Source organism: Camelus bactrianus, chromosome 16 (assembly GCF_048773025.1).
Source record: "Camelus bactrianus isolate YW-2024 breed Bactrian camel chromosome 16, ASM4877302v1, whole genome shotgun sequence".
Taxonomy (NCBI): Eukaryota; Metazoa; Chordata; class Mammalia; order Artiodactyla; family Camelidae; genus Camelus; species Camelus bactrianus.
The window spans coordinates 22,776,059-22,920,237 of record NC_133554.1 but is presented as its reverse complement, the minus strand read 5'-3'; positions in this window follow the sequence as shown (position 1 = coordinate 22,920,237).

Genomic DNA, 144,179 nt, shown 5'->3' with positions numbered 1-144,179 from the left:
AGGTTGCAGGAAAAACTTTTACTCTGGTTTCTCAGTGTGTTTCCTAGTGCCAGTTTGAAGTTCCTGCAGTTTTCACAGTAAAACCGAGTTGGAGCGAGTACCTTCCCATATATATGTATGGATTGCAGTTTGCAACTGAAAGAAACTCTGTGTTCCCAACAAGCTTGTTGAAGTATGCCTTGCACACACAATTATCTCTCAGAACTGAGCATGTGGAGAGACGTTCGTTCATCTAGCACAAATGGAACTGGTTGCAGGGGTACTTTTAATCTCGTTTCTCAGTCTGTTTCTTAGTGCCGGTTTGAATTTCCTGCAATTTTCACAGTAAAAGCGTGTTGGAGCGAGTACCACCCGATATATATGTATGGATTCCACTTTGCAACTGAAAAGAAACTAAGTGTTCCCAACAAGCTAGGTGAAGGACGGCTTGAACACACAATTATCTCTCAGAACTGAGCATGTTTAGAGACTTTCGTTCATCTAGAACAAAGGGAAATGTTTGCAGGTGAAACTATTACACTGGTTTCTCAGTGTGTTTCCTAGCACCGGTTTGAAGTTCCTGCAGTTTTCACTGTAAAAGCGAGTTTTAGCGCGTACCTCCCAATACATATGTATGGAGGGCAGTTTGCAACTGTTAAGAAACTTTGTGTTCCCAACAAGCTAGGTGAAGTACGGTTTGCACACACACTTATCTCTCAGAACTGAGCATGTAGAGAGACGTTCGTTCATCTAGCACAAAGGGAACGGGTTGCAGGAGAAACTTTTACTCTGGTTTCTCAGTCTGTTTCCTTTGGCCGGTTTGAATTTCCTTCAGTTTTCACTGTAAAACCGAGTTGGAGCGAGTACCTCATCTTATAAATGTATGGATTGGAGTTTGCAACTGAAAAGAAACTTTGTGTTCCCAACAAGCTTGGTGAAGGATTGCTTTCACACTCACTTATCTCTGAGAACTGAGCATGTGGAGAGACATTCGTTCATCTAGCACAAATGGAACGGGTTGCAGGGGTACTTTTAATCTCGTTTCTCAGTCTGTTTCTTAGTGCCGGTTTGAATTTCCTGCAATTTTCACTGTAAAACCGTGTTGGAGCGAGTACCACCCGATATATATGTATGGATTCCACTTTGCAACTGAAAAGAAACTAAGTTTTCCCAACAAGCTAGGTGAAGGACGGCTTGAACACACACTTATCTCTGAGAATTGAGCATGTGGAGAGACGTTTGTTCATCTAGCACAAGGGAACGGTTTGCATGAGAAATTTTACTCTGGATTCTCAGTCTTTTTCCTAATGTCTGTTTGAAGTTCCAGCAGTTTTCAATGTAAACCGAGTTTTAGCGAGTAACTCCCCATATATATGTACGGATTCCAGTATGCAACTTAAAGAAATTTTGTTTTCACAACAAGCTATATTAAGGACGGCTTTCACACACACTTATCTCTGAGAACAGAGCATGTGGAGAGACGTTCGTTCATCTAGCACAAAGGGAACGGGTTGCATGTGAAACTTTTTCTCTGGTTTCTTAGTGTATTTCCTAGTGCCGGTTTGAATTTCCTGCAGTTTTCACTGTAAAATCGTGTTGGAGCTAGTACCTCCCCATATATATGTATGAGTGCAGTTTGCAACTGAAAAGAAACTGTGTTTTCCCAACTATCTAGGTGAAGGACGGCTTTCTCACACACTTATCTCTCAAAACTGACCATGTGCAATATCTTTCGTTCATCTAGCACAAAAGGAAAAGGTTGCAGGGGAAAATTTTACTCTGGTTTCTCAGTCTGTTTCCTAGTGCCGGTTTGAAGTTCCTGCAGTTTTCACTGTAAAACCGAATTGGAGCGTGTACATCCCCATATATACGTATGGAGTGCAATTTGCCCCTGAAAAGTAACTCTGTGTTCCCAAGAAGCTAGTTGAAGGACAGCTTTCACACACTATAATCACTGAGAACTGAGCATGTGGAGAGACGTTCGTTCATCTAGCACAAAGGGAACGGGTTTCAGGAGAAACTTTTACTCTGGTTTCTCAGTCTGTTTCCTAGTGCCTGTTTGAATTTCCTGCAGTTTTCACTGTAAAACCGATTTGGAGCGAATACCTCCCCTTATATATGTATGCAGTTCAGTTTGCAACTGAAAAGAAACTATGTGTTCCCAACAAGCTATGTGAAAAACGGCTTTCACACACACTTATCTCTCATAACTGAGCAAGTGGAGAGACGTTCGTTCATCTAGCACAAAGGAACGGGTTGCTGGAGAAACTTTTACTCTGGTTTCTCAGTGTGTTTCCTAGTGCCGGTTTGAATTTCCTGCAGTTTTCACTGTAAAACCGATTTGGAACGAGTACTTCCCCATATATATGTATGGAGTGCAGTTTGCCACTGGAAAGAAACTCTGTGTTCCCAACAAGGTAGGTGAAGTACGGTTTTCACACACACTTATCTCTGAGACCTGACCATGTGGAGAGACGTTCGTTCATCTAGCACAAAGGGAACGGGTTGCAGGTGAACTTTTACCCTGGTTTCTGTCTGTTACCTAGTGCCTTTATGAAGTTCCTGCAGTTTTCACTGTAAAACCGAATTGGAGCGTGTCCCTCCCCGTATATATGTATGGAGTGCAGTTTGCAACTGCAAAGAAACTTTGTGTTCCCAACAAGCTAGGTGAAGGATGGCTTTCACACAAACATATCTCTCAGAATTTTGAATGTGGAGAGTCATTCGTTCTTTTTGCACAAAGGGAATGGGTGGCAGGAGAAACTTTTCTCTGGTTTCTCAGTCTGTTTCTAGTGCCGGTTTGAAGTTAATGCAGTTTTCACTGTACAACCAATTTGGAGCGGGTACCTCCCCATATATATGTAAGGAGTGCAGTTTGCAACTGAAAAGAAACTTTGTGTTCCCAACAAGCTAGGTGAAAGACGGCTTTCTCACACACTTATCTCTCAAAACTGACCATGTGCAATGTCGTTCGTTCATCTAGCACAAAGGGAACGGTTTGCAGGAGAAACTTTTACTCTGGAATCTCAGTTTCCTAGTGCCGGTTTGAAGTTCCTGCAGTTTACAATCTAAAACCGAGTTGGAGCGAGTACATTCCCATATATATGTACGGAGTGCAGTTGCAACTGAAAATAAACTCTCTGATCGCAACAAGCTAGGTGAAGGGCGGCTTGCACACACACTTACTTTTCAGAACTGAGCATGTGGGTAGACGATCTGTCATCTAGCACAAAGGAAACGGGTTGCAGGGGAAACTTTTACTCTGGTTTCTCAGTGTGTTTCCTAGTGCCGGTTTGAAGTTCCTGCAGTTTTCACTGTAAAATCAATTTGGAGCGTGTACCTCCCCATATATATATGTATGGAGTGCAGTTTGCTACTGAAATAAACTTTGTGTTCCCTACAAGCTAGGTGAAGAACGGCTTTCACACACACTAATCTCTATAAACTGAGCATGTGGAGAGACATTCGTTCATCTAGCACAAAGGGAACGGGTTGCAGGAGAAAATTTTCTCTGGTTTCTCAGTATGTTTCCTAGTGCCGATTTGAATTTTCTGCAGTTTTCACTGTAAAACAGATTTGGAGCGATTAAATCCCCATATATATGTATGGAGTCAGTTTGCAACTGAAAAGAAACTCTGTGTTCCCAGCAAGCTAAATGGAGGATGGCTTTCACACACAGTTATCTCTCAGAACTGAGCATGTGGGGAGAAGTTCTTTCATCTAGCTCAAAGGGAACGGGTTGCAGGAGAAACTTTTACTCTGGTTTCTCAGTGTGTTTCCTAGTGACGGTTTGAAGTTCCTGCAGATTTCATTGTAAAACAGATTTGTAGCGAGTACCTACCCATATATATGTTTGGAGTGCTGTTTGCAAGTGAAAAGGAACTCTGTGTTCCCAACAAGCTAGGTGAAGGACGGTTAGCACACACACTTATCCCTCAGATCTGATCATGTGGAGAGACGTTCGTTCATCTAGCAAAAACGGAACGGTTTGCAGGAGAAACTTTTACTCTGGTTTCTCAGTGTGTTTCCTATTGCCGGTTTGCAGTTCGTGCAGTTTTCACTGTAAAACCAAGTTGGAGCGATTACCTCGTCGTAAAAATGTATGCAGTGCAGTTTGCAACTGAAAAGAATCTTTGTGTTCCCAACATGGTAAGTCAAGAACGGATTTCACACACACTTATCACTGAGAACTTAGCATGTGGAGAGACGTTCGTTCATGTAGCACAAAGGGAAAGGCTTGCACTAGAAAATTTTACTCTGGTTTCTCAGTGTGTTTCCTAGTGCCGGTTTGAAGTTCCTGCAGTTTTCACTCTAAAGCTTTGTTGGAGCGTGTATCTCCCCATATATATGTATGGATTCCACTTTGCAACTGAATAGAAACTTTGTGTTCCCAACAACCTAGGTGATGTACGGCTTTCACACAAACTTATTTCTCAGAATTGAACATGTGGATACACGTTCGTTCATCTAACACAAGGGAACGGTTTGCAGGAGAAAGTTTTACTCTGGATTTTCAGTCTTTTTCCTAATGTCGGTTAGAAGTTCCTGCAGTTTTCAATGTAAAACCGAGTTGGAGCTTGTAACTCCCCATATATATGTATGGATTCAACTATGCAACTGAAAACAAAGTTTGTTTTCACAACAAGCTCTATTAAGGACGGCTTTCACACACACTTATCTCTGAGAAATCAGCATGTGGAGAGACGTTCGTTCATCTGGCCAAAGGGAACGGTTTGCTGGAGAAAATTTTACTCTGGTTTCTCAGTGTGTTTTTTAGTGCCGGTTTGAAGTTCCTGCAGTTTTCACTATAAAACCTTGTTGGAGCGAGAACCTACACATATATATATATGGAGTGCAGTTTGCAACTGAAAAGAAACTCTGTGTTCCCAACAAGCTAGGTGAAGGATGGCTTTGACACACACTTATCCCTCAGAAATGAGCATGTTTAGAGACGATCGTTCATCTAGAACAAAGGGAACTGTTTGCAGGTTAAACTTTTACACTGGTTTCTCAGTGTGTTTCCTAGAGCCGGTTAGAAGTTAATGCAGAATTCACTGTAAAACCTAGTTGGAGCGAATAACTCCCCATATATATGTAAGGATTCCACTTTTCAACTGAAAAGAAAGTTTGTTTTCACAACAAGCTTTGTTAAGGACGTCTTTCACACACACATATTTCTAAGAACTGAGCATGTGGAGAGACGTTCATTCATCTAGCACAAAGGGAACAGGTTGCGGGAAAAACATTTACTCTGGTTTCTCAGTGTGTTTCCTAGTGCCAGTTTGAAGTTCCTGCAGTTTTCACAGTAAAACCGAGTTGGAGCGAGTACCTTCCCATATATATGTATGGATTGCAGTTTGCAACTGAAAGAAACTCTGTGTTCCCAACAAGCTTGTTGAAGTATGCCTTGCACACACAATTATCTCTCAGAACTGAGCATGTGGAGAGACGTTCGTTCATCTAGCACAAATGGAACTGGTTGCAGGGGTATTTTAATCTCGTTTCTCAGTCTGTTTCTTAGTGCCGGTTTGAATTTCCTGCAATTTTCACTGTAAAAGCGTGTTGGAGCGAGTACCACCCGATATATATGTATGGATTCCACTTTGCAACTGAAAAGAAACTAAGTGTTCCCAACAAGCTAGGTGAAGGACGGCTTGAACCCACAATTATCTCTCAGAACTGAGCATGTTTAGAGACTTTCGTTCATCTAGAACAAAGGGAAATGTTTGCAGGTGAAACTATTACACTGGTTTCTCAGTGTGTTTCCTAGCACCGGTTTGAAGTTCCTGCAGTTTTCACTGTAAAAGCGAGTTTTAGCGCGTACCTCCCAATACATATGTATGGAGGGCAGTTTGCAACTGTTAAGAAAATTTGTGTTCCCAACAAGCTAGGTGAAGTACGGTTTGCACACACACTTATCTCTCAGAACTGAGCATGTAGAGAGACGTTCGTTCATCTAGCACAAAGGGAACGGGTTGCAGGAGAAACTTTTACTCTGGTTTCTCAGTCTGTTTCCTTTGGCCGGTTTGAATTTCCTTCAGTTTTCACTGTAAAACCGAGTTGGAGCGAGTACCTCATCTTATAAATGTATGGATTGGAGTTTGCAACTGAAAAGAAACTTTGTGTTCCCAACAAGCTTGGTGAAGGATTGCTTTCACACTCACTTATCTCTGAGAACTGAGCATGTGGAGAGACATTCGTTCATCTAGCACAAATGGAACGGGTTGCAGGGGTACTTTTAATCTCGTTTCTCAGTCTGTTTCTTAGTGCCGGTTTGAATTTCCTGCAATTTTCACTGTAAAACCGTGTTGGAGCGAGTACCACCCGATATATATGTATGGATTCCACTTTGCAACTGAAAAGAAACTAAGTTTTCCCAACAAGCTAGGTGAAGGACGGCTTGAACACACACTTATCTCTGAGAATTGAGCATGTGGAGAGACGTTCGTTCATCTAGCACAAGGGAACGGTTTGCATGAGAAATTTTACTCTGGATTCTCAGTCTTTTTCCTAATGTCTGTTTGAAGTTCCAGCAGTTTTCAATGTAAACCGAGTTGGAGCGAGTAACTCCCCATATATATGTATGGATTCCAGTATGCAACTTAAAGAAATTTTGTTTTCACAACAAGCTATATTAAGGACGGCTTTCACACACACTTATCTCTGAGAACAGAGCATGTGGAGAGACGTTCGTTCATCTAGCACAAAGGGAACGGGTTGCATGTGAAATTTTTTCTCTGGTTTCTTAGTGAATTTCCTAGTGCCGGTTTGAATTTCCTGCAGTTTTCACTGTAAAATCGTGTTGGAGCTAGTACCTCCCCATATATATGTATGAGTGCAGTTTGCAACTGGAAAGAAACAGTGTTTTCCCAACTATCTAGGTGAAGGACGGCTTTCTCACACACTTATCTCTCAAAACTGACCATGTGCAATATCGTTCGTTCATCTAGCACAAAAGGATAAGGTTGCAGGGGAAAATTTTACTCTGGTTTCTCAGTCTGTTTCCTAGTGCCGGTTTGAAGTTCCTGCAGTTTTCACTGTAAAACCGAATTGGAGCATGTACATCCCCATATATACCTATGGAGTGCAATTTGCACCTGAAAAGTAACTCTGTGTTCCCAAGAAGCTAGTTGAAGGACAGCTTTCACACACTATAATCACTGAGAACTGAGCATGTGGAGAGACGTTCGTTCATCTAGCACAAAGGGAACGGGTTTCAGGAGAAACTTTTACTCTGGTTTCTCAGTCTGTTTCCTAGTGCCTGTTTGAATTTCCTGCAGTTTTCACTGTAAAACCGATTTGGAGCGAATACCTCCCCATATATATGTATGCAGTGCAGTTTGCAACTGAAAAGAAACTATGTGTTCCCAACAAGCTATGTGAAAAACGGCTTTCACACACACTTATCTCTCATAACTGAGCAAGTGGAGAGACGTTCGTTCATCTAGCACAAAGGAACGGGTTGCTGGAGAAACTTTTACTCTGGTTTCTCAGTGTGTTTCCTAGTGCCGGTTTGAATTTCCTGCAGTTTTCACTGTAAAACCGATTTGGAGCGAGTACTTCCCCATATATATGTATGGAGTGCAGTTTGCCACTGGAAAGAAACTCTGTGTTCCCAACAAGGTAGGTGAAGTACGGTTTTCACACACACTTATCTCTGAGAACTGAGCATGTGGAGAGACGTTCGTTCATCTAGCACAAAGGGAACGGGTTGCAGGTGAACTTTTACCCTGGTTTCTGTCTGTTACCTAGTGCCTTTATGAAGTTCCTGCAGTTTTCACTGTAAAACCGAATTGGAGCGTGTCCCTTCCCGTATATATGTATGGAGTGCAGTTTGCAACTGCAAAGAAACTTTGTGTTCCCAACAAGCTAGGTGAAGGACGGCTTTCACACAAACATATCTCTCAGAATTTTGAATGTGGAGAGTCTTTCTTTCTTTTTGCACAAAGGGAATGGGTGGCAGGAGAAACTTTTACTCTGGTTTCTCAGTCTGTTTCTAGTGCCGGTTTGAAGTTAATGCAGTTTTCACTGTACAACCAATTTGGAGCGGGTACCTCCAAATATATATGTAAGGAGTGCAGTTTGCAACTGAAAAGAAACTTTGTGTTCCCAACAAGCTAGGTGAAAGACGGATTTCTCACACACTTATCTCTCAAAACTGACCATGTGCAATGTCGTTCGTTCATCTAGCACAAAGGGAACGGTTTTCAGGAGAAACTTTTACTCTGGAATCTCAGTTTCCTAGTGCCGGTTTGAAGTTCCTGCAGTTTACAATCTAAAACCGAGTTGGAGCGAGTACATTCCCATATATATGTACGGAGTGCAGTTGCAACTGAAAATAAACTCTCTGATTGCAACAAGCTAGGTGAAGGGCGGCTTGCACACACACTTACTTCTCAGAACTGAGCATGTGGGTAGACGATCTGTCATCTAGCACAAAGGAAACGGGTTGCAGGGGAAACTTTTACTCTGGTTTCTCAGTGTGTTTCCTAGTGCCGGTTTGAAGTTCCTGCAGTTTTCACTGTAAAATCAATTTGGAGCGAGTACCTCCCCATATATATATGTATGGAGTGCAGTTTGCTACTGAAATAAACTTTGTGTTCCCTACAACCTAGGTGAAGGACGGCTGTCACACACACTAATCTCTATAAACTGAGCATGTGGAGAGACATTCGTTCATCTAGCACAAAGGGAACGGGTTGCAGGAGAAAATTTTCTCTGGTTTCTCAGTATGTTTCCTAGTGCCGATTTGAATTTTCTGCAGTTTTCACTGTAAAACAGATTTGGAGCGATTAAATCCCCATATATATGTATGGAGTCAGTTTGCAACTGAAAAGAAACTCTGTGTTCCCAGCAAGCTAAATGGAGGATGGCTTTCACACACAGTTATCTCTCAGAACTGAGCATGTGGGGAGAAGTTCTTTCATCTAGCTCAAAGGGAACGGGTTGCAGGAGAAACTTTTACTCTGGTTTCTCAGTGTGTTTCCTAGTGACGGTTTGAAGTTCCTGCAGATTTCATTGTAAAACAGATTTGTAGCGAGTACCTACCCATATATATGTTTGGAGTGCTGTTTGCAAGTGAAAAGGAACTCTGTGTTCCCAACAAGCTAGGTGAAGGACGGTTAGCACACACACTTATCCCTCAGATCTGATCATGTGGAGAGACGTTCGTTCATCTAGCAAAAACGGAACGGTTTGCAGGAGAAACTTTTACTCTGGTTTCTCAGTGTGTTTCCTATTGCCGGTTTGCAGTTCGTGCAGTTTTCACTGTAAAACCAAGTTGGAGCGATTACCTCGTCGTAAAAATGTATGCAGTGCAGTTTGCAACTGAAAAGAATCTTTGTGTTCCCAACATGGTAAGTCAAGAACGGATTTCACACACACTTATCACTGAGAACTTAGCATGTGGAGAGACGTTCGTTCATGTAGCACAAAGGGAAAGGCTTGCACTAGAAAATTTTACTCTGGTTTCTCAGTGTGTTTCCTAGTGCCGGTTTGAAGTTCCTGCAGTTTTCACTCTAAAGCTTTGTTGGAGCGTGTATCTCCCCATATATATGTATGGATTCCACTTTGCAACTGAATAGAAACTTTGTGTTCCCAACAACCTAGGTGATGTACGGCTTTCACACAAACTTATTTCTCAGAATTGAACATGTGGATACACGTTCGTTCATCTAACACAAGGGAACGGTTTGCAGGAGAAAGTTTTACTCTGGATTTTCAGTCTTTTTCCTAATGTCGGTTAGAAGTTCCTGCAGTTTTCAATGTAAAACCGAGTTGGAGCTTGTAACTCCCCATATATATGTATGGATTCAACTATGCAACTGAAAACAAAGTTTGTTTTCACAACAAGCTCTATTAAGGACGGCTTTCACACACACTTATCTCTGAGAAATCAGCATGTGGAGAGACGTTCGTTCATCTGGCCAAAGGGAACGGTTTGCTGGAGAAAATTTTACTCTGGTTTCTCAGTGTGTTTTTTAGTGCCGGTTTGAAGTTCCTGCAGTTTTCACTATAAAACCTTGTTGGAGCGAGAACCTACACATATATATATATGGAGTGCAGTTTGCAACTGAAAAGAAACTCTGTGTTCCCAACAAGCTAGGTGAAGGATGGCTTTGACACACACTTATCCCTCAGAAATGAGCATGTTTAGAGACGATCGTTCATCTAGAACAAAGGGAACTGTTTGCAGGTTAAACTTTTACACTGGTTTCTCAGTGTGTTTCCTAGAGCCGGTTAGAAGTTAATGCAGAATTCACTGTAAAACCTAGTTGGAGCGAATAACTCCCCATATATATGTAAGGATTCCACTTTTCAACTGAAAAGAAAGTTTGTTTTCACAACAAGCTTTGTTAAGGACGTCTTTCACACACACATATTTCTAAGAACTGAGCATGTGGAGAGACGTTCATTCATCTAGCACAAAGGGAACAGGTTGCGGGAAAAACTTTTACTCTGGTTTCTCAGTGTGTTTCCTAGTGCCAGTTTGAAGTTCCTGCAGTTTTCACAGTAAAACCGAGTTGGAGCGAGTACCTTCCCATATATATGTATGGATTGCAGTTTGCAACTGAAAGAAACTCTGTGTTCCCAACAAGCTTGTTGAAGTATGCCTTGCACACACAATTATCTCTCAGAACTGAGCATGTGGAGAGACGTTCGTTCATCTAGCACAAATGGAACTGGTTGCAGGGGTATTTTAATCTCGTTTCTCAGTCTGTTTCTTAGTGCCGGTTTGAATTTCCTGCAATTTTCACTGTAAAAGCGTGTTGGAGCGAGTACCACCCGATATATATGTATGGATTCCACTTTGCAACTGAAAAGAAACTAAGTGTTCCCAACAAGCTAGGTGAAGGACGGCTTGAACCCACAATTATCTCTCAGAACTGAGCATGTTTAGAGACTTTCGTTCATCTAGAACAAAGGGAAATGTTTGCAGGTGAAACTATTACACTGGTTTCTCAGTGTGTTTCCTAGCACCGGTTTGAAGTTCCTGCAGTTTTCACTGTAAAAGCGAGTTTTAGCGCGTACCTCCCAATACATATGTATGGAGGGCAGTTTGCAACTGTTAAGAAAATTTGTGTTCCCAACAAGCTAGGTGAAGTACGGTTTGCACACACACTTATCTCTCAGAACTGAGCATGTAGAGAGACGTTCGTTCATCTAGCACAAAGGGAACGGGTTGCAGGAGAAACTTTTACTCTGGTTTCTCAGTCTGTTTCCTTTGGCCGGTTTGAATTTCCTTCAGTTTTCACTGTAAAACCGAGTTGGAGCGAGTACCTCATCTTATAAATGTATGGATTGGAGTTTGCAACTGAAAAGAAACTTTGTGTTCCCAACAAGCTTGGTGAAGGATTGCTTTCACACTCACTTATCTCTGAGAACTGAGCATGTGGAGAGACATTCGTTCATCTAGCACAAATGGAACGGGTTGCAGGGGTACTTTTAATCTCGTTTCTCAGTCTGTTTCTTAGTGCCGGTTTGAATTTCCTGCAATTTTCACTGTAAAACCGTGTTGGAGCGAGTACCACCCGATATATATGTATGGATTCCACTTTGCAACTGAAAAGAAACTAAGTTTTCCCAACAAGCTAGGTGAAGGACGGCTTGAACACACACTTATCTCTGAGAATTGAGCATGTGGAGAGACGTTCGTTCATCTAGCACAAGGGAACGGTTTGCATGAGAAATTTTACTCTGGATTCTCAGTCTTTTTCCTAATGTCTGTTTGAAGTTCCAGCAGTTTTCAATGTAAACCGAGTTGGAGCGAGTAACTCCCCATATATATGTATGGATTCCAGTATGCAACTTAAAGAAATTTTGTTTTCACAACAAGCTATATTAAGGACGGCTTTCACACACACTTATCTCTGAGAACAGAGCATGTGGAGAGACGTTCGTTCATCTAGCACAAAGGGAACGGGTTGCATGTGAAATTTTTTCTCTGGTTTCTTAGTGAATTTCCTAGTGCCGGTTTGAATTTCCTGCAGTTTTCACTGTAAAATCGTGTTGGAGCTAGTACCTCCCCATATATATGTATGAGTGCAGTTTGCAACTGGAAAGAAACAGTGTTTTCCCAACTATCTAGGTGAAGGACGGCTTTCTCACACACTTATCTCTCAAAACTGACCATGTGCAATATCGTTCGTTCATCTAGCACAAAAGGATAAGGTTGCAGGGGAAAATTTTACTCTGGTTTCTCAGTCTGTTTCCTAGTGCCGGTTTGAAGTTCCTGCAGTTTTCACTGTAAAACCGAATTGGAGCATGTACATCCCCATATATACCTATGGAGTGCAATTTGCACCTGAAAAGTAACTCTGTGTTCCCAAGAAGCTAGTTGAAGGACAGCTTTCACACACTATAATCACTGAGAACTGAGCATGTGGAGAGACGTTCGTTCATCTAGCACAAAGGGAACGGGTTTCAGGAGAAACTTTTACTCTGGTTTCTCAGTCTGTTTCCTAGTGCCTGTTTGAATTTCCTGCAGTTTTCACTGTAAAACCGATTTGGAGCGAATACCTCCCCATATATATGTATGCAGTGCAGTTTGCAACTGAAAAGAAACTATGTGTTCCCAACAAGCTATGTGAAAAACGGCTTTCACACACACTTATCTCTCATAACTGAGCAAGTGGAGAGACGTTCGTTCATCTAGCACAAAGGAACGGGTTGCTGGAGAAACTTTTACTCTGGTTTCTCAGTGTGTTTCCTAGTGCCGGTTTGAATTTCCTGCAGTTTTCACTGTAAAACCGATTTGGAGCGAGTACTTCCCCATATATATGTATGGAGTGCAGTTTGCCACTGGAAAGAAACTCTGTGTTCCCAACAAGGTAGGTGAAGTACGGTTTTCACACACACTTATCTCTGAGAACTGAGCATGTGGAGAGACGTTCGTTCATCTAGCACAAAGGGAACGGGTTGCAGGTGAACTTTTACCCTGGTTTCTGTCTGTTACCTAGTGCCTTTATGAAGTTCCTGCAGTTTTCACTGTAAAACCGAATTGGAGCGTGTCCCTTCCCGTATATATGTATGGAGTGCAGTTTGCAACTGCAAAGAAACTTTGTGTTCCCAACAAGCTAGGTGAAGGACGGCTTTCACACAAACATATCTCTCAGAATTTTGAATGTGGAGAGTCTTTCTTTCTTTTTGCACAAAGGGAATGGGTGGCAGGAGAAACTTTTACTCTGGTTTCTCAGTCTGTTTCTAGTGCCGGTTTGAAGTTAATGCAGTTTTCACTGTACAACCAATTTGGAGCGGGTACCTCCAAATATATATGTAAGGAGTGCAGTTTGCAACTGAAAAGAAACTTTGTGTTCCCAACAAGCTAGGTGAAAGACGGATTTCTCACACACTTATCTCTCAAAACTGACCATGTGCAATGTCGTTCGTTCATCTAGCACAAAGGGAACGGTTTTCAGGAGAAACTTTTACTCTGGAATCTCAGTTTCCTAGTGCCGGTTTGAAGTTCCTGCAGTTTACAATCTAAAACCGAGTTGGAGCGAGTACATTCCCATATATATGTACGGAGTGCAGTTGCAACTGAAAATAAACTCTCTGATTGCAACAAGCTAGGTGAAGGGCGGCTTGCACACACACTTACTTCTCAGAACTGAGCATGTGGGTAGACGATCTGTCATCTAGCACAAAGGAAACGGGTTGCAGGGGAAACTTTTACTCTGGTTTCTCAGTGTGTTTCCTAGTGCCGGTTTGAAGTTCCTGCAGTTTTCACTGTAAAATCAATTTGGAGCGAGTACCTCCCCATATATATATGTATGGAGTGCAGTTTGCTACTGAAATAAACTTTGTGTTCCCTACAACCTAGGTGAAGGACGGCTGTCACACACACTAATCTCTATAAACTGAGCATGTGGAGAGACATTCGTTCATCTAGCACAAAGGGAACGGGTTGCAGGAGAAAATTTTCTCTGGTTTCTCAGTATGTTTCCTAGTGCCGATTTGAATTTTCTGCAGTTTTCACTGTAAAACAGATTTGGAGCGATTAAATCCCCATATATATGTATGGAGTCAGTTTGCAACTGAAAAGAAACTCTGTGTTCCCAGCAAGCTAAATGGAGGATGGCTTTCACACACAGTTATCTCTCAGAACTGAGCATGTGGGGAGAAGTTCTTTCATCTAGCTCAAAGGGAACGGGTTGCAGGAGAAACTTTTACTCTGGTTTCTCAGTGTGTTTCCTAGTGACGGTTTGAAGTTCCTGCAGATTTCATTGTAAAACAGATTTGTAGCGAGTACCTACCCATATATATGTTTGGAGTGCTGTTTGCAAGTGAAAAGGAACTCTGTGTTCCCAACAAGCTAGGTGAAGGACGGTTAGCACACACACTTATCCCTCAGATCTGATCATGTGGAGAGACGTTCGTTCATCTAGCAAAAACGGAACGGTTTGCAGGAGAAACTTTTACTCTGGTTTCTCAGTGTGTTTCCTATTGCCGGTTTGCAGTTCGTGCAGTTTTCACTGTAAAACCAAGTTGGAGCGATTACCTCGTCGTAAAAATGTATGCAGTGCAGTTTGCAACTGAAAAGAATCTTTGTGTTCCCAACATGGTAAGTCAAGAACGGATTTCACACACACTTATCACTGAGAACTTATCATGTGGAGAGACGTTCGTTCATCTAGCACAAAGGGAAAGGCTTGCACTAGAAAATTTTACTCTGGTTTCTCAGTGTGTTTCCTAGTGCCGGTTTGAAGTTCCTGCAGTTTTCACTCTAAAATTTTGTTAGAGCGTGTATCTCCCCATATATATGTATGGATTCCACTTTGCAACTGAATAGAAACTTTGTGTTCCCAACAACCTAGGTGATGTACGGCTTTCACACAAACTTATTTCTCAGAATTGAACATGTGGATACACGTTCGTTCATCTAGCACAAGGGAACGGTTTGCAGGAGAAACTTTTACTCTGGATATTCAGTCTTTTTCCTAATGTCGGTTAGAAGTTCCTGCAGTTTTCAATGTAAAACCGAGTTGGAGCTTGTAACTCCCCATATATATGTATGGATTCAACTATGCAACTGAAAACAAAGTTTGTTTTCACAACAAGCTCTATTAAGGACGGCTTTCACACACACTTATCTCTGAGAAATCAGCATGTGGAGAGACGTTCGTTCATCTGGCCAAAGGGAACGGTTTGCTGGAGAAAATTTTACTCTGGTTTCTCAGTGTGTTTTTTAGTGCCGGTTTGAAGTTCCTGCAGTTTTCACTATAAAACCTTGTTGGAGCGAGAACCTACACATATATATATATGGAGTGCAGTTTGCAACTGAAAAGAAACTCTGTGTTCCCAACAAGCTAGGTGAAGGACGGCTTTGACACACACTTATCCCTCAGAAATGAGCATGTTTAGAGACGATCGTTCATCTAGAACAAAGGGAACTGTTTGCAGGTTAAACTTTTACACTGGTTTCTCAGTGTGTTTCCTAGAGCCGGTTAGAAGTTAATGCAGAATTCACTGTAAAACCTAGTTGGAGCGAATAACTCCCCATATATATGTAAGGATTCCACTTTTCAACTGAAAAGAAAGTTTGTTTTCACAACAAGCTTTGTTAAGGACGTCTTTCACACACACATATTTCTAAGAACTGAGCATGTGGAGAGACGTTCATTCATCTAGCAAAAAGGGAACAGGTTGCGGGAAAAACTTTTACTCTGGTTTCTCAGTGTGTTTCCTAGTGCCAGTTTGAAGTTCCTGCAGTTTTCACAGTAAAACCGAGTTGGAGCGAGTACCTTCCCATATATATGTATGGATTGCAGTTTGCAACTGAAAGAAACTCTGTGTTCCCAACAAGCTTGTTGAAGTATGCCTTGCACACACAATTATCTCTCAGAACTGAGCATGTGGAGAGACCTTCGTTCATCTAGCACAAATGGAACTGGTTGCAGAGGTACTTTAAATCTCGATTCTCAGTCTGTTTCTTAGTGCCGGTTTGAATTTCCTGCAATTTTCACTGTAAAAGCGTGTTGGAGCGAGTACCACCCGATATATATGTATGGATTCCACTTTGCAACTGAAAAGAAACTAAGTGTTCCCAACAAGCTAGGTGAAGGACGGCTTGAACACACAATTATCTCTCAGAACTGAGCATGTTTAGAGACTTTCGTTCATCTAGAACAAAGGGAACTGTTTGCAGGTGAAACTATTACACTGGTTTCTCAGTGTGTTTCCTAGCACCGGTTTGAAGTTCCTGCAGTTTTCACTGTAAAAGCGAGTTTTAGCGCGTACCTCCCAATACATATGTATGGAGGGCAGTTTGCAACTGTTAAGAAACTTTGTGTTCCCAACAAGCTAGGTGAAGTACGGTTTGCACACACACTTATCTCTCAGAACTGAGCATGTAGAGAGACGTTCGTTCATCTAGCACAAAGGGAACGAGTTGCAGGAGAAACTTTTACTCTGGTTTCTCAGTCTGTTTCCTTTGGCCGGTTTGAATTTCCTTCAGTTTTCACTGTAAAACCGAGTTGGAGCGAGTACCTAATCTTATAAATGTATGGATTGGAGTTTGCAACTGAAAAGAAACTTTGTGTTCCCAACAAGCTTGGTGAAGGATTGCTTTCACACTCACTTATCTCTGAGAACTGAGCATGTGGAGAGACATTCGTTCATCTAGCACAAATGGAACGGGTTGCAGGGGTACTTTTAATCTCATTTCTCAGTCTGTTTCTTAGTGCCGGTTTGAATTTCCTGCAATTTTCACTGTAAAACCGTGTTGGAGCGAGTACCACCCGATATATATGTATGGATTCCACTTTGCAACTGAAAAGAAACTAAGTTTTCCCAACAAGCTAGGTGAAGGACGGCTTGAAAACACACTTATCTCTGAGAATTGAGCATGTGGAGAGACGTTCATTCATCTAGCACAAGGGAACGGTTTGCATGAGAAATTTTACTCTGGATTCTCAGTCTTTTTCCTAATGTCTGTTTTGAAGTTCCAGCAGTTTTCAATGTAAACCGAGTTGGAGCGAGTAACTCCCCATATATATGTACGGATTCCAGTATGCAACTTAAAGAAATTTTGTTTTCACAACAAGCTATATTAAGGACGGCTTTCACACACACTTATCTCTGAGAACAGAGCATGTGGAAAGACGTTCATTCATCTAGCACAAAGGGAACGGGTTGCATGTGAAACTTTTTCTCTGGTTTCTTAGTGAATTTCCTAGTGCCGGTTTGAATTTCCTGCAGTTTTCACTGTAAAATCGTGTTGGAGCTAGTACCTCCCCATATATATGTAGGAGTGCAGTTTGCAACTGAAAAGAAACTGTGTTTTCCCAACTATCTAGGTGAAGGACGGCTTTCTCACACACTTATCTCTCAAAACTGACCATGTGCAATATCTTTCGTTCATCTAGCACAAAAGGATAAGGTTGCAGGGGAAAATTTTACTCTGGTTTCTCAGTCTGTTTCCTAGTGCCGGTTTGAAGTTCCTGCAGTTTTCACTGTAAAACCGAATTGGAGCGTGTACATCCCCATATATACCTTTGGAGTGCAATTTGCACCTGAAAAGTAACTCTGTGTTCCCAAGAAGCTAGTTGAAGGACAGCTTTCACACACTATAATCACTGAGAACTGAGCATGTGGAGAGACATTCGTTCATCTAGCACAAAGGGAACGGGTTTCAGGAGAAACTTTTACTCTGGTTTCTCAGTCTGTTTCCTAGTGCCTGTTTGAATTTCCTGCAGTTTTCACTGTAAAACCGATTTGGAGCGAATACCTCCCCATATATATGTATGCAGTGCAGTTTGCAACTGAAAAGAAACTATGTGTTCCCAACAAGCTAGGTGAAAAACGGCTTTCACACACACTTATCTCTCATAACTGAGCAAGTGGAGAGACGTTCGTTCATCTAGCACAAAGGAACGGGTTGCTGGAGAAACTTTTACTCTGGTTTCTCAGTGTGTTTCCTAGTGCCGGTTTGAATTTCCTGCAGTTTTCACTGTAAAACCGATTTGGAGCGAGTACTTCCCCATATATATGTATGGAGTGCAGTTTGCCACTGGAAAGAAACTCTGTGTTCCCAACAAGGTAGGTGAAGTACGGTTTTCACACACACTTATCTCTGAGAACTGAGCATGTGGAGAGACGTTCGTTCATCTAGCACAAAGGGAACGGGTTGCAGGTGAACTTTTACCCTGGTTTCTGTCTGTTACCTAGTGCCTTTATGAAGTTCCTGCAGTTTTCACTGTAAAACCGAATTGGAGCGTGTCCCTTCCCGTATATATGTATGGAGTGCAGTTTGCAACTGCAAAGAAACTTTGTGTTCCCAACAAGCTAGGTGAAGGACGGCTTTCACACAAACATATCTCTCAGAATTTTGAATGTGGAGAGTCTTTCTTTCTTTTTGCACAAAGGGAATGGGTGGCAGGAGAAACTTTTACTCTGGTTTCTCAGTCTGTTTCTAGTGCCGGTTTGAAGTTAATGCAGTTTTCACTGTACAACCAATTTGGAGCGGGTACCTCCAAATATATATGTAAGGAGTGCAGTTTGCAACTGAAAAGAAACTTTGTGTTCCCAACAAGCTAGGTGAAAGACGGCTTTCTCACACACTTATCTCTCAAAACTGACCATGTGCAATGTCGTTCGTTCATCTAGCACAAAGGGAACGGTTTTCAGGAGAAACTTTTACTCTGGAATCTCATTTTCCTAGTGCCGGTTTGAAGTTCCTGCAGTTTACAATCTAAAACCGAATTGGAGCGAGTACATTCCCATATATATATACGGAGTGCAGTTGCAACTGAAAATAAACTCTCTGATCGCAACAAGCTAGGTGAAGGGCGGCTTGCACACACACTTACTTCTCAGAACTGATCATGTGGGTAGACGATCTGTCATCTAGCACAAAGGAAACGGGTTGCAGGGGAAACTATTACTCTGGTTTCTCAGTGTGTTTCCTAGTGCCGGTTTGAATTTCCTGCAGTTTTCACTGTAAAATCGTGTTGGAGCTAGTACCTCCCCATATATATGTATGAGTGCAGTTTGCAACTGAAAAGAAACTGTGTTTTCCCAACTATCTAGATGAAGGACGGCTTTCTCACACACTTATCTCTCAAAACTGACCATGTGCAATATCGTTCGTTCATCTAGCACAAAGGGAACGGGTTGCAGGGGAAAATTTTACTCTGGTTTCTCAGTCTGTTTCCTAGTGCCGGTTTGAAGTTCCTGCAGTTTTCACTGTAAAACCGAGTTGGAGCGTGTACATCCCCATATATACGTATGGAGTGCAATTTGCACCTGATAAGTAACTCTGTGTTCCCTAGAAGCTGGTTGAAGGACAGCTTTCACACACTATAATCACTGAGAACTGAGCATGTGGAGAGACGTTCGTTCATCTAGCACAAAGGAACGGGTTTCAGGAGAAACTTTTACTCTGGTTTCTCAGTCTGTTTCCTAGTGCCTGTTTGAATTTCCTGCAGTTTTCACTGTAAAACCGATTTGGAGCGAATACCTCCCCATATATATGTATGCAGTGCAGTTTGCAACTGAAAAGAAACTATGTGTTCCCAACAAGCTAGGTGAAAAACGGCTTTCACACACACTTATCTCTCATAACTGAGCAAGTGGAGAGATGTTCGTTCATCTAGCACAAAGGAACGGGTTGCTGGAGAAACTTTTACTCTGGTTTCTCAGTGTGTTTCCTAGTGCCGGTTTGAATTTCCTGCAGTTTTCACTGTAAAACCGATTTGGAGCGAGTACTTCCCCATATATATGTATGGAGTGCAGTTTGCCACTGGAAAGAAACTCTGTGTTCCCAACAAGGTAGGTGAAATACGGTTTTCACACACACTTATCTCTGAGAACAGACCATGTGGAGAGACGTTCGTTCATCTAGCACAAAGGGAACGGGTTGCAGGAGAAACTTTTACTCTGGTTTCTCAGTGTGTTTCCTAGTGCTGGTTGGAAGTTACTGCAGTTTTCACTGTAAAACCGAGTTGGAGCGATTACCTTCCCATATATATGTATGGAGTGCATTTTGCAACTCAAAGAAACTCTGTGTTCCCAGCAAGCTAGGTGAAGGACGCCTTTCACACACACTTATCACTGAGAAATGAGCACGTGCAGAGACGTTTGTTCATCTAGCACAAATGGAAAGGGTTGCAAGAGGAAATTTTTCTCTAGATTTTCAGTGTGTTTCCAAGTGCCGAATTGAATTTTCTGCAGTTTTCACTGTAAAACAGATTTGGAGCGATTAAATCCCCATATATATGTATGGAGTCAGTTTGCAACTGAAAAGAATCTCTGTGTTCCCAGCAAGCTAAGTGGAGGATGGCTTTCACACACAGTTATCTCTCAGAACTGAGCATGTGGGGAGAATATCGTTCATCTAGCAAAAACGGAACGGTTTGCAGGAGAAACTTTTACTCTGGTTTCTCAGTGTGTTTCCTATTGCCGGTTTGCAGTTCGTGCAGTTTTCACTGTAAAACCAAGTTGGAGCGATTACCTCGTCGTAAAAATGTATGCAGTGCAGTTTGCAACTGAAAAGAATCTTTGTGTTCCCAACATGGTAAGTCAAGAACGGATTTCACACACACTTATCTCTGAGAACTGAGCATGTGGAGAGACGTTCGTTCATCTAGCACAAAGGGAAAGGCTTGCACTAGAAACTTTTTCTCTGGTTTCTCAGTGTGTTTCCTAGTGCCGGTTTGAAGTTCCTGCAGTTTTCACTCTAAAACTTTGTTGGAGCTTGTATCTCCCCATATATATGTATGTATTCCACTTTGCAACTGAATAGAAACTTTGTGTTCCCAACAACCTAGGTGATGTACGGCTTTCACACAAACTTATTTCTCAGAATTGAACATGTGGATACACGTTCGTTCATCTAGCACAAGGGAACGGTTTGCAGGAGAAACTTTTACTCTGGATTTTCAGTCTTTTTCCTAATGTCGGTTAGAAGTTCCTGCAGTTTTCAATGTAAAACCGAGTTGGAGCGTGTAACTCCAAATATATATGTATGGATTCAACTATGCAACTGAAAACAAAGTTTGTTTTCACAACAAGCTATACTAAGGACGGCTTTCACACACACTTATCTCTGAGAAATCAGCATGTGGAGAGACGTTCGTTCATCTGGCCAAAGGGAACGGTTTGCTGGAGAAAATTTTACTCTGGTTTCTCAGTGTGTATTTTAGTGCCGGTTTGAAGTTCCTGCAGTTTTCACTATGAAACCTTGTTGGAGCGAGAACCTACACATATATTTATATGGATTGAAGTTTGCAACTGAAAAGAAACTCTGTGTTCCCAACAAGCTAGGTGAAGGACGGCTTTGACACACACTTATCCCTCAGAAATGAGCATGTTTAGAGACGATCGTTCATCTAGAACAAAGGGAACTGTTTGCAGGTTAAACTTTTACACTGGTTTCTCAGTGTGTTTCCTAGAGCCGGTTAGAAGTTAATGCAGAATTCACTGTAAAACCTAGTTGGAGCGAATAACTCCCCATATATATGTAAGGATTCCACTTTTCAACTGAAAAGAAAGTTTGTTTTCACAACAAGCTTTGTTAAGGACGTCTTTCACACACACATATTTCTAAGAACTGAGCATGTGGAGAGACGTTCATTCATCTAGCACAAAGGGAACAGGTTGCAGGAAAAACTTTTACTCTGGTTTCTCAGTGTGTTTCCTAGTGCCAGTTTGAAGTTCCTGCAGTTTTCACAGTAAAACCGAGTTGGAGCGAGTACCTTCCCATATATATGTATGGATTGCAGTTTGCAACTGAAAATAATCTCTGTGTTCCCAACAAGCTTGTTGAAGGACGGCTTGCACACACAATTATCTCTCAGAACTGAGCATGTTTAGAGACGATCGTTCATCTAGAACAAAGGGAAATGTTTGCAGGTGAAACTATTACACTGTATTCTCAGTGTGTTTCCTAGCGCCGGTTTGAAGTTCCTGCAGTTTTCACTGTAAAACCGAGTTGGAGCGCGTACCTCCCAATACATATGTATGGAGGGCAGTTTGCAACTGTTAAGAAACTTTGTGTTCCCAACAAGCTAGGTGAAGTACGGTTTGCACACACACTTATCTTTCAGAACTGAGCATGTGGAGAGACGTTCGTTCATCTAGAACAAAGGGAACGGGTTGCAGGAGAAACTTTTACTCTGGTTTCTCAGTCTTTTTCCTATGGCCGGTTTGAATTTCCTTCAGTTTTCACTGTAAAACCGAGTTGGAGCGAGTACCTCATCTTATAAATGTATGGATTGGAGTTTACATCTGAAAAGAAACTTTGTGTTCCCAACAAGCTTGATGAAGGATTGCTTTCACACTCACTTATCTCTCATAACTGAGCATGTGGAGAGACATTCGTTCATCTAGCACAAATGGAACGGTTTGCAGGGGTACTTTTAATCTCGTTTCTCAGTCTGTTTCTTAGTGCCGGTTTGAATTTCCTGCAATTTTCACTGTAAAACCGTGTTGCAGCGAGAACCACCCGATATATATGTATGGATTCCACTTTGTAACTGAAAAGAAACTAAGTGTTCCCAACAAGCTAGGTGAAGGACGGCTTGAACACACACTTATCTCTGAGAATTGAGCATGTGGAGAGACGTACGTTCATCTAGCTCAAGGGAACGGTTTGCATGTGAAATTTTACTCTGGATTCTCAGTCTTTTTCCTAATGTCTGTTTGAAGTTCCTGCAGTTTTCAATGTAAACCGAGTTGGAGCGAGTAACTCCCCATATATATGTATGGATTCAAGTATGCAACTTAAAGAAATTTTGTTTTCACAACAAGTTCTATTAAGGACGGCTTTCACACACACTTATCTCTGAGAAAAGAGCATGTGGAGAGACTTTCGTTCATCTAGCACAAAGGGAACGGGTTGCATGTGAAATTTTTTCTCTGGTTTCTCAGTGTATTTCCTAGTGCCGGTTTGAATTTCCTGCAGTTTTCACTGTAAAATCGTGTTGGAGCTAGTACCTCCCCATATATATGTATGAGTGCAGTTTGCAACTGAAAAGAAACTGTGTTTTCCCAACTATCTAGATGAAGGACGGCTTTCTCACACACTTATCTCTCAAAACTGACCATGTGCAATATCGTTCGTTCATCTAGCACAAAGGGAACGGGTTGCAGGGGAAAATTTTACTCTGGTTTCTCAGTCTGTTTCCTAGTGCCGGTTTGAAGTTCCTGCAGTTTTCACTGTAAAACCGAGTTGGAGCGTGTCCCTCCCCGTATATATGTATGGAATGCAGTTTGCAACTGCAAAGAACTTTGTGTTCCCAACAAGCTAGGTGAAGGACGGCTTTCACACATACATATCTCTCAGAATTTTGAATGTGGAGAGTCTTTCTTTCTTTTCGCACAAAGGGAATGGGTGGCAGGAGAAACTTTTACTCTGGTTTCTCAGTCTGTTTCTAGTGCCGGTTTGAAGTTAATTCAGTTTTCACTGTACAACCAATTTGGAGCGAGTACCTCCCCATATATATATGTAAAGAGTGCAGTTTGCAACTGAAAAGAAACTTTGTGTTTCCAACAAGCTAGGTGAAAGACGGCTTTCTCACACACTTCTCTCTCAAAACTGACCATGTGCAAAGTCTTTCGTTCATCTAGCACAAAGGGAACGGTTTGCAGGAGAAAATTTTACTCTGGAATCTCAGTTTCCTAGTGCCGGTGTGAAGTTCCTGCAGTTTTAACTGTAAAACCGAGTTGGAGCATGTACATCCCCATATATACGTTTGGAGTGCAATTTGCAACTGAAAAGTAACTCTGTGTTCCCAAGAAGCTAGTTGAAGGACAGCTTTCACACACTATAATCACTGAGAACTGAGCATGTGGACAGACGTTCGTTCATCTAGCACAAAGGGAACGGGTTTCAGGAGAAACTTTTACTCTCGTTTCTCAGTCTGTTTCCTAGTGCCTGTTTGAATTTCCTGCAGTTTTCACTGTAAAACCGATTTGGAGCGAATACCTCCCCATATATATGTATGCAGTGCAGTTTGCAACTGAAAAGAAACTCTGTGTTCCCAACAAGCTAGGTGAAAAACGGCTTTCACACACACTTATCTCTCATAACTGAGCAAGTGGAGAGACGTTCGTTCATCTAGCACAAAGGAACGGGTTGCTGGAGAAACTTTTACCCTGGTTTCTGTCTGTTACCTAGTGCCTTTATGAAGTTCCTGCAGTTTTCACTGTAAAACCGAATTGGAGCGTGTCCCTCCCCGTATATATATGTAAGGAGTGCAGTTTGCAACTGAAAAGAAACTTTGTGTTCCCAACAAGCTAGGTGAAAGACGGCTTTCTCACACACTTATCTCTCAAAACTGACCATGTGCAATGTCGTTCGTTCATCTAGCACAAAGGGAACGGTTTGCAGGAGAAACTTTTACTCTGGAATATCAGTTTCCTAGTGCCGGTTTGAAGTTCCTGCAGTTTACAATCTAAAACCGAGTTGGAGCGAGTACATTCCCATATATATGTACGGAGTGCAGTTGCAACTGAAAATAAACTCTCTGATTGCAACAAGATAGGTGAAAGGCGGCTTGCACACACACTTATCACTGAGAAATGAGCACGTGCAGAGACGTTCGTTCATCTAGCACAAATGGAAAGGGTTGCAAGAGGAAATTTTACTCTGGATTTTCAGTGTGTTTCCAAGTGCCGGTTAGAAGTTCCTGCAATTTTCACTGTAAAATCAAGGTGGAGCGAGTACCTCCCCATATATATATGTATGGAGTGCAGTTTGCTACTGAAATAAACTTTGTGTTCCCTACAAACTAGGTGAAGGACGGCTTTAACACACACTAATCTCTATAATCTGAGCATGTGGAGAGACATTCGTTCATCTAGCACAAAGGAAACGGGTTGCAGGAGAAACTTTTCTCTGGTTTCTCAGTATGTTTCCTAGTGCCGATTTGAATTTTCTGCAGTTTTCACTGTAAAATAGATTTGGAGTGTTTAAATCCCCATATATATGTATGGAGTCAGTTTGCAACTGAAAAGAAACTATGTGATCACAGCAGGCTAAGTGGAGGATGGCTTTCACACACAGTTATCTCTCAGAACTGAGCATGTGGAGAGATGTTCGTTCATCTAGCACAAAGGGAACGGTTTGCAGGAGAAACTTTTACTCTGGTTTCTCAGTGTATTTCCTAGTGGCGGTTTGAAGTTCCTGCAGATTTCATTGTAAAACAGATTTGTAGCGAGTACCTACCCATATATATGTATGGAGTGCTGTTTGCAAGTGAAAAGGAACTCTGTGTTCCCAACAAGCTAGGTGAAGGACGGCTTGCACACACACTTATCCCTCAGATGTGATCATGTGGAGAGACGTTCGTTCATCTAGCAAAAACGGAACGGTTTGCAGGAGAAACTTTTACTCTGGTTTCTCAGTGTGTTTCCTATTGCCGGTTTGAAGTTCCTGCAGTTTTCACTGTAAAACCAAGTTGGAGCGATTACCTCGTAGTAAAAATGTATGCAGTGCTGTTTGCAACTGAAAAGAATATTGGTGTTCCCAACATGGTAAGTCAAGTACGGATTTCACACACACTTATCACTGAGAACTTAGCATGTGGAGAGACGTTCGTTCATCTAGCACAAAGGGAAAGGCTTGCACTAGAAAATTTTACTCTGGTTTCTCAGTGTGTTTCCTAGTGCCGGTTTGAAGTTCCTGCAGTTTTCACTCTAAAACTTTGTTGGAGCGTGTATCTCCCCATATATATGTATGGATTCCACTTTGCAACTGAATAGAAACTTTGTGTTCCCAACAACCTAGGTGATGTACGGCTTTCACACAAACTTATTTCTCAGAATTGAACATGTGGATACACTTTCGTTCATCTAACACAAGGGAACGGTTTGCAGGAGAAACTTTTACTCTGGATTTTCAGTCTTTTTCCTAATGTCGGTTAGAAGTTCCTGCAGTTTTCAATGTAAAACCGAGTTGGAGCTTGTAACTCCCCATATATATGTATGGATTCAACTATGCAACTGAAAACAAAGTTTGTTTTCACAACAAGCTCTATTAAGGACGGCTTTCACACACACTTATCTCTGAGAAATCAGCATGTGGAGAGACGTTCGTTCATCTGGCCAAAGGGAACGGTTTGCTGGAGAAAATTTTACTCTGGTTTCTCAGTGTGTTTTTTAGTGCCGGTTTGAAGTTCCTGCAGTTTTCACTATAAAACCTTGTTGGAGCGAGAACCTACACAAATATATATATGGAGTGCAGTTTGCAACTGAAAAGAAACTCTGTGTTCCCAACAAGCTAGGTGAAGGACGGCTTTGACACACACTTATCCCTCAGAAATGAGCATGTTTAGAGACGATCGTTCATCTAGAACAAAGGGAACTGTTTGCAGGTTAAACTTTTACACTGGTTTCTCAGTGTGTTTCCTAGAGCCGGTTAGAAGTTAATGCAGAATTCACTGTAAAACCTAGTTGGAGCGAATAACTCCCCATATATATGTAAGGATTCCACTTTTCAACTGAAAAGAAAGTTTGTTTTCACAACAAGCTTTGTTAAGGACGTCTTTCACACACACATATTTCTAAGCACTGAGCATGTGGAGAGACGTTCATTCATCTAGCACAAAGGGAACAGGTTGCAGGAAAAACTTTTACTCTGGTTTCTCAGTGTGTTTCCTAGTGCCAGTTGAAGTTCCTGCAGTTTTCACAGTAAAACCGAGTTGGAGCGAGTACCTTCCCATATGTATGTATGGATTGCAGTTTGCAACTGAAAAGAATCTCTGTGTTCCCAACAAGCTTGTTGAAGGACGGCTTGCACACACAATTATCTCTCAGAACTGAGCATGTTTAGAGACGATCGTTCATCTAGAACAAAGGGAAATGTTTGCAGGTGAAACTTTTACACTGGATTCTCAGTGTGTTTCCTAGCGCCGGTTTGAAGTTCCTGCAGTTTTCACTGTAAAACCGAGTTGGAGCGCGTACCTCCCAATACATATGTATGGAGGGCAGTTTGCAACTGTTAAGAAACTTTGTGTTCCCAACAAGCTAGGTGAAGTACGGTTTGCACACACACTTATCTCTCAGAACTGAGCATGTGGAGAGACGTTCGTTCATCTAGCACAAAGGGAACGGGTTGCAGGAGAAACTTTTACTCTGGTTTCTCAGTCTTTTTCCTATGGCCGGTTTGAATTTCCTTCATTTTTCACTGTAAAACCGAGTAGGAGCGAGTACCTAATCTTATAAATGTATGGATTGGAGTTTGCAACTGAAAAGAAACTTTGTGTTCCCAACAAGCTTGGTGAAGGATTGCTTTCACACTCACTTATCTCTCATAACTGAGCATGTGGAGAGACATTCGTTCATCTAGCACAAATGGAACGGGTTGCAGGGGTACTTTTAATCTCGTTTCTCAGTCTGTTTCTTAGTGCCGGTTTGAATTTCCTGCAATTTTCACTGTAAAACCGTGTTGGAGCGAGTACCACCCGATATATATGTATGGATTCCACTTTGCAACTGAAAAGAAACTAAGTGTTCCCAACAAGCTAGGTGAAGGATGGCTTGAACACACACTTATCTCTGAGAACAGAGCATGTGGAGAGACGTTCATTCATCTAGCACAAAGGGAACGGGTTGCATGTGAAACTTTTTCTCTGGTTTCTTAGTGTATTTCCTAGTGCCGGTTTGAATTTCCTGCAGTTTTCACTGTAAAATCGTGTTGGAGCTAGTACCTCCCCATATATATGTATGAGTGCAGTTTACAACTGAAAAGAAACTGTGTTTTCCCAACTATCTAGGTGAAGGACGGCTTTCTCACACACTTATCTCTCAAAACTGACCATGTGCTATATCGTTCGTTCATCTAGCACAAAGGGAACGGGTTGCAGGTAAAATTTTACTCTGGTTTCTCAGTCTGTTTCCTAGTGCCGGTTTGAAATTCCTGCAGTTTTCACTGTAAAACCGATGTGGAGCGAGTACTTCCCCATATATATGTATGGAGTGCTGTTTGCAAGTGAAAAGGAACTCTGTGTTCCCAACAAGCTAGGTGAAGGACGGCTTTCACACAAACATATCTCTCAGAATTTTGAATGTGGAGAGTCTTTCGTTCTTTTCGCACAAAGGGAATGGGTGGCAGGAGAAACTTTTACTCTGGTTTCTCAGTCTGTTTCTAATGCCGGTTTGAAGTTAATGCAGTTTTCACTGTACAACCAATTTGGAGCGTGTTCCTCCCCATATATATATGTAAGGAGTGCAGTTTGCAACTGAAAAGAAACTTTGTGTTCCCAACAAGCTAGGTGAAAGACGGCTTTCTCACACACTTATCTCTAAAAACTGACCATGTGCAATGTCGTTCGTTCATCTAGCACAAAGGGAACGGTTTGCAGGAGAAACTTTTACTCTGGAATCTCAGTTTCCTAGTGCCGGTTTGAAGTTCCTGCAGTTTACAATCTAAAACCGAGTTGGAGCGAGTACATTCCCATATATATGTACGGAGTGCAGTTGCAACTGAAAATAAACTCTCTGATTGCAACAAGCTAGGTGAAGGGCGGCTTGCACACACACTTACTTCTCAGAACTGAGCATATGGTTAGACGATCTGTCATCTAGCACAAAGGAAACGGGTTGCAGGGGAAACTTTTACTCTGGTTTCTCAGTGTGTTTCCTAGTGCCGGTTTGAAGTTCCTGCAGTTTTCACTGTAAAACCGAGTTGGAGCGAGTACCTTCCCATATATATGTATGGAGTGCTGTTTGCAACTCAAAAGACTCTGTGTTCCCAGCAAGCTAGGTGAAGGACGCCTTTCACACACACTTATCACTGAGAAATGAGCACGTGCAGAGATGTTCGTTCATCTAGCACAAATGGAAAGGGTTGCAAGAGGAAATTTTACTGTGGATTTTCAGTGTGTTTCCAAGTGCCGGTTAGAAGTTCCTGAAATTTTCACTGTAAAATCAAGTTGGAGCGAGTACCTCTCCATATATATATATTAATGGATTGCAGTTTGCTACTGAAATAAACTATGTGTTCCCTATAAGCTAGGTGAAGTACAGCTTTCACACACACTAATCTCTATAAACTGAGCATGTGGAGAGACATTCGTTCATCTAGCACACATTGAACGGGTTGCAGGAGAAACTTTTCTCTGGTTTCTCAGTATGTTTCCTAGTGCCGATTTGAATTTTCTGCAGTTTTCACTGTAAAACAGATTTGGAGCGATTAAATCCCCATATATATGTATGGAGTCAGTTTGCAACTGAAAAGAAACTCTGTGTTCCCAGCAAGCTAAATGGAGCATGGCTTTCACACACGGTTATCTCTCAGAACTGAGCATGTGGGGAGAAGTTCGTTCATCTAGCTCAAAGGGAACGGGTTGCAGGAGAAACTTTTACTCTGGTTTCTCAGTGTGTTTCCTAGTGGCGGTTTGAAGTTCCTGCAGTTTTCACAGTAAAACCGAGTTGGAGCGAGTACCTTCCCATATATATGTATGGATTGCAGTTTGCAACTGAAAAGAAACTCTGTGTTCCCAACAAGCTTGTTGAAGGACGGCTTGCACACACAATTATCTCTCAGAACTGAGCATGTTTAGAGACGATCGTTCATCTAGAACAAAGGGAAATGTTTGCAGGTGAAACTTTTACACTGGTTTCTCAGTGTGTTTCCTAGCGCCGGTTTGAAGTTCCTGCAGTTTTCACTGTAAAACTGAGCTGGAGCGTGTACATCCCCATACATATGTATGGAGGGCAGTTTGCAACTGTTAAGAAACTTTGTGTTCCCAACAAGCTAGGTGAAGTAAGGTTTGCAAACACACTTATCTCTCAGAACTGAGCATGTGGAGAGACGTTCGTTCATCTAGCACAAAGGGAACGGGTTGCAGGAGAAACTTTTACTCTGGTTTCTCAGTGTGTTTCCAATGGCCGGTTTGAATTTCCTTCAGATTTCACTGTAAAACCGAGTTGGAGCGAGTAGCTAATCTTATAAATGTATGGATTGGAGTTTGCAACTGAAAAGAAACTTTGTGTTCCCAACAAACTTGGTGAAGGATTGCTTTCACACCCACTTATCTCTCATAACTGAGCATGTGGAGAGAAATTCGTTCATCTAGCACAAAGGAAACGTGTTGCAGGAGAAATTTTTTCTCTGGTTTCTCAGTGTGTTTCCTAGTGGCGGTTTGAAGTTCCTGCAGATTTCATTGTAAAACAGATTTGTAGCGAGTACCTACCCATATATATATGTATGGAGTGCTGTTTGCAAGTGAAAAGGAACTCTGTGTTCCCAACAAGCTAGGTGAAGTACGGTTAGCACACACACTTATCCCTCAGATCTGATCATGTGGAGAGACGTTCGTTCATCTAGCAAAAACGGAACGGTTTGCAGGAGAAAATTTTACTCTGGTTTCTCAGTGTGTTTCCTATTGCCGGTTTGAAGTTCCTGCAGTTTTCACTCTAAAACTTTGTTGGAGCGTGTATCTTCCCATATATATGTATGGATTCCACTTTGCAACTGAATAGAAACTTTGTGTTCCCAACAACCTAGGTGATCTACGGCTTTCACACAAACTTATTTCTCAGAATTGAACATGTGGATACACGTTCGTTCATCTAACACAAGGGAACGGTTTGCAGGAGAAACTTTTACTCTGGATTTTCAGTCTTTTTCCTAATGTCGGTTAGAAGTTCCTGCAGTTTTCAATGTAAAACCGAGTTGGAGTTTGTAAGTCCCCATATATATGTATGGATTCAACTATGCAACTGAAAACAAAGTTTGTTTTCACAACAAGCTATATTAAGGACGGCTTTCACACACACTAATCTCTGAGAAATCAGCATGTGGAGAGACGTTCGTTCATCTGGCCAAAGGGAACGGTTTGCTGGAGAAAATTTTACTCTGGTTTCTCAGTGTGTTTTTTAGTGCCGGTTTGAAGTTCCTGCAGTTTTCACTATAAAATCTTGTTGGAACGAGAACCTACACATATATATATATGGAGTGCAGTTTGCAACTGAAAAGAAACTCTGTGTTCCCAACAAGCTAGGTGAAGGACGGCTTTGACACACACTTATCCCTCAGAAATGAGCATGTTTAGAGACGATCGTTCATCTAGAACAAAGGGAACTGTTTGCAGGTTAAACTTTTACACTGGTTTCTCAGTGTGTTTCCTAGAGCCGGTTAGAAGTTAATGCAGAATTCACTGTAAAACCTAGTTGGAGCGAATAACTCCCCATATATATGAAAGGATTCCACTTTTCAACTGAAAAGAAAGTTTGTTTTCACAACAAGATTTGTTAAGGACGTCTTTCACACACACATATTTCTAAGAACTGAGCATGTGGAGAGACGTTCATTCATCTAGCACAAAGGGAACAGGTTGCAGGAAAAACTTTTACTCTGGTTTCTCAGTGTGTTTCCTAGTGCCAGTTTGAAGTTCCTGCAGTTTTCACAGTAAAACCGAGTTGGAGCGAGTACCTTCCCATATATATGTATGGGTTGCAGTTTGCAACTGAAAAGAAACTCTGTGTTCCCAACAAGCTTGTTGAAGGACGGCTTGCACACACAATTATCTCTCAGAACTGAGCATGTTTAGAGACGATCGTTCATCTAGAACAAAGGGAAATGTTTGCAGGTGAAACTTTTACACTGGTTTCTCAGTGTGTTTCCTAGCGCCGGTTTGAAGTTCCTGCAGTTTTCACTGTAAAACCGAGCTGGAGCGCGTACCTCCCAATACATATGTATGGAGGGCAGTTTGCAACTGTTAAGAAACTTTGTGTTCCCAACAAGTTGATGAAGTACGGTTTGCACACACACTTATCTCTGAGAACTGAGCATGTGGAGAGACGTTCGTTCATCTAGCACAAAGGGAACGGGTTGCAGGAGAAACTTTTACTCTGGTTTCTCAGTCTGTTTCCTATGGCCGGTTTGAATTTCCTTCAGTTTTCACTGTAAAACCGAGTTGGAGCGAGTACCTAATCTTATAAATGTATGGATTGGAGTTTGCAACTGAAATGAAACTTTGTGTTCCCAACAAACTTGGTGAAGGATTGCTTTCACACTCACTTATCTCTCATAACTGAGCATGTGGAGAGACATTCGTTCATCTAGCACAAATGGAACGGGTTGCAGGGGTACTTTTAATCTCGTTTCTCAGTCTTTTTCTTAGTGCCGGTTTGAATTTCCTGCAATTTTCACTGTAAAACCTTGTTGGAGCGAGAACCTACACATATATATATATGGAGTGCAGTTTGCAACTGAAAAGAAACTCTGTGTTCCCAACAAGCTAGGTGAAGGACGGCTTTGACACACACTTATCCCTCAGAAGTGAGCATGTTTAGAGACGATCGTTCATCTAGAACAAAGGGAACTGTTTGCAGGTTAAACTTTTACACTGGTTTCTCAGTGCGTTTCCTAGAGCCGGTTAGAAGTTAATGCAGAATTCACTGTAAAACCTAGTTGGAGCGAATAACTCCCCATATATATGTAAGGATTCCACTTTTCAACTGAAAAGAAAGTTTGTTTTCACAACAAGCTTTGTTAAGGACGTCTTTCACACACACATATTTCTAAGCACTGAGCATGTGGAGAGACGTTCATTCATCTAGCACAAAGGGAACAGGTTGCAGGAAAAACTTTTACTCTGGTTTCTCAGTGTGTTTCCTAGTGCCAGTTGAAGTTCCTGCAGTTTTCACAGTAAAACCGAGTTGGAGCGAGTACCTTCCCATATGTATGTATGGATTGCAGTTTGCAACTGAAAAGAATCTCTGTGTTCCCAACAAGCTTGTTGAAGGACGGCTTGCACACACAATTATCTCTCAGAACTGAGCATGTTTAGAGACGATCGTTCATCTAGAACAAAGGGAAATGTTTGCAGGTGAAACTTTTACACTGGATTCTCAGTGTGTTTCCTAGCGCCGGTTTGAAGTTCCTGCAGTTTTCACTGTAAAACCGAGTTGGAGCGCGTACCTCCCAATACATATGTATGGAGGGCAGTTTGCAACTGTTAAGAAACTTTGTGTTCCCAAAAGCTAGGTGAAGTACGGTTTGCACACACACTTATCTCTCAGAACTGAGCATGTGGAGAGACGTTCGTTCATCTAGCACAAAGGGAACGGGTTGCAGGAGAAACTTTTACTCTGGTTTCTCAGTCTTTTTCCTATGGCCGGTTTGAATTTCCTTCATTTTTCACTGTAAAACCGAGTTGGAGCGAGTACCTAATCTTATAAATGTATGGATTGGAGTTTGCAACTGAAAAGAAACTTTGTGTTCCCAACAAGCTTGGTGAAGGATTGCTTTCACACTCACTTATCTCTCATAACTGAGCATGTGGAGAGACATTCGTTCATCTAGCACAAATGGAACGGGTTGCAGGGGTACTTTTAATCTCGTTTCTCAGTCTTTTTCTTAGTGCCGGTTTGAATTTCCTGCAATTTTCACTGTAAAACCGTGTTGGAGCGAGTACCACCCGATATATATGTATGGATTCCACTTTGCAACTGAAAAGAAACTAAGTGTTCCCAACAAGCTAGGTGAAGGATGGCTTGAACACACACTTATCTCTGAGAACAGAGCATGTGGAGAGACGTTCGTTCATCTAGCACAAAGGGAACGGGTTGCATGTGAAACTTTTTCTCTGGTTTCTTAGTGTATTTCCTAGTGCCGGTTTGAATTTCCTGCAGTTTTCACTGTAAAATCGTGTTGGAGCTAGTACCTCCCCATATATATGTATGAGTGCAGTTTACAACTGAAAAGAAACTGTGTTTTCCCAACTATCTAGGTGAAGGACGGCTTTCTCACACACTTATCTCTCAAAACTGACCATGTGCAATATCGTTCGTTCATCTAGCACAAAGGGAACGGGTTGCAGGTAAAATTTTACTCTGGTTTCTCAGTCTGTTTCCTAGTGCCGGTTTGAAATTCCTGCAGTTTTCACTGTAAAACCGATGTGGAGCGAGTACTTCCCCATATATATGTATGGAGTGCTGTTTGCAAGTGAAAAGGAACTCTGTGTTCCCAACAAGCTAGGTGAAGGACGGCTTTCACACAAACATATCTCTCAGAATTTTGAATGTGGAGAGTCTTTCGTTCTTTTCGCACAAAGGGAATGGGTGGCAGGAGAAACTTTTACTCTGGTTTCTCAGTCTGTTTCTAATGCCGGTTTGAAGTTAATGCAGTTTTCACTGTACAACCAATTTGGAGCGTGTTCCTCCCCATATATATATGTAAGGAGTGCAGTTTGCAACTGAAAAGAAACTTTGTGTTCCCAACAAGCTAGGTGAAAGACGGCTTTCTCACACACTTATCTCTAAAAACTGACCATGTGCAATGTCGTTCGTTCATCTAGCACAAAGGGAACGGTTTGCAGGAGAAACTTTTACTCTGGAATCTCAGTTTCCTAGTGCCGGTTTGAAGTTCCTGCAGTTTACAATCTAAAACCGAGTTGGAGCGAGTACATTCCCATATATATGTACGGAGTGCAGTTGCAACTGAAAATAAACTCTCTGATTGCAACAAGCTAGGTGAAGGGCGGCTTGCACACACACTTACTTCTCAGAACTGAGCATATGGGTAGACGTTCTGTCATCTAGCACAAAGGAAACGGGTTGCAGGGGAAACTTTTACTCTGGTTTCTCAGTGTGTTTCCTAGTGCCGGTTTGAAGTTCCTGCAGTTTTCACTGTAAAACCGAGTTGGAGCGAGTACCTTCCCATATATATGTATGGAGTGCTGTTTGCACCTCAAAAGACTCTGTGTTCCCAGCAAGCTAGGTGAAGGACGCCTTTCACACACACTTATCACTGAGAAATGAGCACGTGCAGAGATGTTCGTTCATCTAGCACAAATGGAAAGGGTTGCAAGAGGAAATTTTACTGTGGATTTTCAGTGTGTTTCCAAGTGCCGGTTAGAAGTTCCTGAAATTTTCACTGTAAAATCAAGTTGGAGCGAGTACCTCTCCATATATATATATTAATGGATTGCAGTTTGCTACTGAAATAAACTATGTGTTCCCTATAAGCTAGGTGAAGTACGGCTTTCACACACACTAATCTCTATAAACTGAGCATGTGGAGAGACATTCGTTCATCTAGCACACATTGAACGGGTTGCAGGAGAAACTTTTCTCTGGTTTCTCAGTATGTTTCCTAGTGCCGATTTGAATTTTCTGCAGTTTTCACTGTAAAACAGATTTGGAGCGATTAAATCCCCATATATATGTATGGAGTCAGTTTGCAACTGAAAAGAAACTCTGTGTTCCCAGCAAGCTAAATGGAGCATGGCTTTCAGACACAGTTATCTCTCAGAACTGAGCATGTGGGGAGAAGTCCGTTCATCTAGCTCAAAGGGAACGGGTTGCAGGAGAAACTTTTACTCTGGTTTCTCAGTGTGTTTCCTAGTGGCGGTTTGAAGTTCCTGCAGTTTTCACAGTAAAACCGAGTTGGAGCGAGTACCTTCCCATATATATGTATGGATTGCAGTTTGCAACTGAAAAGAAACTCTGTGTTCCCAACAAGCTTGTTGAAGGACGGCTTGCACACACAATTATCTCTCAGAACTGAGCATGTTTAGAGACGATCGTTCATCTAGAACAAAGGGAAATGTTTGCAGGTGAAACTTTTACACTGGTTTCTCAGTGTGTTTCCTAGCGCCGGTTTGAAGTTCCTGCAGTTTTCACTGTAAAACTGAGCTGGAGCGTGTACATCCCCATACATATGTATGGAGGGCAGTTTGCAACTGTTAAGAAACTTTGTGTTCCCAACAAGCTAGGTGAAGTAAGGTTTGCAAACACACTTATCTCTCAGAACTGAGCATGTGGAGAGACGTTCGTTCATCTAGCACAAAGGGAACGGGTTGCAGGAGAAACTTTTACTCTGGTTTCTCAGTGTGTTTCCAATGGCCGGTTTGAATTTCCTTCAGATTTCACTGTAAAACCGAGTTGGAGCGAGTAGCTAATCTTATAAATGTATGGATTGGAGTTTGCAACTGAAAAGAAACTTTGTGTTCCCAACAAACTTGGTGAAGGATTGCTTTCACACCCACTTATCTCTCATAACTGAGCATGTGGAGAGACGTTCGTTCATCTAGCACAAAGGGAACGGGTTTCAGGAGAAACTTTTACTCTGGTTTCTCAGTCTGTTTCCTAGTGCCTGTTTGAATTTCCTGCAGTTTTCACTGTAAAACCGATTTGGAGCGAATACCTCCCCATATATATGTATGCAGTGCAGTTTGCAACTGAAAAGAAACTATGTGTTCCCAACAAGCTATGTGAAAAACGGCTTTCACACACACTTATCTCTCATAACTGAGCAAGTGGAGAGACGTTCGTTCATCTAGCACAAAGGAACGGGTTGCTGGAGAAACTTTTACTCTGGTTTCTCAGTGTGTTTCCTAGTGCCGGTTTGAATTTCCTGCAGTTTTCACTGTAAAACCGATTTGGAGCGAGTACTTCCCCATATATATGTATGGAGTGCAGTTTGCCACTGGAAAGAAACTCTGTGTTCCCAACAAGGTAGGTGAAGTACGGTTTTCACACACACTTATCTCTGAGAACTGAGCATGTGGAGAGACGTTCGTTCATCTAGCACAAAGGGAACGGGTTGCAGGTGAACTTTTACCCTGGTTTCTGTCTGTTACCTAGTGCCTTTATGAAGTTCCTGCAGTTTTCACTGTAAAACCGAATTGGAGCGTGTCCCTTCCCGTATATATGTATGGAGTGCAGTTTGCAACTGCAAAGAAACTTTGTGTTCCCAACAAGCTAGGTGAAGGACGGCTTTCACACAAACATATCTCTCAGAATTTTGAATGTGGAGAGTCTTTCTTTCTTTTTGCACAAAGGGAATGGGTGGCAGGAGAAACTTTTACTCTGGTTTCTCAGTCTGTTTCTAGTGCCGGTTTGAAGTTAATGCAGTTTTCACTGTACAACCAATTTGGAGCGGGTACCTCCAAATATATATGTAAGGAGTGCAGTTTGCAACTGAAAAGAAACTTTGTGTTCCCAACAAGCTAGGTGAAAGACGGATTTCTCACACACTTATCTCTCAAAACTGACCATGTGCAATGTCGTTCGTTCATCTAGCACAAAGGGAACGGTTTTCAGGAGAAACTTTTACTCTGGAATCTCAGTTTCCTAGTGCCGGTTTGAAGTTCCTGCAGTTTACAATCTAAAACCGAGTTGGAGCGAGTACATTCCCATATATATGTACGGAGTGCAGTTGCAACTGAAAATAAACTCTCTGATTGCAACAAGCTAGGTGAAGGGCGGCTTGCACACACACTTACTTCTCAGAACTGAGCATGTGGGTAGACGATCTGTCATCTAGCACAAAGGAAACGGGTTGCAGGGGAAACTTTTACTCTGGTTTCTCAGTGTGTTTCCTAGTGCCGGTTTGAAGTTCCTGCAGTTTTCACTGTAAAATCAATTTGGAGCGAGTACCTCCCCATATATATATGTATGGAGTGCAGTTTGCTACTGAAATAAACTTTGTGTTCCCTACAACCTAGGTGAAGGACGGCTGTCACACACACTAATCTCTATAAACTGAGCATGTGGAGAGACATTCGTTCATCTAGCACAAAGGGAACGGGTTGCAGGAGAAAATTTTCTCTGGTTTCTCAGTATGTTTCCTAGTGCCGATTTGAATTTTCTGCAGTTTTCACTGTAAAACAGATTTGGAGCGATTAAATCCCCATATATATGTATGGAGTCAGTTTGCAACTGAAAAGAAACTCTGTGTTCCCAGCAAGCTAAATGGAGGATGGCTTTCACACACAGTTATCTCTCAGAACTGAGCATGTGGGGAGAAGTTCTTTCATCTAGCTCAAAGGGAACGGGTTGCAGGAGAAACTTTTACTCTGGTTTCTCAGTGTGTTTCCTAGTGACGGTTTGAAGTTCCTGCAGATTTCATTGTAAAACAGATTTGTAGCGAGTACCTACCCATATATATGTTTGGAGTGCTGTTTGCAAGTGAAAAGGAACTCTGTGTTCCCAACAAGCTAGGTGAAGGACGGTTAGCACACACACTTATCCCTCAGATCTGATCATGTGGAGAGACGTTCGTTCATCTAGCAAAAACGGAACGGTTTGCAGGAGAAACTTTTACTCTGGTTTCTCAGTGTGTTTCCTATTGCCGGTTTGCAGTTCGTGCAGTTTTCACTGTAAAACCAAGTTGGAGCGATTACCTCGTCGTAAAAATGTATGCAGTGCAGTTTGCAACTGAAAAGAATCTTTGTGTTCCCAACATGGTAAGTCAAGAACGGATTTCACACACACTTATCACTGAGAACTTAGCATGTGGAGAGACGTTCGTTCATGTAGCACAAAGGGAAAGGCTTGCACTAGAAAATTTTACTCTGGTTTCTCAGTGTGTTTCCTAGTGCCGGTTTGAAGTTCCTGCAGTTTTCACTCTAAAGCTTTGTTGGAGCGTGTATCTCCCCATATATATGTATGGATTCCACTTTGCAACTGAATAGAAACTTTGTGTTCCCAACAACCTAGGTGATGTACGGCTTTCACACAAACTTATTTCTCAGAATTGAACATGTGGATACACGTTCGTTCATCTAACACAAGGGAACGGTTTGCAGGAGAAAGTTTTACTCTGGATTTTCAGTCTTTTTCCTAATGTCGGTTAGAAGTTCCTGCAGTTTTCAATGTAAAACCGAGTTGGAGCTTGTAACTCCCCATATATATGTATGGATTCAACTATGCAACTGAAAACAAAGTTTGTTTTCACAACAAGCTCTATTAAGGACGGCTTTCACACACACTTATCTCTGAGAAATCAGCATGTGGAGAGACGTTCGTTCATCTGGCCAAAGGGAACGGTTTGCTGGAGAAAATTTTACTCTGGTTTCTCAGTGTGTTTTTTAGTGCCGGTTTGAAGTTCCTGCAGTTTTCACTATAAAACCTTGTTGGAGCGAGAACCTACACATATATATATATGGAGTGCAGTTTGCAACTGAAAAGAAACTCTGTGTTCCCAACAAGCTAGGTGAAGGATGGCTTTGACACACACTTATCCCTCAGAAATGAGCATGTTTAGAGACGATCGTTCATCTAGAACAAAGGGAACTGTTTGCAGGTTAAACTTTTACACTGGTTTCTCAGTGTGTTTCCTAGAGCCGGTTAGAAGTTAATGCAGAATTCACTGTAAAACCTAGTTGGAGCGAATAACTCCCCATATATATGTAAGGATTCCACTTTTCAACTGAAAAGAAAGTTTGTTTTCACAACAAGCTTTGTTAAGGACGTCTTTCACACACACATATTTCTAAGAACTGAGCATGTGGAGAGACGTTCATTCATCTAGCACAAAGGGAACAGGTTGCGGGAAAAACTTTTACTCTGGTTTCTCAGTGTGTTTCCTAGTGCCAGTTTGAAGTTCCTGCAGTTTTCACAGTAAAACCGAGTTGGAGCGAGTACCTTCCCATATATATGTATGGATTGCAGTTTGCAACTGAAAGAAACTCTGTGTTCCCAACAAGCTTGTTGAAGTATGCCTTGCACACACAATTATCTCTCAGAACTGAGCATGTGGAGAGACGTTCGTTCATCTAGCACAAATGGAACTGGTTGCAGGGGTATTTTAATCTCGTTTCTCAGTCTGTTTCTTAGTGCCGGTTTGAATTTCCTGCAATTTTCACTGTAAAAGCGTGTTGGAGCGAGTACCACCCGATATATATGTATGGATTCCACTTTGCAACTGAAAAGAAACTAAGTGTTCCCAACAAGCTAGGTGAAGGACGGCTTGAACCCACAATTATCTCTCAGAACTGAGCATGTTTAGAGACTTTCGTTCATCTAGAACAAAGGGAAATGTTTGCAGGTGAAACTATTACACTGGTTTCTCAGTGTGTTTCCTAGCACCGGTTTGAAGTTCCTGCAGTTTTCACTGTAAAAGCGAGTTTTAGCGCGTACCTCCCAATACATATGTATGGAGGGCAGTTTGCAACTGTTAAGAAAATTTGTGTTCCCAACAAGCTAGGTGAAGTACGGTTTGCACACACACTTATCTCTCAGAACTGAGCATGTAGAGAGACGTTCGTTCATCTAGCACAAAGGGAACGGGTTGCAGGAGAAACTTTTACTCTGGTTTCTCAGTCTGTTTCCTTTGGCCGGTTTGAATTTCCTTCAGTTTTCACTGTAAAACCGAGTTGGAGCGAGTACCTCATCTTATAAATGTATGGATTGGAGTTTGCAACTGAAAAGAAACTTTGTGTTCCCAACAAGCTTGGTGAAGGATTGCTTTCACACTCACTTATCTCTGAGAACTGAGCATGTGGAGAGACATTCGTTCATCTAGCACAAATGGAACGGGTTGCAGGGGTACTTTTAATCTCGTTTCTCAGTCTGTTTCTTAGTGCCGGTTTGAATTTCCTGCAATTTTCACTGTAAAACCGTGTTGGAGCGAGTACCACCCGATATATATGTATGGATTCCACTTTGCAACTGAAAAGAAACTAAGTTTTCCCAACAAGCTAGGTGAAGGACGGCTTGAACACACACTTATCTCTGAGAATTGAGCATGTGGAGAGACGTTCGTTCATCTAGCACAAGGGAACGGTTTGCATGAGAAATTTTACTCTGGATTCTCAGTCTTTTTCCTAATGTCTGTTTGAAGTTCCAGCAGTTTTCAATGTAAACCGAGTTGGAGCGAGTAACTCCCCATATATATGTATGGATTCCAGTATGCAACTTAAAGAAATTTTGTTTTCACAACAAGCTATATTAAGGACGGCTTTCACACACACTTATCTCTGAGAACAGAGCATGTGGAGAGACGTTCGTTCATCTAGCACAAAGGGAACGGGTTGCATGTGAAATTTTTTCTCTGGTTTCTTAGTGAATTTCCTAGTGCCGGTTTGAATTTCCTGCAGTTTTCACTGTAAAATCGTGTTGGAGCTAGTACCTCCCCATATATATGTATGAGTGCAGTTTGCAACTGGAAAGAAACAGTGTTTTCCCAACTATCTAGGTGAAGGACGGCTTTCTCACACACTTATCTCTCAAAACTGACCATGTGCAATATCGTTCGTTCATCTAGCACAAAAGGATAAGGTTGCAGGGGAAAATTTTACTCTGGTTTCTCAGTCTGTTTCCTAGTGCCGGTTTGAAGTTCCTGCAGTTTTCACTGTAAAACCGAATTGGAGCATGTACATCCCCATATATACCTATGGAGTGCAATTTGCACCTGAAAAGTAACTCTGTGTTCCCAAGAAGCTAGTTGAAGGACAGCTTTCACACACTATAATCACTGAGAACTGAGCATGTGGAGAGACGTTCGTTCATCTAGCACAAAGGGAACGGGTTTCAGGAGAAACTTTTACTCTGGTTTCTCAGTCTGTTTCCTAGTGCCTGTTTGAATTTCCTGCAGTTTTCACTGTAAAACCGATTTGGAGCGAATACCTCCCCATATATATGTATGCAGTGCAGTTTGCAACTGAAAAGAAACTATGTGTTCCCAACAAGCTATGTGAAAAACGGCTTTCACACACACTTATCTCTCATAACTGAGCAAGTGGAGAGACGTTCGTTCATCTAGCACAAAGGAACGGGTTGCTGGAGAAACTTTTACTCTGGTTTCTCAGTGTGTTTCCTAGTGCCGGTTTGAATTTCCTGCAGTTTTCACTGTAAAACCGATTTGGAGCGAGTACTTCCCCATATATATGTATGGAGTGCAGTTTGCCACTGGAAAGAAACTCTGTGTTCCCAACAAGGTAGGTGAAGTACGGTTTTCACACACACTTATCTCTGAGAACTGAGCATGTGGAGAGACGTTCGTTCATCTAGCACAAAGGGAACGGGTTGCAGGTGAACTTTTACCCTGGTTTCTGTCTGTTACCTAGTGCCTTTATGAAGTTCCTGCAGTTTTCACTGTAAAACCGAATTGGAGCGTGTCCCTTCCCGTATATATGTATGGAGTGCAGTTTGCAACTGCAAAGAAACTTTGTGTTCCCAACAAGCTAGGTGAAGGACGGCTTTCACACAAACATATCTCTCAGAATTTTGAATGTGGAGAGTCTTTCTTTCTTTTTGCACAAAGGGAATGGGTGGCAGGAGAAACTTTTACTCTGGTTTCTCAGTCTGTTTCTAGTGCCGGTTTGAAGTTAATGCAGTTTTCACTGTACAACCAATTTGGAGCGGGTACCTCCAAATATATATGTAAGGAGTGCAGTTTGCAACTGAAAAGAAACTTTGTGTTCCCAACAAGCTAGGTGAAAGACGGATTTCTCACACACTTATCTCTCAAAACTGACCATGTGCAATGTCGTTCGTTCATCTAGCACAAAGGGAACGGTTTTCAGGAGAAACTTTTACTCTGGAATCTCAGTTTCCTAGTGCCGGTTTGAAGTTCCTGCAGTTTACAATCTAAAACCGAGTTGGAGCGAGTACATTCCCATATATATGTACGGAGTGCAGTTGCAACTGAAAATAAACTCTCTGATTGCAACAAGCTAGGTGAAGGGCGGCTTGCACACACACTTACTTCTCAGAACTGAGCATGTGGGTAGACGATCTGTCATCTAGCACAAAGGAAACGGGTTGCAGGGGAAACTTTTACTCTGGTTTCTCAGTGTGTTTCCTAGTGCCGGTTTGAAGTTCCTGCAGTTTTCACTGTAAAATCAATTTGGAGCGAGTACCTCCCCATATATATATGTATGGAGTGCAGTTTGCTACTGAAATAAACTTTGTGTTCCCTACAACCTAGGTGAAGGACGGCTGTCACACACACTAATCTCTATAAACTGAGCATGTGGAGAGACATTCGTTCATCTAGCACAAAGGGAACGGGTTGCAGGAGAAAATTTTCTCTGGTTTCTCAGTATGTTTCCTAGTGCCGATTTGAATTTTCTGCAGTTTTCACTGTAAAACAGATTTGGAGCGATTAAATCCCCATATATATGTATGGAGTCAGTTTGCAACTGAAAAGAAACTCTGTGTTCCCAGCAAGCTAAATGGAGGATGGCTTTCACACACAGTTATCTCTCAGAACTGAGCATGTGGGGAGAAGTTCTTTCATCTAGCTCAAAGGGAACGGGTTGCAGGAGAAACTTTTACTCTGGTTTCTCAGTGTGTTTCCTAGTGACGGTTTGAAGTTCCTGCAGATTTCATTGTAAAACAGATTTGTAGCGAGTACCTACCCATATATATGTTTGGAGTGCTGTTTGCAAGTGAAAAGGAACTCTGTGTTCCCAACAAGCTAGGTGAAGGACGGTTAGCACACACACTTATCCCTCAGATCTGATCATGTGGAGAGACGTTCGTTCATCTAGCAAAAACGGAACGGTTTGCAGGAGAAACTTTTACTCTGGTTTCTCAGTGTGTTTCCTATTGCCGGTTTGCAGTTCGTGCAGTTTTCACTGTAAAACCAAGTTGGAGCGATTACCTCGTCGTAAAAATGTATGCAGTGCAGTTTGCAACTGAAAAGAATCTTTGTGTTCCCAACATGGTAAGTCAAGAACGGATTTCACACACACTTATCACTGAGAACTTATCATGTGGAGAGACGTTCGTTCATCTAGCACAAAGGGAAAGGCTTGCACTAGAAAATTTTACTCTGGTTTCTCAGTGTGTTTCCTAGTGCCGGTTTGAAGTTCCTGCAGTTTTCACTCTAAAATTTTGTTAGAGCGTGTATCTCCCCATATATATGTATGGATTCCACTTTGCAACTGAATAGAAACTTTGTGTTCCCAACAACCTAGGTGATGTACGGCTTTCACACAAACTTATTTCTCAGAATTGAACATGTGGATACACGTTCGTTCATCTAGCACAAGGGAACGGTTTGCAGGAGAAACTTTTACTCTGGATATTCAGTCTTTTTCCTAATGTCGGTTAGAAGTTCCTGCAGTTTTCAATGTAAAACCGAGTTGGAGCTTGTAACTCCCCATATATATGTATGGATTCAACTATGCAACTGAAAACAAAGTTTGTTTTCACAACAAGCTCTATTAAGGACGGCTTTCACACACACTTATCTCTGAGAAATCAGCATGTGGAGAGACGTTCGTTCATCTGGCCAAAGGGAACGGTTTGCTGGAGAAAATTTTACTCTGGTTTCTCAGTGTGTTTTTTAGTGCCGGTTTGAAGTTCCTGCAGTTTTCACTATAAAACCTTGTTGGAGCGAGAACCTACACATATATATATATGGAGTGCAGTTTGCAACTGAAAAGAAACTCTGTGTTCCCAACAAGCTAGGTGAAGGACGGCTTTGACACACACTTATCCCTCAGAAATGAGCATGTTTAGAGACGATCGTTCATCTAGAACAAAGGGAACTGTTTGCAGGTTAAACTTTTACACTGGTTTCTCAGTGTGTTTCCTAGAGCCGGTTAGAAGTTAATGCAGAATTCACTGTAAAACCTAGTTGGAGCGAATAACTCCCCATATATATGTAAGGATTCCACTTTTCAACTGAAAAGAAAGTTTGTTTTCACAACAAGCTTTGTTAAGGACGTCTTTCACACACACATATTTCTAAGAACTGAGCATGTGGAGAGACGTTCATTCATCTAGCAAAAAGGGAACAGGTTGCGGGAAAAACTTTTACTCTGGTTTCTCAGTGTGTTTCCTAGTGCCAGTTTGAAGTTCCTGCAGTTTTCACAGTAAAACCGAGTTGGAGCGAGTACCTTCCCATATATATGTATGGATTGCAGTTTGCAACTGAAAGAAACTCTGTGTTCCCAACAAGCTTGTTGAAGTATGCCTTGCACACACAATTATCTCTCAGAACTGAGCATGTGGAGAGACCTTCGTTCATCTAGCACAAATGGAACTGGTTGCAGAGGTACTTTAAATCTCGATTCTCAGTCTGTTTCTTAGTGCCGGTTTGAATTTCCTGCAATTTTCACTGTAAAAGCGTGTTGGAGCGAGTACCACCCGATATATATGTATGGATTCCACTTTGCAACTGAAAAGAAACTAAGTGTTCCCAACAAGCTAGGTGAAGGACGGCTTGAACACACAATTATCTCTCAGAACTGAGCATGTTTAGAGACTTTCGTTCATCTAGAACAAAGGGAACTGTTTGCAGGTGAAACTATTACACTGGTTTCTCAGTGTGTTTCCTAGCACCGGTTTGAAGTTCCTGCAGTTTTCACTGTAAAAGCGAGTTTTAGCGCGTACCTCCCAATACATATGTATGGAGGGCAGTTTGCAACTGTTAAGAAACTTTGTGTTCCCAACAAGCTAGGTGAAGTACGGTTTGCACACACACTTATCTCTCAGAACTGAGCATGTAGAGAGACGTTCGTTCATCTAGCACAAAGGGAACGAGTTGCAGGAGAAACTTTTACTCTGGTTTCTCAGTCTGTTTCCTTTGGCCGGTTTGAATTTCCTTCAGTTTTCACTGTAAAACCGAGTTGGAGCGAGTACCTAATCTTATAAATGTATGGATTGGAGTTTGCAACTGAAAAGAAACTTTGTGTTCCCAACAAGCTTGGTGAAGGATTGCTTTCACACTCACTTATCTCTGAGAACTGAGCATGTGGAGAGACATTCGTTCATCTAGCACAAATGGAACGGGTTGCAGGGGTACTTTTAATCTCATTTCTCAGTCTGTTTCTTAGTGCCGGTTTGAATTTCCTGCAATTTTCACTGTAAAACCGTGTTGGAGCGAGTACCACCCGATATATATGTATGGATTCCACTTTGCAACTGAAAAGAAACTAAGTTTTCCCAACAAGCTAGGTGAAGGACGGCTTGAAAACACACTTATCTCTGAGAATTGAGCATGTGGAGAGACGTTCATTCATCTAGCACAAGGGAACGGTTTGCATGAGAAATTTTACTCTGGATTCTCAGTCTTTTTCCTAATGTCTGTTTTGAAGTTCCAGCAGTTTTCAATGTAAACCGAGTTGGAGCGAGTAACTCCCCATATATATGTACGGATTCCAGTATGCAACTTAAAGAAATTTTGTTTTCACAACAAGCTATATTAAGGACGGCTTTCACACACACTTATCTCTGAGAACAGAGCATGTGGAAAGACGTTCATTCATCTAGCACAAAGGGAACGGGTTGCATGTGAAACTTTTTCTCTGGTTTCTTAGTGAATTTCCTAGTGCCGGTTTGAATTTCCTGCAGTTTTCACTGTAAAATCGTGTTGGAGCTAGTACCTCCCCATATATATGTAGGAGTGCAGTTTGCAACTGAAAAGAAACTGTGTTTTCCCAACTATCTAGGTGAAGGACGGCTTTCTCACACACTTATCTCTCAAAACTGACCATGTGCAATATCTTTCGTTCATCTAGCACAAAAGGATAAGGTTGCAGGGGAAAATTTTACTCTGGTTTCTCAGTCTGTTTCCTAGTGCCGGTTTGAAGTTCCTGCAGTTTTCACTGTAAAACCGAATTGGAGCGTGTACATCCCCATATATACCTTTGGAGTGCAATTTGCACCTGAAAAGTAACTCTGTGTTCCCAAGAAGCTAGTTGAAGGACAGCTTTCACACACTATAATCACTGAGAACTGAGCATGTGGAGAGACATTCGTTCATCTAGCACAAAGGGAACGGGTTTCAGGAGAAACTTTTACTCTGGTTTCTCAGTCTGTTTCCTAGTGCCTGTTTGAATTTCCTGCAGTTTTCACTGTAAAACCGATTTGGAGCGAATACCTCCCCATATATATGTATGCAGTGCAGTTTGCAACTGAAAAGAAACTATGTGTTCCCAACAAGCTAGGTGAAAAACGGCTTTCACACACACTTATCTCTCATAACTGAGCAAGTGGAGAGACGTTCGTTCATCTAGCACAAAGGAACGGGTTGCTGGAGAAACTTTTACTCTGGTTTCTCAGTGTGTTTCCTAGTGCCGGTTTGAATTTCCTGCAGTTTTCACTGTAAAACCGATTTGGAGCGAGTACTTCCCCATATATATGTATGGAGTGCAGTTTGCCACTGGAAAGAAACTCTGTGTTCCCAACAAGGTAGGTGAAGTACGGTTTTCACACACACTTATCTCTGAGAACTGAGCATGTGGAGAGACGTTCGTTCATCTAGCACAAAGGGAACGGGTTGCAGGTGAACTTTTACCCTGGTTTCTGTCTGTTACCTAGTGCCTTTATGAAGTTCCTGCAGTTTTCACTGTAAAACCGAATTGGAGCGTGTCCCTTCCCGTATATATGTATGGAGTGCAGTTTGCAACTGCAAAGAAACTTTGTGTTCCCAACAAGCTAGGTGAAGGACGGCTTTCACACAAACATATCTCTCAGAATTTTGAATGTGGAGAGTCTTTCTTTCTTTTTGCACAAAGGGAATGGGTGGCAGGAGAAACTTTTACTCTGGTTTCTCAGTCTGTTTCTAGTGCCGGTTTGAAGTTAATGCAGTTTTCACTGTACAACCAATTTGGAGCGGGTACCTCCAAATATATATGTAAGGAGTGCAGTTTGCAACTGAAAAGAAACTTTGTGTTCCCAACAAGCTAGGTGAAAGACGGCTTTCTCACACACTTATCTCTCAAAACTGACCATGTGCAATGTCGTTCGTTCATCTAGCACAAAGGGAACGGTTTTCAGGAGAAACTTTTACTCTGGAATCTCATTTTCCTAGTGCCGGTTTGAAGTTCCTGCAGTTTACAATCTAAAACCGAATTGGAGCGAGTACATTCCCATATATATATACGGAGTGCAGTTGCAACTGAAAATAAACTCTCTGATCGCAACAAGCTAGGTGAAGGGCGGCTTGCACACACACTTACTTCTCAGAACTGATCATGTGGGTAGACGATCTGTCATCTAGCACAAAGGAAACGGGTTGCAGGGGAAACTATTACTCTGGTTTCTCAGTGTGTTTCCTAGTGCCGGTTTGAATTTCCTGCAGTTTTCACTGTAAAATCGTGTTGGAGCTAGTACCTCCCCATATATATGTATGAGTGCAGTTTGCAACTGAAAAGAAACTGTGTTTTCCCAACTATCTAGATGAAGGACGGCTTTCTCACACACTTATCTCTCAAAACTGACCATGTGCAATATCGTTCGTTCATCTAGCACAAAGGGAACGGGTTGCAGGGGAAAATTTTACTCTGGTTTCTCAGTCTGTTTCCTAGTGCCGGTTTGAAGTTCCTGCAGTTTTCACTGTAAAACCGAGTTGGAGCGTGTACATCCCCATATATACGTATGGAGTGCAATTTGCACCTGATAAGTAACTCTGTGTTCCCTAGAAGCTGGTTGAAGGACAGCTTTCACACACTATAATCACTGAGAACTGAGCATGTGGAGAGACGTTCGTTCATCTAGCACAAAGGAACGGGTTTCAGGAGAAACTTTTACTCTGGTTTCTCAGTCTGTTTCCTAGTGCCTGTTTGAATTTCCTGCAGTTTTCACTGTAAAACCGATTTGGAGCGAATACCTCCCCATATATATGTATGCAGTGCAGTTTGCAACTGAAAAGAAACTATGTGTTCCCAACAAGCTAGGTGAAAAACGGCTTTCACACACACTTATCTCTCATAACTGAGCAAGTGGAGAGATGTTCGTTCATCTAGCACAAAGGAACGGGTTGCTGGAGAAACTTTTACTCTGGTTTCTCAGTGTGTTTCCTAGTGCCGGTTTGAATTTCCTGCAGTTTTCACTGTAAAACCGATTTGGAGCGAGTACTTCCCCATATATATGTATGGAGTGCAGTTTGCCACTGGAAAGAAACTCTGTGTTCCCAACAAGGTAGGTGAAATACGGTTTTCACACACACTTATCTCTGAGAACAGACCATGTGGAGAGACGTTCGTTCATCTAGCACAAAGGGAACGGGTTGCAGGAGAAACTTTTACTCTGGTTTCTCAGTGTGTTTCCTAGTGCTGCTTGGAAGTTACTGCAGTTTTCACTGTAAAACCGAGTTGGAGCGATTACCTTCCCATATATATGTATGGAGTGCATTTTGCAACTCAAAGAAACTCTGTGTTCCCAGCAAGCTAGGTGAAGGACGCCTTTCACACACACTTATCACTGAGAAATGAGCACGTGCAGAGACGTTTGTTCATCTAGCACAAATGGAAAGGGTTGCAAGAGGAAATTTTTCTCTAGATTTTCAGTGTGTTTCCAAGTGCCGAATTGAATTTTCTGCAGTTTTCACTGTAAAACAGATTTGGAGCGATTAAATCCCCATATATATGTATGGAGTCAGTTTGCAACTGAAAAGAATCTCTGTGTTCCCAGCAAGCTAAGTGGAGGATGGCTTTCACACACAGTTATCTCTCAGAACTGAGCATGTGGGGAGAATATCGTTCATCTAGCAAAAACGGAACGGTTTGCAGGAGAAACTTTTACTCTGGTTTCTCAGTGTGTTTCCTATTGCCGGTTTGCAGTTCGTGCAGTTTTCACTGTAAAACCAAGTTGGAGCGATTACCTCGTCGTAAAAATGTATGCAGTGCAGTTTGCAACTGAAAAGAATCTTTGTGTTCCCAACATGGTAAGTCAAGAACGGATTTCACACACACTTATCTCTGAGAACTGAGCATGTGGAGAGACGTTCGTTCATCTAGCACAAAGGGAAAGGCTTGCACTAGAAACTTTTTCTCTGGTTTCTCAGTGTGTTTCCTAGTGCCGGTTTGAAGTTCCTGCAGTTTTCACTCTAAAACTTTGTTGGAGCTTGTATCTCCCCATATATATGTATGTATTCCACTTTGCAACTGAATAGAAACTTTGTGTTCCCAACAACCTAGGTGATGTACGGCTTTCACACAAACTTATTTCTCAGAATTGAACATGTGGATACACGTTCGTTCATCTAGCACAAGGGAACGGTTTGCAGGAGAAACTTTTACTCTGGATTTTCAGTCTTTTTCCTAATGTCGGTTAGAAGTTCCTGCAGTTTTCAATGTAAAACCGAGTTGGAGCGTGTAACTCCAAATATATATGTATGGATTCAACTATGCAACTGAAAACAAAGTTTGTTTTCACAACAAGCTATACTAAGGACGGCTTTCACACACACTTATCTCTGAGAAATCAGCATGTGGAGAGACGTTCGTTCATCTGGCCAAAGGGAACGGTTTGCTGGAGAAAATTTTACTCTGGTTTCTCAGTGTGTATTTTAGTGCCGGTTTGAAGTTCCTGCAGTTTTCACTATGAAACCTTGTTGGAGCGAGAACCTACACATATATTTATATGGATTGAAGTTTGCAACTGAAAAGAAACTCTGTGTTCCCAACAAGCTAGGTGAAGGACGGCTTTGACACACACTTATCCCTCAGAAATGAGCATGTTTAGAGACGATCGTTCATCTAGAACAAAGGGAACTGTTTGCAGGTTAAACTTTTACACTGGTTTCTCAGTGTGTTTCCTAGAGCCGGTTAGAAGTTAATGCAGAATTCACTGTAAAACCTAGTTGGAGCGAATAACTCCCCATATATATGTAAGGATTCCACTTTTCAACTGAAAAGAAAGTTTGTTTTCACAACAAGCTTTGTTAAGGACGTCTTTCACACACACATATTTCTAAGAACTGAGCATGTGGAGAGACGTTCATTCATCTAGCACAAAGGGAACAGGTTGCAGGAAAAACTTTTACTCTGGTTTCTCAGTGTGTTTCCTAGTGCCAGTTTGAAGTTCCTGCAGTTTTCACAGTAAAACCGAGTTGGAGCGAGTACCTTCCCATATATATGTATGGATTGCAGTTTGCAACTGAAAATAATCTCTGTGTTCCCAACAAGCTTGTTGAAGGACGGCTTGCACACACAATTATCTCTCAGAACTGAGCATGTTTAGAGACGATCGTTCATCTAGAACAAAGGGAAATGTTTGCAGGTGAAACTATTACACTGTATTCTCAGTGTGTTTCCTAGCGCCGGTTTGAAGTTCCTGCAGTTTTCACTGTAAAACCGAGTTGGAGCGCGTACCTCCCAATACATATGTATGGAGGGCAGTTTGCAACTGTTAAGAAACTTTGTGTTCCCAACAAGCTAGGTGAAGTACGGTTTGCACACACACTTATCTCTCAGAACTGAGCATGTGGAGAGACGTTCGTTCATCTAGAACAAAGGGAACGGGTTGCAGGAGAAACTTTTACTCTGGTTTCTCAGTCTTTTTCCTATGGCCGGTTTGAATTTCCTTCAGTTTTCACTGTAAAACCGAGTTGGAGCGAGTACCTCATCTTATAAATGTATGGATTGGAGTTTACATCTGAAAAGAAACTTTGTGTTCCCAACAAGCTTGATGAAGGATTGCTTTCACACTCACTTATCTCTCATAACTGAGCATGTGGAGAGACATTCGTTCATCTAGCACAAATGGAACGGTTTGCAGGGGTACTTTTAATCTCGTTTCTCAGTCTGTTTCTTAGTGCCGGTTTGAATTTCCTGCAATTTTCACTGTAAAACCGTGTTGCAGCGAGAACCACCCGATATATATGTATGGATTCCACTTTGTAACTGAAAAGAAACTAAGTGTTCCCAACAAGCTAGGTGAAGGACGGCTTGAACACACACTTATCTCTGAGAATTGAGCATGTGGAGAGACGTACGTTCATCTAGCTCAAGGGAACGGTTTGCATGTGAAATTTTACTCTGGATTCTCAGTCTTTTTCCTAATGTCTGTTTGAAGTTCCTGCAGTTTTCAATGTAAACCGAGTTGGAGCGAGTAACTCCCCATATATATGTATGGATTCAAGTATGCAACTTAAAGAAATTTTGTTTTCACAACAAGTTCTATTAAGGACGGCTTTCACACACACTTATCTCTGAGAAAAGAGCATGTGGAGAGACTTTCGTTCATCTAGCACAAAGGGAACGGGTTGCATGTGAAATTTTTTCTCTGGTTTCTCAGTGTATTTCCTAGTGCCGGTTTGAATTTCCTGCAGTTTTCACTGTAAAATCGTGTTGGAGCTAGTACCTCCCCATATATATGTATGAGTGCAGTTTGCAACTGAAAAGAAACTGTGTTTTCCCAACTATCTAGATGAAGGACGGCTTTCTCACACACTTATCTCTCAAAACTGACCATGTGCAATATCGTTCGTTCATCTAGCACAAAGGGAACGGGTTGCAGGGGAAAATTTTACTCTGGTTTCTCAGTCTGTTTCCTAGTGCCGGTTTGAAGTTCCTGCAGTTTTCACTGTAAAACCGAGTTGGAGCGTGTCCCTCCCCGTATATATGTATGGAATGCAGTTTGCAACTGCAAAGAACTTTGTGTTCCCAACAAGCTAGGTGAAGGACGGCTTTCACACATACATATCTCTCAGAATTTTGAATGTGGAGTGTCTTTCTTTCTTTTCGCACAAAGGGAATGGGTGGCAGGAGAAACTTTTACTCTGGTTTCTCAGTCTGTTTCTAGTGCCGGTTTGAAGTTAATTCAGTTTTCACTGTACAACCAATTTGGAGCGAGTACCTCCCCATATATATATGTAAAGAGTGCAGTTTGCAACTGAAAAGAAACTTTGTGTTTCCAACAAGCTAGGTGAAAGACGGCTTTCTCACACACTTCTCTCTCAAAACTGACCATGTGCAAAGTCTTTCGTTCATCTAGCACAAAGGGAACGGTTTGCAGGAGAAAATTTTACTCTGGAATCTCAGTTTCCTAGTGCCGGTGTGAAGTTCCTGCAGTTTTAACTGTAAAACCGAGTTGGAGCATGTACATCCCCATATATACGTTTGGAGTGCAATTTGCAACTGAAAAGTAACTCTGTGTTCCCAAGAAGCTAGTTGAAGGACAGCTTTCACACACTATAATCACTGAGAACTGAGCATGTGGACAGACGTTCGTTCATCTAGCACAAAGGGAACGGGTTTCAGGAGAAACTTTTACTCTCGTTTCTCAGTCTGTTTCCTAGTGCCTGTTTGAATTTCCTGCAGTTTTCACTGTAAAACCGATTTGGAGCGAATACCTCCCCATATATATGTATGCAGTGCAGTTTGCAACTGAAAAGAAACTCTGTGTTCCCAACAAGCTAGGTGAAAAACGGCTTTCACACACACTTATCTCTCATAACTGAGCAAGTGGAGAGACGTTCGTTCATCTAGCACAAAGGAACGGGTTGCTGGAGAAACTTTTACCCTGGTTTCTGTCTGTTACCTAGTGCCTTTATGAAGTTCCTGCAGTTTTCACTGTAAAACCGAATTGGAGCGTGTCCCTCCCCGTATATATATGTAAGGAGTGCAGTTTGCAACTGAAAAGAAACTTTGTGTTCCCAACAAGCTAGGTGAAAGACGGCTTTCTCACACACTTATCTCTCAAAACTGACCATGTGCAATGTCGTTCGTTCATCTAGCACAAAGGGAACGGTTTGCAGGAGAAACTTTTACTCTGGAATATCAGTTTCCTAGTGCCGGTTTGAAGTTCCTGCAGTTTACAATCTAAAACCGAGTTGGAGCGAGTACATTCCCATATATATGTACGGAGTGCAGTTGCAACTGAAAATAAACTCTCTGATTGCAACAAGATAGGTGAAAGGCGGCTTGCACACACACTTATCACTGAGAAATGAGCACGTGCAGAGACGTTCGTTCATCTAGCACAAATGGAAAGGGTTGCAAGAGGAAATTTTACTCTGGATTTTCAGTGTGTTTCCAAGTGCCGGTTAGAAGTTCCTGCAATTTTCACTGTAAAATCAAGGTGGAGCGAGTACCTCCCCATATATATATGTATGGAGTGCAGTTTGCTACTGAAATAAACTTTGTGTTCCCTACAAACTAGGTGAAGGACGGCTTTAACACACACTAATCTCTATAATCTGAGCATGTGGAGAGACATTCGTTCATCTAGCACAAAGGAAACGGGTTGCAGGAGAAACTTTTCTCTGGTTTCTCAGTATGTTTCCTAGTGCCGATTTGAATTTTCTGCAGTTTTCACTGTAAAATAGATTTGGAGTGTTTAAATCCCCATATATATGTATGGAGTCAGTTTGCAACTGAAAAGAAACTATGTGATCACAGCAGGCTAAGTGGAGGATGGCTTTCACACACAGTTATCTCTCAGAACTGAGCATGTGGAGAGATGTTCGTTCATCTAGCACAAAGGGAACGGTTTGCAGGAGAAACTTTTACTCTGGTTTCTCAGTGTATTTCCTAGTGGCGGTTTGAAGTTCCTGCAGATTTCATTGTAAAACAGATTTGTAGCGAGTACCTACCCATATATATGTATGGAGTGCTGTTTGCAAGTGAAAAGGAACTCTGTGTTCCCAACAAGCTAGGTGAAGGACGGCTTGCACACACACTTATCCCTCAGATGTGATCATGTGGAGAGACGTTCGTTCATCTAGCAAAAACGGAACGGTTTGCAGGAGAAACTTTTACTCTGGTTTCTCAGTGTGTTTCCTATTGCCGGTTTGAAGTTCCTGCAGTTTTCACTGTAAAACCAAGTTGGAGCGATTACCTCGTAGTAAAAATGTATGCAGTGCTGTTTGCAACTGAAAAGAATATTGGTGTTCCCAACATGGTAAGTCAAGTACGGATTTCACACACACTTATCACTGAGAACTTAGCATGTGGAGAGACGTTCGTTCATCTAGCACAAAGGGAAAGGCTTGCACTAGAAAATTTTACTCTGGTTTCTCAGTGTGTTTCCTAGTGCCGGTTTGAAGTTCCTGCAGTTTTCACTCTAAAACTTTGTTGGAGCGTGTATCTCCCCATATATATGTATGGATTCCACTTTGCAACTGAATAGAAACTTTGTGTTCCCAACAACCTAGGTGATGTACGGCTTTCACACAAACTTATTTCTCAGAATTGAACATGTGGATACACTTTCGTTCATCTAACACAAGGGAACGGTTTGCAGGAGAAACTTTTACTCTGGATTTTCAGTCTTTTTCCTAATGTCGGTTAGAAGTTCCTGCAGTTTTCAATGTAAAACCGAGTTGGAGCTTGTAACTCCCCATATATATGTATGGATTCAACTATGCAACTGAAAACAAAGTTTGTTTTCACAACAAGCTCTATTAAGGACGGCTTTCACACACACTTATCTCTGAGAAATCAGCATGTGGAGAGACGTTCGTTCATCTGGCCAAAGGGAACGGTTTGCTGGAGAAAATTTTACTCTGGTTTCTCAGTGTGTTTTTTAGTGCCGGTTTGAAGTTCCTGCAGTTTTCACTATAAAACCTTGTTGGAGCGAGAACCTACACAAATATATATATGGAGTGCAGTTTGCAACTGAAAAGAAACTCTGTGTTCCCAACAAGCTAGGTGAAGGACGGCTTTGACACACACTTATCCCTCAGAAATGAGCATGTTTAGAGACGATCGTTCATCTAGAACAAAGGGAACTGTTTGCAGGTTAAACTTTTACACTGGTTTCTCAGTGTGTTTCCTAGAGCCGGTTAGAAGTTAATGCAGAATTCACTGTAAAACCTAGTTGGAGCGAATAACTCCCCATATATATGTAAGGATTCCACTTTTCAACTGAAAAGAAAGTTTGTTTTCACAACAAGCTTTGTTAAGGACGTCTTTCACACACACATATTTCTAAGCACTGAGCATGTGGAGAGACGTTCATTCATCTAGCACAAAGGGAACAGGTTGCAGGAAAAACTTTTACTCTGGTTTCTCAGTGTGTTTCCTAGTGCCAGTTGAAGTTCCTGCAGTTTTCACAGTAAAACCGAGTTGGAGCGAGTACCTTCCCATATGTATGTATGGATTGCAGTTTGCAACTGAAAAGAATCTCTGTGTTCCCAACAAGCTTGTTGAAGGACGGCTTGCACACACAATTATCTCTCAGAACTGAGCATGTTTAGAGACGATCGTTCATCTAGAACAAAGGGAAATGTTTGCAGGTGAAACTTTTACACTGGATTCTCAGTGTGTTTCCTAGCGCCGGTTTGAAGTTCCTGCAGTTTTCACTGTAAAACCGAGTTGGAGCGCGTACCTCCCAATACATATGTATGGAGGGCAGTTTGCAACTGTTAAGAAACTTTGTGTTCCCAACAAGCTAGGTGAAGTACGGTTTGCACACACACTTATCTCTCAGAACTGAGCATGTGGAGAGACGTTCGTTCATCTAGCACAAAGGGAACGGGTTGCAGGAGAAACTTTTACTCTGGTTTCTCAGTCTTTTTCCTATGGCCGGTTTGAATTTCCTTCATTTTTCACTGTAAAACCGAGTAGGAGCGAGTACCTAATCTTATAAATGTATGGATTGGAGTTTGCAACTGAAAAGAAACTTTGTGTTCCCAACAAGCTTGGTGAAGGATTGCTTTCACACTCACTTATCTCTCATAACTGAGCATGTGGAGAGACATTCGTTCATCTAGCACAAATGGAACGGGTTGCAGGGGTACTTTTAATCTCGTTTCTCAGTCTGTTTCTTAGTGCCGGTTTGAATTTCCTGCAATTTTCACTGTAAAACCGTGTTGGAGCGAGTACCACCCGATATATATGTATGGATTCCACTTTGCAACTGAAAAGAAACTAAGTGTTCCCAACAAGCTAGGTGAAGGATGGCTTGAACACACACTTATCTCTGAGAACAGAGCATGTGGAGAGACGTTCATTCATCTAGCACAAAGGGAACGGGTTGCATGTGAAACTTTTTCTCTGGTTTCTTAGTGTATTTCCTAGTGCCGGTTTGAATTTCCTGCAGTTTTCACTGTAAAATCGTGTTGGAGCTAGTACCTCCCCATATATATGTATGAGTGCAGTTTACAACTGAAAAGAAACTGTGTTTTCCCAACTATCTAGGTGAAGGACGGCTTTCTCACACACTTATCTCTCAAAACTGACCATGTGCTATATCGTTCGTTCATCTAGCACAAAGGGAACGGGTTGCAGGTAAAATTTTACTCTGGTTTCTCAGTCTGTTTCCTAGTGCCGGTTTGAAATTCCTGCAGTTTTCACTGTAAAACCGATGTGGAGCGAGTACTTCCCCATATATATGTATGGAGTGCTGTTTGCAAGTGAAAAGGAACTCTGTGTTCCCAACAAGCTAGGTGAAGGACGGCTTTCACACAAACATATCTCTCAGAATTTTGAATGTGGAGAGTCTTTCGTTCTTTTCGCACAAAGGGAATGGGTGGCAGGAGAAACTTTTACTCTGGTTTCTCAGTCTGTTTCTAATGCCGGTTTGAAGTTAATGCAGTTTTCACTGTACAACCAATTTGGAGCGTGTTCCTCCCCATATATATATGTAAGGAGTGCAGTTTGCAACTGAAAAGAAACTTTGTGTTCCCAACAAGCTAGGTGAAAGACGGCTTTCTCACACACTTATCTCTAAAAACTGACCATGTGCAATGTCGTTCGTTCATCTAGCACAAAGGGAACGGTTTGCAGGAGAAACTTTTACTCTGGAATCTCAGTTTCCTAGTGCCGGTTTGAAGTTCCTGCAGTTTACAATCTAAAACCGAGTTGGAGCGAGTACATTCCCATATATATGTACGGAGTGCAGTTGCAACTGAAAATAAACTCTCTGATTGCAACAAGCTAGGTGAAGGGCGGCTTGCACACACACTTACTTCTCAGAACTGAGCATATGGTTAGACGATCTGTCATCTAGCACAAAGGAAACGGGTTGCAGGGGAAACTTTTACTCTGGTTTCTCAGTGTGTTTCCTAGTGCCGGTTTGAAGTTCCTGCAGTTTTCACTGTAAAACCGAGTTGGAGCGAGTACCTTCCCATATATATGTATGGAGTGCTGTTTGCAACTCAAAAGACTCTGTGTTCCCAGCAAGCTAGGTGAAGGACGCCTTTCACACACACTTATCACTGAGAAATGAGCACGTGCAGAGATGTTCGTTCATCTAGCACAAATGGAAAGGGTTGCAAGAGGAAATTTTACTGTGGATTTTCAGTGTGTTTCCAAGTGCCGGTTAGAAGTTCCTGAAATTTTCACTGTAAAATCAAGTTGGAGCGAGTACCTCTCCATATATATATATTAATGGATTGCAGTTTGCTACTGAAATAAACTATGTGTTCCCTATAAGCTAGGTGAAGTACAGCTTTCACACACACTAATCTCTATAAACTGAGCATGTGGAGAGACATTCGTTCATCTAGCACACATTGAACGGGTTGCAGGAGAAACTTTTCTCTGGTTTCTCAGTATGTTTCCTAGTGCCGATTTGAATTTTCTGCAGTTTTCACTGTAAAACAGATTTGGAGCGATTAAATCCCCATATATATGTATGGAGTCAGTTTGCAACTGAAAAGAAACTCTGTGTTCCCAGCAAGCTAAATGGAGCATGGCTTTCACACACGGTTATCTCTCAGAACTGAGCATGTGGGGAGAAGTTCGTTCATCTAGCTCAAAGGGAACGGGTTGCAGGAGAAACTTTTACTCTGGTTTCTCAGTGTGTTTCCTAGTGGCGGTTTGAAGTTCCTGCAGTTTTCACAGTAAAACCGAGTTGGAGCGAGTACCTTCCCATATATATGTATGGATTGCAGTTTGCAACTGAAAAGAAACTCTGTGTTCCCAACAAGCTTGTTGAAGGACGGCTTGCACACACAATTATCTCTCAGAACTGAGCATGTTTAGAGACGATCGTTCATCTAGAACAAAGGGAAATGTTTGCAGGTGAAACTTTTACACTGGTTTCTCAGTGTGTTTCCTAGCGCCGGTTTGAAGTTCCTGCAGTTTTCACTGTAAAACTGAGCTGGAGCGTGTACATCCCCATACATATGTATGGAGGGCAGTTTGCAACTGTTAAGAAACTTTGTGTTCCCAACAAGCTAGGTGAAGTAAGGTTTGCAAACACACTTATCTCTCAGAACTGAGCATGTGGAGAGACGTTCGTTCATCTAGCACAAAGGGAACGGGTTGCAGGAGAAACTTTTACTCTGGTTTCTCAGTGTGTTTCCAATGGCCGGTTTGAATTTCCTTCAGATTTCACTGTAAAACCGAGTTGGAGCGAGTAGCTAATCTTATAAATGTATGGATTGGAGTTTGCAACTGAAAAGAAACTTTGTGTTCCCAACAAACTTGGTGAAGGATTGCTTTCACACCCACTTATCTCTCATAACTGAGCATGTGGAGAGAAATTCGTTCATCTAGCACAAAGGAAACGTGTTGCAGGAGAAATTTTTTCTCTGGTTTCTCAGTGTGTTTCCTAGTGGCGGTTTGAAGTTCCTGCAGATTTCATTGTAAAACAGATTTGTAGCGAGTACCTACCCATATATATATGTATGGAGTGCTGTTTGCAAGTGAAAAGGAACTCTGTGTTCCCAACAAGCTAGGTGAAGTACGGTTAGCACACACACTTATCCCTCAGATCTGATCATGTGGAGAGACGTTCGTTCATCTAGCAAAAACGGAACGGTTTGCAGGAGAAAATTTTACTCTGGTTTCTCAGTGTGTTTCCTATTGCCGGTTTGAAGTTCCTGCAGTTTTCACTCTAAAACTTTGTTGGAGCGTGTATCTTCCCATATATATGTATGGATTCCACTTTGCAACTGAATAGAAACTTTGTGTTCCCAACAACCTAGGTGATCTACGGCTTTCACACAAACTTATTTCTCAGAATTGAACATGTGGATACACGTTCGTTCATCTAACACAAGGGAACGGTTTGCAGGAGAAACTTTTACTCTGGATTTTCAGTCTTTTTCCTAATGTCGGTTAGAAGTTCCTGCAGTTTTCAATGTAAAACCGAGTTGGAGTTTGTAAGTCCCCATATATATGTATGGATTCAACTATGCAACTGAAAACAAAGTTTGTTTTCACAACAAGCTATATTAAGGACGGCTTTCACACACACTAATCTCTGAGAAATCAGCATGTGGAGAGACGTTCGTTCATCTGGCCAAAGGGAACGGTTTGCTGGAGAAAATTTTACTCTGGTTTCTCAGTGTGTTTTTTAGTGCCGGTTTGAAGTTCCTGCAGTTTTCACTATAAAATCTTGTTGGAACGAGAACCTACACATATATATATATGGAGTGCAGTTTGCAACTGAAAAGAAACTCTGTGTTCCCAACAAGCTAGGTGAAGGACGGCTTTGACACACACTTATCCCTCAGAAATGAGCATGTTTAGAGACGATCGTTCATCTAGAACAAAGGGAACTGTTTGCAGGTTAAACTTTTACACTGGTTTCTCAGTGTGTTTCCTAGAGCCGGTTAGAAGTTAATGCAGAATTCACTGTAAAACCTAGTTGGAGCGAATAACTCCCCATATATATGAAAGGATTCCACTTTTCAACTGAAAAGAAAGTTTGTTTTCACAACAAGATTTGTTAAGGACGTCTTTCACACACACATATTTCTAAGAACTGAGCATGTGGAGAGACGTTCATTCATCTAGCACAAAGGGAACAGGTTGCAGGAAAAACTTTTACTCTGGTTTCTCAGTGTGTTTCCTAGTGCCAGTTTGAAGTTCCTGCAGTTTTCACAGTAAAACCGAGTTGGAGCGAGTACCTTCCCATATATATGTATGGGTTGCAGTTTGCAACTGAAAAGAAACTCTGTGTTCCCAACAAGCTTGTTGAAGGACGGCTTGCACACACAATTATCTCTCAGAACTGAGCATGTTTAGAGACGATCGTTCATCTAGAACAAAGGGAAATGTTTGCAGGTGAAACTTTTACACTGGTTTCTCAGTGTGTTTCCTAGCGCCGGTTTGAAGTTCCTGCAGTTTTCACTGTAAAACCGAGCTGGAGCGCGTACCTCCCAATACATATGTATGGAGGGCAGTTTGCAACTGTTAAGAAACTTTGTGTTCCCAACAAGTTGATGAAGTACGGTTTGCACACACACTTATCTCTGAGAACTGAGCATGTGGAGAGACGTTCGTTCATCTAGCACAAAGGGAACGGGTTGCAGGAGAAACTTTTACTCTGGTTTCTCAGTCTGTTTCCTATGGCCGGTTTGAATTTCCTTCAGTTTTCACTGTAAAACCGAGTTGGAGCGAGTACCTAATCTTATAAATGTATGGATTGGAGTTTGCAACTGAAATGAAACTTTGTGTTCCCAACAAACTTGGTGAAGGATTGCTTTCACACTCACTTATCTCTCATAACTGAGCATGTGGAGAGACATTCGTTCATCTAGCACAAATGGAACGGGTTGCAGGGGTACTTTTAATCTCGTTTCTCAGTCTGTTTCTTAGTGCCGGTTTGAATTTCCTGCAATTTTCACTGTAAAACCTTGTTGGAGCGAGAACCTACACATATATATATATGGAGTGCAGTTTGCAACTGAAAAGAAACTCTGTGTTCCCAACAAGCTAGGTGAAGGACGGCTTTGACACACACTTATCCCTCAGAAGTGAGCATGTTTAGAGACGATCGTTCATCTAGAACAAAGGGAACTGTTTGCAGGTTAAACTTTTACACTGGTTTCTCAGTGCGTTTCCTAGAGCCGGTTAGAAGTTAATGCAGAATTCACTGTAAAACCTAGTTGGAGCGAATAACTCCCCATATATATGTAAGGATTCCACTTTTCAACTGAAAAGAAAGTTTGTTTTCACAACAAGCTTTGTTAAGGACGTCTTTCACACACACATATTTCTAAGCACTGAGCATGTGGAGAGACGTTCATTCATCTAGCACAAAGGGAACAGGTTGCAGGAAAAACTTTTACTCTGGTTTCTCAGTGTGTTTCCTAGTGCCAGTTGAAGTTCCTGCAGTTTTCACAGTAAAACCGAGTTGGAGCGAGTACCTTCCCATATGTATGTATGGATTGCAGTTTGCAACTGAAAAGAATCTCTGTGTTCCCAACAAGCTTGTTGAAGGACGGCTTGCACACACAATTATCTCTCAGAACTGAGCATGTTTAGAGACGATCGTTCATCTAGAACAAAGGGAAATGTTTGCAGGTGAAACTTTTACACTGGATTCTCAGTGTGTTTCCTAGCGCCGGTTTGAAGTTCCTGCAGTTTTCACTGTAAAACCGAGTTGGAGCGCGTACCTCCCAATACATATGTATGGAGGGCAGTTTGCAACTGTTAAGAAACTTTGTGTTCCCAAAAGCTAGGTGAAGTACGGTTTGCACACACACTTATCTCTCAGAACTGAGCATGTGGAGAGACGTTCGTTCATCTAGCACAAAGGGAACGGGTTGCAGGAGAAACTTTTACTCTGGTTTCTCAGTCTTTTTCCTATGGCCGGTTTGAATTTCCTTCATTTTTCACTGTAAAACCGAGTTGGAGCGAGTACCTAATCTTATAAATGTATGGATTGGAGTTTGCAACTGAAAAGAAACTTTGTGTTCCCAACAAGCTTGGTGAAGGATTGCTTTCACACTCACTTATCTCTCATAACTGAGCATGTGGAGAGACATTCGTTCATCTAGCACAAATGGAACGGGTTGCAGGGGTACTTTTAATCTCGTTTCTCAGTCTTTTTCTTAGTGCCGGTTTGAATTTCCTGCAATTTTCACTGTAAAACCGTGTTGGAGCGAGTACCACCCGATATATATGTATGGATTCCACTTTGCAACTGAAAAGAAACTAAGTGTTCCCAACAAGCTAGGTGAAGGATGGCTTGAACACACACTTATCTCTGAGAACAGAGCATGTGGAGAGACGTTCGTTCATCTAGCACAAAGGGAACGGGTTGCATGTGAAACTTTTTCTCTGGTTTCTTAGTGTATTTCCTAGTGCCGGTTTGAATTTCCTGCAGTTTTCACTGTAAAATCGTGTTGGAGCTAGTACCTCCCCATATATATGTATGAGTGCAGTTTACAACTGAAAAGAAACTGTGTTTTCCCAACTATCTAGGTGAAGGACGGCTTTCTCACACACTTATCTCTCAAAACTGACCATGTGCAATATCGTTCGTTCATCTAGCACAAAGGGAACGGGTTGCAGGTAAAATTTTACTCTGGTTTCTCAGTCTGTTTCCTAGTGCCGGTTTGAAATTCCTGCAGTTTTCACTGTAAAACCGATGTGGAGCGAGTACTTCCCCATATATATGTATGGAGTGCTGTTTGCAAGTGAAAAGGAACTCTGTGTTCCCAACAAGCTAGGTGAAGGACGGCTTTCACACAAACATATCTCTCAGAATTTTGAATGTGGAGAGTCTTTCGTTCTTTTCGCACAAAGGGAATGGGTGGCAGGAGAAACTTTTACTCTGGTTTCTCAGTCTGTTTCTAATGCCGGTTTGAAGTTAATGCAGTTTTCACTGTACAACCAATTTGGAGCGTGTTCCTCCCCATATATATATGTAAGGAGTGCAGTTTGCAACTGAAAAGAAACTTTGTGTTCCCAACAAGCTAGGTGAAAGACGGCTTTCTCACACACTTATCTCTAAAAACTGACCATGTGCAATGTCGTTCGTTCATCTAGCACAAAGGGAACGGTTTGCAGGAGAAACTTTTACTCTGGAATCTCAGTTTCCTAGTGCCGGTTTGAAGTTCCTGCAGTTTACAATCTAAAACCGAGTTGGAGCGAGTACATTCCCATATATATGTACGGAGTGCAGTTGCAACTGAAAATAAACTCTCTGATTGCAACAAGCTAGGTGAAGGGCGGCTTGCACACACACTTACTTCTCAGAACTGAGCATATGGGTAGACGTTCTGTCATCTAGCACAAAGGAAACGGGTTGCAGGGGAAACTTTTACTCTGGTTTCTCAGTGTGTTTCCTAGTGCCGGTTTGAAGTTCCTGCAGTTTTCACTGTAAAACCGAGTTGGAGCGAGTACCTTCCCATATATATGTATGGAGTGCTGTTTGCACCTCAAAAGACTCTGTGTTCCCAGCAAGCTAGGTGAAGGACGCCTTTCACACACACTTATCACTGAGAAATGAGCACGTGCAGAGATGTTCGTTCATCTAGCACAAATGGAAAGGGTTGCAAGAGGAAATTTTACTGTGGATTTTCAGTGTGTTTCCAAGTGCCGGTTAGAAGTTCCTGAAATTTTCACTGTAAAATCAAGTTGGAGCGAGTACCTCTCCATATATATATATTAATGGATTGCAGTTTGCTACTGAAATAAACTATGTGTTCCCTATAAGCTAGGTGAAGTACGGCTTTCACACACACTAATCTCTATAAACTGAGCATGTGGAGAGACATTCGTTCATCTAGCACACATTGAACGGGTTGCAGGAGAAACTTTTCTCTGGTTTCTCAGTATGTTTCCTAGTGCCGATTTGAATTTTCTGCAGTTTTCACTGTAAAACAGATTTGGAGCGATTAAATCCCCATATATATGTATGGAGTCAGTTTGCAACTGAAAAGAAACTCTGTGTTCCCAGCAAGCTAAATGGAGCATGGCTTTCAGACACAGTTATCTCTCAGAACTGAGCATGTGGGGAGAAGTCCGTTCATCTAGCTCAAAGGGAACGGGTTGCAGGAGAAACTTTTACTCTGGTTTCTCAGTGTGTTTCCTAGTGGCGGTTTGAAGTTCCTGCAGTTTTCACAGTAAAACCGAGTTGGAGCGAGTACCTTCCCATATATATGTATGGATTGCAGTTTGCAACTGAAAAGAAACTCTGTGTTCCCAACAAGCTTGTTGAAGGACGGCTTGCACACACAATTATCTCTCAGAACTGAGCATGTTTAGAGACGATCGTTCATCTAGAACAAAGGGAAATGTTTGCAGGTGAAACTTTTACACTGGTTTCTCAGTGTGTTTCCTAGCGCCGGTTTGAAGTTCCTGCAGTTTTCACTGTAAAACTGAGCTGGAGCGTGTACATCCCCATACATATGTATGGAGGGCAGTTTGCAACTGTTAAGAAACTTTGTGTTCCCAACAAGCTAGGTGAAGTAAGGTTTGCAAACACACTTATCTCTCAGAACTGAGCATGTGGAGAGACGTTCGTTCATCTAGCACAAAGGGAACGGGTTGCAGGAGAAACTTTTACTCTGGTTTCTCAGTGTGTTTCCAATGGCCGGTTTGAATTTCCTTCAGATTTCACTGTAAAACCGAGTTGGAGCGAGTAGCTAATCTTATAAATGTATGGATTGGAGTTTGCAACTGAAAAGAAACTTTGTGTTCCCAACAAACTTGGTGAAGGATTGCTTTCACACCCACTTATCTCTCATAACTGAGCATGTGGAGAGAAATTCGTTCATCTAGCACAAAGGAAACGTGTTGCAGGAGAAATTTTTTCTCTGGTTTCTCAGTGTGTTTCCTAGTGGCGGTTTGAAGTTCCTGCAGATTTCATTGTAAAACAGATTTGTAGCGAGTACCTACCCATATATATATGTATGGAGTGCTGTTTGCAAGTGAAAAGGAACTCTGTGTTCCCAACAAGCTAGGTGAAGTACGGTTAGCACACACACTTATCCCTCAGATCTGATCATGTGGAGAGACGTTCGTTCATCTAGCAAAAACGGAACGGTTTGCAGGAGAAACTTTTACTCTGGTTTCTCAGTGTGTTTCCTATTGCCGGTTTGAAGTTCCTGCAGTTTTCACTCTAAAACTTTGTTGGAGCGTGTATCTTCCCATATATATGTATGGATTCCACTTTGCAACTGAATAGAAACTTTGTGTTCCCAACAACCTAGGTGATCTACGGCTTTCACACAAACTTATTTCTCAGAATTGAACATGTGGATACACGTTCGTTCATCTAACACAAGGGAACGGTTTGCAGGAGAAACTTTTACTCTGGATTTTCAGTCTTTTTCCTAATGTCGGTTAGAAGTTCCTGCAGTTTTCAATGTAAAACCGAGTTGGAGTTTGTAAGTCCCCATATATATGTATGGATTCAACTATGCAACTGAAAACAAAGTTTGTTTTCACAACAAGCTATATTAAGGACGGCTTTCACACACACTAATCTCTGAGAAATCAGCATGTGGAGAGACGTTCGTTCATCTGGCCAAAGGGAACGGTTTGCTGGAGAAAATTTTACTCTGGTTTCTCAGTGTGTTTTTTAGTGCCGGTTTGAAGTTCCTGCAGTTTTCACTATAAAATCTTGTTGGAACGAGAACCTACACATATATATATATGGAGTGCAGTTTGCAACTGAAAAGAAACTCTGTGTTCCCAACAAGCTAGGTGAAGGACGGCTTTGACACACACTTATCCCTCAGAAATGAGCATGTTTAGAGACGATCGTTCATCTAGAACAAAGGGAACTGTTTGCAGGTTAAACTTTTACACTGGTTTCTCAGTGTGTTTCCTAGAGCCGGTTAGAAGTTAATGCAGAATTCACTGTAAAACCTAGTTGGAGCGAATAACTCCCCATATATATGAAAGGATTCCACTTTTCAACTGAAAAGAAAGTTTGTTTTCACAACAAGCTTTGTTAAGGACGTCTTTCACACACACATATTTCTAAGAACTGAGCATGTGGAGAGACGTTCATTCATCTAGCACAAAGGGAACAGGTTGCAGGAAAAACTTTTACTCTGGTTTCTCAGTGTGTTTCCTAGTGCCAGTTTGAAGTTCCTGCAGTTTTCACAGTAAAACCGAGTTGGAGCGAGTACCTTCCCATATATATGTATGGGTTGCAGTTTGCAACTGAAAAGAAACTCTGTGTTCCCAACAAGCTTGTTGAAGGACGGCTTGCACACACAATTATCTCTCAGAACTGAGCATGTTTAGAGACGATCGTTCATCTAGAACAAAGGGAAATGTTTGCAGGTGAAACTTTTACACTGGTTTCTCAGTGTGTTTCCTAGCGCCGGTTTGAAGTTCCTGCAGTTTTCACTGTAAAACCGAGCTGGAGCGCGTACCTCCCAATACATATGTATGGAGGGCAGTTTGCAACTGTTAAGAAACTTTGTGTTCCCAACAAGTTGATGAAGTACGGTTTGCACACACACTTATCTCTGAGAACTGAGCATGTGGAGAGACGTTCGTTCATCTAGCACAAAGGGAACGGGTTGCAGGAGAAACTTTTACTCTGGTTTCTCAGTCTGTTTCCTATGGCCGGTTTGAATTTCCTTCAGTTTTCACTGTAAAACCGAGTTGGAGCGAGTACCTAATCTTATAAATGTATGGATTGGAGTTTGCAACTGAAAAGAAACTTTGTGTTCCCAACAAACTTGGTGAAGGATTGCTTTCACACTCACTTATCTCTCATAACTGAGCATGTGGAGAGACATTCGTTCATCTAGCACAAATGGAACGGGTTGCAGGGGTATTTTTAATCTCGTTTCTCAGTCTGTTTCTTAGTGCCGGTTTGAATTTCCTGCAATTTTCACTGTAAAACCGTGTTGGAGCGAGTACCACTCGATATATATGTATGGATTCCACTTTGCAACTGAAAAGAAACTAAGTGTTCCCAACAAGCTAGTTGAAGGTCGGCTTGAACACACACTTATCTCTGAGAATGGAGCATGTGGAGAGACGTTCGTTCATCTAGCACAAGGGAACGGTTTGCATGAGAAATTTTACTCTGGATTCTCAGTCTTTTTCCTAATGTCTGTTTGAAATTCCTGCAGTTTTCAATGTAAACCGAGTTGGAGCGAGTAACTCCCCATATATATGTATGGATTCCAGTATGCAACTTAAAGAAATTTTGTTTTCACAACAAGCTATATTAAGGACGGCTTTCACACACACTTATCTCTGAGAACAGAGCATGTAGAGAGACGTTCGTTCATCTAGCACAAAGGGAACGGGTTGCATGTGAAACTTTTTCTCTGGTTTCTTAGTGTATTTCCTAGTGCCGGTTTGAATTTCCTGCAGTTTTCACTGTAAAATCGTGTTGAAGCTAGTACCTCCCCATATATATGTATGAGTGCAGTTTGCAACTAAAAAGAAACTGTGTTTTCCCAACTATCTAGGTGAAGGACGGCTTTCTCACACACTTATCTCTCAAAACTGACTATGTGCAATATCGTTCGTTCATCTAGCACAAAGGGAACGGGTTGCAGGGGAAAATTTTACTCTGGTTTCTCAGTCTGTTTCCTAGTGCCGGTTTTAAGTTCCTGCCGTTTTCACTGAAAAACCGAGTTGGAGCGTGTACATCCCCATATATACGTATGGAGTGCAATTTGCACCTGAAATGTAACTCTGTGTTCCCAAGAAGCTAGTTGAAGGACAGCTTTCACACACTATAATCACTGAGAACTGAGCATGTGGAGAGACGTTCGTTCATCTAGAACAAAGGGAACGGGTTTCAGGAGAAACTTTTACTCTGGTTTCTCAGTCTGTTTCCTAGTGCCTGTTTGATTTTCCTGCAGTTTTCACTGTAAAACTGATTTGGAGCGAATACCTCCCCATATATATGTATGCAGTGCAGTTTGCAACTGAAAAGAATCTCTGTGTTCCCAACAAGCTAGGTGAAAAACGGATTTCACACACACTTATCCCTCAGATCTGATCATGTGGAGAGACGTTCGTTCATCTAGCAAAAACGAACGGTTTGCAGGAGAAACTTTTACTCTGGTTTCTCACTGTGTTTCCTATTGCCGGTTTGAAGTTCCTGCAGTTTTCACTGTAAAACCAAGTTGGAGCGATTACCTCGTAGTAAAAATGTATGCAGTGCATTTTGCAACTGAAAAGAGTCTTTGTGTTCCCAACATGGTAAGTCAAGAACGGATTTCACACACACTTATCACTTAGAAGTTAGCATGTGGAGAGACGTTCGTTCATCTAGCACAAAGGGAAGGGCTTGCACTAGAAAATTTTAGTCTGGTTTCTCAGTGTGTTTCCTAGCGCTGGTTTGAAGTTCCTGCAGTTTTCACTCTAAAACTTTGTTGGAGCGTGTATCTTCCCATATATATGTATGGATTCCACTTTGCAACTGAATAGAAACTTTGTGTTCCCAACAAGCTAGGTGATGTACGGCTTTCACACAAACTTATTTCTCAGAATTGAACATGTGGATACACGTTCGTTCATCTAACACAAGGGAATGGTTTGCAGGAGAAACTTTTACTCTGGATTTTCAGTCTTTTTCCTAATGTCGGTTAGAAGTTCCTGCAGTTTTCAATGTAAAACCGAGTTGGAGCTTGTAACTCCCCATATATATGTATGGATTCAACTATGCAACTGAAAACAAAGTTTGTTTTCACAACAAGCTCTATTAAGGACGGCTTTCACACATACTTATCTCTGAGAAATCAGCATGTGGAGAGACGTTCGTTCATCTGGCCAAAGGGAACGGTTTGCTGGAGAAAATTTTACTCTGGTTTCTCAGTGTGTTTTTTAGTGCCGGTTTGAAGTTCCTGCAGTTTTCACTATAAAACCTTGTTGGAGCGAGAACCTACACATATATATATATGGAGTGCAGTTTGCAACTGAAAAGAAACTCTGTGTTCCCAACAAGCTAGGTGAAGGACGGCTTTGACACACACTTATCCCTCAGAAATGAGCATGTTTAGAGACGATCGTTCATCTAGAACAAAGGGAACTGTTTGCAGGTTAAACTTTTACACTGGTTTCTCAGTGTGTTTCCTAGAGCCGGTTAGAAGTTAATGCAGAAATCACTGTAAAACCTAGTTGGAGCGAATAACTCCCCATATATATGTAAGGATTCCACTTTTCAACTGAAAAGAAAGTTTGTTTTCACAACAAGCTTTGTTAAGGACGTCTTTCACACACACATATTTCTAAGAACTGAGCATGTGGAGAGACGTTCATTCATCTAGCACAAAGGGAACAGGTTGCAGGAAAAACTTTTACTCTGGTTTCTCAGTGTGTTTCCTAGTGCCAGTTTGAAGTTCCTGCAGTTTTCACAGTAAAACCGAGTTGGAGCGAGTACCTTCCCATATATATGTATGGATTGCAGTTTGCAACTGAAAAGAAACTCTGTGTTCCCAACAAGCTTGTTGAAGGACGGCTTGCACACACAATTATCTCTCAGAACTGAGCATGTTTAGAGACGATCGTTCATCTAGAACAAAGGGAAATGTTTGCAGGTGAAACTTTTACACTGGTTTCTCAGTGTGTTTCCTAGCGCCGGTTTGAAGTTCCTGCAGTTTTCACTGTAAAACTGAGCTGGAGCGTGTACCTCCCCATACATATGTATGGAGGGCAGTTTGCAACTGTTAAGAAACTTTGTGTTCCCAACAAGCTAGGTGAAGTAAGGTTTGCAAACACACTTATCTCTCAGAACTGAGCATGTGGAGAGACGTTCGTTCATCTAGCACAAAGGGAACGGGTTGCAGGAGAAACTTTTACTCTGGTTTCTCAGTGTGTTTCCAATGGCCGGTTTGAATTTCCTTCAGATTTCACTGTAAAACCGAGTTGGAGCAAGTAGCTAATCTTATAAATGTATGGATTGGAGTTTGCAACTGAAAAGAAACTTTGTGTTCCCAACAAACTTGGTGAAGGATTGCTTTCACACCCAATTATCTCTCATAACTGAGCATGTGGAGAGAAATTCGTTCATCTAGCACAAAGGAAACGTGTTGCAGGAGAAATTTTTTCTCTGGTTTCTCAGTGTGTTTCCTAGTGGCGGTTTGAAGTTCCTGCAGATTTCATTGTAAAACAGATTTGTAGCGAGTACCTACCCATATATATATGTATGGAGTGCTGTTTGCAAGTGAAAAGGAACTCTGTGTTCCCAACAAGCTAGGTGAAGTACGGTTAGCACACACACTTATCCCTCAGATCTGATCATGTGGAGAGACGTTCGTTCATCTAGCAAAAACGGAACGGTTTGCAGGAGAAACTTTTACTCTGGTTTCTCAGTGTGTTTCCTATTGCCGGTTTGAAGTTCCTGCAGTTTTCACTCTAAAACTTTGTTGGAGCGTGTATCTTCCCATATATATGTATGGATTCCACTTTGCAACTGAATAGAAACTTTGTGTTCCCAACAAGCTAGGTGATGTACGGCTTTCACACAAACTTATTTCTCAGAATTGAACATGTGGATACACGTTCGTTCATCTAACACAAGGGAACGGTTTGCAGGAGAAACTTTTACTCTGGATTTTCAGTCTTTTTCCTAATGTCGGTTAGAAGTTCCTGCAGTTTTCAATGTAAAACCGAGTTGGAGCTTGTAACTCCCCATATATATGTATGGATTCATCTATGCAACTGAAAACAAAGTTTGTTTTCACAACAAGCTCTATTAAGGACGGCTTTCACACATACTTATCTCTGAGAAATCAGCATGTGGAGAGACGTTCGTTCATCTGGCCAAAGGGAACGGTTTGCTGGAGAAAATTTTACTCTGGTTTCTCAGTGTGTTTTTTAGTGCCGGTTTGAAGTTCCTGCAGTTTTCACTATAAAACCTTGTTGGAGCGAGAACCTACACATATATATATATGGAGTGCAGTTTGCAACTGAAAAGAAACTCTGTGTTCCCAACAAGCTAGGTGAAGGACGGCTTTGACACACACTTATCCCTCAGAAATGAGCATGTTTAGAGACGATCGTTCATCTAGAACAAAGGGAACTGTTTGCAGGTTAAACTTTTACACTGGTTTCTCAGTGTGTTTCCTAGAGCCGGTTAGAAGTTAATGCAGAAATCACTGTAAAACCTAGTTGGAGCGAATAACTCCCCATATATATGTAAGGATTCCACTTTTCAACTGAAAAGAAAGTTTGTTTTCACAACAAGCTTTGTTAAGGACGTCTTTCACACACACATATTTCTAAGAACAGAGCATGTGGAGAGACGTTCATTCATCTAGCACAAAGGGAACAGGTTGCAGGAAAAACTTTTACTCTGGTTTCTCAGTGTGTTTCCTAGTGCCAGTTTGAAGTTCCTGCAGTTTTCACAGTAAAACCGAGTTGGAGCGAGTACCTTCCCATATATATGTATGGATTGCAGTTTGCAACTGAAAAGAAACTCTGTGTTCCCAACAAGCTTGTTGAAGGACGGCTTGCACACACAATTATCTCTCAGAACTGAGCATGTTTAGAGACGATCGTTCATCTAGAACAAAGGGAAATGTTTGCAGGTGAAACTTTTACACTGCTTTCTCAGTGTGTTTCCTAGCGCCGGTTTGATGTTCCTGCAGTTTTCACTGTAAAACTGAGCTGGAGCGTGTACCTCCCCATACATATGTATGGAGGGCAGTTTGCAACTGTTAAGAAACTTTGTGTTCCCAACAAGCTAGGTGAAGTAAGGTTTGCAAACACACTTATCTCTCAGAACTGAGCATGTGGAGAGACGTTCGTTCATCTAGCACAAAGGGAACGGGTTGCAGGAGAAACTTTTACTCTGGTTTCTCAGTGTGTTTCCAATGGCCGGTTTGAATTTCCTTCAGATTTCACTGTAAAACCGAGTTGGAGCAAGTAGCTAATCTTATAAATGTATGGATTGGAGTTTGCAACTGAAAAGAAACTTTGTGTTCCCAACAAACTTGGTGAAGGATTGCTTTCACACCCAATTATCTCTCATAACTGAGCATGTGGAGAGAAATTCGTTCATCTAGCACAAAGGAAACGTGTTGCAGGAGAAATTTTTTCTCTGGTTTCTCAGTGTGTTTCCTAGTGGCGGTTTGAAGTTCCTGCAGATTTCATTGTAAAACAGATTTGTAGCGAGTACCTACCCATATATATATGTATGGAGTGCTGTTTGCAAGTGAAAAGGAACTCTGTGTTCCCAACAAGCTAGGTGAAGTACGGTTAGCACACACACTTATCCCTCAGATCTGATCATGTGGAGAGACGTTCGTTCATCTAGCAAAAACGGAACGGTTTGCAGGAGAAACTTTTACTCTGGTTTCTCAGTGTGTTTCCTATTGCCGGTTTGAAGTTCCTGCAGTTTTCACTCTAAAACTTTGTTGGAGCGTGTATCTTCCCATATATATGTATGGATTCCACTTTGCAACTGAATAGAAACTTTGTGTTCCCAACAACCTAGGTGATCTACGGCTTTCACACAAACTTATTTCTCAGAATTGAACATGTGGATACACGTTCGTTCATCTAACACAAGGGAACGGTTTGCAGGAGAAACTTTTACTCTGGATTTTCAGTCTTTTTCCTAATGTCGGTTAGAAGTTCCTGCAGTTTTCAATGTAAAACCGAGTTGGAGTTTGTAAGTCCCCATATATATGTATGGATTCAACTATGCAACTGAAAACAAAGTTTGTTTTCACAACAAGCTATATTAAGGACGGCTTTCACACACACTAATCTCTGAGAAATCAGCATGTGGAGAGACGTTCGTTCATCTGGCCAAAGGGAACGGTTTGCTGGAGAAAATTTTACTCTGGTTTCTCAGTGTGTTTTTTAGTGCCGGTTTGAAGTTCCTGCAGTTTTCACTATAAAATCTTGTTGGAACGAGAACCTACACATATATATATATGGAGTGCAGTTTGCAACTGAAAAGAAACTCTGTGTTCCCAACAAGCTAGGTGAAGGACGGCTTTGACACACACTTATCCCTCAGAAATGAGCATGTTTAGAGACGATCGTTCATCTAGAACAAAGGGAACTGTTTGCAGGTTAAACTTTTACACTGGTTTCTCAGTGTGTTTCCTAGAGCCGGTTAGAAGTTAATGCAGAATTCACTGTAAAACCTAGTTGGAGCGAATAACTCCCCATATATATGAAAGGATTCCACTTTTCAACTGAAAAGAAAGTTTGTTTTCACAACAAGCTTTGTTAAGGACGTCTTTCACACACACATATTTCTAAGAACTGAGCATGTGGAGAGACGTTCATTCATCTAGCACAAAGGGAACAGGTTGCAGGAAAAACTTTTACTCTGGTTTCTCAGTGTGTTTCCTAGTGCCAGTTTGAAGTTCCTGCAGTTTTCACAGTAAAACCGAGTTGGAGCGAGTACCTTCCCATATATATGTATGGGTTGCAGTTTGCAACTGAAAAGAAACTCTGTGTTCCCAACAAGCTTGTTGAAGGACGGCTTGCACACACAATTATCTCTCAGAACTGAGCATGTTTAGAGACGATCGTTCATCTAGAACAAAGGGAAATGTTTGCAGGTGAAACTTTTACACTGGTTTCTCAGTGTGTTTCCTAGCGCCGGTTTGAAGTTCCTGCAGTTTTCACTGTAAAAGCGAGCTGGAGCGCGTACCTCCCAATACATATGTATGGAGGGCAGTTTGCAACTGTTAAGAAACTTTGTGTTCCCAACAAGTTGATGAAGTACGGTTTGCACACACACTTATCTCTGAGAACTGAGCATGTGGAGAGACGTTCGTTCATCTAGCACAAAGGGAACGGGTTGCAGGAGAAACTTTTACTCTGGTTTCTCAGTCTGTTTCCTATGGCCGGTTTGAATTTCCTTCAGTTTTCACTGTAAAACCGAGTTGGAGCGAGTACCTCATCTTATAAATGTATGGATTGGAGTTTGCAACTGAAAAGAAACTTTGTGTTCCCAACAAACTTGGTGAAGGATTGCTTTCACACTCACTTATCTCTCATAACTGAGCATGTGGAGAGACATTCGTTCATCTAGCACAAATGGAACGGGTTGCAGGGGTATTTTTAATCTCGTTTCTCAGTCTGTTTCTTAGTGCCGGTTTGAATTTCCTGCAATTTTCACTGTAAAACCGTGTTGGAGCGAGTACCACTCGATAAATATGTATGGATTCCACTTTGCAACTGAAAAGAAACTAAGTGTTCCCAACAAGCTAGTTGAAGGTCGGCTTGAACACACACTTATCTCTGAGAATGGAGCATGTGGAGAGACGTTCGTTCATCTAGCACAAGGGAACGGTTTGCATGAGAAATTTTACTCTGGATTCTCAGTCTTTTTCCTAATGTCTGTTTGAAATTCCTGCAGTTTTCAATGTAAACCGAGTTGGAGCGAGTAACTCCCCATATATATGTATGGATTCCAGTATGCAACTTAAAGAAATTTTGTTTTCACAACAAGCTATATTAAGGACGGCTTTCACACACACTTATCTCTGAGAACAGAGCATGTAGAGAGACGTTCGTTCATCTAGCACAAAGGGAACGGGTTGCATGTGAAACTTTTTCTCTGGTTTCTTAGTGTATTTCCTAGTGCCGGTTTGAATTTCCTGCAGTTTTCACTGTAAAATCGTGTTGAAGCTAGTACCTCCCCATATATATGTATGAGTGCAGTTTGCAACTAAAAAGAAACTGTGTTTTCCCAACTATCTAGGTGAAGGACGGCTTTCTCACACACTTATCTCTCAAAACTGACTATGTGCAATATCGTTCGTTCATCTAGCACAAAGGGAACGGGTTGCAGGGGAAAATTTTACTCTGGTTTCTCAGTCTGTTTCCTAGTGCCGGTTTTAAGTTCCTGCCGTTTTCACTGAAAAACCGAGTTGGAGCGTGTACATCCCCATATATACTTATGGAGTGCAATTTGCACCTGAAATGTAACTCTGTGTTCCCAAGAAGCTAGTTGAAGGACAGCTTTCACACACTATAATCACTGAGAACTGAGCATGTGGAGAGACGTTCGTTCATCTAGAACAAAGGGAACGGGTTTCAGGAGAAACTTTTACTCTGGTTTCTCAGTCTGTTTCCTAGTGCCTGTTTGAATTTCCTGCAGTTTTCACTGTAAAACCGATTTGGAGCGAATACCTCCCCATATATATGTATGCAGTGCAGTTTGCAACTGAAAAGAATCTCTGTGTTCCCAACAAGCTAGGTGAAAAACGGATTTCACACACACTTATCCCTCAGATCTGATCATGTGGAGAGACGTTCGTTCATCTAGCAAAAACGAACGGTTTGCAGGAGAAACTTTTACTCTGGTTTCTCACTGTGTTTCCTATTGCCGGTTTGAAGTTCCTGCAGTTTTCACTGTAAAACCAAGTTGGAGCGATTACCTCGTAGTAAAAATGTATGCAGTGCATTTTGCAACTGAAAAGAGTCTTTGTGTTCCCAACATGGTAAGTCAAGAACGGATTTCACACACACTTATCACTTAGAAGTTAGCATGTGGAGAGACGTTCGTTCATCTAGCACAAAGGGAAGGGCTTGCACTAGAAAATTTTAGTCTGGTTTCTCAGTGTGTTTCCTAGCGCTGGTTTGAAGTTCCTGCAGTTTTCACTCTAAAACTTTGTTGGAGCGTGTATCTTCCCATATATATGTATGGATTCCACTTTGCAACTGAATAGAAACTTTGTGTTCCCAACAAGCTAGGTGATGTACGGCTTTCACACAAACTTATTTCTCAGAATTGAACATGTGGATACACGTTCGTTCATCTAACACAAGGGAACGGTTTGCAGGAGAAACTTTTACTCTGGATTTTCAGTCTTTTTCCTAATGTCGGTTAGAAGTTCCTGCAGTTTTCAATGTAAAACCGAGTTGGAGCTTGTAACTCCCATATATATGTATGGATTCAACTATGCAACTGAAAACAAAGTTTGTTTTCACAACAAGCTCTATTAAGGACGGCTTTCACACATACTTATCTCTGAGAAATCAGTATGTGGAGAGACGTTCGTTCATCTGGCCAAAGGGAACGGTTTGCTGCAGAAAATTTTACTCTGGTTTCTCAGTGTGTTTTTTAGTGCCGGTTTGAAGTTCCTGCAGTTTTCACTATAAAACCTTGTTGGAGCGAGAACCTACACATATATATATATGGAGTGCAGTTTGCAACTGAAAAGAAACTCTGTGTTCCCAACAAGCTAGGTGAAGGACGGCTTTGACACACACTTATCCCTCAGAAATGAGCATGTTTAGAGACGATCGTTCATCTAGAACAAAGGGAACTGTTTGCAGGTTAAACTTTTACACTGGTTTCTCAGTGTGTTTCCTAGAGCCGGTTAGAAGTTAATGCAGAATTCACTGTAAAACCTAGTTGGAGCGAATAACTCCCCATATATATGAAAGGATTCCACTTTTCAACTGAAAAGAAAGTTTGTTTTCACAACAAGCTTTGTTAAGGACGTCTTTCACACACACATATTTCTAAGAACAGAGCATGTGGAGAGACGTTCATTCATCTAGCACAAAGGGAACAGGTTGCAGGAAAAACTTTTACTCTGGTTTCTCAGTGTGTTTCCTAGAGCCGGTTAGAAGTTAATGCAGAATTCACTGTAAAACCTAGTTGGAGCGAATAACTCCCCATATATATGTAAGGATTCCACTTTTCAACTGAAAAGAAAGTTTGTTTTCACAACAAGCTTTGTTAAGGACGTCTTTCACACACACATATTTCTAAGAACAGAGCATGTGGAGAGACGTTCATTCATCTAGCACAAAGGGAACAGGTTGCAGTAAAAACTTTTACTCTGGTTTCTCAGTGTGTTTCCTAGTGCCAGTTTGAAGTTCCTGCAGTTTTCACAGTAAAACCGAGTTGGAGCGAGTACCTTCCCATATAAATGTATGGATTGCAGTTTGCAACTGAAAAGAAACTCTGTGTTCCCAACAAGCTTGTTGAAGGACGTCTTGCACACACAATTATCTCTCAGAACTGAGCATGTATAGAGACGATCGTTCATCTAGAACAAAGGGAATTGTTTGCAGGTGAAACTTTTACACTGGTTTCTCAGTGTGTTTCCTAGCGCCGGTTAGAAGTTCCTGCAGTTTTCACTGTAAAACCGAGCTGGAGCGCGTACCTCCCAATACATATGTATGGAGGGCAGTTTGCAACTGTTAAGAAACTTTGTGTTCCCAACAAGTTGGTGAAGTACGGTTTGCACACACACTTATCTCTCAGAACTGAGCATGTGGAGAGACGTTCGTTCATCTAGCACAAAGGGAACGGGTTGCAGGAGAAACTTTTACTCTGGTTTCTCAGTCTGTTTCCTATGGCCGGTTTGAATTTCCTTCAGTTTTCACTGTAAAACCGAGTTGGAGCGAGTACCTAATCTTATAAATGTATGGATTGGAGTTTGCAACTGAAAAGAAACTTTGTGTTCCCAACAAGCTTGGTGAAGGATTGCTTTCACACTCACTTATCTCTCATAACTGAGCATGTGGAGAGACATTCGTTCATCTAGCACAAATGGAACGGGTTGCAGGGGTACTTTTAATCTCGTTTCTCAGTCTGTTTCTTAGTGCCGGTTTGAATTTCCTGCAATTTTCACTGTAAAACCGTGTTGGAGCGAGTACCACTCGATATATATGTATGGATTCCACTTTGCAACTGAAAAGAAACTAAGTGTTCCCAACAAGCTAGTTGAAGGACGGCTTGAACACACACTTATCTCTGAGAATGGAGCATGTGGAGAGACGTTCGTTCATCTAGCACAAGGGAACGGTTTGCATGAGGAATTTTACTCTGGATTCTCAGTCTTTTTACTAATGTCTGTTTGAAGTTCCTGCAGTTTTCAATGTAAACCGAGTTGGAGCGAGTAACTCCCCATATATATGTATGGATTCCAGTATGCAACTTAAAGAAATTTTGTTTTCACAACAAGCTATATTAAGGACGGCTTTCACACACACTTATCTCTGAGAACAGAGCATGTAGAGAGACGTTCGTTCATCTAGCACAAAGGGAACGGGTTGCATGTGAAACTTTTTCTCTGGTTTCTCAGTGTATTTCCTAGTGCCGGTTTGAATTTCCTGCAGTTTTCACTGTAAAATCGTGTTGGAGCTAGTACCTCTCCATATATATGTATGAGTGCAGTTTGCAACTAAAAAGAAACTGTGTTTTCCCAACTATCTAGGTGAAGGACGGCTTTCTCACACACTTATCTCTCAAAACTGACTATGTGCAATATCGTTCGTTCATCTAGCACAAAGGGAACGGGTTGCAGGGGAAAATTTTACTCTGGTTTCTCAGTCTGTTTCCTAGTGCCGGTTTTAAGTTCCTGCAATTTTCACTGTAAAACCGAGTTGGAGCGTGTACATCCCCATATATACGTATGGAGTGCAATTTGCACCTGAAAAGTAACTCTGTGTTCCCAAGAAGCTCGTTGAAGGACAGCTTTCACACACTATAATCACTGAGAACTGAGCATGTGGAGAGACGTTCGTTCATCTAGCATAAAGGGAACGGGTTTCAGGAGAAACTTTTACTCTGGTTTCTCAGTCTGTTTCCTAGTGCCTGTTTGAATTTCCTGCAGTTTTCACTGTAAAACCGATTTGGAGCGAATACCTCCCCATATATATGTATGCAGTGCAGTTTGCAACTGCAAAGAAACTCTGTGTTCCCAACAAGCTAGGTGAAAAACGGATTTCACACACACTTATCTCTCATAACTGAGCAAGTGGAGAGACGTTCGTTCATCTAGCACAAAGGAACGGGTTGCTGGAGAAACTTTTACTCTGGTTTCTCAGTGTGTTTCCTAGTGCCGCTTTGAATTTCCTGCAGTTTTCACTGTAAAACCGATGTGGAGCGAGTACTTCCCCATATATATGTATGGAGTGCAGTTTGCCACTGGAAAGAAACTCTGTGTTTCCAACAAGGTAGGTGAAGTACGGTTTTCACACACACTTTTCTCTGAGAACTGACCATGTGGAGAGACGTTCGTTCATCTAGCACAAAGGGAACGGGTTGCAGGTGAAACTTTTACCCTGGTTTCTGTCTGTTACCTAGTGCCTTTAAGAAGTTCCTGCAGTTTTCAGTGTAAAACCGAATTGGAGCGTGTCCCTCCCCGTATATATATATGGAGTGCAGTTTCACCTGCAAAGAAACTTTGTGATCCCAACAAGCTAGGTGAAGGACGGCTTTCACACATACATATCTCTCAGAATTTTGAATGTTGAGAGACTTTCGTTCTTTTCGCACAAAGGGAATGGGTGGCAGGAGAAACTTTTACTCTGGTTTCTCAGTCTGTTTCTAGTGCCGGTTTGAAGTTAATGCAGTTTTCACTGTACAACCAATTTGGAGCGAGTACCTCCCCATATATATGTAAGGAGTGCAGTTTGCAACTGAAAAGAAACTTTGTGTTCCCAACAAGCTAGGTGAAAGACGGCTTTCTCACACACTTATCTCTCAAAACTGACCATGTGCAATGTCGTTCGTTCATCTAGCACAAAAGGAACGGTTTGCAGGAGAAACTATTACTCTGGAATCTCAGTTTCCTAGTGCCGGTTTGAAGTTCCTGCAGTTTACAATATAAAACCGAGTTGGAGCGAGTACATTCCCATATATATGTACGGAGTGCAGTTGCAACTGAAAATAAACTCTCTGATCGCAACAAGCTAGGTGAAGGGCGGCTTATACACACTTACTTCTCAGAAATGAGCATGTGGGTAGACGATCTGTCATCTAGCACAAAGGAAACGGGTTGCAGGAGAAACTTTTACTCTGGTTTCTCAGTGTGTTTCCTAGTGCTGGTTTGAAGTTCCTGCAGTTTTCACTGTAAAACCGTGTTGGAGCGAGTACCTTCCCATATATATGTATGGAGTGCATTTTGCAACTCAAAAGAAACTCTGTGTTCCCAGCAAGCTAGGTGAAGGACGCCTTTCAAACACACTTATCACTGAGAAATGAGCACGTGCAGAGACGTTCGTTCATCTAGCACAAATGGAAAGGGTTTCAAGAGGAAATTTTACTCTGGATATTCAGTGTGTTTCCAAGTGCCGATTTGAATTTTCTGCAGTTTTCACTGTAAAACAGATTTGGAGCGATTAAATCCCCATATATATGTATGGAGTCAGTTTGTAACTGAAAAGAAACTCTGTGTTCCCAGCAAGCTAAGTGGAGGATGGCTTTCACACACAGTTATCTCTCAGAACTGAGCATGTGGGGAGAAGTTCGTTCATCTAGCAAAAACGGAACGGTTTGCAGGAGAAATTTTTACTCTGGTTTCTCAGTGTGTTTCCTATTGCCGGTTTGCAGTTCGTGCAGTTTTCACTGTAAAACCAAGTTAGAGCGATTACCTCGTAGTAAAAGGGTATGCAGTGCAGTTTGCAACTGAAAAGAATCTTTGTGTTCCCAACATGGTAAGTCAAGAACGGATTTCACACACACTTATCTCTGAGAACTGAGCATGTGGAGAGACGTTCGTTCATCTAGCACAAAGGGAAAGGCTTGCACTAGAAACTTTTACTCTGGTTTCTCAGTGTGTTTCCTAGTGCCGGTTTGAAGTTCCTGCAGTTTTCACTCTAAAACTTTGTTGGAGCGTGTATCTTCCCATATATATGTATGGATTCCACTTTGCAACTGAATAGAAACTTTGTGTTCCCAACAAGCTAGGTGATGTACGGCTTTCACACAAACTTATTTCTCAGAATTGAACATGTGGATACACGTTCGTTCATCTAACACAAGGGAACGGTTTGCAGGAGAAACTTTTACTCTGGATTTTCAGTCTTTTTCCTAATGTCGGTTAGAAGTTCCTGCAGTTTTCAATGTAAAACCGAGTTGGAGCTTGTAACTCCCCATATATATGTATGGATTCAACTATGCAACTGAAAACAAAGTTTGTTTTCACAACAAGCTCTATTAAGGACGGCTTTCACACATACTTATCTCTGAGAAATCAGCATGTGGAGAGACGTTCGTTCATCTGGCCAAAGGGAACGGTTTGCTGGAGAAAATTTTACTCTGGTTTCTCAGTGTGTTTTTTAGTGCCGGTTTGAAGTTCCTGCAGTTTTCACTATAAAACCTTGTTGGAGCGAGAACCTACACATATATATATATGGAGTGCAGTTTGCAACTGAAAAGAAACTCTGTGTTCCCAACAAGCTAGGTGAAGGACGGCTTTGACACACACTTATCCCTCAGAAATGAGCATGTTTAGAGACGATCGTTCATCTAGAACAAAGGGAACTGTTTGCAGGTTAAACTTTTACACTGGTTTCTCAGTGTGTTTCCTAGAGCCGGTTAGAAGTTAATGCAGAAATCACTGTAAAACCTAGTTGGAGCGAATAACTCCCCATATATATGTAAGGATTCCACTTTTCAACTGAAAAGAAAGTTTGTTTTCACAACAAGCTTTGTTAAGGACGTCTTTCACACACACATATTTCTAAGAACAGAGCATGTGGAGAGACGTTCATTCATCTAGCACAAAGGGAACAGGTTGCAGGAAAAACTTTTACTCTGGTTTCTCAGTGTGTTTCCTAGTGCCAGTTTGAAGTTCCTGCAGTTTTCACAGTAAAACCGAGTTGGAGCGAGTACCTTCCCATATATATGTATGGATTGCAGTTTGCAACTGAAAAGAAACTCTGTGTTCCCAACAAGCTTGTTGAAGGACGGCTTGCACACACAATTATCTCTCAGAACTGAGCATGTTTAGAGACGATCGTTCATCTAGAACAAAGGGAAATGTTTGCAGGTGAAACTTTTACACTGGTTTCTCAGTGTGTTTCCTAGCGCCGGTTTGAAGTTCCTGCAGTTTTCACTGTAAAACTGAGCTGGAGCGTGTACCTCCCCATACATATGTATGGAGGGCAGTTTGCAACTGTTAAGAAACTTTGTGTTCCCAACAAGCTAGGTGAAGTAAGGTTTGCAAACACACTTATCTCTCAGAACTGAGCATGTGGAGAGACGTTCGTTCATCTAGCACAAAGGGAACGGGTTGCAGGAGAAACTTTTACTCTGGTTTCTCAGTGTGTTTCCAATGGCCGGTTTGAATTTCCTTCAGATTTCACTGTAAAACCGAGTTGGAGCAAGTAGCTAATCTTATAAATGTATGGATTGGAGTTTGCAACTGAAAAGAAACTTTGTGTTCCCAACAAACTTGGTGAAGGATTGCTTTCACACCCACTTATCTCTCATAACTGAGCATGTGGAGAGAAATTCGTTCATCTAGCACAAAGGAAACGTGTTGCAGGAGAAATTTTTTCTCTGGTTTCTCAGTGTGTTTCCTAGTGGCGGTTTGAAGTTCCTGCAGATTTCATTGTAAAACAGATTTGTAGCGAGTACCTACCCATATATATATGTATGGAGTGCTGTTTGCAAGTGAAAAGGAACTCTGTGTTCCCAACAAGCTAGGTGAAGTACGGTTAGCACACACACTTATCCCTCAGATCTGATCATGTGGAGAGACGTTCGTTCATCTAGCAAAAACGGAACGGTTTGCAGGAGAAAATTTTACTCTGGTTTCTCAGTGTGTTTCCTATTGCCGGTTTGAAGTTCCTGCAGTTTTCACTCTAAAACTTTGTTGGAGCGTGTATCTTCCCATATATATGTATGGATTCCACTTTGCAACTGAATAGAAACTTTGTGTTCCCAACAACCTAGGTGATCTACGGCTTTCACACAAACTTATTTCTCAGAATTGAACATGTGGATACACGTTCGTTCATCTAACACAAGGGAACGGTTTGCAGGAGAAACTTTTACTCTGGATTTTCAGTCTTTTTCCTAATGTCGGTTAGAAGTTCCTGCAGTTTTCAATGTAAAACCGAGTTGGAGTTTGTAAGTCCCCATATATATGTATGGATTCAACTATGCAACTGAAAACAAAGTTTGTTTTCACAACAAGCTATATTAAGGACGGCTTTCACACACACTAATCTCTGAGAAATCAGCATGTGGAGAGACGTTCGTTCATCTGGCCAAAGGGAACGGTTTGCTGGAGAAAATTTTACTCTGGTTTCTCAGTGTGTTTTTTAGTGCCGGTTTGAAGTTCCTGCAGTTTTCACTATAAAATCTTGTTGGAACGAGAACCTACACATATATATATATGGAGTGCAGTTTGCAACTGAAAAGAAACTCTGTGTTCCCAACAAGCTAGGTGAAGGACGGCTTTGACACACACTTATCCCTCAGAAATGAGCATGTTTAGAGACGATCGTTCATCTAGAACAAAGGGAACTGTTTGCAGGTTAAACTTTTACACTGGTTTCTCAGTGTGTTTCCTAGAGCCGGTTAGAAGTTAATGCAGAATTCACTGTAAAACCTAGTTGGAGCGAATAACTCCCCATATATATGAAAGGATTCCACTTTTCAACTGAAAAGAAAGTTTGTTTTCACAACAAGCTTTGTTAAGGACGTCTTTCACACACACATATTTCTAAGAACTGAGCATGTGGAGAGACGTTCATTCATCTAGCACAAAGGGAACAGGTTGCAGGAAAAACTTTTACTCTGGTTTCTCAGTGTGTTTCCTAGTGCCAGTTTGAAGTTCCTGCAGTTTTCACAGTAAAACCGAGTTGGAGCGAGTACCTTCCCATATATATGTATGGGTTGCAGTTTGCAACTGAAAAGAAACTCTGTGTTCCCAACAAGCTTGTTGAAGGACGGCTTGCACACACAATTATCTCTCAGAACTGAGCATGTTTAGAGACGATCGTTCATCTAGAACAAAGGGAAATGTTTGCAGGTGAAACTTTTACACTGGTTTCTCAGTGTGTTTCCTAGCGCCGGTTTGAAGTTCCTGCAGTTTTCACTGTAAAACCGAGCTGGAGCGCGTACCTCCCAATACATATGTATGGAGGGCAGTTTGCAACTGTTAAGAAACTTTGTGTTCCCAACAAGTTGATGAAGTACGGTTTGCACACACACTTATCTCTGAGAACTGAGCATGTGGAGAGACGTTCGTTCATCTAGCACAAAGGGAACGGGTTGCAGGAGAAACTTTTACTCTGGTTTCTCAGTCTGTTTCCTATGGCCGGTTTGAATTTCCTTCAGTTTTCACTGTAAAACCGAGTTGGAGCGAGTACCTAATCTTATAAATGTATGGATTGGAGTTTGCAACTGAAAAGAAACTTTGTGTTCCCAACAAACTTGGTGAAGGATTGCTTTCACACTCACTTATCTCTCATAACTGAGCATGTGGAGAGACATTCGTTCATCTAGCACAAATGGAACGGGTTGCAGGGGTATTTTTAATCTCGTTTCTCAGTCTGTTTCTTAGTGCCGGTTTGAATTTCCTGCAATTTTCACTGTAAAACCGTGTTGGAGCGAGTACCACTCGATAAATATGTATGGATTCCACTTTGCAACTGAAAAGAAACTATGTGTTCCCAACAAGCTAGTTGAAGGTCGGCTTGAACACACACTTATCTCTGAGAATGGAGCATGTGGAGAGACGTTCGTTCATCTAGCACAAGGGAACGGTTTGCATGAGAAATTTTACTCTGGATTCTCAGTCTTTTTCCTAATGTCTGTTTGAAATTCCTGCAGTTTTCAATGTAAACCGAGTTGGAGCGAGTAACTCCCCATATATATGTATGGATTCCAGTATGCAACTTAAAGAAATTTTGTTTTCACAACAAGCTATATTAAGGACGGCTTTCACACACACTTATCTCTGAGAACAGAGCATGTAGAGAGACGTTCGTTCATCTAGCACAAAGGGAACGGGTTGCATGTGAAACTTTTTCTCTGGTTTCTTAGTGTATTTCCTAGTGCCGGTTTGAATTTCCTGCAGTTTTCACTGTAAAATCGTGTTGAAGCTAGTACCTCCCCATATATATGTATGAGTGCAGTTTGCAACTAAAAAGAAACTGTGTTTTCCCAACTATCTAGGTGAAGGACGGCTTTCTCACACACTTATCTCTCAAAACTGACTATGTGCAATATCGTTCGTTCATCTAGCACAAAGGGAACGGGTTGCAGGGGAAAATTTTACTCTGGTTTCTCAGTCTGTTTCCTAGTGCCGGTTTTAAGTTCCTGCCGTTTTCACTGAAAAACCGAGTTGGAGCGTGTACATCCCCATATATACTTATGGAGTGCAATTTGCACCTGAAATGTAACTCTGTGTTCCCAAGAAGCTAGTTGAAGGACAGCTTTCACACACTATAATCACTGAGAACTGAGCATGTGGAGAGACGTTCGTTCATCTAGAACAAAGGGAACGGGTTTCAGGAGAAACTTTTACTCTGGTTTCTCAGTCTGTTTCCTAGTGCCTGTTTGAATTTCCTGCAGTTTTCACTGTAAAACCGATTTGGAGCGAATACCTCCCCATATATATGTATGCAGTGCAGTTTGCAACTGAAAAGAATCTCTGTGTTCCCAACAAGCTAGGTGAAAAACGGATTTCACACACACTTATCCCTCAGATCTGATCATGTGGAGAGACGTTCGTTCATCTAGCAAAAACGAACGGTTTGCAGGAGAAACTTTTACTCTGGTTTCTCAGTGTGTTTCCTATTGCCAGTTTGAAGTTCCTGCAGTTTTCACTGTAAAACCAAGTTGGAGCAATTACCTCGTAGTAAAAATGTATGCAGTGCATTTTGCAACTGAAAAGAGTCTTTGTGTTCCCAACATGGTAAGTCAAGAACGGATTTCACACACACTTATCACTTAGAAGTTAGCATGTGGAGAGACGTTCGTTCATCTAGCACAAAGGGAAGGGCTTGCACTAGAAAATTTTAGTCTGGTTTCTCAGTGTGTTTCCTAGCGCTGGTTTGAAGTTCCTGCAGTTTTCACTCTAAAACTTTGTTGGAGCGTGTATCTTCCCATATATATGTATGGATTCCACTTTGCAACTGAATAGAAACTTTGTGTTCCCAACAAGCTAGGTGATGTACGGCTTTCACACAAACTTATTTCTCAGAATTGAACATGTGGATACACGTTCGTTCATCTAACACAAGGGAACGGTTTGCAGGAGAAACTTTTACTCTGGATTTTCAGTCTTTTTCCTAATGTCGGTTAGAAGTTCCTGCAGTTTTCAATGTAAAACCGAGTTGGAGCTTGTAACTCCCATATATATGTATGGATTCAACTATGCAACTGAAAACAAAGTTTGTTTTCACAACAAGCTCTATTAAGGACGGCTTTCACACATACTTATCTCTGAGAAATCAGTATGTGGAGAGACGTTCGTTCATCTGGCCAAAGGGAACGGTTTGCTGGAGAAAATTTTACTCTGGTTTCTCAGTGTGTTTTTTAGTGCCGGTTTGAATTTCCTGCAGTTTTCACTATAAAACCTTGTTGGAGCGAGAACCTACACATATATATATATGGAGTGCAGTTTGCAACTGAAAAGAAACTCTGTGTTCCCAACAAGCTAGGTGAAGGATGGCTTTGACACACACTTATCCCTCAGAAATGAGCATGTTTAGAGACGATCGTTCATCTAGAACAAAGGGAACTGTTTGCAGGTTAAACTTTTACACTGGTTTCTCAGTGTGTTTCCTAGAGCCGGTTAGAAGTTAATGCAGAATTCACTGTAAAACCTAGTTGGAGCGAATAACTCCCCATATATATGTAAGGATTCCACTTTTCAACTGAAAAGAAAGTTTGTTTTCACAACAAGCTTTGTTAAGGACGTCTTTCACACACACATATTTCTAAGAACAGAGCATGTGGAGAGACGTTCATTCATCTAGCACAAAGGGAACAGGTTGCAGGAAAAACTTTTACTCTGGTTTCTCAGTGTGTTTCCTAGAGCCGGTTAGAAGTTAATGCAGAATTCACTGTAAAACCTAGTTGGAGCGAATAACTCCCCATATATATGTAAGGATTCCACTTTTCAACTGAAAAGAAAGTTTGTTTTCACAACAAGCTTTGTTAAGGACGTCTTTCACACACACATATTTCTAAGAACAGAGCATGTGGAGAGACGTTCATTCATCTAGCACAAAGGGAACAGGTTGCAGTAAAAACTTTTACTCTGGTTTCTCAGTGTGTTTCCTAGTGCCAGTTTGAAGTTCCTGCAGTTTTCACAGTAAAACCGAGTTGGAGCGAGTACCTTCCCATATAAATGTATGGATTGCAGTTTGCAACTGAAAAGAAACTCTGTGTTCCCAACAAGCTTGTTGAAGGACGTCTTGCACACACAATTATCTCTCAGAACTGAGCATGTATAGAGACGATCGTTCATCTAGAACAAAGGGAATTGTTTGCAGGTGAAACTTTTACACTGGTTTCTCAGTGTGTTTCCTAGCGCCGGTTAGAAGTTCCTGCAGTTTTCACTGTAAAACCGAGCTGGAGCGCGTACCTCCCAATACATATGTATGGAGGGCAGTTTGCAACTGTTAAGAAACTTTGTGTTCCCAACAAGTTGGTGAAGTACGGTTTGCACACACACTTATCTCTCAGAACTGAGCATGTGGAGAGACGTTCGTTCATCTAGCACAAAGGGAACGGGTTGCAGGAGAAACTTTTACTCTGGTTTCTCAGTCTGTTTCCTATGGCCGGTTTGAATTTCCTTCAGTTTTCACTGTAAAACCGAGTTGGAGCGAGTACCTAATCTTATAAATGTATGGATTGGAGTTTGCAACTGAAAAGAAACTTTGTGTTCCCAACAAGCTTGGTGAAGGATTGCTTTCACACTCACTTATCTCTCATAACTGAGCATGTGGAGAGACATTCGTTCATCTAGCACAAATGGAACGGGTTGCAGGGGTACTTTTAATCTCGTTTCTCAGTCTGTTTCTTAGTGCCGGTTTGAATTTCCTGCAATTTTCACTGTAAAACCGTGTTGGAGCGAGTACCACTCGATATATATGTATGGATTCCACTTTGCAACTGAAAAGAAACTAAGTGTTCCCAACAAGCTAGTTGAAGGACGGCTTGAACACACACTTATCTCTGAGAATGGAGCATGTGGAGAGACGTTCGTTCATCTAGCACAAAGGAACGGTTTGCATGAGGAATTTTACTCTGGATTCTCAGTCTTTTTCCTAATGTCTGTTTGAAGTTCCTGCAGTTTTCAATGTAAACCGAGTTGGAGCGAGTAACTCCCCATATATATGTATGGATTCCAGTATGCAACTTAAAGAAATTTTGTTTTCACAACAAGCTATATTAAGGACGGCTTTCACACACACTTATCTCTGAGAACAGAGCATGTAGAGAGACGTTCGTTCATCTAGCACAAAGGGAACGGGTTGCATGTGAAACTTTTTCTCTGGTTTCTTAGTGTATTTCCTAGTGCCGGTTTGAATTTCCTGCAGTTTTCACTGTAAAATCGTGTTGGAGCTAGTACCTCTCCATATATATGTATGAGTGCAGTTTGCAACTAAAAAGAAACTGTGTTTTCCCAACTATCTAGGTGAAGGACGGCTTTCTCACACACTTATCTCTCAAAACTGACTATGTGCAATATCGTTCGTTCATCTAGCACAAAGGGAACGGGTTGCAGGGGAAAATTTTACTCTGGTTTCTCAGTCTGTTTCCTGGTGCCGGTTTTAAGTTCCTGCAATTTTCACTGTAAAACCGAGTTGGAGCGTGTACATCCCCATATATACGTATGGAGTGCAATTTGCACCTGAAAAGTAACTCTGTGTTCCCAAGAAGCTCGTTGAAGGACAGCTTTCACACACTATAATCACTGAGAACTGAGCATGTGGAGAGACGTTCGTTCATCTAGCATAAAGGGAACGGGTTTCAGGAGAAACTTTTACTCTGGTTTCTCAGTCTGTTTCCTAGTGCCTGTTTGAATTTCCTGCAGTTTTCACTGTAAAACCGATTTGGAGCGAATACCTCCCCATATATATGTATGCAGTGCAGTTTGCAACTGCAAAGAAACTCTGTGTTCCCAACAAGCTAGGTGAAAAACGGATTTCACACACACTTATCTCTCATAACTGAGCAAGTGGAGAGACGTTCGTTCATCTAGCACAAAGGAACGGGTTGCTGGAGAAACTTTTACTCTGGTTTCTCAGTGTGTTTCCTAGTGCCGCTTTGAATTTCCTGCAGTTTTCACTGTAAAACCGATGTGGAGCGAGTACTTCCCCATATATATGTATGGAGTGCAGTTTGCCACTGGAAAGAAACTCTGTGTTTCCAACAAGGTAGGTGAAGTACGGTTTTCACACACACTTTTCTCTGAGAACTGACCATGTGGAGAGACGTTCGTTCATCTAGCACAAAGGGAACGGGTTTCAGGTGAAACTTTTACCCTGGTTTCTGTCTGTTACCTAGTGCCTTTAAGAAGTTCCTGCAGTTTTCAGTGTAAAACCGAATTGGAGCGTGTCCCTCCCCGTATATATGTATGGAGTGCAGTTTCACCTGCAAAGAAACTTTGTGATCCCAACAAGCTAGGTGAAGGACGGCTTTCACACATACATATCTCTCAGAATTTTGAATGTTGAGAGACTTTCGTTCTTTTCGCACAAAGGGAATGGGTGGCAGGAGAAACTTTTACTCTGGTTTCTCAGTCTGTTTCTAGTGCCGGTTTGAAGTTAATGCAGTTTTCACTGTACAACCAATTTGGAGCGAGTACCTCCCCATATATATGTAAGGAGTGCAGTTTGCAACTGAAAAGAAACTTTGTGTTCCCAACAAGCTAGGTGAAAGACGGCTTTCTCACACACTTATCTCTCAAAACTGACCATGTGCAATGTCGTTCGTTCATCTAGCACAAAAGGAACGGTTTGCAGGAGAAACTATTACTCTGGAATCTCAGTTTCCTAGTGCCGGTTTGAAGTTCCTGCAGTTTACAATATAAAACCGAGTTGGAGCGAGTACATTCCCATATATATGTACGGAGTGCAGTTGCAACTGAAAATAAACTCTCTGATCGCAACAAGCTAGGTGAAGGGCGGCTTATACACACTTACTTCTCAGAAATGAGCATGTGGGTAGACGATCTGTCATCTAGCACAAAGGAAACGGGTTGCAGGAGAAACTTTTACTCTGGTTTCTCAGTGTGTTTCCTAGTGCTGGTTTGAAGTTCCTGCAGTTTTCACTGTAAAACCGTGTTGGAGCGAGTACCTTCCCATATATATGTATGGAGTGCATTTTGCAACTCAAAAGAAACTCTGTGTTCCCAGCAAGCTAGGTGAAGGACGCCTTTCAAACACACTTATCACTGAGAAATGAGCACGTGCAGAGACGTTCGTTCATCTAGCACAAATGGAAAGGGTTTCAAGAGGAAATTTTACTCTGGATATTCAGTGTGTTTCCAAGTGCCGATTTGAATTTTCTGCAGTTTTCACTGTAAAACAGATTTGGAGCGATTAAATCCCCATATATATGTATGGAGTCAGTTTGTAACTGAAAAGAAACTCTGTGTTCCCAGCAAGCTAAGTGGAGGATGGCTTTCACACACAGTTATCTCTCAGAAATGAGCATGTGGGGAGAAGTTCGTTCATCTAGCAAAAACGGAACGGTTTGCAGGAGAAATTTTTACTCTGGTTTCTCAGTGTGTTTCCTATTGCCGGTTTGCAGTTCGTGCAGTTTTCACTGTAAAACCAAGTTAGAGCGATTACCTCGTAGTAAAAGGGTATGCAGTGCAGTTTGCAACTGAAAAGAATCTTTGTGTTCCCAACATGGTAAGTCAAGAACGGATTTCACACACACTTATCTCTGAGAACTGAGCATGTGGAGAGACGTTCGTTCATCTAGCACAAAGGGAAAGGCTTGCACTAGAAACTTTTACTCTGGTTTCTCAGTGTGTTTCCTAGTGCCGGTTTGAAGTTCCTGCAGTTTTCACTCTAAAATTTTGTTGGAGCGTGTATCTTCCCATATATATGTATGGATTCCACTTTGCAACTGAATAGAAACTTTGTGTTCCCAACAAGCTAGGTGATGTACGGCTTTCACACAAACTTATTTCTCAGAATTGAACATGTGGATACACGTTCGTTCATCTAGCACAAGGGAACGGTTTGCAGGAGAAACTTTTACTCTGGATTTTCAGTCTTTTTCCTAATGTCGGTTAGAAGTTCCTGCAGTTTTCAATGTAAAACCGAGTTGGATCGTGTAACTCCAAATATATATGTATGGATTCAACTATGCAACTGAAAACAAAGTTTGATTTCACAACAAGCTATATTAAGGACGGCTTTCACACACAATTATCTCTGAGAAATCAGCATGTGGAGAGACGTTCGTTCATCTGGCCAAAGGGTACGGTTTGCTGGAGAAAATTTTACTCTGGTTTCTCAGTGTGTTTTTTAGTGCCGGTTTGAAGTTCCTGCAGTTTTCACTATAAAACCTTGTTGGAGCGAAAACCTACACATATATATATATGGAGTGAAATTTGCAACTGAAAAGAAACTCTGTGTTCCCAACAAGCTAGGTGAAGGACGGCTTTGACACACACTTATCCCTCAGAAATGAGCATGTTTAGAGACGATCGTTCATCTAGAACAAAGGGAACTGTTTGCAGGTTAAACTTTTACACTGGTTTCTCAGTGTGTTTCCTAGAGCCGGTTAGAAGTTAATGCAGAATTCACTGTAAAACCTAGTTGGAGCGAATAACTCCCCATATATATGTAAGGATTCCACTTTTCAACTGAAAAGAAAGTTTGTTTTCACAACAAGCTTTGTTAAGGACGTCTTTCACACACACATATTTCTAAGAACAGAGCATGTGGAGAGACGTTCATTCATCTAGCACAAAGGGAACAGGTTGCAGGAAAAAGTTTTACTCTGGTTTCTCAGTGTGTTTCCTAGTGCCAGTTTGAAGTTCCTGCAGTTTTCACAGTAAAACCGAGTTGGAGCGAGTACCTTCCCATATATATGTATGGATTGCAATTTGCAACTGAAAAGAAACTCTGTGTTCCCAACAAGCTTGTTGAAGGACGGCTTGCACACACAATTATCTCTCAGAACTGAGCATGTTTAGAGACGATCGTTCATCTAGAACAAAGGGAAATGTTTGCAGGTGAAACTTTTACACTGGTTTCTCAGGGTGTTTCCTAGCGCCGGTTTGAAGTTCCTGCAGTTTTCACTGTAAAACCGAGTTGGAGCGAGTACCTCATCTTATAAATGTATGGATTGGAGTTTGCAACTGAAAAGAAACTTTGTGTTCCCAACAAGCTTGGTGAAGGATTGCTTTCACACTCACTTATCTCTCATAACTGAGCATGTGGAGAGACATTCGTTCATCTAACACAAATGGAACGTGTTGCAGGGGTACTTTTAATCTCGTTTCTCAGTCTGATTCTTAATGCCGGTTTGAATTTCCTGCAATTTTCACTGTAAAACCGTGTTGGAGCGAGTACCACTCGATATATATGTATGGATTCCACTTTGCAACTGAAAAGAAACTAAGTGTTCCCAACAAGCTAGGTGAAGGACGGCTTGAACACACACTTATCTCTGAGAATTGAGCATGTGGAGAGACGTACGTTCATCTAGCACAAAGGAACGGTTTGCATGAGAAATTTTACTCTGGATTCTCAGTCTTTTTCCTAATGTCTGTTTGAAGTCCTTTCAGTTTTCAATGTAAACCGAGTTGGAGCGAGTAACTCCCCATATATATGTAAGGATTCCTGTATGCAACTTAAAGAAATTTTGTTTTCACAACAAGCTATATTAAGGACGGCTTTCACACACACTTATCTCTGAGAACAGAGCATGTGGAGAGACGTTCGTTCATCTAGCACAAAGGGAACGGTTTGCATGTGAAACTTTTTCTCTGGTTTCTCAGTGTATTTCCTAGTGCCGGTTTGAATTTACTGCAGTTTTCACTGTAAAATCGTGTTGGAGCTAGTACCTCCCCATATATATGTATGAGTGCAGTTTGCAACTGAATAGAAACTGTGTTTTCCCAACTATATAGGTGAAGGACGGCTTTCTCACACACTTATCTCTCAAAACTGACCATGTGAAATATCGTTCGTTCATCTAGCACAAAGGGAACGGGTTGCAGGGGAAAATTTTACTCTGGTTTCTCAGTGTGTTTCCTAGTGCCGGTTTGAATTTCCTGCAGTTTTCACTGTAAAACGGATTTGGAGCGAGTACTTCCCCATATATATGTATGGAGTGCAGTTTGCCACTGGAAAGAAACTCTGTGTTCCCAACAAGGTAGGTGAAGTACGGTTTTCACACACACTTATCTCTGAGAACTGAGCATGTGGAGAGACGTTCGTTCATCTAGCACAAAGGGAACGGGTTTCAGGTGAACTTTTACCCTGGTTTCTGTCTGTTACCTAGTGCCTTTATGAAGTTCCTGCAGTTTTCACTGTAAAACCGAATTGGAGCGTTTCCCTCCCCGTATATATGTATGGAGTGCAGTTTGCAACTGCAAAGAAACTTTGTGTTCCTAACAAGCTAGGTGAAGGCGGCTTTCACACATACATATCTCTCAGAATTTTGAATGTGGAGAGTCTTTCTTTCTTTTCGAAAAAAAGGGAATGGGTGGCAGGAGAAACTTTTACTCTGGTTTCTCAGTCTGTTTCTAGTGCCGGTTTGAAGTTAATGCAGTTTTCACTGTACAACCAATTTGGAGCGAGTACCTCCCCATATATATGTAAGGAGTGCAGTTTGCAACTGAAAAGAAACTTTGTGTTCCCAACAAGCTAGGTGAAAGACGGCTTTCTCACACACTTATCTCTCAAAACTGACCATGTGCAATGTCGTTCGTTCATCTAGCACAAAGGGAACGGTTTGCAGGAGAAACTTTTACTCTGGAATCTCAGTTTCCTAGTGCCGGTTTGAAGTTCCTGCAGTTTACAATCTAAAACCGAGTTGGAGCGAGTACATTCCCATATATATGTACGGAGTGCAGTTGCAACTGAAAATAAACTCTCTGATCGCAACAAGCTATGTGAAGGGCGGCTTGCACACACACTTACTTTTCAGAACTGAGCATGTGGGTAGACGATCTGTCATCTAGCACAAAGGAAACGGGTTGCAGGGGAAACTTTTACTCTGGTTTCTCAGTGTGTTTCCTAGTGCCGGTTTGAAGTTCCTGCAGTTTTCACTGTAAAACCGAGTTGGAGCGAGTACCTTCCCATATATATGTATGGAGTGCATTTTGCAACTCAAAAGAAACTCTGTGTTCCCAGCAAGCTAGGTGAAGGACGCCTTTCACACACACTTATCACTGAGAAATGAGCACGTGCAGAGACGTTCGTTAATCTAGCACAAATGGAAAGGGTTGCAAGAGGAAAATTTACTCTGGATTTTTAGTGTGTTTCCAAGTGCCGGTTAGAAGTTCCTGCAGTTTTCACTGTAAAATCAAGTTGGAGCGAGTACCTCCCCATATATATATGTATGGAGTGCAGTTTGCTACTGAAATAAACTTTGTGTTCCCTACAAGCTAGGTGAAGGCCGGCTTTCACACACACTAATCTCTATAAACTGAGCATGTGGAGAGACATTCGTTCATCTAGCACAAAGGGAACGGGTTTCAGGAGAAACTTTTCTCTGGTTTCTCAGTATGTTTCCTAGTGCCGATTTGAATTTTCTGCAGTTTTCACTGTAAAACAGATTTGGAGCGATTAAATCCCCATATATATGTATGGAGTCAGTTTGCAACTGAAAAGAAACTCTGTGTTCCCAGCAAGCTAAATGGAGGATGGCTTTCACACACAGTTATCTCTCAGAACTGAGCATGTGGGGAGAAGTTCTTTCATCTAGCTCAAAGGGAACGGGTTGCAGGAGAAACTTTTACTCTGGTTTCTCAGTGTTTTTCCTAGTGGCGGTTTGAAGTTCCTGCAGATTTCATTGTAAAACAGTTTTGTAGCGAGTACCTACCCATATATATGTATGGAGTGCTGTTTGCAAGTGAAAAGGAACTCTGTGTTCCCAACAAGCTAGGTGAAGAACGGTTAGCACACACACTTATCCCTCAGATCTGATCATGTGGAGAGACGTTCGTTCATCTAGCAAAAACGGAACGGTTTGCAGGAGAAACTTTTACTCTGGTTTCTCAGTGTGTTTCCTATTGCCGGTTTGAAGTTCCTGCAGTTTTCACTGTAAAACCAAGTTGGAGCGATTACCTCGTAGTAAAAATGTATGCAGTGCTGTTTGCAACTGAAAAGAATATTGGTGTTCCCAACATGGTAAGTCAAGAACGGATTTCACACACACTTATCACTGAGAACTTAGCATGTGGAGAGACGTTCGTTCATCTAGCACAAAGGGAAAGGCTTGCACTAGAAAATTTTACTCTGGTTTCTCAGTGTGTTTCCTAGTGCCGGTTTGAAGTTCCTGCAGTTTTCACTCTAAAACTTTGTTGGAGCGTGTATCTCCCCATATATATGTATGGATTCCACTTTGCAACTGAATAGAAACTTTGTGTTCCCAACAACCTAGGTGATGTACGGCTTTCACACAAACTTATTTCTCAGAATTGAACATGTGGATACACGTTCGTTCATCTAACACAAGGGAACGGTTTGCAGGAGAAACTTTTACTCTGGATTTTCAGTCTTTTTCCTAATTTCGGTTAGAAGTTCCTGCAGTTTTCAATGTAAAACCGAGTTGGAGCTTGTAACTCCCCATATATATGTATGGATTCATCTATGCAACTGAAAACAAAGTTTGTTTTCACAACAAGCTCTATTAAGGACGGCTTTCACACACACTTATCTCTGAGAAATCAGCATGTGGAGAGACGTTCGTTCATCTGGCCAAAGGGAACGGTTTGCTGGAGAAAATTTTACTCTGGTTTCTCAGTGTGTTTTTTAGTGCCGGTTTGAAGTTCCTGCAGTTTTCACTATAAAACCTTGTTGGAGCGAGAACCTACACATATATATATATGGAGTGCAGTTTGCAACTGAAAAGAAACTCTGTGTTCCCAACAAGCTAGGTGAAGGACGGCTTTGACACACACTTATCCCTCAGAAATGAGCATATTTAGAGACGATCGTTCATCTAGAACAAAGGGAACTGTTTGCAGGTTAAACTTTTACACTGGTTTCTCAGTGTGTTTCCTAGAGCCGGTAAGAAATTAATGCAGAATTCACTGTAAAACCTAGTTGGAGCGAATAACTCCCCATATATATGTAAGGATTCCACTTTTCAAATGAAAAGAAAGTTTGTTTTCACAACAAGCTTTGTTAAGGACGTCTTTCACACACACATATTTCTAAGAACTGAGCATGTGGAGAGACGTTCATTCATCTAGCACAAAGGGAACCGGTTGCAGGAAAAACTTTTACTCTGGTTTCTCAGTGTGTTTCTTAGTGCCGGTTTGAATTTCCTGCAATTTTCACTGTAAAACCGTGTTGGAGCGAGTACCACCCGATATATATGTATGGATTCCACTTTGCAACTCAAAAGAAACTAAGTGTTCCCAACAAGCTAGGTGAAGGACGGCTTGAACACACAATTATCTCTCAGAACTGAGCATGTTTTGAGACGATCGTTCATCTAGAACAAAGGGAACTGTTTGCAGGTGAAACTTTTACACTGGTTTCTCAGTGTGTTTCCTAGCTCCGGTTTGAAGTTCCTGCAGTTTTCACTGTAAAACCGAGTTGGGGCGCGTACCTCCCAATACATATGTATGGAGGACAGTTTGCAACTGTTAAGAAACTTTGAGTTCCCAACAAGCTAGTTGAAGTACGGTTTGCACACACACTTATCTCTCAGAACTGAGCATGTAGAGAGACGTTCGTTCATCTAGCACAAAGGGAACGGGTTGCAGGAGAAACTTTTACTCTGGTTTCTCAGTCTGTTTCCTATTGCAGGTTTGAATTTCCTTCAGTTTTCACTGTAAAACCGAGTTAGAGCGAGTACCTCATCTTATAAATGTATGGATTGGTGTTTGCAAATGAAAAGAAACTTTGTGTTCCCAAGAAGCTTGGTGAAGGATTGCTTTCACACTCAATTATCTCTCATAACTGAGCATGTGGAGAGACGTTCGTTCATCTAGCACAAGGGAAAGGTTTGCATGAGAAATTTTACTCTGGATTCTCAGTCTTTTTCCTAATGTCTGTTTGAAGTTCCTGCAGTTTTCAATGTAAACCGAGTTGGAGCGAGTAACTCCCCATATATATGTATGGATTCCAGTATGCAACTTAAAAAAATTTTGTTTTCACAACAAGCTATATTAAGGACGGCTTTCACACACACTTATCTCTGAGAACAGAGCATGTGGAGAGACGTTCGTTCATCTAGCACAAAGGGAACGGGTTGCATGTGAAACTTTTTCTCTGGTTTCTCAGTGTATTTCCTAGTGCCGGTTTGAATTTCCTGCAGTTTTCACTGTAAAATCGTGTTGGAGCTAGTACCTCCCCATATATATGTATGAGTGCAGTTTGCAACTGAAAAGAAACTGTGTTTTCCCAACTATCTAGGTGAAGGACGGCTTTCTCACACACTTATCTCTCAAAACTGACCATGTGCAATATCTTTCGTTCATCTAGCACAAACGGAAAGGGTTGGAGGGTAAAATTTTTCTCTGGTTTCTCAGTCTGTTTCCTAGTGCCGGTTTGAAGTTCCTGCATTTTTCACTGTAAAACCGAGTTGGAGCGTGTACATCCCCATATATACGTATGGAGTGCAATTTGCACCTGAAAAGTAACTCTGTGTTCCCAAGAAGCTAGTTGAAGGACAGCTTTCACACACTATAATCACTGAGAATTGAGCATGTGGAGAGACGTTCGTTCATCTAGCAGAAAGGTAACGGGTTTCAGGAGAAACTTTTACTCTGGTTTCTCAGTCTGTTTCCTAGTGCCTGTTTGAATTTCCTGCAGTTTTCACTGTAAAACCGATTTGGAGCGAATACCTCCCCATATATATGTATGCAGTGCAGTTTGCAACTGAAAAGAAACTCTGTGTTCCCAACAAGCTAGGTGAAAAACGGCTTTCACACACACTTATCTCTCATAACTGAGCAAGTGGAGAGACGTTCGTTCATCTAGCACAAAGGAACGGGTTGCTGGAGAAACTTTTACTCTGGTTTCTCAGTGTGTTTCCTAGTGCCGGTTTGAATTTCCTGCAGTTTTCACTGTAAAACGGATTTGGAGCGAGTACCTCCCCATATATATGTATGGAGTGCAGTTTGCCACTGGAAAGAAACTCTGTGTTCCCAACAAGGTAGGTGAAGTACGGTTTTCACACACACTTATCTCTGAGAACTGAGCATGTGGAGAGACGTTCGTTCATCTAGCACAAAGGGAACGGGTTGCAGGTGAACTTTTACCCTGGTTTCTGTCTGTTACCTAGTGCCTTTATGAAGTTCCTGCAGTTTTCACTGTAAAACCGAATTGGAGCGTGTCCCTCCCCGTATATATGTATGGAGTGCAGTTTGCAACTGCAAAGAAACTTTGTGTTCCTAACAAGCTAGGTGAAGGCGGCTTTCACACATACATATCTCTCAGAATTTTGAATGTGGAGAGTCTTTCGTTCTTTTCGCACAAAGGGAATGGGTGGCAGGAGAAACTTTTACTCTGGTTTCTCAGTCTGTTTCTAGTACCGGTTTGAAGTTAATGCAGTTTTCACTGTACAACCAATTTGGAGCGAGTACCTCCCCATATATATGTAAGGAGTGCAGTTTGCAACTGAAAAGAAACTTTGTGTTCCCAACAAGCTAGGTGAAAGACGGCTTTCTCACACACTTATCTCTCAAAACTGACCATGTGCAATGTCGTTCGTTCATCTAGCACAAAGGGAACGGTTTGCAGGAGAAACTTTTACTCTGGAATCTCAGTTTCCTACTGCCGGTTTGAAGTTCCTGCAGTTTACAATCTAAAACCGAGTTGGAGCGAGTACATTCCCATATATATGTACGGAGTGCAGTTGCAACTGAAAATAAACTCTCTGATCGCAACAAGCTAGGTGAAGGGCGGCTTGCACACACACTTACTTCTCAGAACTGAGCATGTGGGTAGACGATCTGTCATCTAGCACAAAGGAAAAGGGTTGCAGGGGAAACTTTTACTCTGGTTTCTCAGTGTGTTTCCTAGTGCCGGTTTGAAGTTCCTGCAGTTTTCACTGTAAAACCGAGTTGGAGCGAGTACCTTCCCATATATATGTATGGAGTGCATTTTGCAACTCAAAAGAAACTCTGTGTTCCCAGCAAGCTAGGTGAAGGACGCCTTTCACACACACTTATCACTGAGAAATGAGCACGTGCAGAGACGTTCGTTAATCTAGCACAAATGGAAAGGGTTGCAAGAGGAAAATTTACTCTTGATTTTTAGTGTGTTTCCAAGTGCCGGTTAGAAGTTCCTGCAGTTTTCACTGTAAAATCAAGTTGGAGCGAGTACCTCCCAATATATATATGTATGGAGTGCAGTTTGCTACTGAAATAAACTTTGTGTTCCCTACAAGCTAGGTGAAGGCCGGCTTTCACACACACTAATCTCTATAAACTGAGCATGTGGAGAGACATTCGTTCATCTAGCACAAAGGGAACGGGTTTCAGGAGAAACTTTTCTCTGGTTTCTCAGTATGTTTCCTAGTGCCGATTTGAATTTTCTGCAGTTTTCACTGTAAAACAGATTTGGAGCGATTAAATCCCCATATATATGTATGGAGTCAGTTTGCAACTGAAAAGAAACTCTGTGTTCCCAGCAAGCTAAATGGAGGATGGCTTTCACACACAGTTATCTCTCAGAACTGAGCATGTGGGGAGAAGTTCGTTCATCTAGCTCAAAGGGAACGGGTTGCAGGAGAAACTTTTACTCTGGTTTCTCAGTGTTTTTCCTAGTGGCGGTTTGAAGTTCCTGCAGATTTCATTGTAAAACAGTTTTGTAGCGAGTACCTACCGATATATATGGATGGAGTGCTGTTTGCAAGTGAAAAGGAACTCTGTGTTCCCAACAAGCTAGGTGAAGGACGGTTAGCACACACACTTATCCCTCAGATCTGATCATGTGGAGAGACGTTCGTTCATCTAGCAAAAACGGAACGGTTTGCAGGAGAAACTTTTACTCTGGTTTCTCAGTGTGTTTCCTATTGCCGGTTTGAAGTTCCTGCAGTTTTCACTGTAAAACCAAGTTGGAGCGATTACCTCGTAGTAAAAATGTATGCAGTGCTGTTTGCAACTGAAAAGAATATTGGTGTTCCCAACATGGTAAGTCAAGTACGGATTTCACACACAATTATCACTGAGAAATTAGCATGTGGAGAGACGTTCGTTCATCTAGCACAAAGGGAATGGCTTGCACTAGAAAATTTTACTCTGGTTTCTCAGTGTGTTTCCTAGTGCCGGTTTGAAGTTCCTGCAGTTTTCACTCTAAAACTTTGTTGGAGCGTGTATCTCCCCATATATATGTATGGATTCCACTTTGCAACTGAATAGAAACTTTGTGTTCCCAACAACCTAGGTGATGTACGGCTTTCACACAAACTTATTTCTCAGAATTGAACATGTGGATACACGTTCGTTCATCTAACACAAGGGAACGGTTTGCAGGAGAAACTTTTACTCTGGATTTTCAGTCTTTTTCCTAATGTCGGTTAGAAGTTCCTGCAGTTTTCAATGTAAAACCGAGTTGGAGCTTGTAACTCCCCATATATATGTATGGATTCATCTATGCAACTGAAAACAAAGTTTGTTTTCACAACAAGCTCTATTAAGGACGGCTTTCACACACACTTATCTCTGAGAAATCAGCATGTGGAGAGACGTTCGTTCATCTGGCCAAAGGGAACGGTTTGCTGGAGAAAATTTTACTCTGGTTTCTCAGTGTGTTTTTTAGTGCCGGTTTGAAGTTCCTGCAGTTTTCACTATAAAACCTTGTTGGAGCGAGAACCTACACATATATATATATGGAGTGCAGTTTGCAACTGAAAAGAAACTCTGTGTTCCCAACAAGCTAGGTGAAGGACGGCTTTGACACACACTTATCCCTCAGAAATGAGCATGTTTAGAGACCATCGTTCATCTAGAACAAAGGGAACTGTTTGCAGGTTAAACTTTTACACTGGTTTCTCAGTGTGTTTCCTAGAGCCGGTAAGAAATTAATGCAGAATTCACTGTAAAACCTAGTTGGAGCGAATAACTCCCCATATATATGTAAGGATTCCACTTTTCAAATGAAAAGAAAGTTTGTTTTCACAACAAGCTTTGTTAAGGACGTCTTTCACACACACATATTTCTAAGAACTGAGCATGTGGAGAGACGTTCATTCATCTAGCACAAAGGGAACAGGTTGCAGGAAAAACTTTTACTCTGGTTTCTCAGTGTGTTTCCTAGTGCCAGTTTGAAGTTCCTGCAGTTTTCACAGTAAAACCGAGTTGGAGCGAGTACCTTCCCATATATATGTATGGATTGCAGTTTGCAACTGAAAAGAAACTCTGTGTTCCCAACAAGCTTGTTGAAGGACGGCTTGCACACACAATTATCTCTCAGAACTGAGCATGTTTAGAGACGATCGTTCATCTAGAACAAAGGGAAATGTTTGCAGGTGAAACTATTACACTGGTTTCTCAGTGTGTTTCCTAGCGCCGGTTTGAAGTTCCTGCAGTTTTCACTGTAAAACCGAGTTGGAGCGCGTACCTCCCAATACATATGTATGGAGGGCAGTTTGCAACTGTTAAGAAACTTTGTGTTCCCAACAAGCTAGGTGAAGTACGGTTTGCACACACACTTATCTCTCAGAACTGAGCATGTGGAGAGACGTTCGTTCATCTAGCACAAAGGGAACGGGTTGCAGGAGAAACTTTTACTCTGGTTTCTCAGTCTGTTTCCTATGGCCGGTTTGAATTTCCTTCAGGTTTCACTGTAAAACCGAGTTGGAGCGAGTACCTCATCTTATAAATGTATTAATTGTAGCTTGCAACTGAAAAGAAACTTTGTGTTCCCAACAAGCTTGGTGAAGGATTGCTTTCACACTCACTTATCTCTCATAACTGAGCATGTGGAGAGACATTCGTTCATCTAGCACAAATGGAACGGGTTGCAGGGGTACTTTTAATCTCGTTTCTCAGTCTGTTTCTTAGTGCCGGTTTGAATTTCCTGCAATTTTCACTGTAAAACCGTGTTGGAACGAGTACCACCCGATATATATGTATGGATTCCACTTTGCAACTCAAAAGAAACTAAGTGTTCCCAACAAGCTAGGTGAAGGACGGCTTGAACACACAATTATCTCTGAGAACTGAGCATGTTTAGAGACGATCGTTCATCTAGAACAAAGGGAACTGTTTGCAGGTGAAACTTTTACACTGGTTTCTCAGTGTGTTTCCTAGCTCCGGTTTGAATTTCCTGCAGTTTTCACTGTAAAACCGAGTTGGGGCGCGTACCTCCCAATACATATGTATGGAGGACAGTTTGCAACTGTTAAGAAACTTTGAGTTCCCAACAAGCTAGGTGAAGTACGGTTTGCACACACACTTATCTCTCAGAACTGAGCATGTAGAGAGACGTTCGTTCATCTAGCACAAAGGGAACGGGTTGCAGGAGAAACTTTTACTCTGGTTTCTCAGTCTGTTTCCTATTGCAGGTTTGAATTTCCTTCAGTTTTCACTGTAAAACCGAGTTAGAGCGAGTACCTCATCTTATAAATGTATGGATTGGTGTTTGCAAATGAAAAGAAACTCTGTGTTCCCAACAAGCTTGGTGAAGGATTGCTTTCACACTCAATTATCTCTCATAACTGAGCATGTGGAGAGACGTTCGTTCATCTAGCACAAGGGAACGGTTTGCATGAGAAATTTTACTCTGGATTCTCAGTCTTTTTCCTAATGTCTGTTTGAAGTTCCTGCAGTTTTCAATGTAAACCGAGTTGGAGCGAGTAACTCCCCATATATATGTATGGATTCCAGTATGCAACTTAAAAAAATTTTGTTTTCACAACAAGCTATATTAAGGACGGCTTTCACACACACTTATCTCTGAGAACAGAGCATGAGGAGAGACGTTCGTTCATCTAGCACAAAGGGAACGGGTTGCATGTGAAACTTTTTCTCTGGTTTCTCAGTGTATTTCCTAGTGCCGGTTTGAATTTCCTGCAGTTTTCACTGTAAAATCGTGTTGGAGCTAGTACCTCCCCATATATATGTATGAGTGCAGTTTGCAACTGAAAAGAAACTGTGTTTTCCCAACTATCTAGTTGAAGGACGGCTTTCTCACACACTAATCTCTCAAAACTGACCATGTGCAATATCGTTCGTTCATCTAGCACAAAGGGAACGGGTTGGAGGATAAAATTTTTCTCTGGTTTCTCAGTCTGTTTCCTAGTGCCGGTTTGAAATTCCTGCAGTTTTCACTGTAAAACCGAGTTGGAGCGTTTACATCCCCATATATACGTATGGAGTGCAATTTGCACCTGAAAAGTAACTCTGTGTTCCCAAGAAGCTAGTTGAAGGACAGCTTTCACACACTATAATCACTGAGAATTGAGCATGTGGAGAGACGTTCGTTCATCTAGCAGAAAGGTAACGGGTTTCAGGAGAAACTTTTACTCTGGTTTCTCAGTCTGTTTCCTAGTGCCTGTTTGAATTTCCTGCAGTTTTCACTGTAAAACCGATTTGGAGCGAATACCTCCCCATATATATGTATGCAGTGCAGTTTGCAACTGAAAAGAAACTCTGTGTTCCCAACAAGCTAGGTGAAAAACGGCTTTCACACACACTTATCTCTCATAACTGAGCATGTGGAGAGACGTTCGTTCATCTAGCACAAAGGGAACGGGTTGCAGGAGAAACTTTTACTCTGGTTTCTCAGTCTGTTTCCTATGGCCGGTTTGAATTTCCTTCAGGTTTCACTGTAAAACCGAGTTGGAGCGAGTACCTCATCTTATAAATGTATTAATTGTAGCTTGCAACTGAAAAGAAACTTTGTGTTCCCAACAAGCTTGGTGAAGGATTGCTTTCACACTCACTTATCTCTCATAACTGAGCATGTGGAGAGACATTCGTTCATCTAGCACAAATGGAACGGTTTGCAGGGGTACTTTTAATCTCGTTTCTCAGTCTGTTTCTTAGTGCCGGTTTGAATTTCCTGCAATTTTCACTGTAAAACCGTGTTGGAGCGAGTACCACCCGATATATATGTATGGATTCCACTTTGCAACTCAAAAGAAACTAAGTGTTCCCAACAAGCTAGGTGAAGGACGGCTTGAACACACAATTATCTCTGAGAACTGAGCATGTTTAGAGACGATCGTTCATCTAGAACAAAGGGAACTGTTTGCAGGTGAAACTTTTACACTGGTTTCTCAGTGTGTTTCCTAGCTCCGGTTTGAATTTCCTGCAGTTTTCACTGTAAAACCGAGTTGGGGCGCGTACCTCCCAATACATATGTATGGAGGACAGTTTGCAACTGTTAAGAAACTTTGAGTTCCCAACAAGCTAGGTGAAGTACGGTTTGCACACACACTTATCTCTCAGAACTGAGCATGTAGAGAGACGTTCGTTCATCTAGCACAAAGGGAACGGGTTGCAGGAGAAACTTTTACTCTGGTTTCTCAGTCTGTTTCCTATTGCAGGTTTGAATTTCCTTCAGTTTTCACTGTAAAACCGAGTTAGAGCGAGTACCTCATCTTATAAATGTATGGATTGGTGTTTGCAAATGAAAAGAAACTCTGTGTTCCCAACAAGCTTGGTGAAGGATTGCTTTCACACTCAATTATCTCTCATAACTGAGCATGTGGAGAGACGTTCGTTCATCTAGCACAAGGGAACGGTTTGCATGAGAAATTTTACTCTGGATTCTCAGTCTTTTTCCTAATGTCTGTTTGAAGTTCCTGCAGTTTTCAATGTAAACCGAGTTGGAGCGAGTAACTCCCCATATATATGTATGGATTCCAGTATGCAACTTAAAAAAATTTTGTTTTCACAACAAGCTATATTAAGGACGGCTTTCACACACACTTATCTCTGAGAACAGAGCATGAGGAGAGACGTTCGTTCATCTAGCACAAAGGGAACGGGTTGCATGTGAAACTTTTTCTCTGGTTTCTCAGTGTATTTCCTAGTGCCGGTTTGAATTTCCTGCAGTTTTCACTGTAAAATCGTGTTGGAGCTAGTACCTCCCCATATATATGTATGAGTGCAGTTTGCAACTGAAAAGAAACTGTGTTTTCCCAACTATCTAGTTGAAGGACGGCTTTCTCACACACTAATCTCTCAAAACTGACCATGTGCAATATCGTTCGTTCATCTAGCACAAAGGGAACGGGTTGGAGGATAAAATTTTTCTCTGGTTTCTCAGTCTGTTTCCTAGTGCCGGTTTGAAATTCCTGCAGTTTTCACTGTAAAACCGAGTTGGAGCGTTTACATCCCCATATATACGTATGGAGTGCAATTTGCACCTGAAAAGTAACTCTGTGTTCCCAAGAAGCTAGTTGAAGGACAGCTTTCACACACTATAATCACTGAGAATTGAGCATGTGGAGAGACGTTCGTTCATCTAGCAGAAAGGTAACGGGTTTCAGGAGAAACTTTTACTCTGGTTTCTCAGTCTGTTTCCTAGTGCCTGTTTGAATTTCCTGCAGTTTTCACTGTAAAACCGATTTGGAGCGAATACCTCCCCATATATATGTATGCAGTGCAGTTTGCAACTGAAAAGAAACTCTGTGTTCCCAACAAGCTAGGTGAAAAACGGCTTTCACACACACTTATCTCTCATAACTGAGCAAGTGGAGAGACGTTCGTTCATCTAGCACAAAGGAACGGGTTGCTGGAGAAACTTTTACTCTGGTTTCTCAGTGTTTTTCCTAGTGCCGGTTTGAATTTCCTGCAGTTTTCACTGTAAAACGGATTTGGAGCGAGTACCTCCCCATATATATGTATGGAGTGCAGTTTGCCACTGGAAAGAAACTCTGTGTTCCCAACAAGGTAGGTGAAGTACGGTTTTCACACACATTTATCTCTGAGAACTGAGCATGTGGAGAGACGTTCGTTCATCTAGCAGAAAGGGAACGGGTTGCAGGTGAACTTTTACCCTGGTTTCTGTCTGTTACCTAGTGCCTTTATGAAGTTCCTGCAGTTTTCACTGTAAAACCGAATTGGAGCGTGTCCCTCCCCGTATATATGTATGGAGTGCAGTTTGCAACTGCAAAGAAACTTTGTGTTCCTAACAAGCTAGGTGAAGGCGGCTATCACACATACATATCTCTCAGAATTTTGAATGTGGAGAGTCTTTCGTTCTATTCGCACAAAGGGAATGGGTGGCAGGAGAAACTTTTACTCTGGTTTCTCAGTCTGTTTCTAGTGCTGGTTTGAAGTTAATGCAGTTTTCACTGTACAACCAATTTGGAGCGAGTACCTCCCCATATATATGTAAGGAATGCAGTTTGCAACTGAAAAGAAACTTTGTGTTCCCAACAAGCTAGGTGAAAGACGGCTTTCTCACACACTTATCTCTCAAAACTGACCATGTGCAATGTCGTTCGTTCATCTAGCACAAAGGGAACGGTTTGCAGGAGAAACTTTTACTCTGGAATCTCAGTTTCCTTGTGCCGGTTTGAAGTTCCTGCAGTTTAAAATCTAAAACCGAGTTGGAGCGAGTACATTCCCATATATATGTACGGAGTGCAGTTGCAACTGAAAATAAACTCTCTGATCGCAACAAGCTAGGTGAAGGGCGGCTTGCACACACACTTACTTCTCAGAACTGAGCATGTGGGTAGACGATCTGTCATCTAGCACAAAGGAAACGGGTTGCAGGGGAAACTTTTACTCTGGTTTCTCAGTGTGTTTCCTAGTGCCGGTTTGAAGTTCCTGCAGTTTTCACTGTAAAACCGAGTTGGAGCGAGTACCTTCCCATATATATGTATGGAGTGCATATTACAACTCAAAAGAAACTCTGTGTTCCCAGCAAGATAGGTGAAGGACGCCTTTCACACACACTTATCACTGAGAAATGAGCACGTGCAGAGACGTTCGTTCATCTAGCACAAATGGAAAGGGTTGCAAGAGGTAATTTTACTCTGGATTTTCAGTGTGTTTCCAAGTGCCGGTTAGAAGTTCCTGCAGTTTTCACTGTAAAATCAAGTTGGAGCGAGTACCTCCCCATATATATATGTATGGAGTGCAGTTTGCTACTGAAATAAACTTTGTGTTCCCAACCATCTAGGTGAAGGACGGCTTTCACACACACTAATCTCTATAAACTGAGCATGTGGAGAGACATTCGTTCATCTAGCACAAAGGGAACGGGTTTCAGGAGAAACTTTTCTCTGGTTTCTCAGTATGTTTCCTAGTGCCGATTTGAATTTTCTGCAGTTTTCACTGTAAAACAGATTTGGAGCGATTAAATCCCCTTATATATGTATGGAGTCAGTTTGCAACTGAAAAGAAACTCTGTGTTCCCAGGAAGCTAAATGGAGGATGGCTTTCACACACAGTTATCTCTCAGAACTGAGCATGTGGGGAGAATTTCGTTCATGTAGCTCAAAGGGAACGGGTTGCAGGAGAAACTTTTACTCTGGTTTCTCAGTGTGTTTCCTAGTGGCGGTTTGAAGTTCCTGCAGATTTCATTGTAAAACAGATTTGTAGCGAGTACCTACCCATATATATGTATGGAGTGCTGTTTGCAAGTGAAAAGGAACTCTGTGTTCCCAACAAGCTAGGTGAAGGACGGTTAGCACACACACTTATCCCTCAGATCTGATCATGTGGAGAGACGTTCGTTCATCTAGCAAAAACGGAACGGTTTGCAGGAGGAACTTTTACTCTGGTTTCTCAGTGTGTCTCCTATTGCCGGTTTGAAGTTCCTGCAGTTTTCACTGTAAAACCAAGTTGGAGCGATTACATCGTAGTAAAAATGTATGCAGTGCATTTTGCAACTGAAAAGAATCTTTGTGTTCCCAACATGGTAAGTCAAGAACGGATTTCACACACACTTATCACTGAGAACTTAGCATGTGGAGAGACGTTCGTTCATCTAGCACAAAGGGAAAGGCTTGCACTAGAAAATTTTACTCTGGTTTCTCAGTGTGTTTCCTAGTGCCGGTTTGAAGTTCCTGCAGTTTTCACTCTAAAATTTGTTGGAGCGTGTATCTCCCCATATATATGTATGGATTCCACTTTGCAACTGAATAGAAACTTTGTGTTCCCAACAACCTAGGTGATGTACGGCTTTCACACAAACTTACTTCTCAGAATTGAACATGTGGATACACGTTCGTTCATCTAGCACAAGGGAACGGTTTGCAGGAGAAACTTTTACTCTGGATATTCAGTCTTTTTCCTAATGTCGGTTAGAAGTTCCTGCAGTTTTCAATGTAAAACCGAGTTGGAGCTTGTAACTCCCCATATATATGTATGGATTCAACTATGCAACTGAAAACAAAGTTTGTTTTCACAACAAGCTATATTAAGGACGGCTTTCACACATACTTATCTCTGAGAAATCAGCATGTGGAGAGACGTTCGTTCATCTGGCCAAAGGGAACGGTTTGCTGGAGAAAATTTTACTCTGGTTTCTCAGTGTGTTTTTTAGTGCCGGTTTGAAGTTCCTGCAGTTTTCACTATAAAACCTTGTTGGAGAGAGAACCTACACATATATATATATGGAGTGCAGTTTGCAACTGAAAAGAAACTCTGTGTTCCCAACAAGCTAGGTGAAGGACGGCTTTGACACACACTTATCCCTCAGAAATGAGCATATTTAGAGACGATCGTTCATCTAGAACAAAGGGAACTGTTTGCAGGTTAAACTTTTACACTGGTTTCTCAGTGTGTTTCCTAGAGCCGGTTAGAAGTTAATGCAGAATTCACTGTAAAACCTAGTTGGAGCGAATAACTCCCCATATATATGTAAGGATTCCACTTTTCAACTGAAAAGAAAGTTTGTTTTCACAACAAGCTTTGTTAAGGACGTCTTTCACACACACATATTTCTAAGAACAGAGCATGTGGAGAGACGTTCATTCATCTAGCACAAAGGGAACAGGTTGCAGGAAAAAGTTTTACTCTGGTTTCTCAGTGTGTTTCCTAGTGCCGGTTTGAAGTTCCTGCAGTTTTCACAGTAAAACCGAGTTGGAGCGAGTACCTTCCCATATATATGTATGGATTGCAGTTTGCAACTGAAAAGAAACTTTGTGTTCCCAACAAGCTAGGTGAAGTAAGGTTTGCACACACACTTATCTCTCAGAACTGAGCATGTGGAGAGACGATCGTTCATCTAGAACAAAGGGAAATGTTTGCAGGTGAAATTTTACACTGGTTTCTCAGTGGGTTTCCTAGCGCCGGTTTGAAGTTCCTGCAGTTTTCACTGTAAAACCGAGTTGGAGCGCGTACCTCCCAATACATATGTATGGAGGGCAGTTTGCAACTGTTAAGAAACTTTGTGTTCCCAACAAGCTAGGTGAAGTAAGGTTTGCACACACACTTATCTCTCAGAACTGAGCATGTGGAGAGACGTTCGTTCATCTAGCACAAAGGGAACGGGTTGCAGGAGAAACTTTTACTCTGGTTTCTCAGTCTGTTTCCTATGGCCGGTTTGAATTTCCTTCAATTTTCTCTGTAAAACCGAGTTGGAGCGAGTACCTCATATTATAAATGTATGGATTGTAGTTTGCAACTGAAAAGAAACTTTGTGTTCCCAACAAACTTGGTGAAGTATTGCTTTCACACTCACTTATCTCTCATAACTGAGCATGTGGAGAGACATTCGTTCATCAACCACAAAAAACGGGTTGCATTAGAAACTTTTTCTCTGGTTTCTCAGTGTGCTTCCTAGTGGCGGTTTGAAGTTCCTGCAGATTTCATTGTAAAACAGATTTGTAGCGAGTACCTACCCATATATATGTATGGAGTGCTGTTTGCAAGTGAAAAGGAACTCTGTGTTCCCAACAAGCTAGGTGAAGGACGGTTAGCACACACACTTATCCCTCAGATCTGATCATGTGGAGAGACGTTCGTTCATCTAGCAAAAACGGAACGGTTTGCAGGAGAAACTTTTACTCTGGTTTCTCAGTGTGTTTCCTATTGCCGGTTTGAAGTTCCTGCAGTTTTCACTGTAAAACCAAGTTGGAGCGATTACCTCGTAGTAAAAATGTATGCAGTGCAGTTTGCAACTGAAAAGAATCTTTGTGTTCCCATCATGGTAAGTCAAGAACGGATTTCAAAAACACTTATCACTGAGAACTTAGCATGTGGAGAGACGTTCGTTCATCTAGCACAAAGGGAAAGGCTTGCACTAGAAAATTTTACTCTGGTTTCTCAGTGTGTTTCCTAGTGCCGGTTTGAAGTTCCTGCAGTTTTCACTCTAAAACTTTGTTAGAGCGTGTATCTCCCCATATATATGTATGGATTCCACTTTGCAACTGAATAGAAACTTTGTGTTCCCAACAACCTAGGTGATGTACGGCTTTTACACAAACTTATTTCTCAGAATTGAACATGTGGATACACGTTCGTTCATCTAACACAAGGGAACGGTTTGCAGGAGAAACTTTTACTCTGGATTTTCAGGCTTTTTCCTAATGTCGGTTAGAAGTTCCTGCAGTTTTCAATGTAAAACCGAGTTGGAGCTTGTAACTCCCCATATATATGTATGGATTCAACTATGCAACTGAAAACAAAGTTTGTTTTCACAACAAGCTCTATTAAGGACGGCTTTCACACACACTTATCTCTGAGAAATCAGCATGTGGAGAGACGTTCGTTCATCTGGCCAAAGGGAACGGTTTGCTGGAGAAAATTTTACTCTGGTTTCTCAGTGTGTTTTTTAGTGCCGGTTTGAAGTTCCTGCAGTTTTCACTATAAAACCATGTTGGAGCGAGTACCTACACATATATATTTATGGAGTGCAGTTTGCAACTGAAAAGAAACTCTGTGTTCCCAACAAGCTAGGTGAAGGACGGCTTTGACACACACTTATCCCTCAGAAATGAGCATGTTTAGAGACGATCGTTCATCTAGAACAAAGGGAACTGTTTGCAGGTTAAACTTTTACACTGGTTTCTCAGTGTGTTTCCTAGAGCCGGTTAGAAGTTAATGCAGAATTCACTGTAAAACCTAGTTGGAGCGAATAACTCCCCATATATATGTAAGGATTCCACTTTTCAACTGAAAAGAAAGTTTGTTTTCACAACAAGCTTTGTTAAGGACGTCTTTCACACACACATATTTCTAAGAACTGAGCATGTGGAGAGACGTTCATTCATCTAGCACAAAGGGAACAGGTTGCAGGAAAAACTTTTACTCTGGTTTCTCAGTGTGTTTCTTAGTGCCAGTTTGAAGTTCCTGCAGTTTTCACAGTAAAACCGTGTTGGAGCGAGTACCTTCCCATATATATGTATGGATGGCAGTTTGCAACTGAAAAGAAACTCTGTGTTCCCAACAAGCTTGTTGAAGGACGGCTTGCACACACAATTATCTCTCAGAACTGAGCATGTTTAGAGACGATCGTTCATCTAGAACAAAGGGAAATGTTTGCAGGTGAAATTTTACACTGGTTTCTCAGTGGGTTTCCTAGCGCCGGTTTGAAGTTCCTTCAGTTTTCACTGTAAAACCGAGTTGGAGCGAGTACCTCATCTTATAAATATATGGATTGCAGTTTGCAACTGAAAAGAAACTTTGTGTTCCCAACAAGCTTGGTGAAGGATTGCTTTCACACTCACTTATCTCTCATAACTGAGCATGTGGATAGACATTCGTTCATCTAGCACAAAGGAAACGTGTTGCAGGAGAAACTTTTTCTCTGGTTTCTCAGTGTGTTTCCTAGTGGCGGTTTGAAGTTCCTGCAGATTTCATTGTAAAACAGATTTGTAGCGTGTACCTCCATATATATATGTATCGAGTGCAGTTTGCAACTGAAAAGAAACTCTGTTTTCCCAACTATCTAGTTGAAGGACGGCTTTCTCACACACTTATCTCTCAAAACTGACCATGTGCAATGTCGTTCGTTCATCTAGCACAAAGGGAACGGTTTGCAGGGGAAACTTTTATTCTGGTTTCTCAGTCTGTTTCCTAGTGCCGGTTTGAAGTTCCTGCAGTTTTCACTTTAAAACGGATTTGGAGCGAGTACCTCCCCGTATATATGTATGGAGTGTAATTTGCACCTGAAAAGTAACTCTTTGTTCCCAAAAGCTAGGTGAAGGACGGCTTTCACACACTCTAATCACTGAGAACTGAGCATGTGGAGAGACGTTCGTTCATCAGCACAAATTGAACGGGTTTCAGGAGAAACTATTTCTCTGGTTTCTCAGTCTGTTTCCTAGTGCCGGTTTGAATTTCCTGCAGTTTTCACTGTAAAAAAGATTTGGAGCGAGTACCACCCCATATATATTTATGGAGTGCAGTTTGCATCTGAAAAGAAACTTTGTGTTCCCAACAAGCTAGGTGAAGTACGGCTTTAACACTCACTTATCTCTGAGAACTGAGCATGTGGAGAGACGTTCGTTCATCTACCACAAAGGGAGCGGGTTGCAGGAGAAAGTTTTACTCTGGTTTCCCAGGGTGTTTCCTAGTGCCAGTTTTAAGTTCCTGCAGTTTTCACTGTAAAACCATGTTGGAGTGAGTACATCCCCATATATATGCATGGAGTGCAGTTTACAACAGAAAAGAAACTTTGTGTTCCCTACAATTAGGTGAAGGGCGGCTTGCACACCCACTTATCTCTCAGAAATGAGCATGTGGTGAGACGCTCGTTCATCTATCAAAAAGGAACGGGTTGCAGGAGAAAATTTTACTCTGGTTTCTCAGTGTGTTTCCTAGTGCCGTTTAGAAGATCCTGCAGAATTCACCGTAAAACCGAGTTGGAGCGAATAACTCCCCATATATATGTAAGGATTCCACTTTGCAACTGTAAAGAAAGTTTGTTTTCACAACAAGATTTGTTAAGGACGTCTTTCACACACACATATCTCTAAGAACTGAGCATGTGGAGGGACGTACGTTCATCTTTCACAAAGGGAAAGTTTTGCAGGAGGAACTATTACTCTGAATTTTCAGTGTGATTCCTAGTGCCGTTTTGAAGTTCCTGCAGTTTTCACTATAAAACCGAGTTGGAACGAGTACCTACCCATATATATGTATGGAGTGCAGTTTGCAACTTAAAAGAAACTTTGTGTTCCCAACAAGCTAGGTGAAGGACGGCTTTCACACACACATATCTCTGAGATCTGAGCATGTGGAGAGACGTTCTTTCATCTAGCACAAAAGGAACTGGTTGCAGGAGAAATTTTTATTCTGGTTTCTCAGTCTGTTTCCTAATGCCGGTTAGAAGTTCCTGCAGTTTTCACTGTAAAACCGAGTTGTAGCCATTAACTCCCTATATATATGTTTGGATTCCATTTTGCAACATAAAAGAAACTTTGTGTTCCCAACAAGCTAGGTGAAGTACGGCTTTCACACAAACTTATCTCTGAGAACTGAGCATGTAGATAGACGTTCATTCATCTAGCACAAATGGAAAGGTTTGCAGGAGAAAATTTTACTCTGGTTTCTCAGTGTGTTTCCTAGTGCCGGTTAGAAGTTCCTGCAGAATTCACTGTAAAACTGAGTTGGAGCGAATAAATCCCCATATATATGTAAGGATTTCACTTTGCAACTGAAAAGACAGTTTGTTTTCACAACAAGATATGATAAGGACGGCTTACACACACACATATATCTCAGAAATTTGCATATGGATAGTCTTTCTTTCATCTAGCAAAAAGTGTACGGGTTGCAGGAGAAAATTTTACTCTGGTTTCTCAGTGTGTTTTTTAGTGCCGGTTTGAAGTTCCTGCAGTTTTCACTATAAAATTTTGTTGGAGCCAGATCCTACCCATATATATATATGGAGTTCAGTTTGCAACTTAAAAGAAACTCTGTGTTCCCAACAAGCTAGGTGAAGGGCGGCTTTGACACACACATATCTCTGAGAACAGAGCATGTGGAGAGACATTCGTTCATCTAGCACAAAGTGAAAGGGTTGCAGGTGAAACTGTTACAGTGGTTTCACAGAGTGTTTCCTAGTGCCTGTTTAAAGTTCGTGCAGTTTTCACTGTAAAACCGAGATGAAGCGCGTACCTCCCAATACATATGTATGGGGTGCAGCTTGCAACGGATAGAAACTTTTTGTTCCCAACAAGCTAGTTGAAGGACGGCTAGCACACACACTTATCTCTCAGAACTGAGCATGTGGAGAGAAGTTCGTTCATATATCACAAATGGAAAGGGATGAAGGAGAAATTTTTACTCTGGTTTCTCAGGGTGTTTCCTAGAGCCGGTTAGAAGTTAATGCAGAATTCACAGTAAAACCTAGTTGGAGCGAATAACTCCCCATATATATTTAAGGATTCCACTTTTCAACTGAAAAGAAAGTTTGTTTTCACAACAAGCTTTGTTAAGGACGTCTTTCACACACACATATTTCTAAGAACTGAGCATGTGGAGAGACGTACATTCATCTAGCACAAAGGGAACAGGTTGCAGGAAAAACTTTTACTCTGGTTTCTCAGTGTGTTTCCTAGTGCCAGTTTGAAGTTCCTGCAGTTTTCACAGTAAAACCGAGTTGGAGCGAGTAACTTCCCATATATATGAATGGATTGCAGTTTGCAACTGAAAAGAAACTCTGTGTTCCCAACAAGCTAGGTGAAGTATGGTTTACACACACACTTATCTCTCAGAACTGAGCATGTGGAGAGACGTTCGTTCATCTAGGACAAAGGGAACGGTTTGCAGGTGAAACTTTTACTCTGGATCTCAGTCTATTTCCTTCGGCCGGTTTGAATTTCCTTCAGTTTTCACTGTAAAACCGAGTTGGAGCGAGTACCTCCCCTTTTAAATGTATGGATTGGAGTTTGCAACTGAAAAGGAACTTTGTTTTCCCAACAAGCTAGGTGAAGGATTGCTTTCAAACTCACTTTTCTCTCAGAACTGAGCGTGTGGAGAGACGTTCGTTCATCTAGCACAAAGGGAACGGTTTGCAGGAGAAACTTTTACTCTGGTTTCTCAGTGTGTTTTTTAGTGCCGGTTTGAAATTCCTGCAGTTTTCACTGTAAAACCGTGTTGGAGCGAGTACCTACCCGTATATATGTATGGAGTGCAGTTTGCAACTGAAAAGAAACTCTGCGTTCCTAACACGCTAAGTGAAGAATGGATTTCACACATACTTTCTCTTAGAACTGAGCATGTGGAGAGACATTCGTTCATCTAGAACAAAGGGAACTGGTTGCAGGAGAAATTTTTTCACTGGTTTCCCAGAGTGTTTCCTAGTGCCGGTTTGAATTTCCTGCCGTTTTCACTGTAAAACATAGTTGGAGCTCGTACCTTCCCATATATATGTATGGATTGCATTTTGCAACTGAAAAGACACTCTGTGTTCCCAAGAAGCTAGTTGAAGGACGTCATGAACACACACTTATCTCTCAGAACTGAACATGTGGAGTGACGTTTGTTCATGTAGCACAAAGGGAACTGGTTGCATGAAAAACTTTTACTGTGATTTATCAGTCTGTTTCCTACTGCCAGTTTGAAGTTCCTGCAGTTTTCACAGTAAAACCGAGTTGGAGCGTGTACCTTCCCATATATATGTATGGATTGCATTTGCAACCTGAAAGAAACTCTGTGATACCAACAAGCTAGTTGAAGAACGGCTTGCACACACACTTATCTCTCAGAACTGAGCATGTTTAGAGACGATCGTTCATCTTGCACAAAGGGAACTTTTTGCAGGTGAAACTTTTACAATGGTTTTTCAGTGTGTTTCCTAGCACCGGTTTGAAGTTCCTTCAGTTTTCACTATAAAACTGAGTTGGAGCGAGAACCTCCCCTTTTAAATGTATGGATTGGAGTTTGCAACTGAATAGAAACTTTGTGTTCTCAACAGGATAGGTGAAGGATTGCTTTCACACTCACTTATCTATCAGAACTGAGCATGTGGAGAGACGTTCGTTCATCTAGCACAAATGGAACGGGTTGCAGGGGTACTTTTATTCTCGTTTCTCAGTCTGTTTCTTAGTGCCGGTTTTAATTTCCTGCAATTTTCACTGTAAAAACGTGTTGGAGCGAGTACGATCCGATATATATGTATGGATTTCACTTTGCCACTGAAAAGAAACTTTGTGTTCCCAACAAGCTAGGTGAAGGGCGGCTTGCACACACACTTATCTCTGATAAATGAGCATTTGGAGAGACGTTTGTTCATCTAGCACAAAGGGAACGGTTTGCAGGAGAAATTTCTTCTCTGGTTTCTCAGTGTGTTTCCTAGTGCCGGTATGAATTTCCTGCAGTTTTCAACTGTAAAAACCTGTTGGAGCGAGTACCTCCCCATATATATGTATGGAGTGCATTTTGCAACTGAAAAGATACTTTGTGTTCCCAACAACCTAGGTGATGTACGGCTTTCACACTAACTTATTACTCAGAACTGATCATGTGGATATACTTTCGTTCATCTAGCACAAGGGAACGGTTTGCAGGAGAAACTTTTACCCTGGATTCTCAGTCTTTTTCCTAATTTCGGTTAGAAGTTCCTGCAGTTTTCAATGTAAAACCGAGTTGGAGCGTGTAACTCCCAATATATATGTATTGATTCCACCATGCAACTGAAAACAAAGTTTGTTTTCACAACAAGCTATATTAAGGACGGCTTTCACACACACTTATCTCTGAGAAATCAGCATGTGGAGAGACGTTCGTTCATCTGGCCAAAGGGAACGGGTTGCTGGAGAAAATTTTACTCTGGTTTCTCAGTGTGTTTTTTAGTGCCGGTTTGAAGTTCCTGCAGTTTTCACTCTAAAACTTTGTTGGAGCGTGTATCTCCCCATATATATGTATGGATTCCACTTTGCAACTGAATAGAAACTTTGTGTTCCCAACAACCTAGGTGATGTACGGCTTTCACACAAACTTATTTCTCAGAATTGAACATGTGGATACACGTTCGTTCATCTAACACAAGGGAACGGTTTGCAGGAGAAACTTTTACTCTGGATTTTCAGTCTTTTTCCTAATGTCGGTTAGAAGTTCCTGCAGTTTTCAATGTAAAACCGAGTTGGAGCTTGTAACTCCCCATATATATGTATGGATTCATCTATGCAACTGAAAACAAAGTTTGTTTTCACAACAAGCTCTATTAAGGACGGCTTTCACACACACTTATCTCTGAGAAATCAGCATGTGGAGAGACGTTCGTTCATCTGGCCAAAGGGAACGGTTTGCTGGAGAAAATTTTACTCTGGTTTCTCAGTGTGTTTTTTAGTGCCGGTTTGAAGTTCCTGCAGTTTTCACTATAAAACCTTGTTGGAGCGAGAACCTACACATATATATATATGGAGTGCAGTTTGCAACTGAAAAGAAACTCTGTGTTCCCAACAAGCTAGGTGAAGGACGGCTTTGACACACACTTATCCCTCAGAAATGAGCATGTTTAGAGACCATCGTTCATCTAGAACAAAGGGAACTGTTTGCAGGTTAAACTTTTACACTGGTTTCTCAGTGTGTTTCCTAGAGCCGGTAAGAAATTAATGCAGAATTCACTGTAAAACCTAGTTGGAGCGAATAACTCCCCATATATATGTAAGGATTCCACTTTTCAAATGAAAAGAAAGTTTGTTTTCACAACAAGCTTTGTTAAGGACGTCTTTCACACACACATATTTCTAAGAACTGAGCATGTGGAGAGACGTTCATTCATCTAGCACAAAGGGAACAGGTTGCAGGAAAAACTTTTACTCTGGTTTCTCAGTGTGTTTCCTAGTGCCAGTTTGAAGTTCCTGCAGTTTTCACAGTAAAACCGAGTTGGAGCGAGTACCTTCCCATATATATGTATGGATTGCAGTTTGCAACTGAAAAGAAACTCTGTGTTCCCAACAAGCTTGTTGAAGGACGGCTTGCACACACAATTATCTCTCAGAACTGAGCATGTTTAGAGACGATCGTTCATCTAGAACAAAGGGAAATGTTTGCAGGTGAAACTATTACACTGGTTTCTCAGTGTGTTTCCTAGCGCCGGTTTGAAGTTCCTGCAGTTTTCACTGTAAAACCGAGTTGGAGCGCATACCTCCCAATACATATGTATGGAGGGCAGTTTGCAACTGTTAAGAAACTTTGTGTTCCCAACAAGCTAGGTGAAGTACGGTTTGCACACACACTTATCTCTCAGAACTGAGCATGTGGAGATACGTTCGTTCATCTAGCACAAAGGGAACGGGTTGCAGGAGAAACTTTTACTCTGGTTTCTCAGTCTGTTTCCTATGGCCGGTTTGAATTTCCTTCAGGTTTCACTGTAAAACCGAGTTGGAGCGAGTACCTCATCTTATAAATGTATTAATTGTAGCTTGCAACTGAAAAGAAACTTTGTGTTCCCAACAAGCTTGGTGAAGGATTGCTTTCACACTCACTTATCTCTCATAACTGAGCATGTGGAGAGACATTCGTTCATCTAGCACAAATGGAACGGGTTGCAGGGGTACTTTTAATCTCGTTTCTCAGTCTGTTTCTTAGTGCCGGTTTGAATTTCCTGCAATTTTCACTGTAAAACCGTGTTGGAGCGAGTACCACCCGATATATATGTATGGATTCCACTTTGCAACTCAAAAGAAACTAAGTGTTCCCAACAAGCTAGGTGAAGGACGGCTTGAACACACAATTATCTCTGAGAACTGAGCATGTTTAGAGACGATCGTTCATCTAGAACAAAGGGAACTGTTTGCAGGTGAAACTTTTACACTGGTTTCTCAGTGTTTTTCCTAGCTCCGGTTTGAATTTCCTGCAGTTTTCACTGTAAAACCGAGTTGGGGCGCGTACCTCCCAATACATATGTATGGAGGACAGTTTGCAACTGTTAAGAAACTTTGAGTTCCCAACAAGCTAGGTGAAGTACGGTTTGCACACACACTTATCTCTCAGAACTGAGCATGTGGAGAGACGTTCGTTCATCTAGCACAAAGGGAACGGGTTGCAGGAGAAACTTTTACTCTGGTTTCTCAGTCTGTTTCCTATTGCAGGTTTGAATTTCCTTCAGTTTTCACTGTAAAACCGAGTTAGAGCGAGTACCTCATCTTATAAATGTATGGATTGGTGTTTGCAAATGAAAAGAAACTCTGTGTTCCCAACAAGCTTGGTGAAGGATTGCTTTCACACTCAATTATCTCTCATAACTGAGCATGTGGAGAGACGTTCGTTCATCTAGCACAAGGGAACGGTTTGCATGAGAAATTTTACTCTGGATTCTCAGTCTTTTTCCTAATGTCTGTTTGAAGTTCCTGCAGTTTTCAATGTAAACCGAGTTGGAGCGTGTAACTCCCCATATATATGTATGGATTCCAGTATGCAACTTAAAAAAATTTTGTTTTCACAACAAGCTATATTAAGGACGGCTTTCACACACACTTATCTCTGAGAACAGAGCATGAGGAGAGACGTTCGTTCATCTAGCACAAAGGGAACGGGTTGCATGTGAAACTTTTTCTCTGGTTTCTCAGTGTATTTCCTAGTGCCGGTTTGAATTTCCTGCAGTTTTCACTGTAAAATCGTGTTGGAGCTAGTACCTCCCCATATATATGTATGAGTGCAGTTTGCAACTGAAAAGAAACTGTGTTTTCCCAACTATCTAGTTGAAGGACGGCTTTCTCACACACTAATCTCTCAAAACTGACCATGTGCAATATCGTTCGTTCATCTAGCACAAAGGGAACGGGTTGGAGGGTAAAATTTTTCTCTGGTTTCTCAGTCTGTTTCCTAGTGCCGGTTTGAAATTCCTGCAGTTTTCACTGTAAAACCGAGTTGGAGCGTGTACATCCCCATATATACGTATGGAGTGCAATTTGCACCTGAAAAGTAACTCTGTGTTCCCAAGAAGCTAGTTGAAGGACAGCTTTCACACACTATAATCACTGAGAATTGAGCATGTGGAGAGACGTTCGTTCATCTAGCAGAAAGGTAACGGGTTTCAGGAGAAACTTTTACTCTGGTTTCTCAGTCTGTTTCCTAGTGCCTGTTTGAATTTCCTGCAGTTTTCACTGTAAAACCGATTTGGAGCGAATACCTCCCCATATATATGTATGCAGTGCAGTTTGCAACTGAAAAGAAACTCTGTGTTCCCAACAAGCTAGGTGAAAAACGGCTTTCACACACACTTATCTCTCATAACTGAGCAAGTGGAGAGACGTTCGTTCATCTAGCACAAAGGAACGGGTTGCTGGAGAAACTTTTACTCTGGTTTCTCAGTGTTTTTCCTAGTGCCGGTTTGAATTTCCTGCAGTTTTCACTGTAAAACGGATTTGGAGCGAGTACCTCCCCATATATATGTATGGAGTGCAGTTTGCCACTGAAAAGAAACTCTGTGTTCCCAACAAGGTAGGTGAAGTACGGTTTTCACACACATTTATCTCTGAGAACTGAGCATGTGGAGAGACGTTCGTTCATCTAGCACAAAGGGAACGGGTTGCAGGTGAACTTTTACCCTGGTTTCTGTCTGTTACCTAGTGCCTTTATGAAGTTCCTGCAGTTTTCACTGTAAAACCGAATTGGAGCGTGTCCCTCCCCGTATATATGTATGGAGTGCAGTTTGCAACTGCAAAGAAACTTTGTGTTCCTAACAAGCTAGGTGAAGGCGGCTATCACACATACATATCTCTCAGAATTTTGAATGTGGAGAGTCTTTCGTTCTTTTCGCACAAAGGGAATGGGTGGCAGGAGAAACTTTTACTCTGGTTTCTCAGTCTGTTTCTAGTGCTGGTTTGAAGTTAATGCAGTTTTCACTGTACAACCAATTTGGAGCGAGTACCTCCCCATATATATGTAAGGAGTGCAGTTTGCAACTGAAAAGAAACTTTGTGTTCCCAACAAGCTAGGTGAAAGACGGCTTTCTCACACACTTATCTCTCAAAACTGACCATGTGCAATGTCGTTCGTTCATCTAGCACAAAGGGAACGGTTTGCAGGAGAAACTTTTACTCTGGAATCTCAGTTTCCTTGTGCCGGTTTGAAGTTCCTGCAGTTTACAATCTAAAACCGAGTTGGAGCGAGTACATTCCCATATATATGTACGGAGTGCAGTTGCAACTGAAAATAAACTCTCTGATCGCAACAAGCTAGGTGAAGGGCGGCTTGCACACACACTTACTTCTCAGAACTGAGCATGTGGGTAGACGATCTGTCATCTAGCACAAAGGAAACGGGTTGCAGGGGAAACTTTTACTCTGGTTTCTCAGTGTGTTTCCTAGTGCCGGTTTGAAGTTCCTGCAGTTTTCACTGTAAAACCGAGTTGGAGCGAGTACCTTCCCATATATATGTATGGAGTGCATATTACAACTCAAAAGAAACTCTGTGTTCCCAGCAAGATAGGTGAAGGACGCCTTTCACACACACTTATCACTGAGAAATGAGCACGTGCAGAGACGTTCGTTCATCTAGCACAAATGGAAAGGGTTGCAAGAGGAAATTTTACTCTGGATTTTCAGTGTGTTTCCAAGTGCCGGTTAGAAGTTCCTGCAGTTTTCACTGTAAAATCAAGTTGGAGCGAGTACCTCCCCATATATATATGTATGGAGTGCAGTTTTCTACTGAAATAAACTTTGTGTTCCCAACCATCTAGGTGAAGGACGGCTTTCACACACACTAATCTCTATAAACTGAGCATGTGGAGAGACATTCGTTCGTCTAGCACAAAGGGAACGGGTTTCAGGAGAAACTTTTCTCTGGTTTCTCAGTATGTTTCCTAGTGCCGATTTGAATTTTCTGCAGTTTTCACTGTAAAACAGATTTGGAGCGATTAAATCCCCTTATATATGTATGGAGTCAGTTTGCAACTGAAAAGAAACTCTGTGTTCCCAGGAAGCTAAATGGAGGATGGCTTTCACACACAGTTATCTCTCAGAACTGAGCATGTGGGGAGAATTTCGTTCATGTAGCTCAAAGGGAACGGGTTGCAGGAGAAACTTTTACTCTGGTTTCTCAGTGTGTTTCCTAGTGGCGGTTTGAAGTTCCTGCAGATTTCATTGTAAAACAGATTTGTAGCGAGTACCTACCCATATATATGTATGGAGTGCTGTTTGCAAGTGAAAAGGAACTCTGTGTTCCCAACAAGCTAGGTGAAGGACGGTTAGCACACACACTTATCCCTCAGATCTGATCATGTGGAGAGACGTTCGTTCATCTAGCAAAAACGGAACGGTTTGCAGGAGAAACTTTTACTCTGGTTTCTCAGTGTGTCTCCTATTGCCGGTTTGAAGTTCCTGCAGTTTTCACTGTAAAACCAAGTTGGAGCGATTACATCGTAGTAAAAATGTATGCAGTGCATTTTGCAACTGAAAAGAATCTTTGTGTTCCCAACATGGTAAGTCAAGAACGGATTTCACACACACTTATCACTGAGAACTTAGCATGTGGAGAGACGTTCGTTCATCTAGCACAAAGGGAAAGGCTTGCACTAGAAAATTTTACTCTGGTTTCTCAGTGTGTTTCCTAGTGCCGGTTTGAAGTTCCTGCAGTTTTCACTCTAAAATTTGTTGGAGCGTGTATCTCCCCATATATATGTATGGATTCCACTTTGCAACTGAATAGAAACTTTGTGTTCCCAACAACCTAGGTGATGTACGGCTTTCACACAAACTTATTTCTCAGAATTGAACATGTGGATACACGTTCGTTCATCTAGCACAAGGGAACGGTTTGCAGGAGAAACTTTTACTCTGGATATTCAGTCTTTTTCCTAATGTCGGTTAGAAGTTCCTGCAGTTTTCAATGTAAAACCGAGTTGGAGCTTGTAACTCCCCATATATATGTATGGATTCAACTATGCAACTGAAAACAAAGTTTGTTTTCACAACAAGCTATATTAAGGACGGCTTTCACACATACTTATCTCTGAGAAATCAGCATGTGGAGAGACGTTCGTTCATCTGGCCAAAGGGAACGGTTTGCTGGAGAAAATTTTACTCTGGTTTCTCAGTGTGTTTTTTAGTGCCGGTTTGAAGTTCCTGCAGTTTTCACTATAAAACCTTGTTGGAGCGAGAACCTACACATATATATATATGGAGTGCAGTTTGCAACTGAAAAGAAACTCTGTGTTCCCAACAAGCTAGGTGAAGGACGGCTTTGACACACACTTATCCCTCAGAAATGAGCATGTTTAGAGACGATCGTTCATCTAGAACAAAGGGAACTGTTTGCAGGTTAAACTTTTACACTGGTTTCTCAGTGTGTTTCCTAGAGCCGGTTAGAAGTTAATGCAGAATTCACTGTAAAACCTAGTTGGAGCGAATAACTCCCCATATATATGTAAGGATTCCACTTTTCAACTGAAAAGAAAGTTTGTTTTCACAACAAGCTTTGTTAAGGACGTCTTTCACACACACATATTTCTAAGAACAGAGCATGTGGAGAGACGTTCATTCATCTAGCACAAAGGGAACAGGTTGCAGGAAAAAGTTTTACTCTGGTTTCTCAGTGTGTTTCCTAGTGCCGGTTTGAAGTTCCTGCAGTTTTCACAGTAAAACCGAGTTGGAGCGAGAACCTACACATATATATATATGGAGTGCAGTTTGCAACTGAAAAGAAACTCTGTGTTCCCAACAAGCTTGTTGAAGGACGGCTTGCACACACAATTATCTCTCAGAACTGAGCATGTTTAGAGACGATCGTTCATCTAGAACAAAGGGAAATGTTTGCAGGTGAAACTTTTACACTGGTTTCTCAGGGTGTTTCCTAGCGCCGGTTTGAAGTTCCTGCAGTTTTCACTGTAAAACCGAGTTGGAGCGCGTACCTCCCAATACATATGTATGGAGGGCAGTTTGCAACTGTTAAGAAACTTTGTGTTCCCAACAAGCTAGGTGAAGTACGGTTTGCACACACACTTATCTCTCAGAACTGAGCATGTGGAGAGACGTTCGTTCATCTAGCACAAAGGGAACGGGTTGCAGGAGAAACTTTTACTCTGGTTTCTCAGTCTGTTTCCTATGGCCGGTTTGAATTTCCTTCAATTTTCACTGTAAAACCGAGTTGGAGCGAGTACCTCATCTTATAAATGTATGGATTGTAGTTTGCAACTGAAAAGAAACTTTGTGTTCCCAACAAACTTGGTGAAGTATTGCTTTCACACTCACTTATCTCTCATAACTGAGCATGTGGAGAGACATTCGTTCATCAACCACAAAAAACGGGTTGCAGTAGAAACTTTTTCTCTGGTTTCTCAGTGTGCTTCCTAGTGGCGGTTTGAAGTTCCTGCAGATTTCATTGTAAAACAGATTTGTAGCGAGTACCTACCCATATATATGTATGGAGTGCTGTTTGCAAGTGAAAAGGAACTCTGTGTTCCCAACAAGCTAGGTGAAGGACGGTTAGCACACACACTTATCCCTCAGATCTGATCATGTGGAGAGACGTTCGTTCATCTAGCAAAAACGGAACGGTTTGCAGGAGAAACTTTTACTCTGGTTTCTCAGTGTGTTTCCTATTGCCGGTTTGAAGTTCCTGCAGTTTTCACTGTAAAACCAAGTTGGAGCGATTACCTCGTAGTAAAAATGTATGCAGTGCAGTTTGCAACTGAAAAGAATCTTTGTGTTCCCATCATGGTAAGTCAAGAACGGATTTCAAAAACACTTATCACTGAGAACTTAGCATGTGGAGAGACGTTCGTTCATCTAGCACAAAGGGAAAGGCTTGCACTAGAAAATTTTACTCTGGTTTCTCAGTGTGTTTCCTAGTGCCGGTTTGAAGTTCCTGCAGTTTTCACTCTAAAACTTTGTTAGAGCGTGTATCTCCCCATATATATGTATGGATTCCACTTTGCAACTGAATAGAAACTTTGTGTTCCCAACAACCTAGGTGATGTACGGCTTTTACACAAACTTATTTCTCAGAATTGAACATGTGGATACACGTTCGTTCATCTAACACAAGGGAACGGTTTGCAGGAGAAACTTTTACTCTGGATTTTCAGGCTTTTTCCTAATGTCGGTTAGAAGTTCCTGCAGTTTTCAATGTAAAACCGAGTTGGAGCTTGTAACTCCCCATATATATGTATGGATTCAACTATGCAACTGAAAACAAAGTTTGTTTTCACAACAAGCTCTATTAAGGACGGCTTTCACACACACTTATCTCTGAGAAATCAGCATGTGGAGAGACGTTCGTTCATCTGGCCAAAGGGAACGGTTTGCTGGAGAAAATTTTACTCTGGTTTCTCAGTGTGTTTTTTAGTGCCGGTTTGAAGTTCCTGCAGTTTTCACTATAAAACCATGTTGGAGCGAGTACCTACACATATATATCGGTGGAGTGCAGTTTGCAACTGAAAAGGAACTTTGTGTTCCCAAACAAGCTATGAGAAGGACGGCTTTCACAAACACTTATCTCAAATAACTGAGCATGTGGAGACGATCGTTCATCTAGCACAAAGGGAACGGTTTGCAGGAGATAATTTTGCTCCTTTTTCTCAATGTGTTTCCTAGTGCCGGTTTTAAATTCCTGCAGTTTTCGCTGTAAAACTGAGTGGGAGCGAGTACCTCCCCATATATTTGTTTGGAGTATAGTTTACAAGTGAAGAGAAACGTTTTGTTCCCAAAATGCTTGTTGAAGTGCGGCATTCACACAGACTTTCCTCTCAGAATTGAGCATGTGGGGAGATGTTCGTTCATCAAGCACAGAGGGAACGGGTTGCAGGAGAAAATTTTACAGTTTTTTTTCAGTGTTTTTCCTAGTGCCTGTTTGAAGTTCCTGAAGTTTTCACTGTAAAAACGAGTTAGAGCGTGTACCTCCCCTTATATATGTATGGAGTACAGTTTGCAATTGAAAAAAATCATTGTGTTCCCAACAAGATATGAGAAGGACGGCTTTCACACACACTTATATCAAATAACTGAGCATGTGGAGAGACGTTTGTTCATCTAGCACAAAGGGAAATGTTTGCAGGAGAAAAATATTTTCTGGTTTTTCAGTGTGTTTCCTAGTGCTGGTTTTAAGTTCCTGCAATTTTCACAGTAAAATTGAGTGGGAGCGATTACCTCCCCATATATATGTATGGAGTATAGTTTGCATGTGAAGAGAAACGTTTTGTTCCCAAAATGCTTGTTGAAGTTCGGCATTCACACAGACTTTCCTCTCAGAAATGAGCATGTGGAGAGATGTTCGTTCATCAATCACAAAGGGAACGGGTTGCAGGAGAAAATTTTAGTTTTTTTTTCAGTGTGTTTCCTAGTGCCTGTTTGAAGTTCCTGCAGTTTTCACTGTAAAAACGATTTAGAGCGTGTACATCCCCTTATATATGTATGGAGTACAGTTTGCAACTGAAAAGAAAATTTGTGTTCCCAACAAGCTAGGTGAAGTGCAGCTTTCACACGTAATTATCTCTCAGAACTGATCATGTGGAGAGGCTTTCGTTCATCTAGCACAAAGGGAATGAGTTGCAGGAGAAACTATTACTCAGGTTCCTCAGTGTGTTTCCTAATTCCGGTTTGTAGTTCCTGCAGTTTTCACTGTAAAACCGTGTTGGAGCGAGTACCTCCCCATATATATGTATGGAGTGCAGTTTGCAACTTAAAAGAAAATTTGTGTTCCCAACAAGCAAATGAAGTTCAGCATTCACACACACTTTTCCCTCAGAACTGAGCATGTGAAGAGTCGTTCGTTCATCTAGCACGAAGGGATCGGTTTGCAGGTGAAACTTTTTCTCTGGTTTCTCAGTGTGTTTCCTAGTGTCGGATTGAACTTCCTGCAGTTTTCACTTTTACATCGATTTGGAGCCTGTACTTACCCATATATATCGGTGGTGTGCAGTTTGAAACTGAAAAGAAACTTTGTGTTCCAAAACAGCTAGGTTAAGTTTGGCTTTCACACACACTTTTCTTTCAGAACTGAGCATGTGGAGAGATGTTCGTTCATCTAGCTCAAAGCGAAAGGGTTGCAGGAAAAATTTTTCTCAGTGTTTTTCCTAGTGTCTGTTTGAAGTTCCTGCACTTTTCACTGTAAAACCGAGTTGGATCTAGTACTTCCCCATATATATGTATCAAGTGGAGTTTGCAAATTAAAAGAATCTTTGAGTTCCCAAGAAGCTAGCTGAAGGACGGCTTTCACCCACACTTATATCTCAGAACAGAGCAAGTGGAGAGACATTCGTTCACCAAGCACAAAGGGAACACGTTTCAAGGGAAACTTTTACTCTGATTTCTCAGTGTTTTTCCTTGTGCCGGTTTGAAGTTTCTGCAGTTTTCAATGTAAAACAGTGTTGGAGCTAGTACCTCCCCATATAAATGTATGGAATGGAGTTTGCAACTGAAAAGAAATTTTGTGTCCCCAACAAGCTAGTTGAAGGGCGGCTTTCACACACACTTATCTCTCAGAACTGAGAATGTGGAGAGACATTCGTTCATCTAGCAGAAATGGAACGGGTTACAGGATAAACTTTTACTCTGGTTTCTCATTGTTTTTCCTAGTGCCTGTTTGATGTCCTTGCAGTTTTCACTGTAATATAGTGTTGGAGCTAGTACCTTCCCATTTATATGTATGGAGTCCCGTTTGCAACTGAAAAGAAATTTTGTGTTCCCAACAAGCTAGTTGAAGGGCGGCTTTCACAAACACTTATCTCTCAGAACTGAGCAAGTGGAGAGACGTTCGTTCATCTAGCACAAAGGTATCGGTTTGCAGGTGAAACTTTTTCTCTGGTTTCTCAGTGTGTTTCCTAGTGTCGGATTGAACTTCATGCAGTTTTCACTTTTACATCGAGTTGGAGCCTGTACCTACCCATATATATCGGTGGAGTGCAGTTTGCAGCTGAAAAGAAACTTTGTGTTCCCAACAAGCTAGGTGAAGTTTGGCTTTCACACACACTTTTCTTTCAGAACTGAGCATGTGGTGAGGCGTTCGTTCATCTTGTACAAACGGAACGGGTTGCAAGAGAACCTTTTACTCTTGTTTCTCATTGTGTTTCCTAGTGCCGGTTTTAAGTTCCTGCCGTTTCACTGTATAAACAAGTTGAGCGAATACCTCCCCATATATATTTATGGAGTGCTGTTTTCAACTGAAAAGAAACATTGTGTTCCCAACAAGCTATGAGAAGGACGGCTTTCACACACACTTATTTCAAATAACTGAGCATGTGGAGAGAAGTTCTTTCATCTAGCACAAAGGGAACTGTTTGCAGGAAAAAATTTTTTTCTGGGTTTTCTGTGTGTTTCCTAGTGCTGGTTTGAAGTTCCTACAATTTTCACTGTAAAACCGAGTTGGAGCGAATATCACCCCATATATATGGATGGTGTGCAGTTTGCAACTTAAAAAAAATTTGTGTTCCCAACAAGCAAGATGAAGGACGGCTTTCACACACACATATCCCTCAGAAATGAGCATGTGGACAGACGTTCATTCATCTAGCACAAAGGAACGATTTGCAGGTGGAACTTTTTCTCTGGTCTCTCTGTGTGTTTATTAGTGTCGGTTTGAACTTCCTGCAGTTTTCACTGTTACATCGAGTTGGAGCGATTACCTACCCATATATATCGGTGGAGTGCAGTTTGCAACTGAAAAGGAACTTTGTGTTCCCAAACAAGCTATGAGAAGGACGGCTTTCACAAACACTTATCTCAAATAACTGAGCATGTGGGAGACGTTCGTTCATCTAGCACAAAGGGAACGGTTTGCAGGAGATAATTTTGCTCCTTTTTCTCAATGTGTTTCCTAGTGCCGGTTTTAAATTCCTGCATTTTTTGCTGTAAAACTGAGTGGGAGCGAGTACCTGCCCATATATATGTATGGAGTATAGTTTACAAGTGAAGAGAAACGTTTTGTTCCCAAAATGCTTGTTGAAGTGCGGCATTCACACAGACTTTCCTCTCAGAATTGAGCATGTGGGGAGATGTTCGTTCATCAAGCACAGAGGGAACGGGTTGCAGGAGAAAATTTTTCAGTTTTTTTTCAGTGTTTTTCCTAGTGCCTGTTTGAAGTTCCTGCAGTTTTCACTGTAAAAACGAGTTAGAGCGTGTACCTCCCCTTATATATGTATGGAGTACAGTTTGCAATTGAAAAGAATCATTGTGTTCCCAACAAGCTATGAGAAGGACGGCTTTCACACACACTTATATCAAATAACTGAGCATGTGGAGAGACGTTTGTTCATCTAGCACAAAGGGAAATGTTTGTAGGAGAAAAATTTTTCTGGTTTTTCAGTGTGTTTCCTAGTGCTGGTTTTAAGTTCCTGCAATTTTCACAGTAAAATTGAGTGGGAGCGATTACCTCCCCATATATATGTATGGAGTATAGTTTGCATGTGAAGAGAAACGTTTTGTTCCCAAAATGCTTGTTGAAGTTCGGCATTCACACAGACTTTCCTCTCAGAAATGAGCATGTGGAGAGATGTTCGTTCATCAAGCACAGAGGGAACGGGTTGCAGGAGAAACTTTTACAGTTTTTTTTTCAGTGTGTTTACTAGTGCCTGTTTGAAGTTCCTGCAGTTTTCACTGTAAAAACGAGCTAGAGCGTGTACATCCCCTTATATATGTATGGAGTACAGTTTGCAACTGTAAAGAAAATTTGTGTTCCCAACAAGCAACTGAAGGGCGGCATTCACACACACTTTTCCCTCAGAACTGAGCATGTGAAGAGTCGTTCGTTCATCTAGCACAAAGGGATCTGTTTGCAGGTGAAACTTTTTTTCTGGTTTCTCAGTGTGTTTCCTAGTGTCGGATTGATCTTCCTGCAGTTTTCACTTTTACATCGAGTTGGAGCCTGTACCTACCCATATATATCGGTTGAGTGCAGTTTGCAACTGAAAAGAAACTTTGTGTTCCCAACAAGCTAGGTGAAGTTTGGCTTTCACACACACTTTTCTTTCAGAACTGAGCATGTGGAGAGATGTTCGTTCATCTAGCTCAAAGCGAAAGGGTTGCAGGTGAAATTTTTCTCAGTGTTTTTCCTAGTGTCTGTTTGAAGTTCCTGCACTTTTCACTGTAAAACCGAGTTGGATCTAGTACTTCCCCATATATATGTATCAAGTGGAGTTTGCAAATTAAAAGAATCTTTGAGTTCCCAAGAAGCTAGGTGAAGGATGGCTTTCACACACACTTATATCTCAGAACAGAGCAAGTGGAGAGACGTTCGTTAACCTAGCACAAAGGGAACACTTTTCAAGGGAAAATTTACTCTGATTTCTCAGTGTTTTTCTTTGTGCCGTTTTGAAGTTTCTGCAGTTTTCAATGTAAAACTGTGTTGGATCTAGTACCTCCCCATATAAATGTATGGAATGGAGTTTGCAACTGAAAAGAAATTTTGTGTCCCCAACAAGCTAGTTGAAGGGCGGCTTTCACACACACTTATCTCTCAGAATGGAGAATGTGGAGAGATATTCGTTCATCTAGCAGAAATGGAAAGGTTTACAGGATAAACTTTTACTCAGGTTTCTCATTGTGTTTCCTAGTGCCTGTTTGATGTCCTTGCAGTTTTCACTGTAATATAGTGTTGGAGCTAGTACCTTCCCATTTATATGTATGGAGTCCAGTTTGCAACTGAAAAGAAATTTTGTGTTCCCAACAAGCTAGTTGAAGGGCGGCTTTCACAAACACTTATATCTCAGAACTGAGCATGTGTAGAGACGTTCGTTCATCTAGCACAAACGTATCTGTTTGCAGGTGAAACTTTTTCTCTGGTTTCTCAGTGTGTTTCCTAGTGTCGGATTGAACTTCCAGCAGTTTTCACTTTTACATCGAGTTGGAGCCTGTACCTACCCATATATATCGGTGGAGTGCAGTTTGCAGCTGAAAAGAAATTTTGTGTTCCCAACAAGCTAGGTGAAGTTTGGCTTTCCCACACAATTTTCTTTCAGAACTGAGCATGTGGAGAGGCGTTCGTTCATCTTGTACAAACGGAACGGGTTGCAAGAGAAACTTTTACTCTTGTTTCTCATTGTGTTTCCTAGTGCCGGTTTTAAGTTCCTGCCGTTTTCACTGTATAAACAAGTTGAACGAATACCTCCCCATATATATTTATGGAGTGCTGTTTTCAACTGAAAAGAAACTTTGTGTTCCCAACATGCTAGGTGAAGGGCGGCTTTCACACACACTTATATCTCAGAACTGAGCATGTGGAGAGACGTTCGTTCATCTAGCACAAATGGAATATTTTGCAGGAAAAAATTTTTTCCTGGTTTTTCAGTGTGTTTCCTAGTGCTGGTTTGAATTTCCTGCAGTATTCACTTTAAAACCGTTTTGGAGCGTGTATCTCCCCTTATATATGTATGGAGTGCAGTTTGCAACTGAAAAGAAAATTTGTGTTCCCAACACGCAAAGTGAAGGATGGCTTTCACACCCACTTATATCTCAGAACTGAGAATGTGGAGAGACTTTCGTTCATCTATCAGAAATGGAAAGACTTACAGGACAAACTTTTACTCTGGATTCTCATTGTGTTTCCTAGTGCCTGTTTGATGTCCATGCAGTTTTCACTGTAATATCGTGTTGGAGCTAGTACCTTCCCATTTATATGTATGGAGTCCAGTTTGCAACTGAAAAGAAATGTTGTGTTTCCAACGAGCTAGTTGAAGGGCGGCTTTCACACACACTTATCTCTCAGAACTGAGCATGTGGAGAGACATTCGTTCATCTAGCACAAAAAGAATGGGTTGCAGGAGAAATTATTACTCTGGTTCCTCAGTGTGTTTCCTAGTGCCGGTTTGAAAGTCCTGCAATTTTCACTGTAAAACCGTGTTGGAGTAATTACCTCCCCATATAAAATTATGTAGTGCAATTTGCAATTGAAAAGAAACATTGTGTTCCCAACAAGCTATGAGAAGGACGGCTTTCACACACAATTATCTCAAATAACTGAGCATGTGGAGATACGTTCGTTCATCTAGCACAAAGGGAACGGTTTGCAAGAGAAAATTTTTTTCTGGTTTTTCAGTGTGTTTCCAAGTGCTGGTTTGAAGTTCCAGCAATTTTCACTGTAAAACCAAGATTGAGTGAGTATCTCCGCATATATATGTATGGAGTGCAGTTTGCAACTGAAAAGAAACTCTTTTCCAAACAATCTAGTTGAAGGACTACTTTCACACACAATTATTTCTCAGAACTGAGCATGTGGAGAGACGTTCGTTCATCTAGCACAAAGGGAACGGTTTGCAAGAGATACTTTTACTCTGGTTTCTCATTGTTTTTCCTAGTGCCGGTTTGAATTTCCTGCAATTTTCACTATAAAATTGAGTGGGAGCGAGTACCTACCCATATATATATATGGAGTATAGTTTCCAAGTGAAGAGAAACTTTTTGTTCCTAAAATGCTTGTTGAATTTCGGCATTCACACAGACTTTCTTCTCAGAACTGAGCATGTGGAGAGATGTTCGCTCATCAAGCACAAATTGAACGGGTTGCAGGAGAAACTTTTACAGATTTTTTTCACTGTGTTTCCTAGTGCCGGTTTGAAGTCCCTGCAGTTTTCACTGTAAAACCGTGTTGGAGCGATTACCTCCCCATATAAAATTATGGAGTGCAGTTTGCAATTGAAAAGAAACATTGTGTTCCCAACAAGCTATGAGAAGGACGGCTTTCACACACACTTATCTCAAATAACTGAGCATGTGGAGAGATGTTCGTTCATCTAGCACAAAGGGAACGGATTGCAGGAGAAACTATTATAGATTTTTTTCAGTGTTTTTCCTAGTGCCTGTTTGATATTCTTGCAGTTTTCACTGTAAAAACGAGTTGGAGCGAGTACCTCCCCATATATTTTTCTGGACTAAAGTTTGCAATTGAAAAGAATCTTTGTGTTCCCAACAAGCTAGGTGAAGGTTTGGTTTCACACACACTTTTCTCTCAGAACTGAGCATGTGGAGAGGCGTTCGTTCATCTAGTACAAAGGGAGCGGGTTGCAAGTGAAAGTTTTACTCTGTGTTCTCAGTTTGTTTCCTAGTGCCGGGTTTTAGTTCCTGCAGTTTTCACTGTATAACCAATTTGATCGAATACCTCCCCATATATATATATGGAGTGCAGTTTGCAACTGAAAAGAAAATTTGTGTTCCCAACACGCAAGTTGAAGGGTGGCTTTCACACAAACTTATCCCTCAGAACTGAGCATGTGAAGAGACATTCGTTCATCTGGTATAAATGGAACGGTTTGCAGGAGATACTATTGCTGTTGTTTCTAAATGTGTTTCCTAGTGCCGGTTTGAAGTTCCTGCATTTTTCGCTTTAAAACCGAGTTTAAGCGTGTACCTCTCCATATAAATGTATGGGGTGAATTTTGCTCCTGAAAAGAAACTATGTGTTCCCAACAAGCTAAGTGAAGGACGGCTTTCACACTCACTTATCTCTCAGATCTGAGAATGTGGAGAGACATTCGTTCATCTAGCAGAAATGGAACGGGTTACAGGATATACTTTTACTCTGGATCCTCATTGCGTTTCCTAGTGCCTGTTTGATGTCCTTGCAGTTTTCACTGTAATATAGTTTTGGAGCTAGTACCTTCCCATTTATATGTATGGAGTCCTGTTTGCAACTGAAAAGAAGTGTTGTGTTTCCAACGAGCTAGGTGAAGGGCGGCTTTCACACACACTTATCTCTCAGAACTGAGCATGTTGAGAGACGTTCGTTTATCTAGCAAAAAGGGAATGAGTTGCAGGGGAAAATAATACTCTGTTTCCTCAGTGTGTTTCCTAGTGCCGTTTTGAAGTCCCTACAGTTTTCACTGTAAAACCGTGGTGGAGCATTAACATACCCAAATAAAATTATTGAGTGCAGTTTGCAATTGAAAAGAAACATTGTATTCCGAACAAGCTATGAGAAGGACGGCTTTCACACACGCTTAACTCAAATAACTGAGCATGTGGAGAGACGTTCGTTCATCTAGCACAAAGGGAACGGTTTGCATGAGAAAATTTTTTTCTGGTTTTTCTGTGTGTTTCCTAGTGCTGGTTTGAAGTTCCTGCAATTTTCACTGTAAAACCGAGTTGGAGCGAGTATCTGCCCCATATATATATATGGAGTGCAGTTTGCAACTGAAAAGAAAATTTGTGTTCCCAACAAGCAAGATGAAGGACGGCTTTCCCACACAATTATCCCTCAAAATTGAGCATGTGAAGAGACGTTCGTTCATCTAGCACAAAGGGAAAGGGTTGCAGGTGAAACTTTTTCTCTGGTTTCTCAGGGTCTTTCCTAGTGACGTTTTGACGTTCCTGCAGTTTTCCCTGTTAAAACGAGTTGGAGCGTGTACCTACCTATATATATCGGTGGAATGCAGTTTGCAACTGAAAAGAAAAGTTGTGTTCCCAAAAGTTAAGTGAAGGATGGCTTCCAGAGTCAGTTATCTCTCAGAAGTGAGCATGTGGAGAGACGTTCGTCATCTAACAAAAAGGGAACTGTTTGCATGAGAAAATTTTTTCTGGTTTTTCAGTGTGTTTCGTAGTGCTGGTTTCAAGTTCCATCAATTTTCACTGTAAAAACGAGTTGGAGCGACTATCTCCCAATATATATGTAACGAGTGCAATTTGCACATGAAAAAAAACTTTGTGTTCCCAAAAAGCTTGGTGAAGTAAAGCATTCACACTCAAATAATTCTCAGAATAGAGCATGTGGAGAGATGTTCGTTCATCAAGCACAAAGTGAACGGGTTGCAGGAGAAACTTATACAGATTTTTTTCAGTGTGTTTCCTAGTGCCTGTTTGAAGTTCCTGCAGTTTTCACTGTAAAAACGAGTTGGAGCGAGTACCTCCCCATATATATGTCTGGACTGAAGTTTGCAATTGAAAAGAAACTTTGTGTTCCCAACAAGCTAAGTGAAGGTTTGGTTTCACACACACTTTTCTCTCAGAACTGAGCATGTGGAGAGGCGTTCATTCATCTAGTACAAAGGGAGCGGATTGCAAGAGAAACTTTTTCTCTGTGTTCTCAGTGTGTTTCCTAGTGCCGGGTTTTAGTTCCTGCAGTTTTCACTGTATAAACAAGTTGAACGTATACATTCTGTATAAATTTATGGAGTGCTGTTTTCAACTGAAAAGAAACTTTGTGTTCCCAACATGCTAGGTGAAGGGCGGCTTTCACACACACTTCTCCCTCCGAACTGTGCATGTGAAGAGACGTTCGTTCATCTAGTAAAAAGGGAACGGGTTGCAGGAGACATTTTTGCTCTGGTTTCTCAATGTTTTTCCTAGTGCCAGTTTGAATTTCCTGCAATTGTCACTGTAAAACCGGGTTGGAGCGTGTACCTCCCCATATATATGAATGGGGTGAAATTTGATCCTGAAAAGAAACTTTGTATTCCCAACAAGCTAATTGAAAGACGGCTTTCACACCCACTTATTTCTCAGAACTGAGAATGTGGAGAGACTTTCATTCATCTAGCACAAATAGAACGGTTTCCAGGAGAAACTTTTACTCTGGTTTCTCATTGTGTTTCCTAGTGCCTGTATGATGTCCAAGCAATTTTCACTGTAATATAGTGTTGGAGCTAGTACCTTACCATTTATATGTATGGAGTCCAGTTTGCAACTGAAAAGAAATTTTGTGTCCCCAACAAGCTAGTTGAAGGGCGGCTTTCACAAACAATTATCTCTCAGAACTGAGAATGTGGAGAGACATTCGTTCATCTACCAGAAATGGAACGGGTTACAGGATAAACTTTTACTCTGGTTTCTCATTGTGTTTCCTAGTGCCTGTTTGATGTCCATGCAGTTTTCACTGTAATATCGTGTTGGAGCTAGTACCTTCCCATTTATATGTATGGAGCCCAGTTTGCAAATGAAAAGAAATGCTGTGTTTCCAACGAGCTAGGTGAAGGGCGGCTTTCACACACACTTATCTCTCAGAACTGAGCATGTTGAGAGACGTTCGTTCATCTAGCAATAATGGAATTGTGTTGCAAGAGAAAACATTACTCTGGTTCCTCAGTGTGTTTCCTAGTGCCTGTTTGAAGTCCCTGCAGTTTTCACTGTAAAACCGTTTTGGAGCGATTACCACCCCATATAAAATTATGGAGTGCAGTTTGCAATTGAAAAGAAACATTGTGTTCCCAACAAGCTATGAGAAGGACGGCTTTCACACACATTTATCTCAAATAACTGAGCATGTGGAGAGACGTTCGTTCATCTAGCACAATGGGAACGGTTTGCAGGAGAAAACTTTTTTCTGGTTTTTCTGTGTGTTTCCTAGTGCTGGTTTGAAGATCCTGCAATTTTCACTGTAAAACAGTTTTGGAGCGAGTATCTCCATATATATATGTATGGAATGCAGTTTGCAACTGAAAAGAAAATTTGTGTTCCCAAGAAGCAAGATGAAGAATGGCTTTCCTACACACTTATCCCTCAAAACTGAGCATGTGAAGAGACCTTCTTTCATCTGGCACAAGGGAATGATTTGCAGGAGAAACTATTACTCAGGTTCCTCACTGTGTTTCCTAGTGCCGGTTTGAAATTCCTGCAGTTTTCAGTGTAAAACCGTGTTGTAGCGATTACCTCCCCATATAAAATTATGGAGTGCAGTTTGCAATTGAAAAGAAACATTGTGTTCCCAACAAGCTATGAGAAGGACGGCTTTCACACACACTTATCTCAAATAACTGAGCATGTGGAGAGACGTTCGTTCATCTAGCACAATGTGAACGGATTGCAGGAGAAACTTTTACAGTTTTTTTTCAGTGTGTTTCCTAGTGCCTGTTTGAAGTTCCTGCAGTTTTCACTGTAAAAACGAGTTGGAGCGAGTACCTCCCCATATATATATATGGAGTACATTTTGCAACTGAAAAGAAACTTTGTATTTCCAACAAGCTAGGTGAAGGTTTGGTTTCACACACACTTTTCTCTCAGAACTGAGCATGTGGAGAGGCGTTCGTTCATCTAGTACAAAGGGAGCGGGTTGCAAGAGAAATTTTACTCTGTATTCTCAGTGAGTTTCTTAGTGCCGGGTTTTAGTTCCTGCAGTTTTCACTTTATAACCAAGTTGAGCGAAAACCTCCCCATATATATTTATGGAGTGCTGTTTTCAACTGAAAAGAAACTTTGTGTTCCCAACAGGCTAGATGAAGGGCATCTTTCACATACACTCCTCCCTCAGAACTGAGCATGTGAAGAGATGTTCGTTCATCTAGTAAAAAGGGAACGGGTTGCAGGTTATACTTTTGCTCTGGTTTCTCAATGTGTTTCCTAGTGCCAGTTTGAAGTTCCTGCAATTTTCACTGTAAAACCGAGTTGGAGCCTGTACCTCCCCATATATATGTATGCGGTGAATTTTTCTCCTGAAAAGAAGCTTTGTATTCATAACAAGATAATTGAAAGACGACTTTCACACCCACTTATCTCTCAGAACTGAGAATGTGGAGAGACTTTCATTCATCTAGCACAAATGGAAAGGGTTCCAGGAGAAACTTTTACTCTGGTTTCTCATTGTGTTTCCTAGTGCCTGTTTGATTTCAATGCAGTTTTCACTGTAATATAGTGTTGGAGCTAGTACCTTCCCATTTATATGTATGGAGTCCAGTTTGCAACTGAAAAGAAATTTTTTGTTCTCAACAAGCTAGATGAAGGGCGGCTTTCAACCACAATTATCTCTCAGAATTGAGCATGTGGAGAGACATTCGTTCATCTAGCAAAAAAGGAATGTTTTGCAGGAGAAATTATTACTCTGGTTCCTCAGTGTGTTTCCTAGTGCTGGTTTGAAATTCCTGCAGTTTTCACTGTAAAACCGTGTTTGAGCGATTACCTCCCCATATAAAATTATGGAGTGCAGTTTGCAATTGAAAAGAAACATAGTGTTCCCAACAACTATGGGAAGGGTGGCTTTCACACACACTTATCTCAAATAACTGAGCATGTGGAGAGACCTTCGTTCATCTAGCAAAAAGGGAGCTGTGTGCAGGAGAAAATTTTTTTCTGGTTTTTCTGTGTGTTTCCTAGTGCTGGTTTGAAGTTCCTGCAATTTTCACTGTAAAACCGAGATGGAGCGAATATCACCCCGTATATATGGATGGAGTTCCGTTTGCAACTTAAAAAAAATTTGTGTTCCTAACAACCAAGTTTAAGGGCGGCTTTCACTCACACATATCCCTCAGAAATGAGCATGTGAACAGACGTTCTTTCATCTAGCACAAAGAAACGGTTTGCAGGTGGAACTTTTTCTCTGGTCTCTCTGTGTGTTTATAAGTGTCGGTTTGAACTTCCTGCAGTTTTCACTGTTACATCGATTTGGAGCGATTACCTACCCATATATATCGTTGGAGTGCAGTTTGCAACTGAAAAGGAACTTTGTGTTCCCAAACAAGCTATGAGAAGGACGGCTTTCACACACACTTATCTCAAATACCTGAGCATGTGGAGAGACGTACGTTCATCTAGCACAAAGGGAACGGTTTGCAGGAGAAAATTTTTTTCTGGTTTTTCAGTGTGTTTCCAAGTGCTGGTTTGAAGTTCCTGCAATTTTCACTCTAAAACCGATTTGGGGCGACTATCTCCCCATATATATGTATGGAGTGCAGTTTGCAACTGAAAAGAAAATTTGTGTTCCCAACAAGCAAGTTGAAGGACGGCTTTCACACACACTTATCCCTCAGAACTGAGCATGTGAAGAGAAGTTCGTTCATCTAGCACAAAGGAAACGGGTTGCAGGAGATAATTTTGCTCTTTTTTCTCAATGTGTTTCCTAGTGCCGGTTTTAAATTCCTGCAGTTTTCGCTGTAAAATTGAGTGGGAGCGAGTACCTCCCCTTATATATGTATGGAGTACAGTTTGCAATTGAAAAGAATCATTGTGTTCCCAACAAGCTATGAGAAGGACGGCTTTCACACCCACATATATCAAATAACTGAGCATGTGGAGAGATGTTTGTTCATCAATCACAAAGGGAAATATTTGCAGGAGAAAAATTTTTTCTGGTTTTTCAGTGTGTTTCCTAGTGCTGGTTTTATGTTCCTGCAATTTTCACTGTAAAATTGAGTGGGAGAGATTACCTCCCCATATATATGTATGGAGTACAGTTTGCAACTGAAAAGAAAATTTGTGTTCCCAACAAGCTAGGTGAAGTGCGGCTTTCACACATACTTATCTCTCAGAACTGAGCATGTGGAGAGTCGTTCGTTCATCTAGCACAAAGGGATCGGTTTGCAGGTGAAACTTTTTCTCTGGTTTCTCAGTGTGTTTCCTAGTGTCGGATTGAACTTCCTGCAGTTTTCACTTTTACATCGAGTTGGAGCCTGTTCCTACCCATATATATCAGTGGATTGCAGTTTGCAACTGAAAAGAAACTTTGTGTTCCCAACAAGCTAGGTGAAGTTTGGCATTCACACACACTTTTCTTTCAGAACTGAGCATGTGGAGAGGCGCTCGTTCATCTAGTACAATCGGAATGGGTTGCAAGAGAAACTTTTACTCTGGTTTCTCAATGTGTTTCCTAGTGCCGGTTTTAAGTTCCTGCAGTTTTCACTGTATAACCAAGTTGAGCGAAAACATCCCCATATATATTTATGGAGTGCTGTTTCAACTGAAAAGAAACTTTGTGTTCCCAACATGCTAGGTGAAGGGCGGCTTTCACACACAATTATCTCTCAGTAATGAGCATGTGGAGAGACATTCGTTCATCTAGCACAAAGGAACGATTTGCAGGAGAAAATTTTTTCCTGGTTTTTCAGTGTGTTTCCTAGTGCTGTTTTGAAGTTCCTGCAATTTTCACTGTAAAACCGTGTTGGAGCGTGTATCTCCCCTTATATATGTATGGAGTGCAATTTTCAACTGAAAAGAAAATTTGTATTCCCAACACGCAAGTTGAAGAACGGCTTTCACACACACTAATCCCTCAGAACTGAGCATGTGAATAGACGTTCGTTCATCTAGTTCAAATAGAACGGGTGGCAGGAGACAATTTTGCTCTTGTTTCAAAATGTGTTTCTTAGTGCCGGTTTGAGTTCCTGCAGTTTTCACTGTAAATCCGAGTTTTAGCTTGTACTTCTCATTATAAATGTATGGGGTGATGTTTGCTCTTAAAAGGAACTTTGTGTTCCCAACAAGCTAATTGAAGGACGGCTTTCACCCCAATTATCTCTCAGAACTGAGAATGTGAAGAGACTTTCATTCATCTAGCACAAATGGAACGGGTTCCAGGAGAAACTTTTACTCTGGTTTCTCATTGTGTCTCCTAGTGCCTGTTTCATGTCCATGCAGTTTTCACTGTAATATAGTGTTGGAGCTAGTACCTTCCCATTTATATGTATGGAGTCCAGTTTGCAACTGAAAAGAAATTTTGTGTTCCCAACAAGCTAGTTGAAGGGCGGCTTTCACACACACTTATCTCTCAGAACTGAGAATGTGGAGAGACATTCGTTCATCTAGCAGAAATGGAACGGGTTACAGGATAAACTTTTACTCTGGTTCCTCACTGTGTTTCCTAGTGCCTGTTTGATATCCATGCAGTTTTCACTGTAATATCGTGTTGGAGCTAGTACCTTCCCATTTATATGTATGGAGTCCTGTTTGCAACTGAAAAGAAGTGTTGTGTTTCCAACGAGCTAGGTGAAGGGCGGCTTTCACACACACTTATCTCTCAGAACTGAGCATGTTGAGAGACGTTCGTTTATCTAGCAAAAAGGGAATGAGTTGCAGGGGAAAATAATACTCTGTTTCATCAGTGTGTTTCCTAGTGCCGTTTTGAAGTCCCTGCAGTTTTCACTGTAAAACCGTGGTGGAGCATTTACATCCCCAAATAAAATTATGGAGTTCAGTTTGCAATTGAAAAGAAACATTGTATTCCGAACAAGCTATGAGAAGGACGGCTTTCACACACGCTTAACTCAAATAACTGAGCATGTGGAGAGACGTTCGTTCATCTAGCACAAAGGGAACGGTTTGCATGAGAAAATTTTTTTCTGGTTTTTCTGTGTGTTTCCTAGTGCTGGTTTGAAGTTCCTGCAATTTTCACTGTAAAACCGAGTTGGAGCGAGTATCTGCCCCATATATATTTATGGAGTGCAGTTTGCAACTGAAAAGAAAATTTGTGTTCCCAACAAGCAAGATGAAGGACGGCTTTCCCACACACTTATCCCTCAGAACTGAGCATGTGAAGAGACGTTCGTTCATCTAGCACAAAGGGAAAGGGTTGCAGGTGAAACTTTTTCTCTGGTTTCTCAGGGTCTTTCCTAGTGACGTTTTGACGTTCCTGCAGTTTTCCCTGTTAAAACGAGTTGGAGCTTGTACCTACCTATATATATCGGTGGAATGCAGTTTGCAACTGAAAAGAAAAGTTGTGTTCCCAAAAGTTAAGTGAAGGATGGCTTCCAGAGTCAGTTATCTCTCAGAAGTGAGCATGTGGAGAGACGTTCGTCATCTAACAAAAAGGGAACTGTTTGCATGAGAAAATTTTTTCTGGTTTTTCAGTGTGTTTCGTAGTGCTGGTTTCAAGTTCCATCAATTTTCACTGTAAAAACGAGTTGGAGCGACTATCTCCCCATACATATGTAACGAGTGCAATTTGCACATGAAAAAAAACTTTGTGTTCCCAACAAGCTTGGTGAAGTAAGGCATTCAGACTCAAATAACTCTCAGAACAGAGCATGTGGAGAGATGTTCGTTCATCAAGCACAAAGTGAACGGGTTGCAGGAGAACTTTTACAGTTTTTTCAGTGTGTTTCCTAGTGCCTGTTTGAATTTCCTGCAGTTTTCACTATAAAAACGAGTTGGAGCGAGTACCTCCCCATATATATGTCTGGACTGAAGTTTGCAATTGAAAAGAAACTTTGTGTTCCCAACACACTAAGTGAAGGTTTGGTTTCACACACACTTTTCTCTCAGAACTGAGCATGAGGAGAGGCGTTCGTTCATCTAGTACAAAGGGAGCGGATTGCAAGAGAAACTTTTACTCTGTGTTCTCAGTGTGTTTCCTAGTGCCGGGTTTTAGTTCCTGCAGTTTTCACTGTATAAACAAGTTGAACGTATACATTCTGTATAAATTTATGGAGTGCTGTTTTCAACTGAAAAGAAATTTTGTGTTCCCAACATGCTAGGTGAAGGGCGGCTTTCACACAAAATTCTCCCTCAGAACTGAGCATGTGAAGAGACGTTCGTTCATCTAGTAAAAAGGGAACGGGTGGCAGGAGACACTTTTGCTGTGGTTTCTCAATGTTTTTCCTAGTGCCAGTTTGAATTTCCTGCAGTTGTCACTGTAAAACCGGGTTGGAGCGTGTACTTCCCATATATATGAATGGGGTGAAATTTGCTCCTGAAAAGAAACTTTGTATTCCCAACAAGCTAATTGAAAGACGGCTTTCACACCCACTTATTTCTCAGAACTGAGAATGTGGAGAGACATTCGTTCATCTACCAGAAATGGAACAGGTTACAGGATAAACTTTTACTCTGGTTTCTCATTGTGTTTCCTAGTGCCTGTTTGATGTCCATGCAGTTTTCACTGTAATATCGTGTTGGAGCTAGTACCTTCCAATTTATATGTATGGAGTCCAGTTTGCAACTTAAAAGAAATGTTGTGTTTCCAACGAGCTAGGTGAAGGGCGGCTTTCACACACACTTATCTCTCAGAACTGAGCATGTTGAGAGACGTTCGTTCATCTAGCAAAAATGGAATTGTGTTGCAAGAGAAAACATTACTCTGGTTCCTCAGTGTGTTTCCTAGTGCCTGTTTGAAGTCCCTGCAGTTTTCACTGTAAAACCGTTTTGGAGCGATTACCACCCCATATAAAATTATGGAGTGCAGTTTGCAATTGAAAAGAAACATTGTGTTCCCAACAAGCTATGAGAAGGACGGCTTTCACACACATTTATCTCAAATAACTGAGCATGTGGAGAGACGTTCGTTCATCTAGCACAAAGGGAACGGTTTGCAGGAGAAAACTTTTTTCTGGTTTTTCTGTGTGTTTCCTAGTGCTGGTTTGAAGTTCCTGCAATTTTCACTGTAAAACAGTTTTGGAGCGAGTATCTCCAGATATATATTTATGGAATGCAGTTTGCAACTGAAAAGAAAATATGTGTTCCCAAGAAGCAAGAAGAAGAACGGCTTTCCTACACACTTATCCCTCAAAACTGAGCATGTGAAGAGACCTTCTTTCATCTAGCAAAAGGGAATGATTTGCAGGAGAAACTATTACTCAGGTTCCTCACTGTGTTTCCTAGTGCCGGTTTGAAATTCCTGCAGTTTTCAGTGTAAAACCGTGTAGTAGCGATTACCTCCCCATATAAAATTATGGAGTGCAGTTTGCAATTGAAAAGAAACATTGTGTTCCCAACAAGCTATGAGAAGGACGGCTTTCACACACACTTATCTCAAATAACTGAGCATGTGGAGAGACGTTCGTTCATCTAGCACAATGTGAACGGATTGCAGGAGAAACTTTTACAGTTTTTTTTCAGTGTGTTTCCTAGTGCCTGTTTGAAGTTCCTGCAGTTTTCACTGTAAAAACGAGTTGGAGCGAGTACCTCCCCATATATATATATGGAGTACATTTTGCAACTGAAAAGAAACTTTGTATTTCCAACAAGCTAGGTGAAGGTTTGGTTTCACACACACTTTTCTCTCAGAACTGAGCATGTGGAGAGGCGTTCGTTCATCTAGTACAAAGGGAGCTGGTTGCAAGAGAAATTTTACTCTGTATTCTCAGTGAGTTTCTTAGTGCCGGGTTTTAGTTCCTGCAGTTTTCACTTTATAACCAAGTTGAGCGAAAACCTCCCCATATATATTTATGGAGTGCTGTTTTCAACTGAAAAGAAACTTTGTGTTCCCAACAGGCTAGATGAAGGGCGGCTTTCACACACACTCCTCCCTCAGAACTGAGCATGTGAAGAGACGTTCGTTCATCTAGTAAAAAGGGAACGGGTTGCAGGTTATACTTTTGCTCTGGTTTCTCAATGTGTTTCCTAGTGCCAGTTTGAAGTTCCTGCAATTTTCACTGTAAAACCGAGTTGGAGCCTGTACCTCCCCATATATATGTATGCGGTGAATTTTTCTCCTGAAAAGAAGCTTTGTATTCATAACAAGATAATTGAAAGACGACTTTCACACCCACTTATCTCTCAGAACTGAGAATGTGGAGAGACTTTCATTCATCTAGCACAAATGGAAAGGGTTCCAGGAGAAACTTTTACTCTGGTTTCTCATTGTGTTTCCTAGTGCCTGTTTGATTTCAATGCAGTTTTCACTGTAATATAGTGTTGGAGCTAGTACCTTCCCATTTATATGTATGGAGTCCAGATTGCAACTGAAAAGAAATTTTTTGTTCTCAACAAGCTAGATGAAGGGCGGCTTTCAACCACAATTATCTCTCAGAACTGAGCATGTGGAGAGACATTCGTTCATCTAGCACAAAAGGAATGTTTTGCAGGAGAAATTATTACTCTGGTTCCTCAGTGTGTTTCCTAGTGCTGGTTTGAAATTCCTGCAGTTTTCACTGTAAAACCGTGTTTGAGCGATTACCTCCCCATATAAAATTATGGAGTGCAGTTTGCAATTGAAAAGAAACATAGTGTTCCCAACAACTATGAGAAGGGTGGCTTTCACACACACTTATCTCAAATAACTGAGCATGTGGAGAGACGTACGT